Source organism: Bos mutus, chromosome 10 (genome assembly GCF_027580195.1).
Source record: "Bos mutus isolate GX-2022 chromosome 10, NWIPB_WYAK_1.1, whole genome shotgun sequence".
Taxonomy (NCBI): Eukaryota; Metazoa; Chordata; class Mammalia; order Artiodactyla; family Bovidae; genus Bos; species Bos mutus.
This window is the reverse complement of record NC_091626.1, coordinates 71,925,739-72,069,917: the sequence shown is the minus strand read 5'-3', so window position 1 is coordinate 72,069,917 and position 144,179 is coordinate 71,925,739. Positions and strand designations below refer to the sequence as shown.

Sequence of the window (144,179 nt, the reverse complement as noted above, 5' to 3'; positions counted from 1 at the left end):
CAGTGGAAGATGCCCTTGCTGTTCTTCCCTTTCCCACACCTACCACATTCTGTATCTGCTATTTCCTTATTGCTCCACCCACTTGTTGACAAAAGAGACCAGAGCCACCACCCTGCCCCTCATGACATTCAACTCTTGCTGCCATCAATGCAAGGGTGGGAAGATGGTTCCTCCACTGTTACCAGGTTCAGTTTTCTCAAGTCTGGACAAACCTGAAAGATCTGGCTTGTAAGCAGGACACCAGTCACTGCCCCCGGATGGTGCCCAAGTAGCCCAACCCTCTCCTACCTGCCCATCCAGCTTGCTTCTCTCAGAAGTTTGGGACAGCATTTTTCTCTTTCTTATTTAGGAGAGTTGATTTTTTTGTATTTTTTTTCCGTGGCCACGATAAACAGTTTGCAGGATCTTAGTTCCCTGACCAGGGATCGAATGGGATCCCCTACAGTGGAAGTGCTGAGTCCAGCCATTGAACTGCCAGGAATTCCCTTGGAGAGCTGATTTTGGAAACACCGTTTCTGTAGAACATACAGTGGACCTTTGTATAATAGAGAGTCTTGATATGCAGTCTATTATCCTAGACCTGAGATGACCCCAGCATAATCCTTGCTACACTTTCCCTTCTGCCAAGACACCTCTTCTATCCCTCCAGGCCCTCACTTACTCTAAGCCTCCTCAGCTCAGACCTTACTTTCTCAGGGCAACCTCCTCTGACCTGCACACCAGATCAGATCTCTCTGTGGTTTGCTCCCTCTCGTCTGTAGCTCTTACTACAGTTGGTAATTCTATATTTGATTTCTATCTACATCCCCCTCTAAAGATAAGGTCATTGAAGGCAGCAATTCTTTTCTGCCCTCCATAGCTTCCCCAGCACCCTGCACAACACCTGGTCCATGATAGGGGCTCAGTGAATATCTGTTGAATGGGTGAATGAACTATGATTCACTTCATTATGTGTCAATCTTTTGAGAGCCTGTGTTCAGTAAAGCCATTCCCTTTGATGACCAAGAAAACACTCTGTGGGGCAGCCATTAACCAGCATGCATTTCATGTGTGAGCACCACAATATTACTACTTGTGAGTTTAATACTCCAACTTCATATTTTATTAAAGTATTTCATTCAGGATGGTAAAAAAAAAAACACTGTTACTGGCTTGTGGGCAGTTAAACCTGGCTCTGGGGGAAGGGGTCATGTTACAACACTGCAGATAAGTGGGGATACCAGTGCCAGGCAGGGAGGAGACTATGTGAACACCCCAGCTTCTGCTTGGGGACATTCTACCTCCTGCCTTCAGCCCTGCAGATTGCAAAGGGCATGAAGAAGGGATTAGACAGTCCCTAACCAAGTGACAGGTACTCCTGCAATCCCTGCAGTCATGAGGGAGTTCTTCAAAATGGTCTCAGAATGAGACTGTGTGGCTGGCTTCCAACATTGCTGGGTTCATTAAGTCATCTCACCCTGTGCTATTGGAAGATGACAACAGCAAAAATGACAGCAAAGCAGCTGTAATGTATTGGGATGAGGCTGGTAGTAGAGTCAGAACCATCATCCAGTTCCTTGGTTCCTGGTGGAAGTCACACATTGAGAATGAACCCTTGGTGAATGGAAGGTGAGGCTCCGGGAAGCAGTGTGGGAAGGAGAGAGGAGCACTGGGCTTGTTGTCAAGGTGATAACCACGAGCTTCCATGGAGCCCTTGCCATGGTTGGGTGCTGCATTGAGCATTTTGCAGGCATCGTCTTATTTAATCCCACAATAGCCTATAAGTGTTCTTATTATCACCAGGTTTCAGCTAATGAAATAAAATGTCAGAGTGAAAAAAGCGTGCCTGAGGTAACACAGCTGAGCAAATGTCAGAGCCAGGATCTGAAGCCAGTTCTTTTGACTCCACGTCGGCCTACTTAACCCGAGATATGTTGCCCATCAGGAAGTGGGTTCCAGCCCTGACTCTTCCATTATGTCTGGATGTCTTGGAGTAATTACTTAGTTTCTGTGAAAGTTTTAAATCTGTAAAATGTGAATAATAATACCTTTGGCAGAAGGTTTCTATGAAGATTAAATGAGACAATGAACTCTTTAGAACTGTGCTCAGGCAGCAACCACTAGCCACGTGGGGCTACTAATACTTGGAACGTGTCTGGTGAACTGAGATGGGCTGCTAGTGTAACATATACACTCGCTTTTGAATATTTGGTATGAAAAAAGGATAAAATATCTCATTAATAATTTTGCATATGGAATATATGTTGAGATGACCAGTTAAATAATATCTGTTACTTTTCCTGTGGTCATGTATGGATGTGAGAGTTGGACTGTGAAGAAGGCTGAACGCCGAAGAATTGATGCTTTTGAACTGTGGTGTTGGAGAAGACTCTTGAGAGTCCCTTGGACTGCAAGGAGATCCAATCAGTCCATTCTGAAGGAGATCAGCCCTGGGATTTCTTTGGAAGGAATGATGCTTAAGCTGAAACTCCAGTACTTTGGCCACCTCATGTGAAGAGTTGACTCATTGGAAGAGACTCTGATGCTGGGAGCGATTGGGGGCAGGAGGAGAAGGGGACGACAGAGGATGAGATGGCTGGATGGCATCACTGACTCGATGGACGTGAGTCTCAGTAAACTCCGGGGGTTGGTGATGGACAGGAGGCCTGGCGTGCTGCGATTCATTGGGTCGCAAAGAGTCGGACACGACTGAGCGACTGATCTGATCTGATCTGATTACTGAAATTAATTTCACCTGTTTCTTTTTCCTTTTTGATGTGGCTGCTAAAAAATTAAAAGTACATATGTGACTCACATTACATTTCCAGTGGACAGAACTGCTCTAGAGCACTATAAAGATGAGTGATTATTGTTATGGTAATTTCATACAGAACTCTATTTCCCCGCTGAGGTCAGCACCTAGAAGAGTCTGACATAGAACGAGTTCCCCTTTTTTCTGTAAACATGAGTTCTAATGAATTTTGGGGCTTCCCTTGTGGCTCAGCTGGTAAAGAATCCATCTGCAATGCGGGAGACCTGGATTTGATCCCTGGGTTGGGAAGATGCCCTGGAGAAAGGAAAGGCTACCCACTCCAGTATTTTGGCCTGGGGAATTCCATGGACTGTTAGTTCAGTTGTTAAAGAATCTGCCTGCAATGCAGGAGACCTGGGTTCGATTCCTAGATCAGGAAGTTCCCCTGGAGAAGGAAATAGCAACTCACTCCAGTATTCTTGCCTGGAGAACCCCATAGACAGAGGAGCCTGACAGACACCTCTGTCAGAGTTGGACATGACTTAGAGACTGAACTACCACCACAGTGAATTTTTAAAACTGTGGGTTTTAATCTTTTAAATCCAGTCTTTCTGATGTGTGCTTTATTGTTGTTTTTCAAGTAAGGAAGGTTTTCCAAGTGAAGGGAACTCTCTATGTCTGAGCCATATACACTTAAAGTATATAGATGACAATCTAACACATTCTGCCTCAGATTTTTTATTCAGATAACTGGAGAGTAAACTGCATCACTCAGAGCATTAGAATCACTTTTTCCTTACACATCCCTTTTTTCTTCCATTACTAATCAAACATTGCCTATCCCAGTTCATAATAATGTCTGAATCATTACAATTGTTTCAAACCACATCTATGAAAGTGTATCATTTTAATGCATGCCTAAATTTCATCTTGTTCCTTTTGACCAATCTAGATAAATTTTGAATCTTGAGTCTCTCAAAGAACATCATGCTACCCCTTTCAGCTTTGTCTGCAAGTTTTTTTCTAGATGCTCTATTGTTCATTCAGGTCACTAAATGAGAACATGGCTAAAGACAGAACAGTTCACTAAATTATAACCTCCATAAGGACAGAGGGACCAAGCTTACACAGCTGAAACAGAGGAGTGAGCCACATTCCATCCTGGAATTATATTACAAAAAAATGAAATATAATGAAAGGTTTTTTTTTAAATTAGGGTAACACTACCTGCTATAACACATAAACCCCAACATCTCAGAGATTCTGAGACAACAGAAGTGTATTTCTTCCTCATATAACAGCCTGGTGTTACTGTTCCTGCTCAGTGGGTATCTGTTTTCCCTCTGGTGATTCAGATCCAGGGGGTTCCTCCCCTCCCATGGCTCTGCCATCTCCCAAGCAAAGAGAGAACTTGGAGATGGCACTCACATTTCTTAAACCTGACCTGAAAGTGGTATACAACAGCTTCTGTTCATATTCCACCAATGCAAATTTAGCATGTGGTCCTCCCATAAGGGGAGCTGGAAATACAGATCCAGGATGGGAAGGCCCTTTCTAGAAATATAGTACCCTATGAGAGAGGATCATGAAGTCAGGTCTACAGCTCCCTGTCTTTTTATTTATTTGGCTGTATCAGGTCATAGTTGTGGCACATGGGATATTTGTTGAATCATACAAGATCTTTCGTCATGGCTCACGGACTCTTTAGTTGCGGCATGTGGGCTTCAGAGTTGCTGTGCACGGGCTTAGTTTCTCCACAGCATGTGGGATCTTAGTTCCCCAACTGGGGATCCAAGCCTTGTCCCCTGCATTGCAAGGCTGACTCTTAACCACTGGACCACCAGGGAAGTACCCAATCTCTGCTATCTTCTAAATGGTACTTACTTCCATAAGGCTGCAAAAATGCATGCAAAATAATCTAGATGTATTTTCAGACTTCACAAACCTTTACATATTATCACTGTCCCCCAAACACATTAGACGTCACTTAAAATGCATGGCATAAAATAATAGAAATAACAAAAGACTGCAGAACCATTTACATTTTATAAGGATACTATTAATACACTAGTGCACCAAAGGCAATGATCATAAAACTGTATTCCTAAGATGGAAGGAGTTAGGCGTAGAGTGGCAAGATGACCAAACTTTACCTCTCTTCACCCTACTGTGGGAGCAGTTGCAGAGACAGCGCAAGATAAATCAATTTAAGGGAGGCTGCAGTTGGTCTCCTTCTTATGCCCTTCAAGTTTGTGAAGAAGTGAAATGTCAACTGTTTTCTTTCTTTAATTTTAGTAACAAAAATCTCATGGTTACTCATATTTGCTCTGTCTTGGCCAAACTTTCTAGATGACTTGCCAGCTAAATACCTTAGAAATATACCTTAATACCTAACTTATCACATAAATATGTGAAAAATAATATGAAATGTTGAAGAGTAAACATGAACAATGACCCCTCAATTTCTTTATATTCCCCATAGTGCCTAGCAGTGCCGTGCCACAGCAGGCACCTGCTAAATATGTATTGATTTTTGATGGATTAAGGTGGATCCAGAGTTTGTTATGACTGCCTTACCTGAATATTCAGTTCTGAAATATTTAATACTTATATATATATTATAGACATCAATCCCCTTCATGGAAATTCTTTCTTTGATGTGAAAATGTAACCCATTTAAATTTTTTTTAGTTTTTTTTTTTTTCCCCTTGCCACGCTGTGTGGCTTTTGGGATCTTAGTGCCCTGACCAGAGATTGAACTTGGGCCCTCAGCAATGAGAGTGCAGAGTCCTAACCACTGGACCACTAGGGAATTCCCTTGCTGCTGCTGCTATGTCACTTCAGTCGTGTGCGACCCTATAGACGGCAGCCTACCAGGCTCCTCCGTCCATGGGATTTTCCAGGCAAGAGTACTGGAGTGGGGTGCCATTGCCTTCTCCGAGGGAATTCCCTTATTTGTGCTTTAATTTAATTTTTTTGAGGACTATATTCTAAATTGAGATCTTTTCATGTCTTTGGGCTTCCCTGATAGCTAGTTGGTAAAGAATCCGCCTGGGTTTGACCCCTGGGTTGGGAAGATCCCTGGAGAAGGGAAAGGCTACCCACTCCAGTATTCTGGCCTGGAAAAATCCACAGACTGTATAGTCCATGGGGTCGCAAAGAGCTGGACACGACTGAGTGACTTTCACTTTCACTTTCATGTCTTCAGTTTTGAACCTGCTATCTAGCTTTGAATGTGACAGTTAAGGTTTTCTGTTCTATATGTGGCTAGAATATAATAAATTAAAATGTCTAAAAATATCTGAATATGGGCATTTTTTCTGTTTAAAAGAGTAGTCACAGGACTTCCCTGGTGGTCCAGTGGCTAGGGCTGCATGCTCCCAATGCAGGGTGCCTGGGGTTCAATCCCCAGTCAGAGAACTAGATCCCACAGGCTGCAACCAAGACTTGGCACAGTCAAATAAATAAATTAAGTAAGTAAATAAAAACAAATATTTTTTTAAAAAGAGTAGTCACTTTTGATCATACCATGCTTATCTAATGTACCGATGTGGGGCAAGGGAGGAGATCAATTTATGCAGTAAATGTCTTGTTGTAAATAATCATAAAAATATAATATGTTGAGCTGTTTTAATAAGCTCCTCTCTCAAAGTGGGAAAATATTTTTAACTATGAGTAAATTCCAACAGCCATACATACCAAAAAGACTGATATATTTAGCAACATTAAAAAGAAAATATTCCCACATGGCAAAAATACTATAAAGTCAAAAGACAATGTAAACTTTGAGGAAATATTTGTAACTTGTATAACTAGAAGCTAATTTTCCTATTATATAAAGAATCCATAAATAAAAACAAAAAGCAAAATCCACTAATAACCCAATGTAAAAATGAGCAAAGAAAAAAAACATAAAAATGAGCAAAGAATATAAAAGACCACACAGAGAAAGGGAACACATGGGCCTTAAATATATGAAAAGATGTTCAACCTCATTCATAAAATAAGTGTAAATTAAAACTACACTGAAAACATATTTCACTAAGACTTTTCAACTTACAATAACACACTCTGTAGGCAAGGGCCTGGGGAAAATTAGGAGGCTAATAGGGGACAACATCTGCAGAGAGCAGCTTGACAATATCTCTCAAAACTGAAGGTGCACTTACCTTCCCACCCAGCAATTCTACTTCTAGAAGTCTACCCGAAAGATTATCATTCATGCATATAGTCACTTGTATACTGTCACTATGCATTCATTCCATTATTAGTTATGATAGCAAAAGTGTTGGAAGCAACCTAAATGTTCATAGACAAGAAGACTGGATAATTAATTTATGGCTCATTCATACAGTGAAACACTATCATATTTTGGGGAAAATTTTTTAATGAGGAAGCTCTCTGTGAGCAGATACAGAAAGATCCTCAAGCTATATATTAAGAGGAAAAAGTCAGTGTAGACCAGCGTGAACAGTATGCTACACTGTGTAAAAGAAAGATTATTCCTGAATGCTTATTGGCACGTAAAGAAACTCAGACTAATAACAGTGGAGGAGAATCGATGGGAACCAAAGACTAAGAGAAGCCACAGAAGGGAGACTTTTGTGAAAACGCTTCAGATATCTTCTGATGTTTTAGCCTTGTTAATGTATTATCTATTCAAGAAGTTAAATTTTTAGAAGTAAAAGATCTCAGTGAACTTTTAATTCAGCTTTGGTGAGATGATGGTGGTCTAAGGAAAATGTGAATTTTCATGACTAGTGACATAACTGTATTATACAGATGGTCTTGTATGGCTCATTGACTTCTTCTGCCCAAGTCTCGTCTCCCCATTGAGATTGATGGCCCTCACCTCTTCTTGAGTGTCTACAGTATCTAACCTAGGTATCCCTTCAGGATCTGAGGAAACTTGCTGGTTGATTAGATCCCTGACTTTCATTTCTTTTCATCATGAGCATCTGTTGTGTGTCTCCATTTCTTCAAGTAAATCAAAATATTAGAGCAAAAGGACAAGTAGAGTAGAAAGTTGCCAGGTAAATTAGGCCTCCTGAGAGTACATCTTCAGGTTTAAAAAATGGCAGTCTCCATCTCACTGATGAAAATGTGTTTGCTTTCTATTCAGTCAATTACCTATTGTATGTTGGATGGTATTTTTCTGGTTCAAATGGCTGTCTGTATCAAATGCCAACATTTAAAAATCTTATTTCCTCACTATAATAAAAAGTCTATTTCCTCTGCTCCTGTTTCAATGTCGACAATTCTATTGTTAGAATCTGCAAGTTGGTGTCTTTCCAACCAGAAGATAATTCAGCTGAGATGTTTGATTGTTACAATATAAATGTGATCTCACTTCTCCATGTGAGCTGCTTCCTGAAAAATCACTTAGTGGAACAAAGAGAAAAAGACGTAAAGAGTCCAGAGCATGCTGTGCTGACTGCTAGGGTTGGCGGCAGCAGGAGCAAACCAAGTTTGAAAGACTCCCGCCACCGGCTGAGGGGCCTCCTGGGATCCAGGTCCCACCCACAGGATCCACAGAGAATCGTCCTGGGCAAAGCATTCCAGCCTCATGCTTCCAAAGAGCTGAGAGAGCCGGGTGTAAAGAGCAGTTTACTGCCCTGCCTGCCCGCTGCTTCCTGGTCAGGGAGTCTGGCCAAGCAGTGGCACGCCAGCGGGGCTGAGACGCGCAGTGAGGAAGGTGTCATCTGACACCCCCCAGACTGGACCCCCAAGGCCCAGCCTGGACAGCACTGCCCCTGTACACGGCCCCTCCACCAGGCAGAGAGACAGTGCTTTGGGCTGGATCCCCAGGGTTTAGCATCCTCTTTCCTCCCAGCATCAGCGTTCCCTTTCTTCAATTCATTCCCCATGGGAGAAACTCTAGAACACATATGTTTGGGCAAGCTATTTCAGGACAATTAATTAATCTGGCTGGGTCTCAGTTTCCTCTTTTTTATAGTAATATCAAACTTTACACCCTTTAGAAAGCTATTCGGTAGTTTCCTATAAAGTTAAATATACACTCTGTATTTGACTCCTAAGTATTTGCTCAAGAGAAACTAAAATCTGCTTTCACTGAAACGCTTGTCCACAAATATTCATAGCAGCTTAATTCACAATAGCCAAAGACTAGAAACAACTCGAATGTCCATGGACAAGTAAACTGAAAACACACTGTAATGTATTCATAAAACAGAATACCACTCAGCAATAAAAGGAACAACTCCTGACACATGCTTCAGCATGAGCGAATTTCAGAAGGGTTACACTAAATAAGCCAGACTATGATTTATAGGAATCATAGAATCATTTATAGGAAGTTTCTCGAAAAAACAAAGTGGATTTATGGTCTGAGAAATCAGAACAGTGTTTTCTTTGGATGGTAAAGACTGAGAAAGGCAGAAGGAAGTTTCTGGAGTGATGGAAATGTTCTGTGTTTTGATTAAGGTGAAGGTTACATGAGTATATATATTAATCAAAAATCATATAATTGTACTTTAAATTTTGTATGTTTTATTTTATGTAAACTAAACTTCAATTTTAATATCTTTGAACAAATAATAGGATATACCTTACAAGATTGTTTTAATTATTAAATGAGTACGTAAAGTGTTTAGAGTAATGCCTGGTATATAGATATTGCCATATGAGTATTTGTGTAGCATTTGTAGTAGTATATACACGTAGTATTTATATAACATTTACTTTGGCTGCCTGATGCAACGAGCTGACTCATTGGAAAAGACCCTGATGCTGGGAAAGATTGAGGGCAGGAGCAGAAGAGGGCGACAGAGGATGAGATGGTTAGATAGCATCATCAACTCAGTGAACATGAGTTTGAGCAAACTCCGGGAGATAGTGATGGACAGGGAAGCTTGGCGTGCTGCAGTCCATGGGGTCACAAAGAGTTGAGTGACTGAACAACAACAAATAGTATTTATAATTAACCTGATATCTGTGGCATTATGGGGAAGACATTTTAAAGTACTATATGTCATATATATACTACTGTGTGTAAATAGATACCTAGTGGAAAGCTGTTATATAACACAAGGAGCCTAGCCGGGCACTCTGAAATGACCTACAGATGTGGAATTGGGGGCTGAAGGTGGGAGGGAAGTTCAAGAGGGAGGGACATATATACAGTTTTGACTGATTCGCTTTGTTATAGGACAGAAATCAGCACAACATTGTAAAGCAATTATACTCCAATTTAAAAAAGTAAGGTACTATATGTCAGAATTTTCTTTTTTTCCTTTATTAATATATTTTATTTAACTCAACATATCCAAAACATCTTCATTTCAATATGTAATCAATATTAACTTATTAATGAGCTTTTTTTTTATTAATGAGCTTTTTATATTCTTTTTTTATGTCTTAAATTCTGTGTATATTTTGCCATTACATTATCTCAATTTGGATGATAAATTTTCATTACAAATATTTGATCTGTTTTTAGATTTTAAAAAACGTACAGCTGAAAAAGTAGATTCACATACCTAAATTTCTCCAAAGAAGCTTTAAAGTTTTCCAAGAGGGACTTCCAAGGTGGTAAAGTAGTTAAGAATCTGCCTGTTGGCATAGGGGACATCAGTTCAATCCCTGGTCTGGGAAGATCCCACATGTGACACAGCAAGTGTACCCATGCATCACAACTAACTGATCTGTTGCTCTAGAGCCTTCGAGCTGCAAGCAATGAAGCCTGAGTGCCTAAAGCCCGTTCTCTGCAAGCCACCGCAATGAAAAGCCCTTGCACTGGAATAAAGAGTAGCTCCTGCTCGCCGCAACCAGAGAAAGCCCAAGTGCAGCAAAGAAGACCCAGCACAGCAAAAATTTATAAATAAAACAAAACAAAAAAAAAACTCTTTGAAAAAAGTTTTCCAAGGAATGCATCCAAACTGCATTGCCTGTAAATTGAATAAGATAAAATGGAATTTAAAATGTGATTCTTCAGTCACACCAGCCATGTTACAAGGGCTGGACAGCCAAATGTAGGTAATGGCTACTGTATAGGACGTCTAGTTTGTTCAGGTATTCATCCTTAGCACCAGAAGAGACTGCTGCATTTGGAGGCAACAGAATTCGCTATAAAGGAATTCACACTGGAGGAGGTAGAATCACTTTACCACTGTCCCTACCTTGTAGGGAGTTGTGAGGATTAAATGGGCCATGTTGCCCAGCTACATTTGTATGTGATTCATAATAATATAAATGTGGATAGTTAAGTCATCCAATTGAACTTTCTGACATAATTTCTATATCTGAGAAACGTTGCTTCAAGTCCTCATATCAAAGAACCACAGAATGATGCAAGGGACACCACATATGCAACAGTTCCATAACAAATACTTATGTGTGTGCATGCTAAATCACTTCAGTCATATCTGACTCTTTGCAACCCTGTGGACCATAGTTTACCAGGCTCCTCTGTCCATGGGATTCGCCAGGCAAGAATACTGGAGTGGGTTGCTATGCCCTCCTCTGGGGAAATCTTCCTGACCCAGGGATCAAATCCCTATGTCTTATATCTCCTGCATTGGCAGGCAGGTTCTTTACCACTAGTGCCACCTGAGATAGATGCCCCAAAAGATGTCACATCAGCTGTGGCTATTTAAACTGCCCCTTTAAGAGGCTGCTTGTGGCAAGAGAAAAAGCTTGACTGCCTAGGTTTGAATACTGGCTCAGCTCCTATTACATGTGATACTGAGGAAGTTACTTAATCTTCCTAAGCCTCGGTTTCCTTATCTGTAAAATGGGAAAAATACCAACCCCATGTGGATTTTTGGATGAAGAAGCCGTATGTTTCAGAAATAAAAATTGTTGCTGATCTCTGCAGAGAATGAATGCTGGTGATGAGAGGGTCTTTGTTGAGCAGGCTGTCTGGTCTGGGTGAGAGCATATGTTCCCATGAGCAGTTTAGGGAAGGCATGACCCAGCTGTTCTCTGCCTGAGGAAGGAGAAAAGATGCAGAAGCCCAGAGGAAGACCCTGGAGGGAGTGCCTGGGGCTGGGCAAGATTAAGAGGCCTCTCAGAGAAAGAGTGGTTGAGGAACAGTCAAAAAGGCAAATAAGGGAAGAGATGTCTAACAATGAAACTCTGCACCTATGCTGTATGTGTAAAACCCCCTCTTTCCTTGGTCTGCCATATAAACCGGCAAACAACAGAAAAGCACTACAAGATTTACTAAAGGTCTTGTGTACGTGGATTTTTTTTTTTCTTTTTTGAGAGAACTGAGAGTAATTGCTAAGTCCTGCTTGAAGGGTGGCACAGGGAGGAAAGACAGTCTGCAAATACTCAAATCTGGGTTACCATGCGCTTTGCATAGTCCTGGGTTCAGGTTACCCGCTTAAAAAAAGACACATATTTTGTGCGAGTGTACTCATTTGGTGAAGAACGTGCCTGATTGAACGCGGTGAGCTCGCGTAACTGCTCCCGCCCAAATGTTTCCGTTAACAATAAAGGTGTCTTTGAGCCTTTGGGTGGGCGCGCGAATGTGGGGATGTGGCTACAGCGGGCACCTGTTTTGCTCGGCTAGTGGACAAGCAAAACCTCCCTCTTTGGGGTGCAAATTACTCTCTCCTGTTTAGCTTCAGGCTGGTGGGAGGCGCTAGGCAATGAGCCCCGAGCAGTCTCCCAGCTGTCGCGCCCCGCGGCGGCCTGGTGTGACTCGCGTGCGTTCTCCCCGGCCCCGCGCAGCTCCAGGTCCCGCTCTGGGATCTGGCGAGTGGCCCGGACCCTGGGCGCTCCGCGAGCTTTCCGCGCTTCGGCCTCTTGCTCGTGACTCTGGCCTCACGCCCGCCAGCCGCCCAGACTCCGCACCGGGCGAGGCCCAGAGTGCGCCCAGACACGTTCCTCGGCCCCGCGCGCTTCTCCTCCGGGGCCGAGCCAGGGTCAAGGTCTCGGCCCTGTCCGCTCGCAGCGCCGCCTTCTGGCGCTGAGCCGGCGGGAACTTGCTGGCAGCTCCAGCGCGGATCTCGCACTGCCGGTTCCATCGCCGACAACAGGGCGGAGACTGGGCGCCCCTTTGGACCCCGAGGCCGGGAGGGGAGGGGCCACCTGCTGGGTGGTCACCCGGGTCTACCTTTGGGGCCTGCGCTTTGCCAGGTTGGAACAGAGTGTTTTAGACCGGAGGTTTGAGACGACGCTCCGGCTGTTGCTTGGATTGGACAGGAGTGTGTAAAATAGGGTCAGCAGCCCTAGTGAGCTCACCTGGTGACGAGAGGCAAGCCTTTTTGAGGGATGGTCCCAGGAAAGCAGCTCCCCACCCACCGAGGAGGTCAGGCGTTCTTGACCTGTCCCCATGGTCGCACCCCACCCGCCTTTGGCCCCGCCCCTCTACTCCCCAGACCTCCCCAGAGGTCTCTACCTCCCCAGAGGTCCCAGACCTCTGTTTTGGGACTAAGTAAAGAACCTGCCTGCCGATGCAGGAGGCGTAAGAGACAAGGGTTCGATCCCTGGGAGGAGAAAATCCCCTGGAAGAGGGCATGGTAACCTACTCCAGTATTCTTGCCTGAAGAATCACATGGACAGAGGAGCCTGGCGGGTTACAGCCCATGGGGTCACAAAGAGTCGGACACGACTGAAACGGCTTAGCAATGCACAGCACGTGAACTCTCCTGGCTCTGACACCCTCTCCTGTGGAGTGTGCATCTGTAGGGACCTGGGTTGCCCTCTTTGTCCTCCAACCCTGTCCTGCCCAACCCCCCATCACCTTGTCTTCCCCAGTGACCCAGTCTCCCCAAGATCCTTCCTCAGCCCCACCCCTGACCCTTATCACAGCTCAAGCTCACTCACTCAGCAGCTTCAGCAATAACCCTAGTAGGTAGTCAACTCCCATCCCCATTCTCATCCCTGTTTCCCAGTTTTTACAACCCTGTAGCTATTTCTGGCTCCCTATTCCCCTACCTCACTAATCTCCATCTTTAACATGTGCCCCAAACTGTGCCCTCCCCCAGCTGTCATCATGGTCCCTGACTCAGGCCTCCACCACACCTCCCTTGAATCTGGAATCACTGTCCAAGTTCAGCACAGGAACTTATGACCCAGCTTGATGGACTGTATGTGACCCATTGGTGTCCCCACGGGAGACGTCAGCTCTTGTGCTGCCCTGGGTTCCACTCCCAGCTGTACCTTCACTTGTGCTCACAGAGCTATCAGTGGAGCCCAGAGGCCTGGCAGGATCCTCTCTTCTTGTCCAATAGGCCTACTACAGTCCACGGAGCACATTCAGGATCCTGCTTTTTCTATCCAAAAGTTTGAAACCCCATTTCTTTTCTTTCTTTCTTAATTTTATTTAAGTATAGTTAATTTACAATGTTGTGTTAATTTCTGCTGTACAACAAAGTGCCTCAGATATATATACATATATATACTTTTTTATATTCTTTTCCATTATTTATCACATATTGAATTTGATATTGAACATAGTCCCTGCTATACAGGAGGACCTTGTTTATCCTTCCTATATATACTAGTTTGCATCTGTTAATCCCCAATTCCCAATCCTTCCCTCCCCCCATCTGCCATCCGCCTCGGCAAGCACGAGTCTGTTCTCTATGTCTGTGAGTCTGTTTCTGCTTTGTAGAAGTGTTCATTTGTTTTGTATTTTAGTGGTGGTTTAGTCGCTAAGTCGTGTCCAACTCTTGTGACCCCATGGACTGTAGCCCATCAGGCTCCTCTGTCCATGGGATTTTCCATGCAAGAATACTGGAGTGGGTTGCCATTTCCTTCTCCAGGGATCTTCCCAATCCAGTAAAAACCTGGGTCTCCTGCATTGGCGGCTGAGTCTTTACCAATTGACCTATGAGGGAAGCCCTTGTTTTGTATTTTAGACTCCACATGTAAGTGATATCATATGGTATATGTCTTACTCTGTCTGAGTTATTTCACTTAGTATGATAATCTCTTGGTCATCTGTGTTCCTGCAAATCAAATGACATTATTTCATTCTTTTTTATGGCTGGATAATATCCCATTATATGTGTGTATATATATATATATATACATACATACATACATATATATCACATCTTTATTCAGTTATCTGTTGGACATTAAGGTTGCTTCCATGATTGTAAATAGTGCCATTTATATGAGCATAGGTATGTGTATTCTTTGAAATGCAAAAACTTATAATTTTGTTTGGTTGTGTGCTCAGGCGTAGGATTAGTGGATCATATGGCAACTCTATTTTTAGTTTTTTGAGGAACCTCCATACTGTTTTCCATAATGGCTGCACCAATTTACATTCCCACCAACAGTGTAAGAGGGTTCCTTTTTCTCCACACCCTCTCCAACATTTGTTATTTGTATACTTTCTAAAAATTTGTTTATTTATTTTATTGGCTGCACCATGTGGCATTTGGGATCTTAGTTCCTCTACCAGGGATTAAATCTGCACCCCCTGCATAAGAAGCAGAATATTAACCCCTGGGCTGCCAGGGAAAATCCATTTGTAGACTTTTTAATGATTACCATTCTGACTGGTGTGAGGTGGTACCTCATTGTAGTTTTGATTTGCATTTCTCTAATAATTAGCAATCCAGTGCTAAGTCACCTGAGTCATGACTCTTTGCGACCCCATGGACTACAGTTCGCCAAGCTCCTCTGTTCATAGATTCTCCAGGCAAGAACACTGGAGTGGGTTGCCATGCCCTCCTCCAGGGGATCTTCCCAACCCAGAATCAAACCCAGGTCTCTTATGTCTCCTGCATTGGCAGGTGGGTTCTTTACCTCTAGCGCCACCTGCTAAGCATAATTAGCAATAATGAGCAGCTTTTCATGTACTTATTGGCCATCTGTATGTCTTCTTTGGAGAAATGTCTATTTAGGTCTGCTGCCTATTTTTTGATTGGGTTGTTTGTTTTTTTGTAATTGAGTTGTGAGTAGTTTGTATATTTTGAAAGTTAGACCCTTATTGGTTGCATCATTTGCAAATATTTTCTCCCAGTCCATAAGTTGTCTTTTAATTCTGTTTATGGTTTCCCTAGCTGTACAGAAACCTGTACGTTTGATTATGTCCCATTTGTTTATTTTTGTTTTTATTTCTATTGCCTTAGGAACTGAGCTAAGAAAACATTAGTATGATTTAGATCAGAGAATGTTCTGCCCATGTTCTCGTCTAGCAGTTTTATAGTGTCATGTCTTATATTTGTCTTTAAACTATTTTGAGTTTATTTTTGTGTATGGTGTGATTGTGTGTTCTAACTTTATTGATTTACATGAGGCTGTCCAGCTTTCCCAACACCACTTGGTAAAGAGACTGTCTTTTCTCCATTGTATGTTCTTGCCTCCTTTCTTGGATATTCGTTGTATATAGGTGTGTGGGTTTATTTCTGGGCTCTCTACTCTATTCCATTGATTCATATGTCTGCTTTTGTGCCAACATCACACTGTTTTGATTACTGTAGTTTTGTAGTATTGTCTGAAATCTGGGAGGGTTATGCCTCCTGTTTTGTTCTATTTCCTAAAGATTGCTTTGGCAATTCTGGGTCTTTTATCAGATCAGTTCAGTCGATCAGTCATGTCCGACTCTTTGCGACCCCATGAATCCCAGCACGCCAGGCCTCCCTGTCCATCACCAACTCCCTGAGTTCACTCAGACTCACATCCATCGAGTCAGTGATGCCATCCAGCCATCTCATCCTCTGTTGTCCCCTTCTCCTCTTGCCCCCAATCCCTCCCAGCATCAGAGTCTTTTCCAGTGAGTCAACTCTTTGCATCAGGTGGCCAAAGTACTGGAGTTTCCGCTTTAGCATCATTCTTTCCAAAGAAATCCCAGGGCTGATCTCCTTCAGAATGGACTGGTTGGATCTCCTTGCAGTCCAAGGGACTCTCAAGAGTCTTCTCCAACACCACAGTTCAAAAGCATCAATTCTTCGGTGCTCAGCCTTCTTCACAGTCCAATTCTCACATCCATACATGACCACAGGAAAAACCATAGCCTTGACTAGATGGAACTTTGTTGGCAAAGTAATGTCTCTGCTTTTGAATATGCTATCTAGGTTGGTCATAACTTTCCTTCCAAGGAGTAAGTGTCTTTTAATTTCATGGCTGCAGTCACCATCTGCAGTGATTTTGGAGCCCAGAAAAATAAAGTCTGACAATGTTTCCACTGTTTCCCCAACTATTTCCCATGAAGTGATGGGACCAGATCCCATGATCTTTGTTTTCTGAATCTTGAGCTTTAAGCCAACTTTTTCACTCTCCACTTTCACTTTCATCAAGAGGCTTTTTAGTTCCTCTTCACTTTCTGCCATAAGGGTGGTGTCATCTGCATATCTGAGGTTATTGATATTTCTGCCGGCCATCTTGATTCCAGCTTGTGTTTCTTCCAGTCCAGCACTTCTCATGATGTACTCTGCATATAAGTTAAATAAACAGGGTGACAATATACAGCCTTGACAAACTCCTTTTCCTATTTGGAACCAGTCTGTTTTTCCATGTCCAGTTCTAACTGTTGCTTCCTGACCTGCATACAAATTTCTCAAGAGGCAGATCAGGTGGTCTGGTATTCCCATCTCTTAAAGAATTTTCCACAGTTTATTGTGATCCACACAGTCAAAGGCTTTGGCATAGTCAATAAAGCAGAAATAGCTGTTTTTCTGGAACTCTCTTGCTTTTTTCCATGATCCAGCGGATGTTGGCAATTTGATCTCTGGTTCCTCTGCCTTTTCTAAAACCAGCTTGAACATCAGGAAGTTCACGGTTCACATATTGCTGTAGCCTGGCTTGGAGAATTTTGAGCATTACTTTACTAGTGTGTGAGATGAGTGCAATTGTGCGGTAGTTTGAGCATTCTTTGGCATTGCCTTTCTTTGGGATTGGAATGAAAACTGACCTTTTCCAGTCCTGTGGCCACTGCTGAGTTTTCCAAATTTGCTGGCATATTGAGTGCAGCACTTTCACAGCATCATCTTTCAGGATTTGGAATAGCTCAATTGGAATTCCATCACCTCCACTAGCTTTGTTCGTAGTGATGCTTTCCAAGGCCCACTTGACTTCACATTCCAGGATGTCTGGCTCTGGGTCAGTGATCATACCATAGTGATTATCTGGGTCGTGAAGATCTTTTTTGTACAATTCTTCTGTGTATTCTTGCCATCTCTTCTTAATATCTTCTGCTTCTGTTAGGTCCATACCATTTCTGTCCTTTATCGAGCCCATCTTTGCATGAAATGTTCCTTTGGTATCTCTGATTTTCTTGGATCCATATAAATTTTAGAATTATTTCTTCTAATTCTGTGAAAAATGTCGTGAGTAATTTGATAGGGATTACATTAAATTGCTTTGAGTAATATGGCCATTTTAGCAATATTAATTCTTCCAATCTAAGAGCATGGAATATCTTTCCATTTCTTAGAGTCATCTTCAATTTCACTTATTATGTTTTGTAGTTTTGTTTTGTAGTTCTCGGTATATAAGTCCTTCACATCCTTGATGAGGTTTATTCCTAAGTATTTTAATTTTTTGCTGCAATTTTAAAAGGGATTGTTTGCATTCCTTTTCTGATACTTCATTGTTGGTGTAAAGAAATGCAACTGATTTCTGTATGTTAATCTTGTATCCTGCTACCTTACTGAATTTGTTTATCAGTTCTAGTAGTTTTTGTGTGGAGTCTTTAGGGTTTTCTATATACAGTATCATGTCATCTGCATATAGTGACAATTTGGAACGCTGTTTCTTAATCTCACCTGCCATTGAGGGTCCTGCATCCTTCAAGAATCTCCTGGGATGATGGAAGTGGAGGGGAGCTTGCTTACCATCCCAGCACATCCAGGGATCCTCTTTGGTCAGCTAAACATTTCCACTGAGAATTGGTAAAGGAAGCAAGTCTGGCTTGATCCGGAGTCTGAGCTGCCCCTGTTTCCTGAAGTTGATGATGGCAACAGCCACTTTCTGAGCACCTACGGAGCGTAGTAAGGGAAGATCATCACCCTCTCCCCCAGCTTAGCTAAATCCTACCTTTTCCATCAAGGTCCAAGCTCCATGCAGCTGAGGGCTTAATTAGGAGCCCTTATAACTTGCCATGTTTTTCTCGTTCTGTCTTTGCTATCTCCAGAAAGAGCCAGTAATGTTAACTCTGTCCCTTCGGTCAACTCTGGAGCACCCCATCACACCTTAGGCTGGACATCCAGGGACATGCCAAGAGGGGCAGGACTTCCATTTCCAAAGACACTCAGGAGGTGTGCTGTGGATGAGTGCTCAAGACGTATGTGTGCAGGTCTCTTACGCCCCACGTGGCCTCCACAGAGCTCTTCTTGGCTCATCCTGAAGACACAGGGCATCCTGCCCCTGGATGAAGGCAGGAGTCCGTTCTTTCAGGGATACACACTAAAATAGTGCTTCTCACATTTTACAACATTTTTTTTGTACCAGGAAAGACCCTGGAGAAGGGGCCAACAGGAAGTGGCTAACTTTTTAGTGTTCCAAGAAGTTCACTGATAATAATCACTATCATTTCATTCATAAACTTTTTTTAATTCTAAAAATATGGAAATGACATCATTGAAGGATTACTAATAGATTTTGCTTTTTTTTACTTTTTGTTTTGAAATTATTTCAAACTTACAAAAAGTTGCAAGAATAGCACAATGAGCTTTTCACTGAGATTTGCCAGTTACCAAATATTTCACCCTGTGGTTTGTCATTTTATACACACGCACACACAGACACAGAGAGAAAATAGTGTAGCTATTAATACATAAATTTCTTAACTGAACTGTTTGAGAATAAACTGTAGACACAGTATCTCTTAACCATGAAATACCACAATGCTCTTACCAAATCAGGAAGTCTGACATCTTTGGTGCAATGCTATTATCTAATCTGCATACCTTCTTCAGTTTTTGCCCGTTGTCCCAGTAATGTCTCCTCCCCTCCCTGCTACTGCTGCAGCTCCCCCTCCTCCTTCCTCTCCTCCTCCTCTCCCCTTCGTCTCATCCTTCCGTTCCTCCTCCTTCCAAGAGCTATTGTCTTTTCTGGTCTAGGGTCCAGCCCAGGATCACATGTTGCACTCAGTCGTCATGTCTGTTCAGTCCGCTACGGTCTGGAACAGCTCCTCAGCCTTTCTTTGTCTTTCATGACACTGATGGGGTTTTTTTTTTTAATATATGGGCCAGTCATTGTGTAGACTGTCCCTCAGTTGGAATTTGTCTGATGTTTCCTCATGATTATATTCAGGTAATGCATTTTTGCCAAAAATACCACAGAAATGATGTGTCCCTCCTCCGTATATCACAGCAGGAAGTATGTGACATTGGTTTGTCCTATTTTGAGACAAGTTAACTTTAATCACATGGTTAGAATGGTGGTGACTATGTTTCTCCACTGTTACATTACTTTTTTCTCCTTTGGAATTGTTAAGTAATTTGTAAGGTGAATTAACAAGTTTTTTTAGAGGAAATATAATTGTCTTTTTGGAAATCTCTCTCTAGAGTCCTTCGTTTCCTCATTTGCTCTTGTCTAGTGAAAATATCTTCAAGATCATCAGCGATCCATATACTGGCTCTTGAAAATCACTGCACAAGGATACAAGCAAATCATTCATTTATCAAACAAATACTTGAGTACTATATAGGCCCGGCACTTCAGAGGAAAGGATGGAATACAGTTGGAACCAATAAATAATATAATCAAGTATAGTCCACCTCTTTTGTAGAGGGGTCTGGAAAACACAGGGAGTAGAGGAACAAGTTGAACAACACCTAGAGGAAACAATCATTAAATTCAGCGAGTGGAACATTCTGTAAGAAAGCTGGCCTGCAGTCTTCAAAACAACAATGTCTTCAAAAAGAAAGGAGTAGCTAACCTAGATCAAATGATACAACAGTTCAGAAGCTTTGATTCAATCTGATTTTTTTCCCTAAAGCTATAACTGGGGACAATTGGGGAAACTTCCATGTAGCCTTGTATTAGCTATATCATGGAATTATTCTTAGTTTTCTTAGATGTGACGGTGGTTTGTAGTTATGAAAGGAAATGCCCTTATTTTAGGAGATGCATGCTAATGTATTTAGGAGTGAAGTGGTGTGATGTTTGCAATTTACTTTCAAAAAGTTCAGCAAAAAATGTGTTTATGTATCGTGAGAGAGAGAGCAAAATGATCAAATATTAACCTTTGTTAAAGCTTGGTAGAAAGTGTAAAAGGGTGCTCATAGTACTATCTTTTCAACTTTTCTGTGGTTTTGGATGTTTTAAAATAAAAAATTTGAAGGAAAACTCTGTGGGTGTGATTGTGATTAATACAAGTAAAACTCCCTTTTAAACACTGCTGAACTTATAGTAGATTTCTTTTATCATTGTAAATTTTCTCTACCAATTTCTCTTCACTATCATATGAGGGAAAATGTCCTCAATTTTTTTATCTTTAAAAAGGCTCCCAATTCAGCCTCTCTGGAAAGTATCTGGGTAATATAAGAAACATCTTAAAAACTTCATGTCATCTTTGACTTGGGACTTTAATCAAGAAAATAACCATGCATTTCTGTAAAGACTTAGCAATAAAGATGTTCATCCCAGTATAACAGTATGTCAGTGTAAAACTGGATATAATTTAAATGCTCACCAATAAAGAGTTGGTTAAATAAGTTATTATTTATTTAAACAGGGGCTTCCCTGGTGGCTCAGATGGTAAAGAATCTGCCACAATGTGGGAGACCCAGGTTCGATCTCCTGAAGAAAGGAATGGCTACCCACTCCAGTATTCTTGCCTGAAGAATTCCATGGACACAGGTAGGCTACATTCCATGGAATCAAAAAGAGTTGGACAAGACTGAGCAACTAACACTGTACTGTGCTGTGAATAAACTATGGCCCAGTCAGCCAAAGAAAGGAATATAATGCAGCCATCAAAAGTATTGTGGGGTCAGCTATGTGCAGATAGTAGTTGAAGCTGAGTAATTTGTATATAGAAGCCCATTATACTAGGCTCTCTGCTTTCCTACATTTTTGGAATTTTCCTTAATTGAAAAAAAAAAAAGTTCCAGAACAATGTTTAACAATGAGTGGAAAGATATTTGGACAATATATTTACTTCATGGAAAAAAAAAACCTGTATGTACTGTATAATGCCATTTTTGCTAAAAAAAAAAAAAAAAAAATTAGAAGAAAAATGAAAAACATTCACTCAAGTGGCCTTACTTTGCTTATCTCTGGGAGTTGGGCTTACAGATAATTTTTATTGTTTTCTTTAACTTTATTTCTACTTTCTAAAATTTATAAGGTGAACGTGAATTAACTTTATACTAAGAAAACAATAAAAATGAAATCTGAAGGAATGCTGCTGAGTTACTGAATGTGTTCCTTTGAGGAGTCTAAAGAAGCCGCACTGAGGGTCCCTGGGGCCGTATCCAGAAGTGGGACCATCCCCAGCCACGAGGTGGCAGTGCTGTTTGCTGAGGCCACCCTCCTTGCCTTGAGCACCCTGCCACACCCCTGAGCGAGCCTCCTAACCCTGAAAACCCAGGGACACGCCTGAAAGTAGAAAGACAAACTGGTGAGAACAGAGGTTCCTCCCCTCTCCGCACCTAGGTTAGGGATGCAAATGGTGTGAGCGAGTAGAGTAAATGTTCCTTTCCTTGGGGAAAATGGAAAGCCTTCGTCACTAGAGCTTGTCTAGTTATCTCTAGATGTGTCCGCAGCTGCCAGATTGAGTGTGTGTGTGTGTGTGTGTGTGTGTTTATGTTCTGCATGTTTTATTGATTGTGTCATTCTCCTTGTTTGTGTGTGTGTGTGTTTTAATGTTTAAGAACCTGTTCTTTATTTCAGAACAACATGGATAGAATGTTGACAAAAACACATTTACTTAGTACCCAATTCCATGTATATTTTCTTCTGTTTCAGTTCACATATTGTTCATCATAATGGAAATCTTTTTCTATACCTGCCTCTGAAGCAGGATCATTTTACTATACTAATATAATTTCAGCAAATAACTTGACAACCAATATGCAATGTATTGAGTAATGGTATCATTTTGCATTATGCTCTGTGAACTTGGTCCATTGGTAAAGAATCTGCCTGCCATGCAAGAGACCCAGGTTTGATCCCTGGGTTGGAAAGATGCTCTGGAGGAGAGAATGGCAACCCACTCTAATACTCTTGCCTGAAGAATCCCATGGACAGAGGAGCCTGGCAGGCTATAGTCCATATTGTCGCACAGAGTTGGGCATGACTGAAGTAATTAAGAAGCAGCAGCTGTGAACTTATCTTAAAAGTACTTTATCTACACAACAACAAGGTAAGTATATAAAATCATTTCCCAATTAATAATTTATAAAAGTTGACATTTGCACAATGTTTTTTAAATACAACTCACCTAATTGTTTAAAGTGTAAAGTGAGTGTGAATGAATGCTCATTCATTCAGTCATGTCTGTCTCTTTGTGACCCTATGGACTATAGCCTGCCAGGCTCCTCTGTCCATTGGATCATCCTGGCAGCAATACTGGAGTGGGTTGCCATTTCCTACTCCAGGGGACCTTCCTGACCTAGGAATCAAACCTGTGGCTCCTGCAGCTCCTGCAATAATATGGGGATCCTTTACCCCTGAGCCACCTGGGAAGCCTAAAGTGTAAAATTTAATGTTTTTTTAGTATATTCACAGAGTTCTTCACTCATCACTGCAATCAATTGTAGAATATTTTTGTCATCCCCAAAATAAATCTGTATCCATTCGTAGTCATTCCCCATTTCCCCCCAGTACCTTCCCTAAACAAGCACTAACCTGCTGTCTCTACATATTTGCCTGTTCTGAACATTTCATATAAATGGAATCATGCAATATATGGTCTTTTGTGACTGATTTGGCATGTTTTCAACATTCATGTATGTTGTCACATGTATCAGTAATTAAGTCCTTTTTGTATGGAATTTTACTTATCCATTCATCAGTTCATAGATATTTGAGTTGTTTCCACTTTTTGGTTATTATGAATAAAGCTGTATAAACATTCTATACATTTTTTGTATGGATATATGTTTTCATTTCTCCTGGGTACATACCTTGGTAACTCTGTGTTCATCTTTTGAGGAAATAGCAGGCTGTTTTCCAATAGCAATGTATGTGGGTTCCAATTTCTCCACATCCTAGACAATGATTTGGAGAAGGAAATGGCAACCCACTCCAGTGTTCTTGCCTGGAGAACCCCAGGGTTGGGTGGGCTGCTGTCTCTGGGGTCGCACAGAGTCGGACACGACTGAAGCGACTTAGCAGTAGCAGCAGTAGCAGACAATGATTGTTATCTGTCTTTTTGTCATAGGCAGCCTGGTAGATATGAAGTGGTATCTCATTGTGGTTTTGATTTGCATTTCCCTGTTGGCTAGTGGTCATTTGCCACTAGCCATATTCTTCTTTGTAGAAAAGTCTGTTTAGGTCCTTTGCTCATTTTTTAGTTGGATTATTTATCATTTTATTATTGTAAGAGTTCTTTGTATATACTAGATACAAGCACCTTATAAGACATCTAATTTGCAAATATTTTTGCAAATACTTTATCTGACTTGCCTTTTTACTTTCCTGATGGTGTTTATTCTCTGAAGCACAAAAGTTTTAAATTTTAATGAAGTTCAGTTGATTTGTTTTCTCTTCTGTCATTTGTGTTTTGCTCAGCCCAGGGTTACAAGGATGTATGCTTGCATTTTCTTCCTGTATTTCTTCCAAGAAATATATGGTGCTTATGGTCTCAGGTAGGAGGCCAACTTTGGATAGCCAGTTGTCCCAGCAGCCTTTGTTGAAAAGACTATTCTCTCCCCCTTCATTGAATTGTCTTGGCACTCTTATTGAAAATGAGTTGATCATAAGTTGAAGGATTATTTCTAGACTCCTAATTATATCCTATTGCTCTATACCTATCCTTACACCAGTATTACACTGTCTTGATTACTGTGAATTTGTATTAAGTTTTGAAACTGGGAACCATGAGTCTTTCAACTTTGTTCTTTTTCAAGAATGTTTTGGTAACTCTGGTTCCCTCTGATCTCCATATGAATCTTGAGTCAGCTTGTGAATTTCTACCAAAAAATCCAGTTAGGATTTTGTGGTGAATTATGTTGAATCTATAGATCAATTTTAGGATCATTGGCCTTAACCATATTAGGTCTTCTGATCCACAAATGTAGTATATCTGTTAATTAGGTGCACATATGACATTTTACTTTATTTTTACTAGGCAGGAAGCTAAACTATCAGATGGTCCTGGTTCACTCTCAAACATCTGGGTACCTTGAACAAAGTCTACTAAGCAGGTAGGTGTCGTTCACAACAGCTTGAGGTTAACAGCCCCTTCTTTGAAGACAGTTGCTCAGAATAATTTAGACATACTGCCACAAATAGCTGGTTTTGTACTATACGAAACTTTGGGTAAGTCTTATCTGGACTTACTTTCTTTGCCTGTAAAAAAAGCAAGGTAATCATGATTACCTCAATCACATCAGTAAAATTTTGCTAAATGAAAAAAATTTTTAACATATTTATTTATTTATTGTTGGCTGCCCTGGGTCTTCACTGCTGTGTTCAGGCTTTCTCTACTTGTGGTGAGTGGGGGCTCCCCGCTAGTTACGGTGCCCGGGCTTCTCACTGCAGTGGCTTCCCTTGTGAACCACAAGCTCTAGGGCACGTGGGCTTCAGTAGTTGCGGCACATGGGCTTAGCTGTCCTGGAGCACGTGGAATCTTTCTGGACCAGGGAGTGAACCCATGTCCCGTGCATCAACAGGCAGATTCTTAAGCACCGGATCACCAGGGAAGTATGAAACAAATTTTTTTAATTATTAAAATTCGGTGGACAAAAGTTTGAACAGACATTTCATTAAAGAAGATATGCAAATGACCAATAAATAAATGAAAATATGCTCAGTATCTTTAGTTAACATTTGAATAAAGGCTGTGTTGAGATACATACCCACCAGAATGACTAAAATTTAAAAGACCAATAAGGCCATTTATTGGTGAGAATATAGAACAACTGGGACTCTCATTCACTGTTGGTGGGAGTGTTAAATGGTACGACCACTTTGGAAAACAGATTGGCCATTTTCTGTAATGTTAATATATGTAACAATATGTGATATTTACCCAAGAGAAATGAAAATATACATCTATAGAAAGATTTGTATATGAATAGTCAGAGCAGTTTTATTCACAGTAACCAAAAATCAGAAACAATCTAATACCTATTGACAGCTGAATGGATAAATAAATCATGATATATTTAATATAATTAAAGATAAGTCAGGGACTTCCGTGGTGATCCAGTGGTTAAGAGTTTCTCTTCCAAAGCAGGGTTCAATCCCTGGTTGGGGAGCTAAGAACCTACATGCCTTGTGGTCAAAAAACCAAAACATAAAAACAACAGAAGCAATATTGTAGCAATACTATAATTATTGTAAAGACTTTAAAGATGGTCCATATTTAAAAAATCTTAAAAAAATAAAGACAAATCAGTAATTTAAAAGAACAAATTACAGATACACACACAGGCATGAATCTTAAAAATATGCTGAATGTGGAACCCAAACACAATGATTTTAGTTGTATGAAATTCTGGAGCAGACAAAACCAGGCTATAGTAACAGCAGGTCTGTGGTTTCCTGTGGACAATTTGGATGGGAGGAATGACTGCAGAGAAGTTTAAGGAAACTTTCTGAAGTGATGTAAGGGCTCTGTCTTCATTGGAGGGGTAGTTATATGAGCATATAGCCTTGGAAAAACTCATCAAGCTCCTTTTTGTGCACTTGATGTACGTTAAAATTAATATACCTAAAATGGATACATTCCTGATAAAATAAAATTAATATACTTAAAATGGAGTACATTTTATTGTATGTAAATTATACCTCAAAAAAGTTGATTTTAAAATGAGTCTATACTCCAGAATTAGCTATTACAAGTGCTCCAGCTATCCTTCTATCTTATCTGTATCAGGTGCTCACTAATTATCAGAATTAATGTTAGAAATGGGTTTTCCTTGGTGAAAATACTTAGTGATCTATAAATTAATAAATATCTCCCTCAGGAATTCCTTGGCAGTCCTGTGTTTAGAACTCTGAGCTTTCACTGCCAAGGGCCTGAGTTCAATCTCTGGTCAGAGAACTAAGATCCCACAAGCCATGCAGCGCAGCCAATAAGTAAATAAATAAATAGACGAATAAATAAATAAATGCCTCCCTCAGTATTACCGTGAGGATCAAATGTGATAACGTGCAAAAACATCTTTGATGGGCTTTACAAGCAAGTCTTGGCTTATAAATCAGAGATTCCCCCCAGAGTTTCAGCTTTTCCAGCCTCCCCACAGTCCTGACCTAAATGCTTGAGAGGTCCCCCTGGCGGTCCCCTGCCAGGGTCTGGGCTTGTTTACAGTCACCTCTAGGTCACACCCAGTACCCAGGCCCCTGGGGGTTCTCTTTCTGGTGTCTCTCCTTAGGTATAAATAAAACAATGTCCTGAATAATTGGCTTTTTTCTCCCTGACCCTGCCAGTTACCCTGAGTGGTTGGAAGTAGTTGGGCTTTACTGTTCTTTCCCACTAAGAAAGCAGGACTGAAGACGCCTCCAACAAAGACTCCTCTGATGCTGGTGTACGGGTGGGCTGCCCACTGCAGCCTCACCTACCATGATGTGGGCTCTGTAGATCAGAGCCAGGGAAAGTTAAAGTTGCTCATACCCCAGGGGTAAACATGGTTGACAGTGTTCACTGTCCTTCCAGAACTTTCTTTAGGCACATGAAGATATATGGGCTTGTTCATAAGTGTGTGTTGGGTAGTAATTTGAAGGAAAAAAAAAAAAAACAAACAGACTGGGATCATAGTCTTTCAATTCAACAAGTATTTTGCTAACTATATGCTATATGCTAGGCATTTCTGAATTACTGAAAATAATTCTGCATCTTGCAGATTTTGTTTAAAAGTATAAAAATCTTTTATGCCAATACATAATGATCTGTCATTATTTTTTCATTATTGTAAAACACTACACTTATCACTTCAATGTATTTCATGCTCTGATAAATATGAAATTGATAGAGGTGCCCATAGCTATTTCTATCACCAGCATTGGATGGGATGCAATGAGCAGATTTCCTAAGATTAAAGAATCAGGCGATAGCATGGATGAAATGATCACCACAGTAAGTTTAGGTAACATCCATTACCTCATATAGTTATAATTTTTTTCTTGTGATGAGAGTTATTAAGATCTACTCTCTAAGCAACTTTCAAATGTACAATTCAGTTCTATTAATATAGTTTCCATGCTGTGTATAACATCCCCAGAATTTATCTATCTTATAACTGGAAATTTGTACCTTTTGACAATCCTCACCCATTTCTCCCAATCCTACCCTCTATGCCCTGGCCCTGGCAACCAGCAGTCTGCTCTCTGTTTCTATGAATTGGGTTTTTGTTTGTTTTTATTTAGTTAGTTTTGGCTGCGCTGGGTCTTTGTTGCAGCGCACGGACTTCCTGTAGTTCTGGAAAGTGAGGGCTCCTCTCTAGTTGCAGTGTTCTGGCTTCTCATTGCGATGGCTTCTCTTATTGAAGAGCACAGGCTCTGGGGCACAAGGGCTTCAACAGTTGTGGCTCGCAGGCCCTAGAGGGCGGGCTCAGAAGTTACGGTGCACAGGCTTAGTTGCCCCGTGGCATGTGGGATCTTCCAGGACCAAGGATAGAACCCATGTCTGCTGCATTGGCAGACAGATTCTTAACCACTGGACTACCAGGGAAGTCCAAGCTGGGTTTTTTAAGTTCAACATGTAAGTGAAATGATACAGCATTTGTCTTTCTCTGACTTATTTTGCTTAGCATAATGCCCTCAAAGCCCACCCATGTTTTTGCAAATGGCAGGATTTTCTTCTTTTTTGTGGCTGATTAATATACCATCATATATATATACACACACACATGTATATATATATACACACACACCATATTTTCTTTATCTATACCATATTTTCTTTGTCCACTCATCCATCAGTGGACACTTAAGTTGTTTCCATGTCTTGAATATTGTAAATAATGCTGCAGTGAACATGGGCGTCTAGACATCTTTCTGAGATAGTGATTTCATTTCCTTTGGCTATGTATCCAGAAGTGGAATTGCTGGATCACATGGCAGTTCTATTTTTAATTTTTTGAGGAACTGTTTCCCACATGGCTACACCCATTTATATTCCCACCAACAGTTCACAGGGGTTCTATTCTCTCCACATCCTCTTCAACACTTATTTCTTGTCTTTTTAATAATACTCATTCTGACAGGTATGAGAAGATATCTTATTGTGGTTTTGATTTGCCTTTCCCTGATAATTAGTGATGTTGAGCATCTTTTCATGTGCTTATTGGCTCTCTGTATGTCTTCTATTCAGATCCTCTACCTATTTTTATTTTTTTTCCTCTACCTATTTTTAAAACCAGATTTTTTCTATTGAGTTGTATGAATTTTTATATATATTTTGGATATTAACCATTTATTAGACATATAATTTGCAAATATCTTCTCCCATTACATAAGTTGCTGTTTCATTTTGTGGATGGTTTTCTTTGCTGTGCAGAAGTTTTGGATGTAGTCCGGCTTGTTCTTTGCTTTTGTTCCTTTTGAAATCCCCACTTTTAATGCCAAGGAGCTTTTCTTCTATAAGTTTTATGGTTTCAGGTCTTATGTTCAAGTTTTAGTTCACTTTGAGTGGATTTTATGTATGGTATTAGTTAATGGCCCAGTTTCTTTTGCATGTGGCTCTCCAGTTTTCCCAACACTATTTTTTTTTAAGTTTTTAAATCAGAGGATAATTGCTTTACAATGTTATGTTGGTTTCTGCCATACAACAGTGAAAATCAGCCATAATCCCCTCTCTCATGAGCCTCCCTCCTGCCTCCCATTCCATCCCCAACATCATTTATTGAAGAGGCTATCTTTTCCCCATTTTATATTCTTGGCTCTTGTCATAAATCAGTTGACCATATTTGCATGGGTTTATCTCTGGGCTCTCTATTCTGTTCCACTGATCTATATGCATGTTTTTATGCCAATACCATACTGCTTTGATCACTATAGTTTTGTAATAAAGTGTGAAATCAAGTTTATGCCTCCAGCTATGCTCTTTCTCAAGATTGCTTTGGCTCTTTGGGGTCTTTTGTGGTTCCACCCAAATTTTAGAAGTATTTTTCATATTTCTGTGAAAAATGCCATTTGAATTTTGATAGGGAACACTAGGCTGCAGTCTATGGGGTCGTGAAGAGTCAGACACGACTGAGCGACTTCACTTTCACTTTTCACTTTCATGCATTGGAGAAGGAAATGGCAACCCACTCCAGTGTTCTTGCCTGGAGAATCCCAGGGACGGTGGAGCCTGGTGGGCTGCCGTCTATGGGGTCGCACAGAGTCGGACATGACTGAAGCGACTTAGCAGCAGCAGACATTCAGATTGTCTCCATATATTTTTCTATTACAAATAAGGCTTCAGTGAGTGCCTGCATCATATGATATTGTGCACATTTATGAATATTTCTGATACGTCTATGAGGTGAACTCATTATCTCATTTATAGATGAATAAACAAGTCCAGAGAGGTTGATGCCTCCAAATCACAAAGTTAACAAGTAACAGAGCCAGGGAGGAAGGAGCATCTGTGGGTGAAGGCAAGAGTAGCAAGGGCAAAGCCATTATTAACCCTGGGGCTTGCTGGGGACTAGGCTTGGGCCTCAAGGCCGGACCAGTGGGGTGAGGGCTGGAAATGAGACTAAATTCCTTCCCAGACTGCAGCTTGTGGGATCTGTTCTGCCTGGGTTTGTCCTGGTGGGGCAGGAGGCAGAGGCTGTGAATATGAAAAGACGGCCCTGGGTCTCCTAACTCAGAAGGACCAAGGGAGGAGTGGGGAGGACTGTTGCCCTGATCATGGTGGAGGTGTGTACAAGTTGATTACCTGTGTGCAGGCCTTGTCTAGATGCTAATGGGAGACCTCACCCCTCTGCCCAGCTGGCTGCTGCTAAGTCGCTGCCCAGAGCCCTCTGTAGAGACCTCTTTCCTCCAAATAAAAGCATCTCCTTAAACAATCCCTGCATGACTATGGCTGTAAGCCTCGGATCGCAAGGACAGACTCCTCTTTGACCATTTCTGATTCTAGCTCTTGTAGATTGGTCCCCAGAACTCAGTGCTCTGAAGAGACATTCTCAGAAGTTTCTGGCAGACAGCTGAGTGCCTTTCCCCTGAGAGTCCATTCATTCTCCAGGGAAGCTCAGCTCCAGTGGATAAGCTCACAGGATCACAGAAACTTCTATGGCTCTACACCTGCAGAGTTTCAGTATGAAAACAGGAGCCTCCCCAGAGGCAGTACCAAAACCTAGGGGAAGGCACAAGATACCTTCCCCTATGCCAGGTGTGTTAAGGCGGCCCTGCCCACTGGCAGCATGATTGACCTGGTAGTTTTCTGCTGTTTTCAGATCTGAGGGGCCAAGGGCTATAGAGAAGAGCCTTGTGTCCTAATGAGAATGCGGCCTAGGATCTCAGGAAGGTACAGTCGACTTTCTTATTTGTAAAATTAGTAGAAAGTTATCCATGGTGTGGTGATGCAAGGGAATGTCTTTATTCTTAGAAAATTCTATATTTATATAGGGAAGGTGGGAACGGAGAAAGGAAATACGCAAATAATTAGTGAATCTGAGTAAAAGGTATTTGGAAATCCCTTGTACTGTGCAACTTTTCTGTTAGTTTGAAATGGCATCAAAATTAAATGGTGACAGAGAAATACAATTACAAAAGTCAAAGGTGTATATTTAGGTATATACCTGACTAGCCCAGGAAAAGTCCTAATTTTGTGTAAATTTTGATTTATTTTTATCCAATTGTAATCATGAACAATTTTATAGTCTTTTGTGCATGTGTGAACATAGGTCATAAACTGTTTTACCTGCTGGTACACATTCCTGGCAACCGTCATTTTAATGACTTACAATGTTCCATTAGATGTCATAACTTCTGCTCTCTTGCTGAGGGACATGCAAGAGGAAGAAGCGGATTGATATCAGTTCACCATGACTTGGTACCAGGTGCTAGCCACCACAGGCTATGCATTATCTTTTTTAAAAAATGTTGTTGAAATCTAGTTGATTTACAATATTGTGCTAATTTCTGCTGTACAGCAAAGTGACTATGTGATACACACATATATATATACTCTCTTTCATATTCTTTTCCATTGTGACTTATCACAGGATGTTGAGTATCGTTCCCTGTGCTGTACAGTAGGACCTTGTTATTTATCTGTCCTATATATATGCATTATCTTATTTGACCCTCACAATCCTACTATGGTAAATATTTTTTACCCATAATGTGTGGATGAGGCGCTTATAACAAGCCAATCTTATTCCACTGGGGCAGATTCCGGATTCAGCCCCAGTCCTTCTGACCCTTCAGCCCATCCTCTGCCCCTGCTCATGCCATCACTCTGTTTTTTTCATGACCGAAAGCTTTCTTTTCTTCCTCCTCTAACTGCCCAGCTCTTTTTCTGTACTTCAGTTTATGTCTTGTATTGTGATTAGCTCAGCGTCTCAGCTCAAAGCTAGACTATGGGTTCTTTGAGTGTAGAGTCACAGCAGAGTCATCTCTGGAACAGACTCACCTCAACAGGCTTGGTCCAGCATCTTACACACAGCAGGAGTTCACATTGCTTATTCTCTCAGCAAATTCTGTCTTTATGGAAGGCCCACCATGCCCTGGATAGTGTTCCAGATTCTTGGGATGTATCAGCAATTCAGTACACAATGGAGCTTACATTCTAGGGGAAGCAGATGTACAATAAAGAATATATATGACAAACAAGAAAAGTAATGTAGAAGGTGCCAAGTAATGTGGAAAAATAGAACCGAGTAAAGGGAATAAGCTGGTAAATAATCCATTTGCAGTGCAGGAGACCTGGGTTTGATCCCTGGGTCGGGAAGATCCCCTAGAGAAGGAAACAGCAACCCACTCCAGTACTCTTGCCTGGAGAATTCCATGGACAGAGGAGCGAGACAGTCTTCAGTCCATGGAAATGCAAAGAGTCGGACACAACTCTGGGACTAACTTTAATTTTCACTTTTCAAGGGGAATAAAGGAGGAGGGGATGCTTCAATTTTAAATAGAATAATCAGGGTAGGCCACATTGAGAAGGTAACATTTGAGCAAAGACTTAGAGGAGATAAGAGTGACTCACGTATACCACGTGAATGAGCAAGTGAATGAATAAAATGACTCATGATACATTCTAACTATGCAATTAGAAAGCAGGCATTAGAAGCGCTAGGACTCTAAACTCGGAAAGATAAATTCCAAGGAGAGATAAGATCAAAGTTTAAAAGATCATACGAAGCACAGATGGGGTGGACAATGACTCACTCCCCAAATAAAGCACAAATTTGCTACTTCAAAATAATTTTGGAGCAAAGAAAATTGCTTTCCATAGCAGGGAATAAACACGTGAGACTCACTCCCTAAAGACGGTATAGGCTGAAAGCACAGGACAGTTTTCATTAAACCAATAGATGTGGGCCCTGAGGTCAGTGACTGAAAGAAGTTGGGGATATTTTCAGGGTATGGAAAACAATAGAATGGAAAGACTAGAGATCTCTTCAAGAAAATTAGAGATAACCAATGGAACACTGCATGCAAAGATGGGCTCAATAAAGGACAGAAATGGTATTGACCTAACAGAAGCAGAAGATATTAAGAAGAGGTGGCAAGAATACACAGAAGAACTGTACAAAAAAGAGCTTCACAACCCAGATAGTCAAGATGGTGTGATCACTCACACTCACCTAGAGCCAGACATCCTGGAATGTGAAGTCAAGTGAGCCTTAGGAAGCATCACTACAAACAAAGCTAGTGGAGGTGATGGAATTCCAGTTGAGCTATTTCAAATCCTGAAAGATGATACTGTGAAAGTGTTGCACTCAGTATGCCAGCAAATTTGGAAAACTCAGCAGTGGCCACAGGACTGGAAAAGGTCAGTTTTCATTCCAATCTCAAAGAAAGGCAATGCCAAAGAATACTCAAACTACTGTACAATTGCACTCATCTCACACACTAGTTAAGTAATGCTCAAAATTCTCCAAGCCAGGCTTCAGCAATACGTGAACCATGAACTTCCAGATGTTCAAGCTGGTTTTAGAAAAGGCAGAGGAACCAGAGATCAAATTGCCAACATCCACTGGAACATGGAAAAAGCAAGAGAGTTCCAGAAAAACATCAATTTCTGCTTTATTGACTATGCCAAAGCCTTTGACTGTGTGGATCACAATAAACTGTGGAAAATTCTGAAAGAGACGGGAATCCCACACCACCTAACCTGCCTCTTGAGAAACCTATATGCAGGTCAGGAAGCAACAGTTAGAACTGGACATGGAACAACAGACTGGTTCCAAATAGGAAAAGGAGTACGTCAAGGCTGTATATTGTCACCCTGCTTAATTAACTTATATGCAGAGTATATCATGAGAAACACTGGGCTGGATGAAGCACAAGCTGGAATCAAGATTGCCGGGAGAAATATCAATAACCTCAGATATGCAGATGACACCACCCTTATGGCAGAAAGTGAAGAGGAACTAAAAAGCCTCTTGTTGAAAGTGAAAGAGGAGAGTGAAAAAGTTGGCTTAAAGCTCAACATTCAGAACACTAAGATCATGGCATCTGGTCCCACCACTTCATGGCAAATAGATGGGGAAACAGTGGAAACAGTGGCTGACTTTATTTTTCTGGGCTCCAAAATCACCACAGATGGTGATTGCAGCCATGAAATTAAAAGATGCTTACTCCTTGGAAGGAGAGTTATGACCAACCTAGACAGCATATTAAAAAGCAGAGACATTACTTTGTCAACAAAGGTCCGTCTGGTCGAGGCTATGGTTTTTCCAGTGGTTATGTATCAATGTGAGAGTTGGACTATAAAGAAAGCTGAGCACTGAAGAATTGATGCTTTTGAACTGTGCTGTTGGAGAAGACTCTTGAGAGTCCCTTGGACTGCAAGGAGATCCAACCAGTCCATCATAAAGGAGATCAGTCCCGGGTATTCATTGGAAGGACTGATGTTGAAGCTGAAACTCCAATACTTTGGCCACCTGATGCGAAGAGCTGACTCATTTGAAAACACCCTGATGCTGGGAAAGATTGGGGGCAGGAGGAGAAGGGGACGACAGAGAGGATGAGATGGTTATATGGCATCACCAACTCAATGGACATGGGTTTGGGTGGACTCTGGGAGTTGGTGATGGACAGGGAGGCCTGGCCTGCTGCTGTTCACGGGGTTGCAAAGAGTCAGACATGATTGAGCAACTGAACTGAACTGAACTGAACTGAACTGATGCCCCAACTCTTTGTTGGGATCCTGGGTAAAAGTCTAGCCTCGTGCCATGTTAGAACGTAGAATCTTGGTAGATGGAGCCCTGGACTGTGTATCCTACATCAACCAACATTGAAAGTCCTTTCTTTTACACTTCACGGCTTTGATGTTTGTTAAATTACAAATTGGACAGGCAGAACGATTACATTTGTGGCTTTTTTTAAAGTACAGGAATTACATAGCATCAATTTTTTCAAACATATGATCACACTTTCTGACCAGGTCAGGATATGTCACCTTGTATAATCCTTAACAATTGATTTGCTTAATTATTTCAAAATTAAATGGCTTTTGTTCTTTACAGAACAAATTTCTATTAGAAATTGTTGTAATTGTTTAGTCACTAAGTCATGTCTGACTCTTGTGCAACCCCATGGACTATAGCCCGCCGGACTCCTCTGTCTATGGGATTTCCCAGGCAAGTATCCTGGAGTAGTTAGCCATTTCCTTCTAGAGGGGATCTTCTTGACCCAGGGATTGAATTCACGTCTCCTGCTTGGCAGGTGGATTCATTATCAGTGAGCCACCAGAGAAGACCTTTTATAGAATTATATAAACTTAATTTTGATGAAATGAATCATAGCTGTAATGTATGAAGTTGGCTTAATAGATAATTTCTTTACAACAGAGGCTCACTTGTGAGGCAAGTACCTCCTGAAAATTTTCTCTGTGTATATACATTTTTGTTTATAGAGAACACCCATTTGACATTACAGTTTTTTAAAAAGACTTAAACTTTTTACATACTGATATGGAATGTTCTCAAAAGACTGGCATGTATTTGATGCTGTTATTTCTATTAAAAATATACACATACAGCCTCATATATGTATAGAATATCCTTGGAAAGATGCACCAGGAATTGGGGATAGCATCTGTCTCCAGGGTAAGGAACAAGGTGATTAGAAAACAGAGGAAAGTGGCAGAGGTGATTTTTAACTCTATATCCTTTTATATCTTTGACCTTAGTACCATGTGTATATATTATTTAGTAAAAAACTAAAATAGTTTTAAACACAACATAAAAATAAATCATTTCTGTTCTAGGGTAATTATATAGTCACCAAAATGACTCAGAAATTAAATAATGAATGTTAGTGTTATGACACATTGACAAGGTCAGGGAAAGTATTGTCTGAGTCCAGGAAATGCCTTTTCCTAATTCTCCCTTTAAATGTAGACTAGTATTTCAAGCTAGTTGATCTCAATTTTGATTTAACAATTTACTCAAAATACAACTTATTTCCATGCCTTTATCAGATAAGGACCTCTGCTCTGATTTCACAGCATCCACCATATCTGCTCTTCCAGACTGCCTTTTCTTTTTAAATTGCAGCTTCTGAAACATGAAGGCTTTAATAATTATATGAACAATAGATATAAACACACAACTTGCACAAGATAAAATACAAGTAGTAAACCTAAGCATGGAAAATAGTCCATCTCAAGGATCAAAGAAATTCAAACTAAAAAAAAGAAATCCTGTATTCAATAAGCAATTTATTCAAAGGTTTACCCCAGTGGAAAGAAGGGTCTGGTAGAATCTGTATATATTGATATCACTGGCTAAAATATAAATCAGCTCAACCCTTTTACAAAGTGTACGTCAATTCATGCAGCCATAAAAATATTAATGTTTTTTGACCTGGTAATCCCACTCCTGGGAATTTGTCCTGAGAAAATTTTTCAAAAGAAGAGAAAAAGCTCAGCGTAGAAAGCTCGTCATTGCAGTTCTATTCATCAAAGTGAAGAAGTTACGGGCTAAGAAAGAGCATTGGTTTGGGAGTCAGGTGTCTGGTGTTAGAGGTCTTGTGTAGTCTTGGGTAAATGACCTGAGCCTGCATCTGCCAGGCTGGAAGGAGGGAAATCAGGCTGGAAAAGTTGGGTAGAACCAGATTATGGAGGATCCTGGCTGCTAAGCCAAAGTCTCCAGGCCCTATACTGTCAGCCAGAGGAAGCATAGCAAATGCTGGATTAGAGCTCTGCATCAGGAAAATTAACCCAGCAGTGAGTTATAAGATGAACAGAACAAGCAAGAAGGTGGAGTGGGAAGCCACTTAGAAGGCTTCTGCAGTAGTCTCTGAGAGGCAACGACTAATTAAATGAAACAGCCTAAGATGTGTGAGTACCTTGTGGGTGATGAGCCATTATCATAAATCTCCAGCCTCCCCAAGCATCTGGTTTACAGTCTGCCTGAGCAGAAATATTTCATAATAACACCTTATACTTCTATAGCCCTTTAAAGTTTTATTTTTTTTAAAGTGCTTTCATGTGTATTATCTCATTTGATTTTCTAGGGTGTTTAAAAGTTAATATTTGTAAAGTTTTCCCATGTAACAGACCTAGGTCTATGGGTTTATAATTTCCAGGGTCCACCCAACCTCTCCTCCTTCCTTCAAGCTTCCCTTTTTTGTTCAGTGTTCAGGCGCTCCATAGTTCTTTATTCCATTTCACTGCAAAAAAAAAAAAAAAAGTGACTGAACAATGCATAGGCTCCTGGCTTAAGTCCCCCGCCGCCCCACACACACCACCCCAACAAGGCAGGTAAGTCATCAGTGTGCTGGATTTGAGCGCATTTGGTTTATTTAATCATTTGTCCATCGTTCTTGAATTGCAGTGGCATTTCACATGTTCCACCGTATGTTGTCCCCCGATGCTCTGCATACACGAGTGAGCCCACAAGGGGACCTAGCCTTCACTCACCTCCCTCCAGCTCCAACCCTTCTCCCATCCCAGGGAGGAACATCTCCCACAGGAGGCCCTCAAAGGGAGCCCAAGTCAGACAGACCCAATCCACAAGAAGTGGGTCTAGCGATCACCCAGGAAACCTGGGGCCTGGGCCTGCACTGTGCTGGGGACTTCATAACTCGGGGCTTCTCTGGCTTTCAGAGGCACTAATGAGCAGGGCTGAGCAGTAATTAAGTCTGTGCTCAGCTCCACATCAGGCAACACAGCTGCAGCCAGCCAGGAGGCGGGAGAGGGAGGAAGACAGGAAGGAGGCCCCAGCCCTCTCTTCCCACTCCAGGCCCGCTCTCGGGGGCTCTTTCAAGAGGAGGCCGTAAAGCCATAGGTTGAGGGAACAGCTATAGGAAACAGCTGCTCAGGGCTAGAGGGAAGGCACCCGGATGCCAACCAGGTGTTGCTCTCCAGCCCATGGGCTGCCAGTAGGCCAAGCTGCAGGTGTGTCAGAGGTGACGTTTACTCTGTCTTGCAACCAGCTTGGCACTACAGGGCCTGCAGCAGGGTGGGGCTGAGGTCTGGCAGGAAAGAAGGATGACACATACCACCCAGTACTCATTGCCATGCAGGTACACCATTGTCTCTGGGGAGCCTGGGACCTTCTCCAGCCCACACCCCAGACCAAGCAGCTCTGGATGAAAACCAACATCAATGTCCATTACTCAGGGAGTGATCCTCTGAAAGTCCCCGGGTCGATCGGACCCCCTCCACACCCTCCAGTGGGAAGGCTGATGTGAAAACAGAGACATGCCTTTATTTGGGTGTCTTTCTTTGGACGTTTGCATTTTTTATTTTCTATTTCTATTTTTGAAAGAATCATTTGGCGTTTCTTTATGTTTCAGCATATGTGTCTTGGAGCAATAAAGGCATTTGCAGTGTGGAAAAAGTGACATTTGATCTGAAGGAGTCTGGAGGGGATCTCTGAGTGTAGGGAGCTGACCTTTTGTAACCACCCACCCAGAGCATGGGCTGCGAAGTGTGAGCTGAGCCTCCAGGAAGGTTGTCTGGTGCCCTCCACAGGTCAAGTCACCATGGGAGCCTTGGTGACACCGCAAGAGCGTGTGCGTGCTGTACTCCGGTGCCTCTCTCCCGTGGTTTCTCTAGATGGCTGTGGCTAACCTTTTGTCCCTCTCTCACTGTGTCACCAGCTGTCCCGGTTCTCCGTCTCTCCCTCTCTCCTTTCCGCCCAGCCCGGATGCCTGAGGGCTGGGCCGAAGGGAAGCAGTTGTTGCTGTTTTTCCCCAGCTCCCGCTCAAACCCGACACCCACAGAAAGGTCAAGCCCACGTGGTTCAGCACATCCCTGCCTGGCCCGCCCCAGCTGTTGCCATGACGACTGCTGGGCTGGAAATGTCCTTAGCCACCTCTACTCAGCACATTGGGTGGCTGTCCCAGGCTCCGTTTTCAGAAAAGCCATTCCTGCCAGGCATTCCGGAGTTACAGGGCTTCCAGGAATACGGACAGACAGAAAAACAGACCAAGATAGAGGCACACACTCTGACCTAGACAAAGAGAAGCAAACAGACTTAGGGACCCAGAGACTATGAAGATGCAAGAGAAGATGGTGACAGAACCTTGGCAGCGCAGGACAGCGGGGAAAATAAAGTGAAACAGAGTCGGAGATGGAAATAAGAAAAAGAAAGAAAGAGAGGCACAGGGACCCCTGATGACATAAGCAGAGAGAACCCCAGGCTAAAAGGACAAAGGAGAGGCTCTGAGGGAGGGAGGGGAGAGGAAGAGGGCAGAGGTGTGAGAGAAGTCAGTTTTCACACCCTTTTGCTCCCATCCCAGTCAATTACCTTGTTATATGCGGGGCTCGGATCCAATATTTCTCTTTGTCTCATCCTCTCCAAGGGCTCAGGTGGAGTCTGAAAGGATTTGCTGGCCAGGCTCTTCCTCTGGCTGGATAATATTTGCCACCTTAGGGGAGCGATCTTGTCCTAAGCTAATAATGGTAAACTTGAACCTCATTCTACACCAGCACATAAACACACACGCACACACACCCCTCTTCCTGCCCTAGGGAGGTCCTTGGTTCCATCTCACCCCTAACTCATCATAAATACTCACTCTCAGCCTCACCTCTCCAAGGTGGTAAAATGGACATCAGAACACTGAGCAGGGATGAAAAGAAAAGAGCGAAAATTAAAGACTTGTGGATGTGAACATCAGAGATGATGAAGCAGCCCTGGAAGGTAATTAACATGGAAGAGGAGAGAAGAGCTGAGTACCAGACAGGAGTGTGGGAGTAAGAAGATAAGAGGAACCAAGGGAGGAAGAGAGAGATGTGTTCAAGCTCTGACCAAAGCAGGCCAGAGAAGTTAGAGGAGTGGTGAGCCAACTTGGATTGGTCCTCTGGGTCTGGCCAGGAACCCTGCCTCCAATGTTAGTGCTCTGATTTCCCATCTTTGAAGTGTCTCTATGGCCTTGAGTGAGGTTTCTTGGGGCCTTTGAGTTCTTGGTTGTGCTTAGCCTTTTCTTTTTAAGATATAGTGAGAGGAAACTCAGAGCCCATCCAGCCTTCAGCCTTCCCTGGCCTTGAACACAGTGTAGGACGATGGAGCCAATGTCCCTGATGTCACTGTTTCCAGCTCACATGTGGATGGAGAAGAGAGCAGGTGCCAGCTTAGAGGGCCCAGCCCGGTGCCCCCAGCCCAGAGAGCCCAGAGAGGGAGTCAGGCCCAGAAGGGAGACTGGAGCCCAGTAGAGCTGTGGGTGGACACTCAGACAGGGCTGTGCTGAACTAGCCACCCGGCAATGTGCCGTCAAAGGTTCTACACTGGAATGTGCACCACGGAGGCTGGAATGTGCAAATCAAAGGTCCCACGCTGCCCTGGAAAATAGGTCTGGGCCTGGGTGGGAAAGGGGCTGTAGCAGATGTTGTTGTTAGTGCCCATGTCCTTCCAGCCCACTTTTGTGTCCAGCTGCAGCTGCAGTGGATGGTTCTGACACAGCCTCTCTTCTGTCAGAGGCTCTCCTCAGCCCCTGCCAGGCAGCCTGGGAGTCTCAGGAGCTTAACTCTCCCAAGGGCAAACCTCAATCAACAAGGGAAGGCACTGGTGGAATTACTTTATCACTCGGGAGGAATTCTGATCAGTGATCTGTATGGTTCCTCAGAGTGGTCCCAGGTGGACTGAGCTGTAAGTACCCAGAGTGGTCCCCTCAATTCAATTTCCCCATCTCATTGCTCCCTCACTCCTACTCAGCCCCTAAAATAATGCCTACATCCAAGTCCTTGTCTCATGATATGTATTCAGAGAGCATAAATAGCATGAGTGCTGTCTTTCTGTGACCTTCAGAGCCAGAGTCAAAGTCAGTTCCCTTAGGGCTGAGCTAAGATAAGAAGTGTTGGAAAGGGACTTCCCTGGTGGCCCAGTGGCTAAGACTCCCAATGCTGGGGGACCTGGGTTTGATCCCTGGTCAGGGATCCTCGCATGCTGCAACTGAGAATTTGCATATTGCAACTTCAAAAATCCAGAGTGCCACAACTAAGACCCTGTGCAGCCAAATAAATAAATATTAATTTTTTTTTTAAAGTGTTGGAAGGCTCTGTTCCTGACTGCTGGTTGGTAGGTGATCAGGTATTTGTTGGAAGGGGTCATTATCATCTAGGGAAGGAAAAGCACTCACCAGCTCTACCTCCCAGATGTTGGGAAGGCCAGGGCAGACTTGTTAGCAGCAAGCTTACATAGATCTCCAACAGACAGCCATGAACTGTTGTAACTGGGAAGGAACCTCAGGGGGGTTACCTGATCCAATTTTCCAGCAATTTGGGAATTCCCTTTACAACCTCTCTGACACTTGCTTAAACACCTCTAGTGACAGGGAACTCACTACCTTCATAAGTAAGCATTGTCCATTCTTGGATAGCTGTTAGAAAGTTTTTATGTTAAATGGTCATTGGCCTCCTTGAGACTTCTCCACACTGGACCTAGTTGTCCTTTATACTTCGATGTCTCATCTTTCTATCCAAGGCTGCTCTGGATATTCTAAGGCCAACCATGGCTACTACATCTTCTCTTCTCTAGGCCAAAAACTCTTATTGCCCTGGTTCTTCAAATGACTCAATCTTCTGAGCCTCCTCATCCTGGACCCCTCCTCCAGGGAGCACTGTGATTTGCTAACATTCCTCTTTCAGTGTGGTGCCCCAATGATGCTTTGGAGCAGTACGACCAGTACAGAATGTACTTTTCACTACTATGGCCCTAAGTACATTTCCACTATTGATTTCTAGAATTGTAATTTTTTGGCAGGTACACAAGTGGGCTTCCCTCATAGCTCAGTTGGTAAAGAATCTTCCTGCAGTGCTGAAGACCTGAGTTCAATTCCTGGCTTGGGAAGATCCCCTGGAGAAGGAAGCGGCAATCCACTCCAGTATTCTTGCCTGGAAAATCTCATGGACAGAGGAGCCTGGTGGGCTACAGTCCATGGGGTTGCAAGAGTCAGACATGACTTAGCGACTAAACCACCACCAACACTGTTGACTCAACTGAACCGAAGGCACAGAATGTCTGTGCTTTTGGCTTCTCTGCATCCCTTTTGCTTTTTTTTTTTAAGATTTATGTGTTTATTTTTGGCTGTGCTGGGTCTTTGTTGATGTGTGGGGGCCTTCTCTAGTTGCAGGAGCAGGGGCTACTGTTCATTGCTGTGAGTGGCCTTCTCATTGTGGTGGCTTCTCTTGTTGCAGAGAACAGGCTCTAGGCATGCACGCTTCAGAAGTTGTGGCTCTAGAGCACTGGCTTGTTAACTGTGGCGCATAAGCTTAGTTGCTCTGCAGCATGTGGGATCTCCCCGGACCAAGACCGGATCTTCCTGGATTGCACTCATGTGCCCTGCATTGGTAGGCAGATTTTTTAACCCCTGGATCACCAGAGAAGCCCCTCTTGCTCTTTTTTTCAGGTAACAGCAACTCTTCCCCCACTTGCCATTCTCAAATGGGTCTGGTCTAATTGCCAACCCCCAAACTCTGTACCTATTACCCTGGGGTTGGACCTAGGCTCAGACAAGAAATGAGTATCCTTTCCCTGGTCACAGTAATTGTTTCAATAAGCATGTGACCCAAGCCAGGCCAATCAGATTCCTTCCCTGAGATTTATTATATAGAGCTAGAAGGGAGAGCTCTACCTTTGGATTTGCTAAACTGGGATGATGTGCAGAACTCTCTGTGCCACACCAACACACACATCAAAGTTTATAGTGAAAAAAAGACTGAAGATACTGTTTGAGTCCTTAGATCTAGCTGGCCTTGAGGCCAGCTCCACTTCTGTTTTTCCCCGTCAGTGTCCCTTTATAGCTTAATCTAGTTTGAGTCTAGCTTCTGTTAGTTCCTTTCTCAAATTCATGGATTCTTTCCTCAGCTGTGCTACCTATTGACAAGCCCATTGAAGGAATTTATCTTTGATATCACATGTGTTTTATTTCTAGCCTTTCCTTTCCGCTTTCTTTTTATTTCTTTGGCTGTGCCGGGTCTTAGTTGCAGCACACAGAATCTTCGATCTTCACTGTGGCAGCAGAATCTTCAGTTGCAGCATGTGGGATCTAGTTCCCTGACCAGAAATTGAACCCGGGCCCCCTGCATTGGGAGCATGGAGTCAGCCAGGGAAATCCCTCCACTTGGCTTTCTTACAGTTTCTGTGTTTGTGCCAAAATTACCCCTTTGTTCATGTAAGCTGCCAACTTTTTTTTCCAACAGGCTGTTTAACATACTAAGTTGTTTCTATTTTTAAAGTTCCTGTCTGATGGTTTCAGTATCTGTGTCATTTGCCAGTCTAGCTCTGTTGATGTATCTTTTGACAATGGATTGGATTTTTTTCTTTGTTGACTTTTTGTATGTTTTGTAAATTCTTATTGAGTGCCTATCCTTTGTAGAACAGCAGAGACTGAGGTAAACGGTATTTCTGCCCGGAAATGGTCACGCCTCTTCTGTCCGCAAGTTGGTCTGAGGGGTGGGCGCAAGATGGAATTAATCCAGTTAGGAGTCAGGCAGGGTTTGGATTTTGTTGCTGCTGTCATTATCTCAGTGTGTCACAGACACATCCTTCTAGTGATGCTGCTTAGAGTGGAGACCACGTGTCAGAGGGTTTTTCTGTATTCCTGTATTTTTCTGTATTCCTGCTCCACTCTCACCTTTTCAGCCATCCCAGCATGCCAGCCCCTCGACCCAGAGGATACTCCCATAGCTTGCTCTTTGGTGCTAGGCTCACGGGGGTTAGAGCAGGGTCTCTGACATCCTGCTTCTGCTTCAGTCTTGGGCAGGTCCTATGTGAGTTTCAGAAGTGGATCTTTCTCAGTATTTCTGCTCCTGCTCCCAAACTCCACCTCCTACCTGTGGTTGGTTTTGGGTCAATCTTTCTTCCCTTTCCCCTAACAGAACAGACCTTGGCTTGAATTTTCAGCCTGAGATAGTTCCCTGCTTCTCCCCTTGGAGTAGAGGTCTTTTGCTTCTGTTTTCCCCCAAAAATCAATGGGTTTTCAAGTGTCGAAGAAGGACAAGAAGGTTTTTTTACCCTTCACCTAGAAGTAGATGAGGGCTTCCCTGGTGGCTCAGTGGTAAAGAATCCACCTGCCAATGCAGGAGACACGAGTTCGATCCCTGGGTCAGGAAGATCCCCTGGAGGAGGAAATGGCAACCCACTCCAGTATTCTTGCTTGGGAAATCTCATGGACAGAGCAGCTTGGTGGGCTACAGTCCACGGTTGCAAAGAGTTGGACATGACTTAGCAACTAAATGAAAACAATAACAACTTAAGCAAAACTCTGTTGCCCCTCCCTAACTTAAGGCTGTTGCTTATTGGAGAAAAGGATTGTGGGAGCAGCTGAGGCCTTTTGCCTTCCCCCAGCAGCTGCCTTAATCAATATATGCTTGCACCACCAAAGAGGAAAGCTCTCTCATTTCCTGCCCTGCTCTCACTTTTTCTCAGGAACCTCAGGGGGAGTCAGTAGAATAAAGCGTGCCTATGAGTATATAACACCCGCCGTGTCTGGAATGGTCTCCAGCTACCCTAAACTGACATGCTAGCCCATGACACCCTAGCTTTTAAACATTTGTTAAAATTTTTGTTGATTTCATCTTGCCCGCTTGTATGACAGCCACCCGTTTCCTGTGCTCTGCTAAAGTTGAAACAGTTCCTGTGTGTGTGTCTCTCTCTCTTGAAGGGGCTTTACTTAGTTGCCTGGTGACCTCAGCTTTCTGAGGACTCAAGAAAAGCTGTAATTTTGTCGATTATCTGGCTATTCCTCATTGTTAAGGTGGCAGTGATGTTTTCTTGCAGCATTGTTCACCCTCGGTAGAAATACAAGTCCTCAAGTCACAGTCAAGAACTGTTGCAGTTCCCTACAACCACCTCACAGCTGGTGCCTGCACCCAATTTTGTTCCCCTCCATGCTACATCCAGCATAACTATTAAAATTTTGTAACCATCGGAAACTAAAAGGGGCTGCAAATTAGCTATAAAATCTGAAACCTAGGTTATGGGGTACACACACACTCAGTCGCGTCCAACTCTTTGTGACCCTTCATGCTGTGCCCGCCAGGCTCCTCTGCCCTTCAGATTTTTCAGGAAAGAATACTGGAGTGGGTGCCATTTCCTTCTCCAGGGGATTTTCCCAAGCCAGGGATCAAACCCGCATCTCCTGTGTCTCCTGCATGGGCAGGCGGATTCTTTACCACTGAACCACCAGAGAAGCCCAGGTTATGGTGTACCAGTTATCTATTGCTGAGTAACAATCCAACCCAAACCTTAGTGGCTTAAACCATGACATTTACTCTGTTCATGAATTTATAGGATTCACAGGGACAGCTTGTCTCTGTTCCACTTGGAGTCAGCTGGGGTAGTTTGAAGGCTGAGCCTGAACTTATTTGAATCACTGGGATGGGAAGACTCAAACAACTGGGGGCTAACCTGTGGGAGCCCCTCTGGCTCTCTGCCGGGCCTCTCTTATATGGAGGCTTCGAGGTTGCCAGACTTCTCACATGCTGGCTCAGAACTACCAAGGAACATTTTGAGAGAGAAAGAGAGAGGTCCCAGGTGGAATGCTTTTATGACCTCGCCTCAGAAGTCACATTATTTGTGCTGTGCTCTATTAGCGGGGCAGTTACATAGGTCTAACCGGGCTCCAGGGGAGGGAATATTGACCTCACATCTCAGCGGAAGAGTGTCCACACCACACTGTAAGATGAACGTGTGGGATGTGATATATTGATAATGGCCATCTTTGGAAAATACAAGCTGCAATACATGATTCTATTTGTTCTATAGTAGTGAAAAAAATAACTTAAAAGAAATCAAGCTAGAAAATAAAAACACAGAAAAACCACAGAGCCATCTGATTGCATTATTTCGTGTCGACACATCATTTCCAAGTGTGAATTTGTGTTCCCCTCATCAATTTAAACACGTCAAACCCATGGCAGCTATAACCATCTTTCTAGATGCAATCCTGATCCTGTCACTGATCCTCTTAAAATGACCCTTTAGCTCCCTGTTGTTCCCCAAATAAATTCCAAACTTCCGAACGTGGCTTATAAGCCCTTCACACCTGGCCTTGCTTATTAATTTCCAACCTCACCTTTGATGCTGCCTCCCTTGTCCTTTATGCTCCAGCTACCCTGAACCTCTTGCCAGTATCCAAACTTTGTTTGGCCTTTTGTACTTGCTGTTTTCCTCTTCTGGGACTTTTCTCTGCCACCGGGCTCTTACACCTCTCGTCTCTCCAGCTGCTATTCTTTTTTCTGGACTTAGCTTCCCTAACTCGAGCTTCCTCCTCCCTCCCACCTAACTGGCCTAGGGCTCTCATCTCTCCTTCCCATATGCTCTCAAAGCACTCTGTGCCTCTGCTGAGGCCCTCCAGCACCAGTTAACCAGGCTGCATCACCCCCTCCATCAACCCACGTGGGAAGATAGTTTTATTTTATTCCCCACTGTGCGCAGTGCTTGAAGCATGGCAGGGGCTCAACAAATATTGGTTACAGAAATGAATCTGTGCCTTAAATAGCCCACTAGGTTCAAGTAAACATCCCTCCCACAAGCCTGAGATAGTTTCGGCAGGGTCCCGTCTTGAATGTTATAACTGAGGTAAGACCAAAGCTGGTTGGGGGAGTTTGGAATTTTCAGGAAAATATCAGCTGCTTTATGTGGCTGGAGCTGTTCCTAGCTTTGGAGGACTCATTCCAAGGCAAGGCCAGGGAGTAGCTCCAGGACATTTTTCCTCTTCCCACAACAGTCCTGGTGGGCAGGCCTGCCTGACAGGGACACACCTCAGCAACAGCTGGTAGGATGTTTGTTTACTTGCTGTGCTCCATTCAGAGCCTATTTCTGGAGCAGGTACTGGACGCAAGCCTGTGCCGTTCCAGCACTGATCTTGCCAAGCCCTGAGCCAGGAGAGACAGTGGCAGTCACTTACCTTATCTCCCTGGCTCCAACCCAACCTTCTCTGGATATACCCAGTCATGACCTTTTTGCCCTGCTGGGAATTGCCCTTCTCTGCCGCTAAGGTTTAGCAGTAAATATTGCTCCATGTGCTCTTTCTGTTTCATTAAGGACAAGAGGAAGGAAGAAAGTTAAGGGTGATAAGAAAGGCTCTCTCAACTCATAAATTTTACTGATTTGAGGAAGTCTTAACTGGAGTTCCTTGGGAGTTCCCAGGGTCAAAGGAAACAGATCAGCATTTTTGACCAATAGAATTTTTCCTATGGTTAGTCTCATTTCTGAAACGGGACTAGAATACTAAGAGGTCATTTGACTAACTTAACGATCCCACAGTAAGCCACAGCATGGATAAAGATAGCACCCCAGACTCTTGGTTTCAAATTTAGGACTGATACATCCATTGCCTAAGTTAAATTTATATTAAAAAGCTAGCTTTGGAAACTAATACCAAATTTTTTTGGGGGGGGTAAATAGTTTCACCTTGTTTTTAGACAAATCACTTAAGTTGTCAGCTCTAAACCAATTAAGAAACCACTGGACTCCAGTGGTTACAAACCACTGGACTCCCTTCTGTGGAAGCCTGTCTCTGCTAAGAGTGAAGTGAAAGAGCAGCCAGAGATCCAGGCCTTCCCCTCACCCCAGCCCCCAGTTTCCACCCTGGGCTAACCACCTTTCAGCCCTCCAGTTCCTTCTCAGCTCCTCTAAATCAACTCCACCTTTATTCACACTAAGATTCCTGTTACTTAGGTCGAAAATAGGAGAAAGGGAAAAGGCAAAGTTGGAATCCTGCCTGAATGAGAGTAACGCTGTTTTCTGGTTCAGAAGCATTCTCTAACCGTCGATGAGCAGCTGCTCTTTGGGAGAATATTTCAGACCTCACTGCTTTTCTTCTTAAATTGTTGTTACTGAGGAAAAATAATTTTGTTTATCATGCAAGGAGAAGGAAATCTTTTTTTTTTCCTTTCCTTTTTAAACATATCCATTCATCTGAAAGCCATCAGATGGCTCTTTAGGAAGAGTGAGGGCTGGCACCTGAACCAGGCAGAATCCTTTGCAATTTTAGTCCAGGACCAGATGATTGTCAGTGTCTGGCTTCCTCCAAGTGTTTGGGAAACAGAGGGTCACTCACTTTATTAAAGACATCCTACTAATAAAAGGCAGTAGGAATAAAGTTAACACCAGTAGTCAATGGCAAAAAAAAAAAAAAAAGGGAAAATAAATCAGGAAATTATGACAAAAATATTCATATAACCTGATTGGTTCCCATCCTTTTGGACAAGGCAAAATTTCTGCTGCTGCTGCTGCTAAGTCGCTTCAGTCGTGTCTGACTCTTAGCGACCCCATGGACTGGAGCCTACCAGGCTCCTCCGTCCGTGGGATTTTCCAGGCAAGAGTACTGGAGTGGGGTGCCATCGCAAAATTTCTAAATCTACTTGAATTAGAAATGAGCAAATGTTCACTGGAGATTTTTATGGCTACCTGTTTATCATTAGGGATTTGGAACCTACTACCCAAAAAGAAGCTCCATTGGAGCCATAACCCCAGAGCTCCTACCCTCATAGCACTGAAGTTTGGCTTGTCAGAGGGCACGTGTTAAAAAAGGAATCTTCCTGGTGGTCCAGTGGTTGAGAATCTGCCTGCCAATACAGGGGACCCCAGTTCGATCCCCACTGTGGGAAGATCCTACATGCCCAGGGGCAACTAAGCCCATGTGCCACAACTACTGAAGCCCATGTGACCTAGAGCCTGTGTTCCACAAGAGAAGCCACCGCAAAGAGAAGCCCACGCACTGAAACTAGAGAGTCAACCTCTTCTCTGCAACCAGAGAAAGCCTGCTCACAGCAACGAAGACCCAGCACAGCCATAAATAAATAAATAAACAAATATATATATATATTTTAAAAAACAGTAATCTGGCAGAGGTTATCAGCTCTCCTGCATTGACATGTGTTTGTCTTTAACTCCTCACTGCCTGGAAGCACCTCCCTCGGAGGAATCGGGTTAATAACACCACACACACGGCTAGTTTGAGGAGAAGAGTTTTATGTGGGCGATACAAACTGAACAAGAACACCATAAACAAGTAAGGAAGCACAGGCTCAGCCAGGAAAGCAGCCACAAGGAGCAGGCGTGGAATTATCCAGGAGCGGTTTCAAATACCAACACCATATTTACATGTCTAATTTGGAACCTGGCTCTTTTTAAGCATCAGAGGAAGTTAGGGGAGAAACCATGCATGAGATTAAAAATATATATACATGTATACACAGAGACACCAACATTTTCACACTTCTTTCGTTCATTTTCCCCACAAGAAACAAATCAGACGGAGGAAAAGCCCAGCCTCTTTTCCCTAAAGTCCCTATATTTATTATGGAGTTGGCAGAAGCCCCAGCTGGGGCTTGGATTCAAGGAGGCAGACTTCACTCTCTTTCACTCTACACACCCCTGACAGTTTACCAATGGAACACTTGGAACATGGGCGGGAACGTTCAGAAGAGGCAAGAAAAAGTACAGCTCATTTAACTTATGCATTATATACAAGGGCATCAGTTTTTCCCAATACCTTCACACTTCGTCCTTTACTAGGTTCTTAGCAGACTTCTGACCTGCAGCAACAGAGCTCAGACAAGCTGTGAGACATAGAGTAAGGTGGTACTTTGATCCAGTGCACACTGGGTCAGTCACTTTACTCAAGACAGTCACACATGCCAGGCCCTGGCAAATCCTCAGGGGGCTGTGGCTTCGTGCTTGGTGGAGTAGAAGGCTGGGCTTTTTCCCTCCCTAGATACCTCCTTGCTGCCGCCGTCACCACCAACGAGTGCTCCGCTTTTCCCTCCGGACCCAAGACAGCTGCTGGGCGTGTATGTGTGTAATTTATTGTTCTGCTGCTGTTGGCTCGTCCCCGGGCGATGGCTTCTCAACCTGTGACTCTGGAGGAATCAGATACTGGACCTCCTCTGTACTGATGGCTACCTTATCTGGCTGGAGCCACCTCTTGAAATGTTCCAAGGTGCTAGGAAAGAAGAGGAGGACAGTGTGACTGCATCAGACTTCACTGACTAATTACTTAATGATTATCTCAGATACTCCAAGACTGCCTTCCCACCCACCACCGATTCCTTCCTACAGTGGTTTTTCACTGCTAACACAGGGTGCGGGGCACAACAGCTCCTCTGACAGCTGTGCATCCTAGCAGCTCCATGGTATAATTTACCCGCTAGGGGGCACTTGGGCAATAAGCAGCACTAGCCCCCCTTCAAAGGCAGTTTCTGAAGACTTAATGAGAACAGCTGAAGAGCCTATGCCTGTCTGGGCTTTTTTCCTCCAAACTGGAGAGAAGAGAAATTTTCAAGGGGCAGGAAACATTTCAAATAAATACCAAATTATTGCATGTTAAGTTGCTTCAGTTGTGTCCGACTCTTTGTGACCCCATGGACTGTAGCCCACCAGGCTCCTCTGTCCAATGGGGATTTTCCAGGCAAGACTACTAGAGTGGGTTGCCACGCCCTTCTCCAGGGCATCTTCCCAACCCAGGGATTGAGCCCACGTCTCTTATGTCTTCTGTATTAGTAAGGCAGAAACCTGAGCATCTTGGTATCTCTGATACCTGAAGTAGTCTGAGGCTCAATTATACTTACAGCACTTAGTTGTACTAAGTGTGGTTTGTTTGGGTGTTTTTGTTTATTTAGTTCATTCTATAGCAAGATGCCAAGCTGGAAACATCTGAGTAGCAATGTCCCCCACAAAGGAATGGCCACTATACCAGGGGGCTTTTTTTCATTTGGATCTGGGGGAAGGAGGAGGGCTTCCCTGGTAGCTCAGCTGGTAAAGAATCCACCTGCAATGTGGGAGACCCTGGTTCGACTCCTGGGTTGGGAAGATCCCCTGGAGAAGGGGTAGGCTATCCACTCCAGTATTCTTGGGCTTCTCTGGTGGCTCAGATGGTAAAAAATCCATGTGCAATGCAGGAGACGTGGGTTTGATCCCTGGGTTGCGAAGATGCCCTAGAGGAGGGGATGGCAACCCATTCCAGTATTCTTGCCTGGAGAATCAATCCCATGGACAGAGGAGCCTACCAGACTACAGTTCATGGGGTTGCAAAGAGTTGGCCATGATTGAGCGACCAAGCACAGCACAGTGGCGAGGGGGAAGTATCCCCGCCTACCCTCCTTGAGCATCCAGGATCCTCCTCTAAAGGTATTAGACATTCACAGTAAACTACAAATGACCAGAAATAGTGGAAAGCTCATTCTATGCTCTTTAACAGCAAAAAGTCATAAGCCAAGAAATAAAGCCGTAACCAGCAGATTTCAGATACCTACCATGGGGGAGTCATGTGGACAGTAAGATTTCCCAGCCCACTGCTCCCTTGCCAAGAGCATTCGATGAGGAGGGGTCACCTATCTGGTCTTCACATACGTGAAGAAACACACAACTCCACTACAAAATGGCCTGTGCTTAAAACATACACTTTTAGGTTTAAAACCAAATGCATATCTGTTTCCTGTGCTTGTTCTGAACAGAAAGAAGCATTCCCACAGATGTAGGCTTAAGGCAACGCAATGTGGGTATTTAATCTTCATCTACCACACATTTCATAAAAGGGTTCCAGTTATTACTACAAGGAAGGGAAAACCACATTATTTTAGGTATTAATAAATACACAGAAACATGAACTTGAGTCTTGGTGCTGATCGTATTTCAGAGCAAAAGAATTCCTATTTAAGAATTATGCAAAAGAAAGTTGTCTTTGTTACTCAGAACTGGAAAGGAAGGAAATATTAATATTAGAGGGGAGAGAATATAATACCAAATTATTAGTGGCTCAGGAATCGGTGCGTCTTCAGCTTTTGTGTTTGGGTCAGTTTACTGGGAAAAAAAAAAGAGTAAATTTTATATTATTTTCTGAACCCTTGGAGGGTAGCTGGCCTGACCTTAGATGCCATCCTGATTTCTGAAGGATCTGGGGCCACCTTGAGTATTTGAGATAATGTAAGTGAAAATACTTCGCAAGTTAAAAAATAAAATGTAACTATGAAGTTCTATTTACATACTGTCCATGATTTCAGCAGCAGTATTCATCTGATACCATGGGACTCTGAAAATCAATGTTAATGATAGGTTGTGAAAGTGAAGTCACTCAGTCGTGTCCGGCTCTTTGCGACCCCATGGACTGTAGCCCACCAGGTTCCTCCGTCCATGGGAGTCTCCAGGCAAGAATACTGGAGTGGGTTGCCATTTCCTTCTCCAGGGGATCTTCCCGACCCAGGGATCGAACCCAGGTCTCCTGCATTGCAGGCAGACACTTTAACCTCTGAGCCACCAGGGAAAGTTAAATCATAGTCCCTAAAACCATATGTTAAAATTCAGGTTTTTATTTCCCTCATTGATTTTCATTTTGAATAATTTCTTAGTGAATTTTAAAATTCTGTTAGGAAGAATAATATTAGGAATAGCTAACACTTTGTACTGACCCTGTGCCAGGCACAAGTTCTAAGTGCTTTATACACAGTAACTCATTTAAGGCTCATAATAACCTTATGTGGTAAGAGCTACTACTCCTGCTTCACAGAGCAGGAAGCTGAGGCACACATGGGTTACTCAGCCAGTAAGTGGCAGAGCTCCTGTGCCCAGTGTCAAGCATCATCCTGCTCTTTGTGACAGAATGCTCTCTCCTCCTTTCTGCATCTGGCGCACCTGCAGATACTGTTTCCCTTTGGTACAAAACTAGAGCCCAGAGGGAGCTCAACTGTCTTTCAACTCTTAAAGCACATTGTCACTTCTGCTCATCTGGCTCTTATGTGCCTCGTTTTGTTAGCTATGTCTTCATATATATTCTTCTCTCCCCAAACTAGTTCTGATGACCAAAAGAAGGGTCTAGAATGTTGTTGCATCTCCCCCTTCATGCCCATGACATCAAGCGCAGTCCCTTCACACCAGAGATGCTTAAGAAATTCATTCATTTGTGCTACACAAATTTGAGTGTCTACAATATGACAGAAACTCTGTAAGGCAGTGGAGATTCATAGGTAAGAAGACGGTTCCAGTTGTTGATTGATGACTAGCTTCTCAAGTGCAGTGTGTACTTAAAAATGAAGACGGTGGTTTATTCTCAACTCTGTTCAACCTGTGATCAAGATGTAGATGGGGTATTTGCTTTTTGGAAAAAATATCCTTTCGCAAAAATCTGCCACTGGACTAAGAGCAAATAAAACCACCTTAAAAAGAATGATATTTAGCTCAGAAAAGCTGCTGTTGATATCAACTTATATCTGGACTCAGATGTCACTCTCCCTGACTTCTTTAGAGGAAGAGAAATGCTTTTGGTGAAACATACTATCACCTGGAGCATGTCTAGGAATCAATTACCTCTCATCAGAATCAAGTCCATCCACAAAGAACTCAGATGCTAACTTCTCCTGGAGGAACCGGTCCCAGCATTCCTTCTTTGCTTGGGCCAGGGTTCGAAGCATGTCCTTCGAAGTCACTTCCTGATTTAAACCTTTGATTCTTCTCAGTTTCTTCTCTAAAGAGAGAGGAAGTTGAGCTTAACAAGGAAACTGAATATGAAACAAAAGTAATCTAAAATGCAAAATGCCAACTGAAAAATTCTTATTGATGAGTATAAGCACATTGCTCTCATTTTTTTAAGGACAAATGTACATTTTTCTTTTTCCTTCACAACATCTTCACTCTACATTGTATCAAACAAATGTTTAACTCCAGAAAAGGGAAAACTATAGATTCTCATAAATAAACTGATGGCATGTTTTCTTTGAAATCATAGAAGCCCAGCAGGTATCTCTCTAAAGAAAGCCTGTTTTCCCTGGCGTGTGATGTGTATACTGTCGTCTTTTTTCAACTCCTGAAAATAGTTTTTCTGAGGAGTAAATGGTTGCTGTGTTTTTTTTTTTTTTTTAATAACAGTGTCATAAAGTGGTTTTCAAACCTCATGAGAAAGAATCAGAGAAAATGGAGAGAGATTCATTCAGTGGTTCATTAGACACTAAAATTAACTTGATGAGAACACAATAATAAGAGACCTTTAAGATCATGATGTGTGATTAAAGTCTTGATTAAAGAAAAGGAATCTCCTAACAGTTTTTTCTAAAAGTTGTTCTACTTGTGTCCTGAATGTTGGAGTCTTAATAAAAGCAAACATCCTATACTCCCTGTGAGAGCAGTCCATGTGGCTTCCTGACGATGCATGTTTACTCTTTGCAGTTTAAGTAAGAACACAAGAAAGAGGGACTTCTCTGGTGGTCCAGTGGCTAAGGATCCAAGCTCCCAGTGTAGGTGGCTCAGGCCAAATCTTTAGTCAGAGAACTAGATCCTACATGGTGCAACTAAGATCAAAGATCCTGGGTGCCTCACTTAGACCTGGTGCAGTCAAATAAATAACGATTTAAGAATAAAGAATCCAAGAAAGGGTATCACCATTTGTCTTCTGCCTTAATTTAGTCTTGCCTCCAACTATAATAAATGGGTAAATGATGCCATTTTGGAGGGGATAAGTGGACATCAAGCCCAGGACCAACAGAAGCTTTATGATTCGCAATCTGGTTTTCATTTCTAAGCAAGCCACATCAACTTGAACCCACTTATCAAAACAAACACCTTTATTGCTACAAGTTACCACCAAAAGCTCACCATGTAAAAAAAAAAAAGAACAAATCTACAGTTGATAAATGTTAAATATTTGAGGAGTTTTTTCTCTCCAGGAGGATGTGAAAAGGATTATGTACATCTCACGTTGAATTGGTTAAAAGTTTTTAATTGTTGCTCTTAGTGGATTCTCTGACATAAGTTTATTTGGCAATAAAAACAATCTTTATATTGTTAGACCTTGTCAAGGTGGAAGTAGTCTTTGGGGCTGGAAGAAGTCTTCCCCTCTCTGTGTGCTGAGTCCCTAGTTAGGTGTGATCAGGCAGAAACAGGCACCCTTGCATCCTCCAAACCTGCCTGCCATTGTCACCCAGACTCTGCCATAGGCAACAGAAATGCCTCTTGCTTTCTTCAGGGAAGGACATTTTAATCATCATGTTAACTGATTTTAGAAAAGATGAGTGGAAATTTTAACTTCCTGAACCAGTCTTCACCAATCAAAGACATGACTGATTCCATGAAAGATTCTTCTTTTCCCAGGACACAGAGCACCAACAAGCCAGAGGATCTGGTTCTCCAGCTTCCTCAGACTGTTGCTTCTTCTCCTTACCATCACTGAAGACAGATTCTGACTGCCACAACAGAACTGTTAACCTCCTTGGCCATTACTGCATGGATGACTATCCTATTTCTGATGGCTTCCCAGCAAATTTCACATTACACCCTCATCTTTTTCATTAGCCATCATTCCACATGTGTTTTTCTCATATTTTTTCTTGCACATCATTAACCAAATGCTTTTGTTTTTCCAAGACATTTCTTAGCAATATGTAAACCCTATTCTGACTCTTCTTTCTGTCCTTCCTCAAAAGCTTCTTCCAGAATTGTCTTTCCTTTTTCAAATAATTATTCCCAGGTTTGGCTTTGTGACATGTTGATGGGTCTCATGGATGTTTAATAAAACAGGATAACACAATTTTAAAGTTTGGCAATCCTGTCCAAGACTGATATTTGTCTTTCCCCTATCAAGGGACGATCTGCGTCTCTTTCCTGAGTTAGGAGTCTCTCTAAATACTTAAGGCCATAAAGATAAGTGAAGATGCGTCCAGGAAATATTTTAAAAGTGAAATGGCTAACAAGAGGAAGAATGAACTGTATGTCAATATGTTGTTGTTTAGTTGGGAAGTTGTATCCAACTCTTGCAACCCCATGGACTGTATCCCACCAGGCTCCTCTGTCCATGGGATTTCCCAGGCCAGAATACTAGAGTGCTGTCATTTCCTTCTCCAGGGTATGTTCCCAATCCAGGGATCAAACCCAAGTCTCCTGCATTGGTAGGTGGATTCTTTACCACTGAGCCACCAGGGAAGCCCATTATGTCAATATACTCCCATCCCAACAATTATTCTATTAAATATAACAGTTTCTCAAACTGTAGCATCAGAAATCCAAATGGAGCTCTGGGGTCATGACCTTTTTCTTTCAGGAAGGTATAGGTTTGACACTTTTGGGTAACCTGAATACATGAGCCACTAAGAGTAGGTAAGAGTGTTCTGTAGAATGCCAACAAATAAAGCAAAATTTAGATGAAACAGAGGCCAGAGATGACAAAGATTGTTTTAAGGGATATACTGGGAAAAGGGGGCTCCTTCCCAACAACCAACCTGAAACCCCCTGTAGAATTACATCGGACAGATACATGTGGTGAGGACAAAAAGAAAAATTAAGAATAGAAAACCAGATTTGATGTAACAGAACTTCAACATGCTTCCTTAAAACCTCCAGCTTCAGATTTAAACAAACAAACAAAAAAGCCATCTAACTTACCTAAAGATGCTAAATACACTTCTGAATCCTGCAAGGGAGCCCAAGGTTTTACAGCTGGCTGTGCAGCAAAGTGTGGGGCCTCCCTCTGGCCTGTGCCTGCAGGGTAAGAATCCATAAAGGAGTCTGAGAAGGCATTGCTGGCACTGTCCTCTTGGTCAGGATGTGGCAGGCAGGAACAGATTTCAGCCCAAAGATCTGGGCCAGATCTTGTGGTTGTAGAGTCAATGCTTTCAAACATTTTCATTTGGAATCTGAGCTGAAAAACAAAATCTCAAGTGAATAAGAACTGACTTGGGAAGGAAAGTTACAGCCTTTTAATTAGTTTTTCCTAACAAAATTTAAAATGTCTTCTATTACATTCTTATGTTATAGATAAAAAGATGACAAAAGGGTAATTGGGTTTCTCTTCTGGCTTTGCACTTGGGTTGTTTTCATAATGAAGTCTGTCTTTTAAAATAGAATTTCTATAAGCCAGACACAAAAGACTGAATGATTGAATGATTCCATTTTCATGAGGTCTCTGCAGTCAAACTCACAGAGACAGAAAATAAAATTGTGGTTGGGATGGGGATGGGGTGGTTGGAATGGGAGTTATTGTTTAATGGATACAGAGTTTTAGTTTGGGAAGTTCTAGAAATGGATGGTGGTAATGGTTGTTTGATAATGTTAATACCATCGAACATTACATCTGCTGCTGCTGCTACTGCTGCTAAGTCGCTTCAGTCATGTCCGACTCTGTGCGACCCCGTAGACGGCAGCCCACCAGGCTCTCCCGTCCCTGGGATTCTCCAGGCAAAAACACTGGAGTGGGTTGCCATTTCCTTCTCCAATGTATGAAAGTGAAAGATGAAAGTGAAGTCGCTTAGTCATATCCAACTCTTAGCGACCCCATGGACTGCAGCCTACCAGGCTCCTCCGTCCATGGGATTCTCCAGGCAAGAGTACTGGAGTGGGGTGCCATTGCCTTCTCCGAACATTACATCTAAAGATGGTTAAAATGGTAAATATACGTTATGGATGTTTTACACATATGCAAGCACACACATAGAGGTATTTCTAGGACATTTCCAGTGAGGACAACCGTCCTGCACTTTCCTCCAAAGATCTCCTAGATGTGACCACTCTGTCCTCAACCAATTAAATTCTGTTTTCAATAGGACACAGACTAAAAGTCCTGCACAGTTCCATATACAGTACACCAGGATAATAAAACTGCTGCTTGGTGAAACCTGTCTGTCAGAGTACTGGCTCATTGGCTCCTTACATGGAGAAGCTGAGCTTATGCCTCCTGTTCTTATTTAAAAACAAAACAAAACAGAAAGATAGACATTTTCATCATTTTACAGATGAAAAAACTGAGGATCAGAAGCATAACTTGCCAAAGACACATTATTGGTATAGAGTGAATCCTTGATTGGAAACCAGACCCCCGCCGCTCCAAAAGCCATGTTTTTACCCAATAAAACTCAGCCTGTTTGTGACTATACTGAAAATAGCACGAGCAGAGCTAAGAGGGAATAGCTACCCACAAAGCCCTGGGGGCTTTCATAACTATCTAGTCTAGTAGGATGAACTGACACCTCCTTTCAGGAGGGACCTTTGAGATTAGGAAGGCTGCTGAGGAAAAGATCTGAGTAATTTCAGGAGCGAGAGCCCAGGAAGCGCAGGGCCCGGAAGTAAAAGGCCAGATGTGACGGAGGCCCAGTATGAACTGATGCCAAGGGTCACAATGAGGCTCCACTCCCATCCCGAAGTCGTTTGAACCCACCCACACCAAAACTTTGCTAGCATCAGAGCCCTGGTCCCCCGGTCCCCACTAGGAAGTACCGTCCAGAGCGGAGAAAGAACCCTCGTGTCCAGATCCAGGGCCTCAATCACTCCAGCCTCAAGGACTGGCTAGGCGGGACGACTCAGGCCCCCAGGCACCTCTATGGTATCTCGGAATGCGACCGGAGCCAAGGATAGAAAACGCTGCGCAACCCTGCGCCTCTTCGCCTTACCACAACCGCCTGCCAGCAGCCCGCAAACGCTCGGCTCAGTTTCTTTGCAGGCAGCAGGGAAGAAATAAGGAGGCGGAGTCTCCAGGTGACGGATCCCGGGAGTCCTCCAACCACCGCCCAACTTGGCGATGTTCTGTGCTTCGATTGGTCGAGAGGAGTTCGGCGGGGTAAGGAAGTGAGCTGCATAGCGCTTCGGAAACGACGGGCGGGACTGTTGTTGCCTGGATACGGTAGAGCACACACCCTCCGTCCCTGTTTTCCAAGGGACCAGGTTGATTCCACCTACATCAGTGCGTTCCAGCCGCGCGTACACCGCTTTCCACATGATTCCTGCTCGGTTAGGGAAGCCCAGTTTCCAAGGCCTTGACTTTTCTTGGTTCCCTAAGCAAGTTAGTCTCCTCAGCAGTTCTCTGGACTGGTGTTGGTCCCCGAAAATTTCAGACCTTAGACACGCAAATTAGAGAATTTAATGCACTTTGAATGGGGGACGCAGGCGATTACTTTCCTTACTCCCACAGGAGATCCCTGTCCTTTTCACCAGTTATGACGCTTTCCCACATTAATTTAGTCAATAGGCATCAAGATCCTGCTGTGTTCCAGGCATTGTGTTAAGCGGGAATTCAAGACAGGTAAGACTTCGTATGGCTCCCAGCTTTATGGCTTAGGAGGAAGCTCCGTGGAGACAGACACGTTTACAAATCACAGCAAAGAGTTATAGAGATATGACGGAAATGTGGCCAGAGTACATAAAGGAGCCAGTGGTCATGGGAGGTGTGTGTCAGAAAGGCTTTGTGTGTCAGAAGATGACCTTTGATATCCTTCAGGGGTTCGCTGAGACATAACCCTCCCAACCTGATCTCCAATTTCCAGGGCCGATTACTCTCTCACAAAGCTATATGTGAGAAAAGACAGTAGCCACCCATCTGTAGAAGTAGATTGGCTGAGGGTATAGTCTCTAGATGTGTCTGAAGCTTCTCAGTGTGGCTATGGTGGTGATAACTACCACCATGTGAAAGGCAACTACAAGGCACTCTTTTACTTACATTTATGACCATTCTTAGAAAATGCACACAGAAGGAAGTGGAAAGCAAGAAAGTTAGAAAACAAAGGAGCAAATAATAGGCAAGATTTTTGCCAGTGCTTATTCATAGAGAATTTATGAGGATGGGTGGTTTCCCAGAGTCCTCCAACTGCTGCCTGACCTGGTGACATGAACCTTGTAGCATCTGATTCATAGAAAGGATGACTATCATAGATTTATGGGTGCTTCATTGAACTGCTCCATAGCCTTTCAAGTCACTTACGAAGTTTTCTCTAATTTCCCGCTCACCAAAAAAATACCCTCTTGATTTCAAATTTGGCCACCCATATCTTACATATCTTACATATCTTGATACCAGAATGAGGGTTCCTTTAATAGTAGGCACAAATAGTGGCTAATGTAAAATTGAATACACCTTTCAACTTAAAGTGACAGTTGTAAATTAACAAATGGTCCCCTTTTCTGATAGGGCTGCTCAGGTGGTGCAGTGGTAAACAGTCTACCTGCCAATGCAGGAGATGCAGTTTCCTGGCTTGGGAAGATCCCCTGGAGAAGGAAATAGTAACCTACTCCAGTATTCTTGCCTGGAAAATTCCATTGACAGAGGAACCTGGCAGTGTACAGTCCATGGGGTTGCAAAGAGTTGGACACCACTGAGCACAGCACACCCTTACTAATTCATCCATGTCATTTGAGTTTAATTAGTGTGTGTGCTGAATAAATCCAAACCAGATCCTGGACTTGCAAAAGTGAAACCATAAGCCCTGATGATCTCCGTCTTCCCAAGGACTGCTCACACTTGGAAGCCACATGACAGCAGTCAACATCCTTCTGTCTTAGACTCTGCTTTCCCACAGTGTGATTAGTACAAATACGTTTTTTATTTGTATTCTCAAGCAGCCTAGTCCTTCACTGAGGTCAGAAACCATGTCTTTCTTACCTTTGTATCTCTGAAGCCAAGTGATGCTTGGCAAATGTTCAAAATTTGTTTGGTGTCTGAATGTTTAAATTAGAAACCTTTTGGTCAAAGACTACACTGAACTGGAGCTAGAGCTTGTGATTCACTCTTCAGTCTCTTCTCCAAGTGGCAACCAGTTAATCTTTTTGGAATGAAAATTGGATCATCACACACACACACAAATTGGATCATCACACACACAAACACACACACACACACACACACCCCAGAAACTCTTTGATAATTTCCCATTGCTCTTAAAGGCTTAAATTCTTATCAGAGTAAGTTAGGTAGAGTTCTTAGTTCAAATAATAGAGCTCATTCTAGCCAGTTTAAGCGGTAAAAGGGATTAATTAAATCTGCTCTGTACAATAAAATTTCTGTAATGATAGAAGTGTTCTGTATCTAAGTTGTCCAATAAGGTATCCACTAGTTTTATGTGATTCTTGAGCACATGAGATGCAGCTTCTGTAACTGAATAGCTGAATTTTAAATTTTCTTTCATTGTAAATAAATAGCCACATATGGCTAATGACTATTCTGTTGACCACAGGATTAAAATATATTAAACAGTTCACAGAACCTCAAGATGGGCCAGAGTCAGACTTGGGGTCTATATAGCCAGGAGTTTCTAAAACTCAGTGAAGGACTTCTCAGGGAGCACCCCAGTGCCACTCAATGTAGATACTGCAGCTGGGCACTGCTCACAGGAACTTCCCCCAGGTTAGTCCCCAATATAACTCCATATATAAATATATAAATCCCTCCAATGCTATCTTGTCAGACATGAATTCCACACTGCCTGCTTCCTCTGCTATTATGCCTCTTGAACCAAAGGCTCTGCCTGATCAAAGGAGCCCAGGTGATGGATGCCCAAGTTGCTAGGGAGTCTGAGAAGCCAGTTTCTAGATCCTACCTCTTGGAAACAGTACTTAATGTGGGAAATTCCCCCACACAAAGAAGAGTGTTGAGAAGATGCTGGATGTCCAAAGGTATGAGAACAGTCTACTTTGCATGGTTTATGTCAGTGCTTTCCAAACTTAAATATGTGGTCAGATCATCTGAGGATCTTGTTAAAACAGAGATTCTCACTCAGGGGGTCTGAAGGGAAGAGGGAAAAGATTCTGCAGTTCCAACAAGTTGCTAGATGTTTCCCACGTTGCTAATTCACAGACCACATTTTGAGCAGCAAGGCTTTATACAATTCCACAAGGACTCCCTCTCTAGACCTCTCTTATAGCTTTCTCCTTGTCTGTATTTCAGACACATTCTGAAACAAACAAACAAAAAAACACAAAAAACTTTATTGAAATACAATTCACACTCCATAAAATTCACCCTTTTGTCATGTGGTGGGTTCTCAGAAGTCTTGGCTTATCTTGATTTGGCTGTTTCTGAGCCTGTTCTCCAGCTCTCTTATGAATCCTATGAGGCACTAATATCCTTTCAATAATTCTGTCTCTTATGAAGTTAACTGGAGTTGGTTTCAGTATTTTGCATTTAAGAATTTTGACAAATACATCTTCTGATCCACTTGGAGTTTTAATCTCAGGACAGGAGCATATGGAAGGCAAGTGGGAGATCTCTAGTCCTCATGCTGTTAAGGAGAAGGACAAATGTAAAAATATTTTTCCTCGGGTGTGTGTGCTTAATTACATATATGACAGCTTTATTGAGTTACAAGAAGTGAAATTTAGTTGCTCATTAGTGTCTGACTCTTTGTGATCCCATGAACTGTAGCCTGCCAGGCTTCTCTGTCCATGGAATTCTCCAGGTAAGAGTACTGGAATGAGTTGCCAATTCCTTCTCCAAGGGATCTTCCCAACCCAGGGATCAAACCGCAGGCCAGGTCTCCCTGTCCATCGCCAACTCCCAGAGTTTACTCAAACTCACATCCATCGAGTCGGTGATGCCATCCAGCCATCTCATCCTCTGTCGTCCCCTTCTCCTCCTGCCCCCAATCCCTCCCAGCATCAGGGTCTTTTCCAATGAGTCAACTCTTCGCATGAGGTGGCCAAAGTACTGGAGTTTCAGCTTTAGCATCAGTCCTTCCAATGAACACCCAGGACTGATTTCCTTTAGAATGGACTGGTTGGATCTCCTTGCAGTCTAAGGGACTCTCAAGAGTCTTCTCCAACACCACAGTTCAAAAGCATCAATGTCTCTGCTTTTTAATATGCCATCTAGGTTGGTCATCTCTTCACGCAGCCTCTGCTTCTTACCTTGGAGGAGGGGTATATCCTCACTGCCGCCCCTCCTGACCTTGAACGTTTAATGGGGAAACAGTGGAAACAGTGTCAGACTTTATTTTGGGGGGCTCCAAAATCACTGCAGATGGTGATTGCAGCCATGAAATTAAAAGACGCTTACTCCCTGGAAGGAAAGTTATGACCAACCTAGATGCATATTAAAAAGCAGAGTCATTACTTTGCCAACAAAGGTGCGTCTAGTCAAGGCTATGGTTTTTCCAGTAGTCATGTATGGATGTGAGAGTTGGACCGTGAAGAAAGCTGATCGCCGAAAAATTGATGCTTTTGAACCGTGGTGTTGGAGAAGACTCTTGAGAGTCCCTTAGACTGCAAGGAGATCCAACCAGTCCATTCTAAAGATCAGTCCTGGGTGTTCTTTGGAAGGAATGATGCTAAAGCTGAAACTCCAGTACTTTGGCCACCTCATGTGAAGAGTTGACTCATTGGAAAAGACTCTGATGCTGGGAGGGATTGGGGGCAGGAGGAGAAGGGGACGACAGAGGATGAGATGGCTGGATGGCATCACTGACTCGATGGACATGAGTTTGAGTGAACTCTGGGAGTTGGTGATGGACAGGGAGGCCTGGCATACAGCGATTCATGGAGTAGCAAAGAGTTGGACACGACTGAGCGACTGAACTGAACTGAACTGAGGTTGATCATAACTTTCCTTCCAAGGAGTAAGTGTCTTTTAATTTTATGGCTGCAATCACCATCTGCAGTGATTTTGGAGCCCCCCAAAATAAAGTCTGACACTGTTTCCACTGTTTCCCCAACTATTTCCCATGAAGTGATGGGACCAGATCCCATGATTTTCGTTTTATGAATGTTGAGCTTTAAGCCAACTTTTTCAGTCTCCTCTTTCACTTTCATCAAGAGGCTTTTTAGTTCCTCTTCACTTTCTGCCATGGAGTGGTATCATCTGCATATCTGAGGTTATTGCTATTTTCCCCAGTAATCTTGATTCCAGCTTGTGCTTCTTCCAGCCCACCATTTCTCATGATGTACTCTGCATATAAGTTAAATAAGCAGGGTGACAATATAGAGCCTTGATGTACTCCTTTTCCTATTTGGAACCAGTCTGTTGTTCCATATCCAGTTCTAACTGTTGCTTCCTGACCTGCATATAGGTTTCTCAAGAGGCAGGTCAGGTGGTCTGGGATTCCCATCTCTTGAAGAATTTTCCACAGTTTATTTTGATCCACACAATCAAAGGCTTTGGCATAGTCAATAAAGCAGAAATAGATGTTTTTCTGGAACTCTCTTGCTTTTTCCATGTTCCAGTGAATGTTGGCAATTTGATCTCTGGTTCCTCTGCCTTTTCTAAAACCAGCTTGAACACCTGGAAGTTCGCGGTTCACGTATTGGTGAAGCCTGTCTTGGAGAATTTTGAGCATTACTTTACTAGCGTGTGAGATGAGTGCAATTGTGCGGTAGTTTGAGCATTCTTTGGCATTGCCTTTCTTTGGGATTGGAATGAAAACTGACCTTTACCAGTCCTGTGGCCACTGCTGGGTTTTCCAAATTTGCTGGCATATTGAGTGCAGCACTTTCACAGCATCATCTTTTAGGATTTGAAATAGCTCAACTGGGATTCCATCACCTCCACTAGGTTTGTTCGTAATGATGCTTTCTAAGGCCCACTTGACTTCACATTCCAGGACGTCTGGCTCTAGGTGAGTGATCACACCATTGTGATTATCTGGGTCATGAAGATCTTTTTTGTACAGTTCTTCTGTGTATTCTTGCCACCTCTTCTTAAGATCTTCTGCTCTGTTAGGTCCATACCATTTCTGTCCTTTATCAAGCCCATCTTTGCATGAAATGTTCCCTTGGTATCTCTAATTTTCTTGAAGAGATCTCTAGTCTTTCCCATTCTGTTGTTTTCCTCTTATTTCTTTGCATTGATCGTTAATGAAGGCTTTCTTATCTCTCCTTGCTTATTCTTTGGAACTCTGCATTCAGATGGGAATATCTTTCCTTTTCTCCTTTGCTTTTCGCTTCTCTTCTTTTCACAGCTATTTGTAAGGCCTCCTCAGACAGCCATTTTGCTTTTGTGCATTTCTTTTTCTTGGGGATGGTCTTGATCCCTGTCTCCTGTACAATGTCATGAACCTCCGTCCATAGTTCATCAGGCACTCTATCAGATCTAGTCCCTTAAATCTATTTCTCACTTCCATTGTATAATCATAAGGGATTTGATTTAGAGTTATAAATCACAAAATATCCTCACCCTTTAAAGTATACAACGCAGTGTTTCTTAGTACATTGAGTTTAGCAATCTTCATTTTGTTTTGTTTTGAAATATTAATAACTCTTTCAAGAGTTTTTCCAGAGTAAAGGAACTTCGAGCATATCTACATGGAATCTACACTTTTAATGAGTCATTCTTACAGCTTTCAACTCATTCAGCTACCTCCTTCACGCCTGTTCTCAACGCGGTCCCGCCTCGGCACTAGGTCTCACTGATTGGTTGGTGCCGAGTGACGCCCTCAGATCGCGACCCAGAGGCAGCGGCCGCTGGGTCATGTGGCTGGGAGGCCGGTTGTGGCTCCCGGTTCTTGGGCAAGTGTGCTCCAATCTCCGGTTCCTCGCAATTGCCAGGACTTGGAGTGCCTGTAGGGGACCCATGGCGGAAAGACTCTCGACCGGGGCTGAGGCAGCGAGCGGGCTGGGGGCTCCAGCTCAGCAAAACGGAGATGCGGGCGGCGCCGCGAGGGGTGAGCAGCCCCCTGGGCACCCGGAACCGGGGGGTCCAGGAGAGGAGCCGGTCTCGGGGGACGCGAAGCAGCCCTCAGGAAACGGGGAGCGGGCCCCGGCTGCAGCCCTGGGCCCTGGCAAGCGGAAGAAGCGGCGGGGCGCGGTTGGAGAGCGCGTTGTGCCGCCCCCGAAGAAGCGGCGGGCAGGGGTTAGCTTCGGCGATGAGCACTTTGCTGAGACCAGCTACTACTTTGAAGGCGGCTTGCGCAAAGTGCGGCCCTATTACTTTGACTTCCGAACTTATTGCAAAGGCCGCTGGGTGGGCCACAGCTTGCTGCACGTCTTCGGCACGGAGTTCAGAGCCCAGCCCCTGGCCTACTACGAGGCCGCTGTCCGGGCGGGACGCCTGCACCTCAACGAGGAGCCGGTACAGGACCTCAGCATTGTGCTCAAGGTGGAGTCCTGATGGGGCCTGCCCGAAAGGGGGCATGGTGTTTTCGGTTACTAGGGCATAGGTACCGGAGTAAATTCGGGGTCATTCTGAAGCGTTCTCGTTTTAACTTGTAACACTCTTTTACCGCTCCATTTCCGCAAGTAGACTGCCTGTATGTTTCAGACCTCAGCCGCCTTATCCCCTCCATCAAAGCGACTTTGGTGTTTCCAAGGCACAGAAGTTGGAATTCTTGTGAAAGTGAGAGTTAGTCGCTCAGTCGTGTCTAACCTTTTGCGATCCCATGAACTGCCAGGCCTCTCTGTCCATGGAATTCTCCAGGCAAGAGTACTGGTGTGGGTTGCCAATTCCTTTTCCAGGGGATCTTCCCAACTCCGGGATTGAACCCTGGTCTCCTGCATTGCAGGCAGATTCTTTACCGTTTGAGCCACCAGGGAAGCACCAGGGAATTCTTAACAGCTCCTTTTATGTAGTCTTCTGGCAGTGGCACTGATGATTTTCTGCCTTGCATTGTAGATCTCTGTACAAACGGTAATAATCGAGACTATCGTTTGTATCTCCTGTGTGCTGGGCACAGCGTTAAGCATTTTATGTACTTTAACATTTAATTATAGTGACAACCCTGTGGAGTAGATACTGTCACTTCATTTTGCCTGTGAGGAAGTTGAGGAAACCAAGATCAACCTCACAGAAGTAAGGCACAGTGCCACTTCCAACACCTGTGTTCTTATAAGTGAAGTGAAAGTCAGTCAGTCATGTCCAATTCTTTGCAACCCCATGTACTATACAATCCATGGAATTCTCCAGGCCATAATACTGGAGTGGATAGCCTTTCCCTTCTCCAGGGGATCTTCCCAACCCAGGGATTGAACCCAGGTCTCCCACATTGCAGGGGGATTCTTTACCAGCTGAGCCACAAGGGAAGCCCGTGTTCTTATAACTTCCACTTGAATTATTTATCCTAGAGCCTGATAGGATAGAACTGTGAAATGACAGAGATTGAGACCAGAATTGTGTAGCCCAGTGCTTTGACCCTTCTTTAAATTTCCATCACAGCTAAGAGGTACCAGACATTGTCATTAACAGTGTCTCACCATATTTGTGAGGGGATGGTAAGGCATTTGGAAAATGAGTGGTTTGAATCAGTCACAGTTTTGAAGCACAGATCTGGACTGACGCTCACATTTTACAGATAAGGGAACTGAGGCCTAGAGAAGTTAAGTGACTTCCCTAAGAGCATGCAGTAAGCCTGTAGCAAATCCAGGTCTAGAGCCCACATCTCTGGACTTACAGCTTGGTATTTGTTCAAGGTCACAATAAGTGATGGTTTATGGAGGATTTTCCCCTTCATTTTAGAAAAATATATTGTTAAATATAACTTTATTGTAGAGAAAATACAAATAATCAGAACAGCAAAAACCATAATCACACCATCCAGAGATAGATAACATTTTGGGTATATCCTTCTAGCTCTTTTTCAATTCCTGCTTCTACCTGTGTGTCTGTGTGTTTACAAAATAAGAATACATGGTGTATACTGCTTTTTCTGCTTAAGGATGTACTATGCCCATTCTTTCATCCAGTAAGGAAGATGGGGGGAAGTTGTGTGTGAAGTTGACTGATCATAGGTGGCTGGACCCTGGGCTGACCAGTTGCCTGTGTCATTGGCAGGACAATGACTTCTTACGGAACACAGTGCACAGGCATGAGCCACCAGTTACCGCAGAGCCCATCCGCCTGCTAGCAGAGAACGAAGATGTGGTGGTTGTAGACAAGCCTTCTTCCATTCCTGTCCACCCCTGTGGCCGATTCCGACACAACACGGTCATCTTCATCCTGGGCAAGGAGCACCAACTAAAGGAGCTACACCCATTGCATCGGCTTGATCGCCTTACCTCTGGGGTCCTCATGTTTGCCAAGACAGCAGCCGTCTCAGAGAGAATTCATGAACAGGTTCGGGACCGGCAGGTGAGCCAAACTGAGTTTGCTTCTTGCAGGCCACTTCTGGACTCACAAATGCTCTGCATCGAAAGGGTGTCACTGAGTTCTAGATCTGAAATGAGCCTTTGTGTTTATCTGCTCAAGCTTCCCATCTTTAGGAAGGTCAGCACCTAAGGAGCCAGAGACAAGTTCTTATCTCTTAAGTTTCAAAAGATCTTTAGAGATAACATATACTGCCTCTCTTGGTAATTTGCTGTTTTGAAAATTTTAAATGCTGACAGGCTGAGCAAGGTTTTTAAGACTGTGGAGAGAGTCTACTTGGTGGAAAGATTCTGGATAGAGTTGGAAGAGGTTTGGGTAGAAGAGTTAAATAGTGGTGATTGTGGTCTTGAGACTTGTAATTCTGGATCTGATTATAATGTATTTATTGTTTACTGTTTACCAGGCTCAATACCAAGTATGTTAGAGCCCAGCTAACTAAATCCTCGGAATAGCCCTGTTGCGATAAATGCTTTTCTAAGCAAACATTTTATAGACAAGTTAATGGGTTTTAAAGAAGCTGAGTACTGTAATGTGCCTAGGATTGTGCAACTGGTAAATGGTGGAGCTGGGGTTTGAACCCTCTTCTGTCTGATACGGATGCATTTGTCATCACCGAAAAGGGTTTGGGCTTCATGCACTGACTTTCTCCCTCTTCCCTCCTGTGTAGCTGGAGAAGGAGTACGTGTGCCGGGTGGTGGGGGAGTTCCCTACCGAGGAAGTAACCTGCAAGGAACCCATCTTGGTGGTATCTTACAAGGTAGGGGTGTGCCGTGTGGATCCTCAGGGCAAGCCCTGTGAGTCAGTGTTCCAGAGACTGAGCTACAATGGCCACTCCAGTGTGGTACGGTGCCGGCCACTTACAGGCCGCACCCACCAGATCCGAGTCCACCTCCAGTTCCTGGGCCACCCCATCCTCAATGACCCCATCTACAACTCAGCCGCCTGGGGTCCCTCACGAGGCCGAGGCGGCCACATTCCAAAGACAGATGAGGAACTCCTGCGGGACCTTGTGGCAGAGCACCAGGCCAAACAGAGTCTGGATGTGCTAGATCTCTGTGAGGGTGACCTGTGCCCAGGAGCCCCAGACTCTACAGCACCTTCCTCAGAGCTCAGCAAGGACTGCCTAGAAGAGATGGCTGCATCTTCCCAGAAGATAGATGGAGCAGTTGAGGCAGCCCCTCGGGATCTGGATGGAGTGCCTGTGACATCAGAGAAGGCAACCAAAATGGATGTTGTGAATCAAGAGACAGACCCACTCTGTTCAGAGTGCCGGAGAGTGCCACAGGATCCCTCGCCCCAGGATCTTGTGATGTTTCTGCATGCCCTGCGCTATAAAGGGCCAGACTTTGAGTACTGTTCACCAATGCCTGCCTGGGCACGAGATGACTGGCAAGAACACTGAGGACTATGGCCAACGGAGGGATTATTTATTGGATTGGAACAGGAATGGGCCATGAAGTAGGAGCTAACCACATGGGCTGGTACAGAGTTTCTTGGGGGTGAAGTTGGGCTCTTAAAGGATCTGCTCATACTTGCTAGACCTTCCTCTCCTTCCAGCTAGAGTTTGGGAACTTTCTGGTTTGTAAATAGAGCTCTTTTTCTAATACCTTGTATGTCTAATGTTTTCACTAGTTGTTTCTTTTTTCCTTTTTTTAAGTGAAGTAAAATTGACAACACAATTGCCATTCTAAAACATAGAATTTAGTGGCCTTTCTTACGTTCACAATGATGTGCAACCCTCACCTCTTAATTAGTTCCAAAACATTTCATCACTCAAAAGGAAACCCATATTCATTAAACAGGCAATCCCCATTTCCTCTTCCACCTAGCTCCTGATTCGATTAGCCAATCTTCTGTCTTTATGGTTTTTCCTATTCTGGACATTTCATACAAACGGAATCATACAACATGTGACCTTTTGTGTCTGTCGTCTTTTGTTTAGCATGATGTTTTCAGGCTTCATCCAATTCATAGCATGCATCAGTACTTCATTCCTGTTTATGGCTGAATAATATTTCATTGCATGGATATACCACATTTTGTTATACCCATTCATTGGGTGTTTGGGTTGTTCCCACTTTTTGGCTATTGTGAATAGTGCTGCTGTGCACATTTGTGTACAGATTTTTGTTTGAATACATGTTTTCTGTTCTTTCAAGTATATACCCAGGAGTGGGATTGCCAGCTCATATGGTAACTCTTTGTTTAATTTTTAGGGGAATCACCAAACTTTTCCACAGTAGCTGAACCATTTTACATTCCCATAGGAAATGCACAAGTGTTCCAATTTCTCTCCATCCTCACCAACACTTGTTATTTCCCATTGTTTTGATTATAGTCATCTTAGTGAGATTGAAGTAGTATTGTGGTTTTGATTTGCATTTCCCTTGGGACTAATAATGTTAAACATCTTTTCATATGCTTGTTGGATATTTGTGTACCTTGTTTGGAAAAATGTCTATTCAAATTTATTGCCCTTTTAAATTTGGATTGGCTTGTTGTTGAATTATAAGACTATATATTCTGGGTATAAGACCCTTAAGAGATATATAATTTGCAAATATTTTCTCCCATTCTGTAGGTTGTCTTTTCACTTTATTGGCAGTGTCCTGTGACTCACAAAAGTTTTATTTTTTTATTATGGTGAAAACACTTAATGTGAGATCAGCCCCTTAGCAAATCCGTGTGTACAATATGATACTGTTAACTATAGGCACAGTACAGCATCTCTGGAACTTAAAATCATCATGCATAACTGAAACCTTATACTTGCTGAATAGCAGTTCCTTATTTCCCCCTGCCCCCAACCCCTGACATCACCATTCTACTCTCTGCTTCTGTGTTTATTTTAAATCCCAGAAAAGAAAAACTCACTTTTCTTTATTCACAGAATACTCTGTACTTTTAAAATATGTGGTGGTTTCCCCACATCAAGCAATTCTCTGACACAGGCTGGGTATCCTACAATCTGACTCACCTCTGACACCATCTACCCAGAGATAGGGTCAGATCCCACAAATTAAGGACTCAGTCCCACAAAACTTGTCCCCACTTCAAATGACAATGGCAGGTCTAGATTGTTACCTGTGAATCAAAATTTCCCACAACTCCCTCCTCGGGTTCAACCATTTATTAGAATAACTCACAGAATTCAGGAAAACAGTTTCCTTTCTTGATTTATGGTTTATTACAAATGATATTAAAGGCTAGAAAAGACCAGCAAGATGAAGAGATACATAGGGCAAGGTCTGGAAGGGTCTGAGCACAGGCGCTTCTGACTCCATAGAGTGCAGGTGGGTCACTCTCTATATGTGGATGCCTTCTTGTTCCCTGACTCAGAAGCTTTCTGAACCTAGTCATTAGGGGTTTTCAGGGCCAATGGCCTTTTATTTAGCCCAAAGAGAAATATGAAAAACTTTCTACTCCACAGTACCACAATCAGAAAAGGAATTACTGCTTCTGTTTCTAACTCCATGGATCACCAGTCATGTCCTCAGGTCTTGCCATCATCTGTTAATTTCACCCTATTGAAGTTGAGTTTGACCCAGTTTTACTTCATTCTGAAGATCTCAAAAGAAAATTTTGAAATTTGAAATCTCGGGCATTGCTCATTCTCACTATGATCAGGAAAAGTGTACTGTTGCTTGCTATCTATTCATAGCTATCTTTGCAGAAGTTACAAAGCATGGGCTATAGCAAGTGTTATTCCCCATTTCCCCAATTCTATTGGCATTTATTCATTTTGTCTTCCCCAAGCAAGTTTACTATAAGCTAGATTTCAATTTTTGTTCTAATTGATCTTCAATATGACATATTATTTAGTTTTCAGCTTACTAGGCATTCCCAGAAGTTATTTTGGCAAAGTAGAGGTTTTCATATGATAGCATGAAGCTAAGGGAATGATTTGAGAAAAAAGTTTTGAGTTGGTGTTGCACCAACTCAACAGAGAATTCTTGCATTAATTCTTGAACCTCTTCAGGCCTTGGAGCTTCCCTCATAGCTCAGTCAGTAAAGAATTTGCCTGCAGTGCAGGAGACCCAGGTTCGATCCCTGGATCGGGAAGTATTCCTCTAGAGAAGGAAATGACAACCCCCTCAAGTATCCTTGCCAGAAAATCCCATGGACAGAGGAGCCTGGTGGTCTATAGCCCATGGGGTTGCGAAGAGTCCGGCCTGACTGAGTGACTAATGCATCACATCACAGACCTTGTCATGACTGTTTTCCCAGAGATGTTTCCCAGTGGGACTACACTTCCTAATGGTAAGGAATAGAAGGATTTAACTTATATCATTGCCTACCTCTCAAAACCAACCTTTGCAAGTCTTACAGCCCTGGGTCTGGGTTTTTCTTATAAGAGTTTAAGAAACAACGGGAGGCCGCACACGCACACACACACACATTTCACTTCTTCCTTTAGAACTTTGTGAGGGCTCACACACACACACACATTTCACTTCTTCAGAGCTTTGTCTGTGAGGGAGGCTGACACATAAGGGCCTGCCCAGGCAGCAGACCATCACCAACTATACACTGGACAATTTTTTCCAGAGCACCTCATTTTCCATTGAGAATTGGTCTTCTTGAAGTTGGACTCAGAATGGAGATTCATTCCCTGGCACTGAAATAATAAAGAGATCTGGAATATCTTGGTAATGCAATTTGGCTGTACAGTAGTTCTTTATTTCTGGTCTTCCAGAGGTTGAGGGGTCCTGCAACAGTTCAGGATAGGACTTATGAAGAACTGGTGTTGATGGAGAATGATTTCCTTGATCTGTGGCTTGTGACAAATTGGGGGTGGGGGTCAGTAATGGGAATCTTGCAAAATGTATTAGCAGATCAGGCAGAACTGTCTTGTCCAAATCTTCAGTTGTAGCTCCTCCAGTAGATGGCGCCTCTAACTCTTACTGCCTTCATTTATTATAAATTTCTTTTTCCATTACTAATCCAAGTCCCCACACCACCACCCCTAGGCTTTTAAATAATCTGGCATGTTGTTAATCCTTTTTTTTTTTTTTCCAGCTGTGACTCCAGACAGAATCCAAGACGAGATTTACAATCTTTTCTCTGGATTTGAGATTTACTCTACCTTACTGTGTTAGCCTTAATCCTTTTGAGTCTCGTAGAAAGAGGTAAAATAAGCACAACTCTTATACATCAATAGATCACAGAAATGCAAAAAAACTGGGACCATCACAGCAAGACTTACTGCAATTTCATATGAAAGAAACCACAAATGAACTAAGCATGAAAACAGGTAAAGAAATGAGGAATAGAAAAGTGAGTTTCCACTCATGATTTCTTCTTTTTAACCTCAAGACACTTCCAGTGCTTTATAGTTTCAGAATTTTTACAACTGAAGATCTTCCTTTGAGAAAACAACCCACTCACTTTTTATTTATAGAGACTAGACACATTGATAGACCTTATCAATTTTCCATAGGAAGTCATCACTGTGAGAAGCAGGCAAAACTCAGAAAAATGATGTAGACTTGCCACTCTTTGGAGAGGTCAAAGCACCAATGGACAATTTAAATACCATCTGGCAAATGCTGAGGAAGACACACAGAGCTACAGGAACATCTAGGAGGGGTACAAAGACCCAGAAGCAGAAGGGCATGGGACCAGGCGAGAGAAATCTAAGAAGGAGCTGCAGGTTGCAGGGCTAGGAAAGTCTTCATGATAGCGATGACATCAAAGCTGAGATCTGAAGGAGGAGCAGGAGCCAGCCAGGAAGGGGTTGATGGGAAGGAGGTGTTGGGCAGCAGGAGCATGATCCAGGGAGAGGAGTAAGTAAAGCATCTGCAAAGGTTTTGGGGAGACAGAAAAAGGCCTAATTCAGGGGAGGGGTTTTAAGACTAATGTGTTGAGGACACTTCAGAAAATCCCTCAGGAGCTCTTAACCTTTTCTTGTGACACAGATCTTGGGCAGTCTGGTGAAGCCTATGGGTCCCTTCTCAGAATATTGGTTTTAAATGCATAAAATTAAGTTTGTTGTAATATAAAGTCAACCAATTATGTTGGAATACAGTTATCAAAATAGAACAGATAAGAACAGAAGAGAGTTTATTTGAGCCAAACTAAGAAGTTTCAATAGTATGTGAACCGAGAACTAGGTTTCAACAGTACATGAACATCTTGAACTTCCAGATGTTCAAGCTGGATTAGAGAAGGCAAAGCAACCAGAAATCAAATTACAAACATCCACTGTATCAGAGAAAAAGCTAGAGAATTCCAGAAAAACATCTACTTCTGCTTCATTGACTATGTTAAAGCCTTTGTGTTCAGTTCAGTGCAGTCGCTCAGTTGTGTCCGACTCTTTGCAATCCCATAATTGCATCACACCAGGCCTCCCTGTCCATCATCAACTCCCTGAGTTCACTCAAACTCACGTCCATCGAGTCGGTGATGCCATCCAGCCATCTCATCCTCTGTCGTCCCCTTCTCCTCCTGCCCCCAATCCCTCCCAGCATCAGGGTCTTTTCCCATGAGTCAACCTTCGCATGAGGTGGCCAAAGTATTGGAGTTTCAGCTTCAGCATCAGTCCTTCCAGTGAACACCCAGGACTGATCTCCTTTAGGATGGACTGGTTGGATCTCCTTGCAGTCCAAGGGACTCTCAAGAGTCTTCTCCAACACCACAGTTCAAAAGCATCAATTTTTTGGCACTCAGCTTTCTTCACAGTCCAACTCTCACATCCATACATGACCACTGGAAAAACCATAGCCTTGACTAGATGGAGCTTTGTTGGCAAAGTAATATCTCTGCTTTTCAATATACTATCTAGGCTGGGATTAGCAAATGCAAACTATTACATATAGAATGGATAAACAAGGTCCTACTGTATAGCACAGGGAACTACATCAATATCCTGTAATAAACCATAATAGAAAAGAATATGAAAATGTATGTGTATATATATATATATATGAATTATTTTGCTGTACAGCAGAAATTAATAAATTATAAATCAACTATAATAAAATTAAAAATAAATTGGTGAACCAACAATACAATGCATATACTTCCTTATGAATGCTTAAGTTTACAAGATCTAATGATAGGTCCAATAACTACCAGTATATTGAAGTACTATAGCAGTAATGAGCATAAAACAATAGCAGTATTGCATATTGCTAATATGATACAATATCTGTTATTTCAGTTGGTGACAAAAATCACAGGTAAGGTTAATAGTACTGTATTTTGTTGCTTACCTTTATTAATAGAAGGAAGTGTTTTCAATTAGAGATTAATGAAGATAAAGCTGCAATTTTTTTCTCCCAACCAAATAACCAATTCAGGTCTATCCATGGACCCCTTGGGAGTGTGTGGAACCCAGGTTGAAATCCTTTCAAGCAACAGGGTGGTGAATGGATTAGAAAGCAAAGTGCTCGGGTGACCCTCAGCCCTCAGCTGTGGGAGGTATCTACATTCCTAAGGGGTTTGGATTGGTGTGGGAGGAGTCACTGGAGCCTGATTTCCACTCTCAGGGCTGAAGGTATCTGCCGAGTGTCAGGTTCTGGGGTACCATTCAGTGCGGAGAGAATGTGTAAACCATGACCGCAAAGGATTGAAGAGCGCTTTTTACTAATTTCCAGGAGAAGGCAATGGCACCCCACTCCAGTACTCTTGCCTGGAAAATCCCATGGACGGAGGAGCCTGGTAGGCTGCAGTCCATGGGGTTGCTTAGAGTCAGGCACGACTGAGCGACTTGGCAACCCATTCCAGTATTCTTGCCTGGAGAATCGCAGGGACAGAGGAGCCTAGTGGGCTGCCGTCTATGGGGTCGCACAGAGTCGGACACGACTGAATCGACTTAGCAGCAGCAGCAGCAGCACCATATAGGGTGGCAGATAAGGGCCACCAGAGTTTGATAGACTTAAATAAATGCCTTTTCTGGAATTACAAAAGCTGTATAACCTTGGACAAGTTTATCTTTTAGTGTCCTCATCTGTAAAATGGAATAATAAACATGTCTGTCGTGATCACAGGGTTATTGTGAATTAAAGTGCTGTAATTCATTGTGGTGCCTGTAGATAAATACTGGATAAATGACGGTGGTTAAATGTAGTTGAAAGACTGCCTGATGACCCTTCAGGAGGAGAATCTCTATTCTTTTTCTACTCCCTCTCTGCTTAAATCCAAGAGAAGAATTAAAACTTTCTCCTCTGGGAAGGCAGCTATGTCTTCACCTCTCTGACTTATAGATAACTACCAAGTTTCCAAGTGCTGTCAACATCTTTTTTTAACGTTGAGTACTTTTCTTGAAGCACCTGCAGCCTTCTGGGGACTGAAAGAGAACCCTGAACACTGAGTCTCACGGTAGCTTTTGAAGTAAAATCTGCTTTTTCATAGTAACGACAGGTATGAAAAACGCTGGGGTTAGAGTCCACAATAACCGAAGTTCCTCAATCAGGAGCTCGGTTAATTACTACTGAGCAGACCACCACTAGAACATATGTAAATAGCGATAATCGTGGGATTCTATGCACTGTTTTTTGCTACATTAGAAATACACTAAACGCATTATTTAACTCTGATTCCCAGAAAATGTCTCTTTCCCTTTTTCTTTATACGTGAGATCAGAATGCTCCAAAAGCTGTCTTTCGAGTCAAACCGGAGGTTTCAAAGTCGACTAGTGAATCATACTTGCAATGAATAAGCAACTCTTTGCATTCCGCAAGGAAATTTACCGTCATCGGTTCAAATCAGTGGCGAAAAAACAAAACCTACATCCGACGAGGATGGGATTCGAACCCACGCGTGCAGAGCACAATGGATTAGCAGTCCATCGCCTTAACCACTCGGCCACCTCGTCCCAGAAGCCTACTCCTTCCTGGTAGCTATAGGGAGTAAAACTAGGGGGATGTGACGCAATGGACTGGGAGCCGCCATTTTGTACGGAAGCAAAGCTCCGATCTTTTTACAGCAAGAAATAAAAAGAAGATGGCCGCTCCCATGCAGTGAGGAATCTGCAGTGGGGAGGAATAAAGGAAAATTCCGTAGAAAATGAGATAACCTTGAAAGAAATAAAATTGGCATACAAACTGGGAAAAAATTTTGATTGAAGTAATCTTAGGGAGGGTCTGCCGCCTAAGGGGCGGGGCCGACGCGTTGAGCGGCTTTGCGCCTGCGCTTCCGCTAGGCGGTTAGATTTGAATGCTTTACAGAGGTCCTCTGGGCGTTGTGAGGAGACTTGTGAAGGGGTGGGGGTGAGCTATGTGAGGAGCGTGCGGACCACAAACAAGTCTGAGGAGAATTTGTGAAGCCGTTGGGTCGCGGCGAGTAACTTTCGTCCTGGTCTTCGCCCGCGGGATTTAGTTTTTGTTAGAGCGGACTCAAGGCCCCACGCTGGGAGGAGAGGGACGCGCCTACAGCCAGGCTGCCTCAGCACTCGCTGGGCTCAGGTACGGACGCCCTCCCCCGGTGCAGGACTCGCTCTTCTCTCACCTCGGCCTGCACTTGGGCCGCCTCTCGCCCCGCTAGCAGTCTCCATCCACACCTGGGCCCCACGAGCGGCCCTGGGTCGCTGGCCCGCGGCTCTCCCAGCGTCCCGCCCCGCCATCTTCTGTCAGGGCTCCAGGACTCCCTAGCACCTACCTCCTTTTCCCTTCTTTGGGGAACTCACGGGTGTTTGCATTTCTTACTCAGTCTTTTCTTAGCTATAAATGAAGTGACAGAAATGTGATTTTAAACTCTCGGTTTATGGTTTATTTACAGTGTCTGATCTGAGTGCTAGCGGCACTGAGCAGATTTTGAGTCTTCTGCGGATGTAATAACATAAATAAAGCCAGTATTAGTACGCCACAAATAAGTTTTTTAAAAATCCTCGGTGCATTATTAAGCCAGAGTTAAGGAGTCTTTTCTTGCTGTTTGTCTCAATAGTAGAGTTTCAGAAAAAAGTTCTAAAAATATATGTTTTGTCGATTGGAATTTTAAAGATAGGTTTATAGAGGTATGACAGAGAAGACCAAAGCAGAGCTTACTTTAGGTATGAAGATTGAAGTTTTCAGTTGAATTGGATCAGTCTAATTCCTCAGATCTGTATTGGATTCCTTGTCTTGTGCTCGGGCAGGGAGCAGATGATTCAGTCCCTCATCTAGAATTTACAGTCCAGAACGGGAAGGAATTGATATACACAGATAACTATAAAGCAAGACTGTAAAGGATTACAGGACATTCTAAAGGAATGTGGGAACACAGACCAGCTTATTTAATGCTTTTTGGCAATGGAGACTAGAGGAGGCTTCTTGGAGAAAGTGGTATTTAAGGTGGAACTTGAAGGAAAGAATGATTTGAAATGTGAATTTAACGTACTGTAAAGGTTGCGTTCCAAGTGATATGATTTTTCTTGACAACGTGAAATGGCTGGAAATTTTTACAAGGTGACAAGTAGATGTAAACTGAATGAAAAATACTTGGAGTGGTAATATTAATGATGTGTTTGATGCTAAGTAAGAGACAGTAAAAGATACCCTAGATATTGGTAGTAGGACAGTGCTGACCAATAAAACTTCCAGTGTTAATGGTAATGTTTAATTTCTGCATTGCTCAGCACGGTACTCATTAATCTCATATGACTGTTGAGCACCTACAGTGTGGCTAATTGTGACAAGAATGGTGTTTTAAATTTTATTGCATTTTAATTAAATTTAAATTATCTGATATAGCACAGGTCTAGAGTCTATATCACTGGACACTATGAAATATATTAACTGTTGTTCAGTGGCTCAGTCGTGTCTGACTGAGAGCGCATGGACTGCAGCAAGCCAGCCTTCCCTGTCTTTCACCATTTCCCAGAGCTTGCTCAAAGTCATGTCCATTGAATCGGTGATGCCATCCAATCATCTTTCTCAGCGTCAGGGTCTTTTCCAATGAGTGGGCTCTTTGCATCAGGTGGCCAAAGTATTGGAACTTCAGCCTCAGCACCAATCCTTCCAATGAATATTCAAGGTTGATTTCCTTTAGGATGGACTGGTTTGATCTCCTTGCTTTCCAAAGGACTCTCAAGAGTCTTCTCCAACACCACAGTTCAGAAGCATCAATTCTTTGGCGCTCAGCTTTCTTTATAGTCCAACTCTCACATCCATACATGACTACTGGAAAAACCATAGCTTTGACTATGTGGACCTTTGTCGGCAAAGTAATGTCTCTGCTTTTTATTACACTGTCTAGGTTTGTCATAGCTTTTCTTGCAAAGAGCAAGCGTCTTAATTTCATGGCTGCAGTCACTGTCCGCAGTGATTTTGGAGCCCAAGGAAATAAAATCTGTCACTATTTCCATTGTTTCCCCATCTATTTGCCATGAAGTGATGGGATCGGGTGCCATAATCTTAGTTTTTTGTATGTTGAGTTTTAAGCCAGCTTTTTCACTCTCCTCTTTCACTTTCATCCAGAGGCTCTTTAGCTCCTCTTCACTTTCTGCCATAAGGGTGGTGTCATCTGAATATCTGAGATTATCGATATATACATAAACTGAATGAAAAGATATTTTATTTTGTTCTTAAATAATCGCAATTATTTGATTGGATATGTGCACCTGTTGTAGCTGAAAATGGGGTCCAACTGCTTACCGCTCAAAAGTCAATAAAGAGGCAAGGTTGGTGGAAAGCAAAGTTTGCTTCTTTTTGGATGCTGGCAACAGGCTAGGAGGGCAGACTTCTGTTCAAAGCCCAACTCTCCCCCACTGATGATCAGTGGGCAACAGATTTTAAAGGGAGAGGCTACATGCAGAAACAGCACAGTCAGCTCTGACAGTCATCTTGAAATTGATCATGTGGTGGTCTGACCAACATCATCTTGATTGTTTTAAATACAGTTGATCTTCAGTTCTAGGATGGGCTTGTTCCCGTTTCTTTGAGACTAATTCTCTGAACAGTGGCAGCTTATGTCATGGCTACAGTCTAGTCATCGTGTAGTTCACTTCTTCCACCTGGTGGGGGTTTCAGTATCTTTAAGAGCTCACAGGATATGGCCCAGAATAATATCTATAGCCCTTGAGAAGGAACTAAAGGTCCTTTACTATGCTTGATGACTAAACTATTATTATGTGGTCTCTTTGGCTGTTTTCCTTTGTATCTGCATTTTCTCACTTCTCTGATTATGCTTATTCTTTGGGTAAAGTTTTTCCATAGACAAAAGGCAGGTGGAGAACATGAGGAACAAGGTTCATAGTGTCCTTCTCCATTTCATGTTGAACACTATGCAACTTTCAGATCTTGGAATCGGATACTGCCATGCTCATTTCTGGGGCCACATTGATCAAAAGTACTTGCTTTATATCACAGCAACTGCCAAAAATCCAGCTTTGCAATAATATGTAAACAAAACTAGTGTAAGGTCAATGGGTACTCTTTTGAACTAGCAGTAGATAGATGTTGAGAATTGTTTCTCTCAGAAATTTAAAATATTCCAGAACCCCTTTGTGAGTATGCTGTAGCACCCCTCCTTACGTGCCTGGTGCACAGTTTTGGAACCAATTAATAATCAATGAATGTGATGATGATCAAAAGTTCAACCATAACAGCATTTTACACATGAGGCTTAATGTGAGAGTCTGCAGTCTATTTCTGTTGGAAGTGGAACTTACAGATATGTAATAAATAGAGTATTTTTAAAAGAGGACATCAGTAAGCTTCAACTCTTTATCACTTAAGTGCTAACTAAGTCTGGCAGAGAGACAGGGCTTATGCACAATGACTGTTTCAAACAATGAATATGTTTAGATGACTCAAGGCTATGGTTTTTCCAGTAGTCATGTACAGATGTAGAAAGTGAAAGTGAAGTCACTCAGTTGTGTCTGACTCTTTGTGACCCCATAGACTGTAGCCTACCAGGCTCCTCTGTCCATGGGATTTTCCAGGCAATAGTACTTGAATGGATTGCCATTTCCTTCTCCAGGGGATCTTCCTAACCCAGGGCTCGAACCCAGGTCTCCCACATTATAGACAAACGCTTTACTGTCTGAGCCACCAGGGAAGTCCAGATGTAGAACTGCACAATAAAGAAGGCAGAGTGCCATACAATTGATGATTTTGAACCGTGGCACTCTTGACAGTCCTTTGGAAAGCAAAGAGATCAAACCAGTCGATTTTTAAGGAAATCAACCCTGAATACTCTTCGGAAGGACTGATGCTGAAGCTCTGATACTTTGACTACCTGATGCGAAGAGGTGATTCATTGGAAAAGACCCTGATGCTGGGAAAGACTGAAGGCAGAAGGGGAAGAGGCTGACAAAGGATGAGATGGTTGAATGACATCACTGATTCACTGGACATGAACTTGGGCAAACTCTGGGAGGTGGTGAGGGACAGGGAAGCCTTGTGTGCTGCAGTCCATGGTGTTGTGAAGAGTTGGACACAACTTGGTGACTGAGCAACAAGTTTGATAGTACTTTAAGTTTTATCTGTGAATTTTGAATATGGACTTGAAAATATTTCTAAAAGGAGAAAAAAATATGGAAGGCATTGAGTTTATTGAGCTCATATTATTTACTAAGCACTGTGCCAAATTCTTAAAATGTGACAGTAAACGTAAGAGACACCAGCCCTATTCTCATGGAGTTTACTGTTTAGGCAAGGATATGTTGATGCAAATACTAGTCAATCTATAAATAAGAACAGAAGAGAGTTTATTTGAGCCAAACTAAGAAGTATAGCCTGGGAGACAGCCTTTCAGTTCTGAAGAACTATTCCGGAGAAGCATGATTTTCAGTGCAGCTTTATATCTTGTCAGAACAAAGAACATCAAATATAACAAGGGTACCTTCCTTCAGTGTTTCTTAAAGAAAGATTAACACATACACAGCCGGTCATTATGTTTTTGGAGCTTGGGAATGGAGCCTTATCATCAAAGGAGTACTAGCACTGACATCCCAGAAAGGGAGGCTTTTATGTCTATCTTCAAAACAGACATTCTTTACTTCTGGACAGTGTACCCTCTTCTTTAATGGCTAAAGCACATGTATAGTGTATTTTAGATAAGCTTTAATACTGGCTGTTCTAATTAGAATAAAGTTCAAGCCAAATCATGTGTAATCTGGCTTGATGACAATGGCTTCACCATACTTCAATATGTCAAAATTTCTTCCATCAGTTAGTTTGGGAAGATAGAAGGGATAATTAATTTACATAACAGACTTAAATTACAGTTGTGGTAATGCTACAAAGGAGACATACACAGTGATACAAATTGTACTTTTCTTGACTTTCTTGCCAAGAAATAATAGCAAATAAAAATTTGAAGACTTGGGAAGAGCTTTGTTTGTGCAGGAATAGAAATGCCAGTGTGTCTAGCACAGAGAGAGAAACAGTGGTATGAGATTTAAGTATGAAGTCTGAGAGGCAAGCAGGATCCAGATCTTGTAAAGCTTTGTAGGTCCTGGTAAAGAGTTTATTTTCAGTACAATGGTAAGCTTTTAAGGGGTTTTACATAGGGAATGTCTTAAAGATGATTTATGTTTAAGAACATAACTGCCTACTATGTGGAGAAAGGACTTCAGGGGGATAAGAGTGGAAGTAGGGAGACCAATGAGATGGAAATTGTAATATTCTACTTGAGAGATGAGGGCAGCTTGAATTATGGTGGTGAAGATAGAAGGGAATGAATTTGGGATATATATTGGATATAGAATCACTAAGACTTAGTGCTAGATTGAATAGAAGTGCAAACAGCTATCATACTTGGTTGATCTTGAAAAGTTTTCAGTTTTGCTGTTAAGTTGATGTTTGCTGCTTTTAAAATAGATACTGTTTGTTAGATTAAGGAATTTACTTTCTATTCCTAGTTTGCTAATTTTTTTTAATTTGAAAGGATGTTAAAAATCATCAAACTTTTTTTAATCTGTTGAGATAATTTATGATTTTTCCCTTTTAATCTGTTAGGATAGTAAATTGTAAAAATGATTTTCTAATGTTGAACCAATTTTGCATTTCTGGAATATAAGCAATGTGACCATAACACATTCTTCTTTTCACAAATTGCTCCTTTTTGCTATTTTTTTTTTTAGGATCTTATATTTTTTGTAGTAAAATTAGCATGTAATATTTACTTTGTTGTACTGTATATATATGGATATAGAGTGTCTGTGTATGAGATGGAGATGATTGCAGTTAAGAGAGTTTTCTTTAAAACAAAATAATTAAAGTAGTGGAGGTAGTTGCTTTTGGGAAAGAGGATAGTATGTACTATCTTAAAACTTTAAATTAAAAATATTATTTTAAGTAGATATGGCTATAATCTGTGAACAAGAGATAAGTAAAACCAGAAAAATGGATAAACAGGCTGAGAAAGTGATGGAGGACAAAAGGAGAGTCAGAGATCAAATTCTAGGTGATTCCCATTGCCTTATATATCTATGCTGCTGCTGCTTCTGCTAAGTCGCTTCAGTCGTGTCTGACTCTGTGTGACCCAATGGACAGCAGCCCACCAGGCTCCCCTGTCCCTGGGATTCTCCAGGCAAAAACACTGGAGTGGGTTGCCATTTCCTTCTCCAATGCATGAAAGTGAAAAGTGAAAGTGAAGTCGCTCAGTCGTGTCCGACTTTGTGTGACCGCATGGACTGCAGCCCACCAGGCTCCTCCGTCCATGGGATTTTCCAGGCAAGAGTACTGGAGTGGGTTGCCATTGCCTTCTCCGAGGTAGGAGCTAAGACCAACTAAAGAAACTTCAGGTTATGCTTCTTTTGCACACTCTTTCCAAGACAGATAGATACTCACTGAGTGGGATTGTAAGCATAATCAAATACTTTTTTTTTTTTTATATAATTTTTCGATTGATTTTTTGGCTGCACTGGTCTTAGTTGCTTTGCGAGGTGAATGGGAGCTTTTCTTCATTATGATGCATGGGCTTCCCATTGCGATGGCTTCTCTTGTTGCAGAGCACAGGCTCTAAGCTCACGGGCTTTAGTAGTTGCAGCTTGCAGGCCCTAGAGTGCCTGGGCTTCAGTGGTTGTGGCGCATGGGCTTAGTTGCTCAGTGGCATGTGCAGTTTTCCTGGACCAGAGATTAAACCCGTGACCCTTGCATTGGCAGACAGATCTTATTCACCCACCACCAGGGTAGTCCCAATTACAGTGTTTACAGGGTTATTTTTATGTCTTAATTTTTTTTTTTCTGAGTAAAGTTAAATTTTCATGAGATAAATATTCATTTTGTGCAGATTTTATTAAGCTGTATTTTGATGGCTGATTGACTACATTTTGAGATTGAATTATTATGTAATCCATAAACTTCTATAAACTAGGACAGTTTTTTATTTGAAGCAATAAAGTCCATATCATCCCAATCAGTATTGGTCACTGATTTCATCTTGAATATGAGAATTTTCCAAGAGTGGTAATTAGAGCGGTGTAAAGTCCTCAAAATTTTTCATATTTCATATTCCTGTAATGAAAATTTTTCCTTCTTTCCTCCCTTTTTTGGCCCTCTCACAGAAAGTAATCCTAAAATCACAATTCTGTTCTTAATCTCTTCATTCATTACAGTTTCTCCTCCTTTTTTCTCACCTTTTCTCTTATTGTATATTTGTTACAGAAAAGTTTTTCTTCAAAAATGGATGGGATATCTTCAGAGGCTAATGACGAAAAGTAAGTTCTTGAAATGCAGCTAAAAACATTAACTCCTTATCAGAGAAAGATATTTTTCTAATCAGTAAGACATATGGATAACTTCTGAAATGTTTTCCCAATCTGTTCCAGGGAAAAGAAGTAAATGTTACAGAATCACGGCACTTCTTGTCATATCTTTGTATAAACTCATCTAGAATCAAAATTGAGACGGATTTAGAGACTGCCTCCCATCTCTTCAATTTAAGGATGAGAAAATTGAGGCCCAAGGAAATGATTTGTCTAAAGTTGGCATCACAAACTAGCAACTGTTTACAGCCTATAGGCATATGTATATATGACAAAGAAAAATATTGTTTAAACGTTGTTTTTTAATTTTTGAACTAGTTGCCAAAGTTTCATACAACAGTTAGATTTTCAGTTTTTTCTGAAAAATCGAGTGTTACGACACTGGGCTCATATTCTTGCTTGGCAACAACTAGCCTAGTGAAGTACATAGTAGCTGTAATGATCAAACCAGGCAGGAAGGAATTCTCTGTAGTCTCAACACCACCTATTTTTCTTAACATCTGCTAAATTATCTGTTTGGCTTTTTCAGTATTCAAAGCCTGGTCTAAAAAATCACACAGTAGTAAAACCAGAGCTAGAGGCTTTTGATTTATGATCCATTTATCTTTTGGGTTTTTTTTAGCCCATACTGCTGCTTATAGAATCTTAGTTCCCTGACCAGGGATTGAACCCATGCCCCCTACCCTGGAAGCTCAGAGCCCTGACCACTGGACCACCAGGGAATTACCTTTCTTATTGGTTTTTTTTTTTTTAGTCCATTTATCTTATAATCGTACTTATATCAATATGGTAAACTATGTTGTACTGATTGTTTTTCAGGAAATAGTTGTATGATATACCGTATGTATTTTAAAATGCTGACTTCCTAAATACTGAATTTAAGTCTTGTACTATAAAGTTTATTAAGTGAAAATGATGACTGATTTATAAGCATGGAAGAGATATTATAATGATGGGTTTTAGAATTCAGTCTTTTACCACTGTGTATGTAAAATTTTTTCCCTTTTTCAGTGGCAATGTGGAGAGACCTGTTGGAAGACGACATTCTTCAGTAAGAAACACTTATTTGAGCTATTGTTACCTTTTATTGATTGATGACTATATACCACAGTAATTTTGAATAGCATCATCATCCCAACCCTGCTGGCTTCTATTACTCTCTGGATAAAGACTCAAGTATTTAACCTGATTACACAATTCTGTAGATATACTAAAATTCCTATTTTATGGATTTCACGGTAATTTAATTCGTTGTGTTCTGTGTAAATTATTCTTTAATAAATCTGTTTAAAAATATATAAAAACTATTGTACAGAGCTGCAGCAAAACACAAAATAATCCAGCTAAAATCTATTTAAGCACAAAACTTTTTGAGTTATGAAATTGAAAAAAATCCAAAGATAGGGATGATATTAGGCACAAGTTAACTGACAAGGGGTTCCAGCAATAGCACCAGTGGTTCTGTGATGCTTTCGCCGTAAGAATCTTTGCCGCAAGCACTTTTGCCCCATTACTAATTGGCAGCAGTATTATCATTGTGGAAGGGTTTTATAACGCAATACAAAACTCAATTACAAATATGTATCCTAGTGTTTGAAAACTGATAACCTATCTTAGTAGAAGAAATTTTAGTGAAAAACTACGATGCCAAATGAAAAGTATGAATCAATAAATTTTTTTTAATGTATTAAATGTACTATGAGCGAAAGATAAAAGGCAAGTGCTTAGGTACAACCCGCAAAATAAAATCAGTTATTTATGCAGTATTGCCATGAATTTACACACATTTTAAATGTATTCAAGTATTCTGTATTTTGCAATAAAGTCTTTAACTTTGTTATTCATTTTTCATGTTTCATTATGTCCTTTTTAATGTCCCTCTTTTATCTTTTATAGCAAAATTGCCTTCTGGTCAATTAGTTATGCAGCAGAAGTGTTTGTAGGACAGATGTCTGTGCAAGGACACTTATGGTGAAAGTACTGGACCCAATTAGTACTTGATTTCCTTTCATTTTTATACTCTAATCTCTTCCTCTGGGTAGTGAACAGCTCTCTGTCTCTATTATTGTTATTACTACTGTACAGCTAGCTCACCCAACTTCCAGGTTCCAGTTCTACATAAAAAATAGTGTCTGTTTCCCCAGGATTAAAAAATAAATAAATAAACCCAGAATACTCAGGGTTGAATCATGTTGGCTCTGTTATTTTGATATGGGTCAAGTCCTCATTCCCAAACCAGTCACTATTGATGAAAGAATGTTTGTGCAGATTGATCTTGGCCCCAGGTTACCTGTTGAACCCTAGAGCTGAAGCAGAGTTTTACCCAGACCACATGGGATGAGAGTAAGCAAATAACTGGAAAATGGAGGCAAGGAGAAGGGAATGGAGCCAAATATTTAAAACCGCCACAGAGTACAAAGCAGTATGAATTTGTGGTGTTTTAGAGGTTTCTACAGGAATTTTAGCATCTCTACCTTTCTGATCATGATATAACTTGAAGTGATTTCAAGTTATATCATGAAATAATAATAGATAATAGCAGACTTTCTTGAATATTTCTCTTCTAGATATTGAAACCCCCAAGGAGTCCTCTTCAGGACCTCAGAGGTGGAAATGGGAATGAAACTATTCAGGTAAGTCTCTGGTACAAATGCATCATAGATGACTATTTTCAGTGATACTTTCAATAAGTAGAAAATTTGCTAGCTATTGAAGGGAGAGCACCATAAATGATTCTCAGTTGAATATGTATAAGTAAGCATTCCATGGCCCTCAGGTTATAATCCAAACATTTGAGCAAGCTGGCACTCTTGATTTTTAACCCCTATTTACTTTTCCAGACTTCTTGCCACTCTCATACATGTATCTCACCATTTAGAATTGCTTACCATTCCCCAAACAGACATGAACTGTCAAGGCTGCGGGTATTTATATGTGATATTACCTCTGTTAAGATGGCTTGTCCCTCATCCTTCATTTACCTGCCAGTATTTTATTAAAAATTTTTTGAAACACACTGAAAAGTAGAAAGAATTTTGTAGTGAATGTTCATATAGTCATTACCTAGATTCTACAGTTAATATTTTATCATACTTGGTTTATCACATATTTGTAGTCCTCTTTACCGCATAATTCCCGTTTGATCTCTAAGACTCAGCTTTGGTGTCACTTCTCTGAGAAAATCATCCCTTAACATATTCTGTTGTAGTTGTTTACTAATGTCCATTATAAATTAAGAACTCTCTTGAGATTAACTTTGTTGTGTGTGTTTTTAGTGTATTATACGTGGTATATAATTCACTTTCAGTACATTTTGTTGAATGATGAAATGTGTATAGCTTTGGAGACCATTTAATTCTGAGTGCTTACCCTACTTTAGCCTCTATAAATAAATTTTTCTATTTCTCAAATACATCAAGCCTTTGCACATGATCTGAATCAAATGCTTTCCTTCTGTTCAACTCTTCATCTGACTACTAATTAATCCTTCAGATCTCAAATGTACTTCTTCACAGAAATCTTCCATAATTCTCAGGCCAAATTATTATTTTTTAATGTAGTTTTTATTCCTATCACTACATTTTGAATTTTATATTTGTGTAGATTTTTGTTTTAATGTCTGTGTTACCATTAATCCCCAGTAGAGTAGGGACTGTACTGTTTGCTTTACCATTCTTCTGTTGTCACTCAGCGTGAGATTTAGTATGTGTGGTTTTTTTTTTAGTTTAATGAATGTTTGAATGAGTAAATAATGTATTCAAAGATTCATAGAGCTTTAAAACTAACAGGACCTCAATAGTAATCTTGAATCTTATTCCTTAATTTTATAAATAAGAAATAGGAGGTCCAGAGAGGTTAAATGTTTGTCTAACCCCACACAATTAGTGGCAGACTTCAGATTGGAGCTGTAATCTCCTTAGTGCTCTTTCTAATATACCACGCAAATTTCAGGGTTTTTTAAAAGGTAAGAAGTATAGTAGTATTTATTATGTCCATATTATTGTCATTATTAAGCTCAAGGCCACCTGTAGTGTCTGCCAGGATCTTAACAGAGAGGATGAACATTCTTGATTCTTTGTAACAAAATTTATGCTCAGGTATCCAGAATTAGGAAAGCAAAATTCTCTATGGATTTCATTTGGTTTTGTGTTTGGTATCGATATGAGTAAAAATGTTCGTCCTTGTTAAGGAAGATGAAGGAAAATAAAAATAGTATAATGAAAATATGTTCAGCATCACTAATCATTAGGGAAATGCAAGTCAAAACCACAGTAAGATATGAATTCACATCTGTTAGGATGGCTACTGTTAAAAAAAAAACAAAAAATAGCAACAGTTGGCTAGGATGTAGAGTAATTGGAACCACCTGACTCTTGAGAAACCTATATGCAGGTCAGGAAGCAACAGTTAGAACTGGACATGGAACAACAGACTGGTTCCAAATAGGAAAAGGAAGTATGTCAAGGCTGTATATTGTCACCCTGCTTATTTAACTTATATGCAGAGTACATCATGAGAAACGTTGGGCTGGAAGAAGCACAAGCTGGAATCAAGATTGCCGGGAGAAATATCAATAACCTCAGATATGCAGATGACACCACCCTTATGGCAGAAAGTGAAGAGGAACTCAAAAGCCTCTTGATGAAGGTGAAAGAGGAGAGTGAAAAAGTTGGCTTAAAGCTCAACATTCAGAAAACTGAGATCATGGCATCTGGTCCCATCACTTCATGGGAAATAGATGGGGAAAGAGTGGAAACAATGTCAGACTTTATTTTTCTGGGCTCCAAAATCACTACAGATGGTGATTGCAGCCATGAAATTTAAAGACGCTTACTCCTTGGAACGAAAGTTATGACCAACCTGGATAGCATATTGAAAGGCAGAGACATTACTTTGCTAACAAAGGTCTGTCTAGTCAAGGCTATGGTTTTTCCAGTAGTTATGTATGGATGTGAGAATTGGACTGTGAAGAAAGCTGAGCGCTGAAGAATTGATGCTTTTGAAATGTGGTGTTGGAGAAGACTCTTGAGTCCCATGGACTGCAAGGAGATCCAACCAGTTCATTGTAAAGGAGATCAGTCCTGGGTGTTCTTTGGAAGGAATGATGCTAAAGCTGAAACTCCAGTACTTTGGCCACCTCATGCGAAGAGTTGACTCATTGGAAAAGACTCTGATGCTCTGAGGGATTGGGGGCAGGAGGAGAAGGGGACGACAGAGGATGAAATGGCTGGATGGCATCACTGACTCGATGGACGTGAGTTTGAGTGAACTCCGAGAGTTGATGATGGACAAGGAGGCCTGGTGTGCTGTGATTCACGGGGTCGCAAAGAGTCGGACATGACTGAGCGACTGAACTGAACTGACTGTGTACTATTGGTGGGAATGTAAAATGCGTACAGCTGCTATAGAAAATAATGATTCCTCCAGAAACTAAAATAGATTTACCATATGATTCAGCAATTCCACTTCTGGGTATATACCCCAAAGAATTAAAAGCAGAGTCTTGAAGAGATGTACACCACTGTTCATAGCAGGGTTATTCACAGTAGCCAAAAGGTGGCAGCAACCCAGAATCCATTGACAGATGAATGGATAAACAAAAGGTGGTATTAATGGAATATTATTCAGCCTTAAGAAGGTAATTCTGATACATACTACAATGTGAATGAACCTTGAGAACATGATGTTAAAAGAAAGAAAAAAGCCACAAAAGACAAATACTTTTATGAATTACCTGGACTAGTCAGATTCATAGAAACAGAAAGTAAAATTGTGGTTGTGGGGAAGTTGAGGCATATGAGGGAGTTGTTTGTTGAGTATAGTTTCAGTTTTGAAAGATGAAAAGATTTCTGGGGATTGGTTACACAACCATATAGATGTATGTAACAGTACTGAAGCGTACACTTAAAAACAGTTAAAAGAGGCTTGAGTATGTTAAGTAAAATAGTCACAGAAGAACAAAAACTCCATGATTCCACTTATGTGCAATGTCCAAAAGAGCCAAATTCATAGAATCAGAAAGCGGGGGAGTGGTTATCAGAGACTGAAAGGAGAGGGAAATGGAGAGTTGCCAATCAATGGGTATAAAGTTTCGGTTATACATGGTGAATGAATTCTAGAGATTCACTGTATAACACTATGTCTATAGTTAACAACATTGTATTGTACACTTAAAAATCTGTTAAGAGAGTAGATCGCATCAAGTTCTTACCATAATAAAATTAGAAAAATTGTAAGTGATTTTATGTTAATTGTATTTTACCACAATTTAAAAAATTCTTTTAATCTTAAAAATAGCATAGTAAGGTTACCATGATAGGTAATATATCACTTGTTTTGTTTCCAGTCTTTCTTCTACTGGATAGCAAAATTACCATTTATTTAAAGGAGAGAGAAAAGGTTAAGGACAATAATCACCTTCCTTAAATATATGTTGTTTGTGTCAGTGAGCTTATCATCATTCACATTGAAAATCATATTCATGTTAAGTGCTTCTGTATTGGAATTTTTTGAAGGATCAAATTATCAAAATTAATAATATCACATTAATTTAAAATAAGACCTGGTGTCTGTCATATCATACTCTTGGAAACATACTTCTTAGTGGTTTCATTAAGAATCTTACCATATATTCTCTACCCTTAGGAACCCAATGCTTTGAGAAATAAGAAAAACTCTCGTCGAGTGAGCTTTGCAGATACTATAAAGTAAGTTGAAAAAAATAATTTAAATGTTACTGGTAATACTTTTTTGTGTGTTACACCAAATATGTTGGTACTAACTGATTTGGATAATTGGTGTGTCAATTAGATAAACGTTAGAAAATTGTTATTTAAAAGTCTGTTATGCTTAAAAGACGGAGAAGGCAATGGCACCCCACTCCAGTATTCTTGCCTGGAAAATCCCATAGACGGAGGAGCCTGGAAGGCTCCAGTCCATGGGCTCACAAAGAGTCCGACACGACTGAGGGACTTCACTTTCACTTTTCACTTTCATGCATTGGAGAAGGAAATGGCAACCCACTCCAGTGTTCTTGCCTGGAGAATCCCAGGGATGGGGGAGCCTGGTGGGCTGCCATCTATGGGGTTGCACAGAGTCGGACACGACTGAAGCGACTTAGCGGCAAGCAGGAGCAGCATGCTTAAAAGAAACACTGAAAGCATCCCCTCTAAAGTCCAGAAGAAAAACAACTATGTTTTACTGCTGTTATTTAACATTTTTTTGAGGTGCTAAACAACAAAAATAGAGAAAAAAATCGGAGTTATAAAAATTTGAATATATTTCCTACATAATAATAATCAGAAGATAAATGTCTTTTTTTCTTTATATTTTGTTGCTATAAATTTAATAATAATAGCATATGAAGAATAAAACATTACTGAAGGATACTAAGTTAAGAATTGTACAGGGAATTCCCTGGTGTGGCCAAAAAAAAAAAAAAAAGAATTGTACAAGTGAAGACAAGTACCTAAATAAAAAGATTTAATATCATAAAGACGTCACTTCTCCCTGTTATTAATTTAATGTAATTCTTATATGTAGTATTTTTATGATTATTTTCTTGATGCTCATCAATATATTTGTATTTCCTCACTGAAGAGTTATTTGAGAATTTTAAAATTCATATCTAGTAAAGGCATTTTGTGGTCATTTTCAGTTATATTGTAGTGAGAAAATGCTAATCTGTATTATTTTGATTTTTATTGACATTTTCTGTGTGATCTTATGTATGATCAATTATTGTGAATTATCCATAAGTACTTGGAAAAGAAGATAATATTTTGACTATTGGAGTGTAGAATTTGGCATATCAATTCTATCCATTTTCTACCTTTTATTATTTGGGTCTTCTGTAATCTTATATAGTTTCAGTCACTCTAATTTCCATGAATTATGAGAGGTAAATTAGTCTCTAATTGATACTGCATCCCACTCTAACTCTTTATCCAATAGTTTTTCTCTGTGAATGTTTATTCTATGTTCATTGGTGCATATTATCATTGTTGATCTTTATTCAAGATTGTACTTTCTGGCATTACAAACTAATCATCTTTGCTTTGTTTATTGCTTTTTGATTCAGATTCTACCTAGACTGCTGTTAAGGTTTCTGTCTCTGCTAGATTTTTGCTTTCATATTTGTGGTACACCTTTTTGTATTGTTTGACCATGTATGAACAATTGTAAAGTTAGTCTGTTCCCTCCCTTCCTTGTACTATTTAATATGCTTAAACTTCAGTTAAAACTTCATTGTTTTATATGATATCCTTTGGTATTTATAAAGGATGAGGTAGTTAGCCTACTTCTTCCTTTTATTTTTCCCCCATCCTCATTCCTTTCTTAATTTTTTTTTTTTGAAATGTTTATCATGTCTCTTTTTCCCTCTCTCTTTCTCTCTCGTATCTCTCTCTCTCTCTCTGGGAATTTGACGTTAGGGAATCTGTCACATTTGTGTATCAGTTCTATTATATATATTTAATTGTTCATATCAGTTCTGTCACAATAGTTGCCCTAATTATCTCTTGGTTGGTTGAAGCTTTTTCCCTTATATTTGAGGGCTCATTTGAACAATACTCTCTGAGTTCTTGGGTACTCAAACTGTTAGTTACAGGCTTTATACTTGACGATTTAGCTGAATATAAAATCTTCAGTTCACTTTCTCTTTAAAGAACTTGTTAATGTGGTTCTGTTCTTTTAGCATTGAATGCTTCCATGAACAAGTCAGAGGAGAGTCTTTTCATTTCCTATCTTTGAAGTTTATTGACTTTACTAGAATGCATCTTCATTTTGACTGCTTTGGGTCTTGAATCTTGAATCAACCTTTTAATATTTTTTCTATTCCATTATGTAAATTTCATTCAGTTCACTTCAGTCGCTCAGTCGTGTACGATCTTTTGTGACGCCATGGATTGCAGCACGCCATGCTTCCCTGTCCATCACCAACTCCTGGAGCTTGCTCAAACTCATGTCCATCCAGTTGGTGATGCCATCCAACCATCTCATCCTCTGTTGTCCCCTTCTCCTTTTGCCTTCAATCTTTCCCAGCATCAGGGTCTTTTCAAATGAGTCAGTTCTTCGAATCAGGTGGCCAAAGTGTCGGAGGTTCAGTTTCAGCATCAGTCATTTCAATGAATATTCAGGACTGATTTCCTTTAGGATGGACTGGTTGGATCTCCTTGCAGTCCAAAGGGCTCTCAAGAGTCCTCTCCAACACCACAGTTCAAAAGCATCAATTCTTCAGCATTCAGCTTTCTCTATAGTCTAACTCTCACATCCATATATGACTACTGGAAAAACCACAGCTTTGACTAGACAGACCTTTGTTGGCAATGTAATGTCTCTGCTTTTTAATATACTGTCTAGCTTGGTCATAGCTTTTCTTTCAAGGAGCAAGTGTCTTTTAATTTCACGGCTGCAATCACCATCTGCAGTGATTTTGGAGCCCCCCAACATAAAGTCTGTCACTGTTTCCAGTGTTTCCCTATCTATTTGCCATGAAGTGATGGGACCAGATGCCATGATGTTCTTTTTCTGAATGTTGAGTTTTCAGCCAACTTTTTCCCTCTCCTGTTTCACTTTCATCAAGAGGCTCTTTATCTTCTTTACATTCTGCCACAAGGGTGGTGTCATCTGTATATCTGAGGTTATTGATGTTTCTCCCTGCAATTTTGATTCCAGCTTGTACTTCATCCAGCCTGGCATTTCTCATGATGTACTCTACATATAAGTTAAATAAGTAGGGTAACAATATACAGCCTTGACGTACTTCCTTTTCCTATTTGGAACCAGTCTATTGTTCCATGTCCAGTTCTAACTGTTGCTTCCTGACCTGCATACAGATTGCTCAAGAGGCAGGTAAGGTGGTCTGGTGTTTCCATCTCTTTAAGAATTTTACAGTTTGTTTTGGTCCACACAGTCAAAGGCTTTGGTGTAGTCAATAAAGCAGAAGTAGATGTTTTCCTGGAACTCTCTTGCTTTTTTTATGATTCAACAGATGTTGACAATTTGATCTCTGGTTTCTCTGCCTTTTTCAAATATAGCTTGAACATATGGAAGTTCTCGTTCATGTACTGTTGAAGCCTCTCTTGGAGAATTTTGAGCTAGCATGTGAGATGAGTGCAGTTGTGTAGTAGTTTGAACATTCTTTGGCATTGCCTTTCTTTGGGATTGGAATGAAAACTGATCTTTTCCAGTCCTGTGGCCACTGCTGAGTTTTCCAAATTTGCTGGCACATTGAATGCAGCACTTTCACAGCATCATCTTTTAGGACTTGAAATAGCTCACCTGGAATTCCATCACCTCCACTAGCCTTGTTCATAGTGATGCTCCTAAGGCCCACTTGACTTCGCATTTCAGGATGTCTGGCTCTAGGTGAGTGATCACACCATCGTGGTTATCTGGGTCATGAAGATCTTTTTTGCATAGTTCTTCTGTGTATTCTTGCCACCTCTTCTTAAGATCTTCTGCTTCTGTTAGGTCCATACCATTTCTGTCCTTTATTGAGCCCATCTTTGCATGAAATGTTCCCTTGGTATCTCTAATTTTCTTGAAGAGATCTTTACGATCACTGAGGAATGCTTTCTTATCTCTCTTTGCTATTCTTTGAAACTCTGCATTCAGATGGATATATCTTTCCTTTTCTCTTTTGCCGTTTGCTTCTCTTCTTTTCTCAGCTATTTGTAAGGCCTCCTCGGTCAAACATTTTGCCTTTTTGCATTTCTTTTTCTTGGGGATGGTCTTGATCACCGCCTCCTATACAATGTCACGAACTTCCTTCCATAGTTCTTCAGGTGCTCTATCAAATCTAATTCCTTGAATCTGTTTGTCACTTCCACTGTATAATCATAAAGGATTTGATTTAGGTCATACCTGAATAGCCTAGTGGTTTTCCCTACTTTCTTCAGTTTAAGTCTGAATTTTGCAAGGAGTTCATGATCTGAGCCACAGTCAGCTCCCGGTCTTATTTTTTTGACTCTATGGAGCTTCTCCATTTTCTGCCACAAAGAATGTAATCGATCTGATTTTGGTATTGACCATCTGGTGATGTCCATGTGTAGAGTCTTTTCTTGTGTTGTTGGAAGAGGGTGTTTGCTATGACCAGTGCATTCTCTTGGCAAAACTCTGTTAGCCTTTGCCCTGATTCATTTTGTATTCCAAGCCCAAACTTTCTTATTACTCCAAGTATCTCTTGACTTCCTACTTTTGCATTCCAGTCCCCTATGATGAAAAGGACATCTTTTTTAGGTGTTAGTTCTAGAAGGTCTTGTAGGTCATCGTAGAACTGTTCAAATTCAGCTTCTTCAGCATTAGTGGTTAGGGCATAGACGTGGATTACTGTGATATTGAATGGTTTGCCTTCAAACAGAGATGACTCTATCATTTTTGAGATTGCACCCAAGTACCACATTTTGGACTCTTGTTAACTATGATGGCTACTCCATTTCTTCTAAGGGATTCTTGCCCACAGTAGTAGATATAATGGTCATCTGAATTAAACTCACCCCTTCCAGTGAATTTTAGTTCACTGATTACTAAAACGTCGAGGTTCACACTTGCCATCTCCTGTTTGACCACTTCCAATTTACCTTGATTCATGGACCTAACGTTCCAGGTTCCTATGCAATATTGTTCTTTATAGCATCAGACTTTACGTCCATCACCAGTCATATCCACAACTGGGCATTGTTTTCGCTTTGGCTCCATGTCTTCTTTCTTTCTGGAGTGATTTCTCCATTCTTCTCCAGTAGCATATTGGGCACCTGTCAACCTGGGGAGTTCATCTTTCAGTGTCATATCTTTTTGCCTTTTCACTAGGGACTCAATACTTTATAAATACAATGTTTATAATCTTTGCTTTTCTGTGTTATAGTCTCTCTTAATTCCTTTTATTTTCTTTTACTTTGTTTAGTTAAATTTTTCTGTTCTTTATCATATTTTCCAAAGTACTTACTCACTCTGACTCTTCCAGTTTCACCTTCTTTCTGTTGATGATTATATTTTTTCTTCTGCTTCTTTCATTAATTTCATCTATTTGTGTGTCATTTTCTGTCTTCTTATCTTTTCCTTGAGTTCTTGCATTTCTGCCTTTCAGAGAGATGATTGCTTTGTTATGCTTTTTAAATCCATAGCAAACTGTGCATATAGTTTTCATCATCTTTGGGACATTTTTCTCAGTATTTTTTTTATGTTAATAAAGTATATTATGCTTTGCTTTCTTTTAATCTTTGGTGTCTTTCTGGATTGTATGCTTTTTCCTCATCATTGAATATGTTGGGTGTTCCTGAACCAGTTATTTTCAAGACATTTCTGTGGAGGAGGAGGGGATGTGGTGGTATTCCAGGGTAGCTGTTTTTCTATAAATAGGCTTTCTTTTTAGCTATTGTAAAGACAGACTGTCTATTTAATATCACCACCTTCAAATTTTATTTTCTGTATAATTTAGACTGCTTTGACTTGGCCTATAGTGAGATGAGTTCCTAGATCAATTTAACCTTGGATTTGAACAGTTTTGGATGAGACTTGATTGTTTTCATGTCCAGAAATCTTCTAGGCAAGTCCTGGGCTTTAATCTCCATTATTTCCCATTCCTCATTTGTTCCTCTGTCTCCTCCAAATTCTTTACCTTAATAAACCTTTAGGATCAGACAGATGAAAGAAATTCAGTTCTGCAGTTGCCACATAAAACATGATTTTGCACTAGGATGCCCAGGATTTCAGTTGTAGGGCTGCTGGGAAAATGTTTTCTTCTTTTCCTTAGAGGAAGAGTAAGTAGATGTTGGTAAGGGGTGAAGTAGGGAGTTCCCTCTTAGCAGACACTGTGTGACATCTTTCTGTTAACTGAGTAGTTCCAAACAGTAGGTGTCTTCTGAAATATAAATTTGTTGTTGTTGACTCATAGTAATTGTAATTGTTTTATTGCTGTTTTCTGTTTATCTTTTATCTGTAAGTCAATTAATGCCTTTATGGATAAACATGAGTTGTCAATGTTTTATATGTATTGAATTCCAAGGGTGGGGGGTGGGAGAGACATAAGATTTGGTATTACCGGGGAAGGCTAGCTATTGCCTGCCAGTAGGCTTCCCTTGGTGGTATATTCCTTGGTGAAGTTGCCACTATCTTCCTAAATCCTGAACTTGGTTTTGCAGACTACTATTTTTTTTTCCCTGTACCAAACTGGGTGGATCTTTTAGAAATGGGCTTGTATTAAAGAGATTCACTAGAGATTTGTTTGTAAATAAGAATGCTACTACTAAATATGGGCTTCCTTGGTGGCTCAGATGGTAAAGAATCTGCCTGCATTACAGGAGACCTGGGTTCAATCCCTGGGTCAGGAATATCCCCTGGAGAAGGGAATGGCTACCCACTCCAGTATTCTTGCCTAGAGAATTCTGTGAATAGAGAAGCCTGGCAGGCTACAGTCCATGGGATTGCAAAGAGTCGGACACGAGTGAGTGACTAACCATTTCTTCACTTCACTACTAAATATATCATGAGAAACAAATGAATCAGAACCCTTATATGAGTACATCAATACATTCCTCAAAGGCATTCTACCTAAGAAAATAAATTATACTGTAAATATGGCTTGCTGATCATGGAATCTGAACTATTAGTTATGAATCTGAACTATTAGTTATAATTCAGAATGTTTAAAGGCACCAGGCTATGAAACCTAATGAATCTACCTCCACAGTAAATATATACACACCTATTATTGAATGTCTTAAAAGATTCTATTTGTACTCTCTGTATACTCCCTGAATAACTGTGGCCTGCTACTGCTGCTGCTGCTAAGTCGCTTCAGTCTTGTCCGACTGTGCGACCCCATAGACAGCAGCCCACCAGGCTCCCCTGTCCCTGGGATTCTCCAGGCAAGAACACTGGAGTGGGTTGCCATTTCCTTCTCCAATGCATGAAAATGAAAAGTCAAAGTGAAGTCGCTCAGTCATGTCCGACTCTTAGCGACCCCATGGACTGCAGCCCACCAGGCTCCTCCATCCATGGGATTTTCCAGGCAAGAGTACTGGAGTAGGGTGCCATTGCCTTCTCCGAACTGTGGCCTAGGTTTGATTTAATAACTCACTTTCTCCACTTTGTTTCAGACTGACTTTTCCTTCACATGTTGTTGCTGCTGCTGTTGTTATTGTTTTGTTGGCTTGCAAAATCTTAGTTCTCTGAGGAGAGATCGGACATGGATAATTTTACTTAATTGCGTGCTAAGTCACTTCAGTTGTGTCCAGCTTTTTGCAACCCTATGGACTATAGCTCACCAGGCTCCCCTGTCCATAGGATTCTTCAGTCAAGAATACTGGAGTGGGTTGCTATGCCCTTCTCCAGGGTATCTTCCTGACTCAGAGATCGAACCCTCATCTTTTAACATCTCCTGAATTGGCAGGGGGGTTCTTTACCACTAGCGCTGAATATTAATGTACAAATTACTATTTCAAGTTTTCTGTTAAGCATTTGTACTGTGTTAGATATTTTTATGTAAATTAACCTTTTTTCTTTTGAGTTACTTCGTTGGGATTATATTCCTCAAAGTAGAATTCCCAGGTTTAAAAGAAGCAGCAGTTACATAGTCATTACATTTTTGTTACTGGTTTTAGTAACTTTAGTAATGTACCTGTTTTTCCTCAGGGTATATTTTAACACTTAATTTTAGCTGATTTGATTGATTTTATTATCTTAGTTATTTTAATTTGGATTTTATTTGTCATTACTATTTTTTCTATATTTTGCTCATTTGTGCTTTTTTTCGTCTCATTTTGAAATGTTTTATTTTTCATTTCCTCATCTACCTAGACAATATTAAAGAAAATATTTTAAAGTTTTTGTGTGATTGAACTCTTTGTTATTAAAGCATGTGTCTTTCTTGGTTCATAAATAATTTTTGCAACAGATTGTACCTTTGAAAGCTTTCCCTATATCATAGATACTGTATAGGTTGAAAAAAAATGAGAGAGCAAGGGATAACATAATTAAGATAAATTTACAGGAAAATGGAGGAAAGAACTATTTTGCCATTTCAGTTAAGTATCTCCATATGTTTGCTAAATATGCTTTAGTAAATATGTTTTATACATTTACAACTTACTATTTGCCTACTTAATGTGTGGTGTTCCAAAATTTGGATCTTATATATAAAATAGATAACTAATAATAACATGCTATATAGCACAAGGAACTCTACTCAGTAATCTATAATGGCCTATATGGGAAAAGAATCTTAAAAAAAGAAGAAGATATATATATACATTATATTAAAAAAAAGTAGAGAGATATATATATACATACACATATATATATATATATATGATCCACTTTGCTGTGCACCTGAAACTAACACAGCGTTATAAATCAACTATACTTCAGTAAAAATAAAAATTTGGATCTTGAGGCATCTAAATATATTTCGGCATTTTCTTGTTTGTATTTCTTTCATTTTTTTTTTCTCTGACTTTTTACATGTAAATTGGGTTATTCATTGTTAGTTTTCATTGATAACTTTCCTCTTAGTGTATAATAGCAACCTTGTTTAGTTCTAATTCTTTTTTGCTATGAAACATAATGTGTTTAATTACTTCATAGTTATCTTCACTTTTCTGTTGTTTGTCCATAGATAATTTTTTTAAATATTTTTAATTTGTAACTTGCAGGTTGTAGATTGAGTTTAAAATTTTTAAAAATTTAGTCAATAGCCATTTTTAATAGGGTACTTCAACCTGTTTACATTTGTTAAAATCAGTACGCCTATTCTCTCTGTATTATTGGGTAAATTTAACTTTATTGTTGCAGATTTTTAGTTTTATTTTTAAATTTTTATTGGAATATAGTTGATTCACAATGTTGAGGGTTTTGTTTTGTTTTTAAACAAGAATGGGTTTTGTAAATGCTTTTAGAGCAATTATTAAAATAACTGAGTTTTTAGTAGTTTAATCTTTAATATGATAAAATAAATTTTTGGATGTTGTGTTATCTCTGCATTCCTGGGATAAATCCAATTTAATCATAAAATAACTTTGCTAGCGTTAGTTTCGGAGAAGGCAGTGGCACCCCACTCCAGTACTCTTGCCTGGAAAATCCCATGGACGGAGGAGCCTGGTGGGCTGCAGTCCATGGGGTCTCGAAGAGTCAGAAACGACTGAGCGACTTCACTTTCACTTTTTACTTTCATGCATTGGAGAAGAAAATGGCAACCCACTCCAGTGTTCTTGCCTGGAGAATCCCAGGGACAGGGCACCCTGGTGGGCTGCCGTCTATGGGGTCGCACAGAGTCAGACACGACTGAAGCGACTTAGCAGCAGCAGCATTAGTTTGCTAATATTTTGGGTTTTCTGCACTAATATTCATATATGAGATTGGCCTATAGATTTTGTTATGTGGTATTCTTACTTGGTTTTACTACTGAGGTTCTATGAAGTTTTATAAATCAATCAGAAAGCTTTATCTTACTTATCTCAAAACATCATAGTGTTCTAATTAAAACTTGAAGATTTGGGGAAGTTCCCTGGTTGCCTAGGGATTAGGATTCCAGGCTGTCACTTCTGTGGCCTGACTTCAACCCCTGGTGGGCGAACTGAGATCCCACAAGCCATGCAGTTCAGTCAAAAAAAAAAAAAAAAAGCTTGCAGATTTTCAGTAATCTTTATTTTCTTTTCTAGAGTATTCCAGACAGAGTCTCATATGAAAATAGTGAAAAAGTCAGAAATTTCAGGTAAATTTGTTCTGTAACCCCTACTAAATCTGTTTTCTATATGATTATGCTGTGGTTATCTAACCAGATAACTGGTATAACTTAATATCTATCTTATTGCTTAAAGAGTGTAACTTGAGCTGTGAGGGGCAGAAGGTAATGTGCGGCATTAGTATTTTTTTATTGTTGTTAACATCCTTATGTAATTTTTCTAATACTTTATTACTGTATTTTTGAAAAACTTTAATAACCCTTTCTCTATTTATAGAAACAGAAGCAGGAGAAAATGTCCTGTTTATACAGTAAGTAAGAAAAGTGTGATGCAAATTATACTTTAAATGTTGTTTATTCCTATTATTTAAGTGTTTTTAAAGTTAATATTCTTTTTGTTTTTTATTTTAATTCCCTTTTGTGTAATACTTAGGATTAATTCTTAAAACACATTATTTGCATAATAATATGCTGCTATGGCTGTTAAGTATAGCTTATCCTCTTAAGAGGGATGAAACATTCTACTTTCATATGTAAATCTTTAAAATACATTCGCTAGTGGAAAACAATAAATACCAGGTCTTCAGATTTTTTTCACTAAATGTTTTTATTATAATATTAATTCAAAAATTAAATAATCATAGAGCTTGAACAGATGGAAAGATGCTTATCTTCCTCATAAAAGAAATATAACTTAGGCTATATTGAGATATAATGTTTATCTAATCAATTAAGAATCTAGATAAAAAGTCACTCATTGGTAGTAGGTAAATATTATAGAGGGCTTCCCAGGTGGCACTACTGGTAAAGAATCTGCTTGCCAGTGCAGGAGACACAAGAGACTTGAGTTTGATCCCTGGGTTGGGAAGATCCTCTGGAGGATGAAGTGGTACCCCACTTCAGTATTCTTGCCTGTAGAATCCCTGTTGGGCTACAGTCCGTGGAGTCACAAAGAGTCAGACATGACTGAGCATCTGAGCATATACTGTAGAAGACAATTGCCAATGTCATTTCAGATTTTAACTTCACTTGCTCTTTGGCACAGAGATTTCATGTAAGATGCAAAAGATTCTAAAGGTCTATCACTAAGAGGTTGGTTAAATAAATATCAGTTTTTCCATGTAATTGACTAGAGTTGAGCTGGAAGGAAAAGATTCTCTGTATATACTTATACAGAAAAATCTCTAGGTCATATTACTCAGGCTTCTCACAGATAAACACTATTGATAATTTTGGATGTCCTTGGAGAAATTTTATATATATATATATATATATATATATATATATATATGTATGTATATGTATATATATATATATATGGAAAGGCAATGGCAACCCACTCCAGTACTCTTGCCTGGAAAATCCCATGGACGGAGGGGCCTGGTGGGCTGCAGTCCATGGGGTCTCTAGGAGTCGGACACGACTGAGTGACTTCACTTTATTTTTTCACTTTCATGCATTGGAGAAGGCAATGGCAACCCACTCCAGTGTTCTTGCCTGAAGAATCCCAGGGACGGGGGAGCCTGGTGGGCTGCCGTCTATTGGGTCGCACAGAGTTGGACACGACTGAATCGACTTAGCAGCAGCGTATATGTGTGTGTGTATATATATATATATGTATATATATCTAACTACATGTTAATCTTTAGCTTTAAAAAAAAGACAAAAATGGGATCACTTAATGTCTTGTAGCACTTCCCATGTTGTTACATATAGATCTACCTCAGTCTATTATAATATGCTGTATGTTAGCACCAATGTTTAGTCAGCTCCCCATTGATGGACCTTTGGGTTGTTTCATTTTACTTACCTTTTTTTCCTAGAAAATGAGCTGCTTTAAAGATCATTCTTTTCTCAAAAATTAGGGAATTCCCTGATGTTCAATGGTTAGGACTCTGTGCTTCCTAACCACTGCAGGGGGCATGAGTTCAATCCTTTGTTGAGGAGCTAAGATCCTGCAAGCCACAAGGCACAGCCAAAAAAATTTAAGAAAAAAAAAGAAAAGAAAAAGCAAGCAGCATATGTTAAGCATATTTTTATAGTGTTCTTGATATTTAAATTTCTGAAAAAATTTAATGGTAAGTTCCTTTAATTGCCTTGTAATTTTTTCTTCCAGATTAGATGTGGTCAGTTGCTAAGTCATGTCCAATTCTTTGCGTCCCTGTGGACTGTAGCCTGCCAGGCTTCTCTGTCCATAGGCGTTTTCAGGCAAGAATACTGAAGTGGGTTGCAATTTCCTTCTTCAGGGGATCTTCCTGACCCAGGGATCAAACCCACTTCTCCAGGGGTGTCTCCTGCATTGGCAGGCATATTCTTTACCACTGATCTATGTGGCAAGCCCACTTATTAGATGCTGCTGCTAAGTCACTTCAGTCATGTCTGACTCTGTGCGACCCCATAGACGGCAGCCCACCAGGTTCCCCTGTCCCTGGGATTCTTACTAGATGAGTCTTTTTTAAAAGATATCTTTGGGTCGTCCCAGTGCACTAGCCCAGAGGGATGGTATGGGGAGGGAGGAGGGAGGAGGGTTCAGGATGGGGAACACATGTATACCTGTGGCGGATTCATTTTGATATTTGGCAAAACTAATACAATTATGTAAAGTTTAAAAATAAAATAAAATTAGAAAAAAAAAAAAAGAGTTGAAATAAAAAATAAATAAATAAATAAAAGATATCTTTGGAGTTTTCTGCCAGTTATCCTGTGAAAACATTTCACCTTCCCTCCTCTTTCAACTGTTGGAATTCTTGGTAATTGTCTGGAGTATAGATTTTTTAATTACTTATTAATTTTTAGGAATAAGAATCCAGAAGATAATTACTGTGAGATAACTGGTGAGTATGATCAGAATACTTTTCTTATTATCATGTGTTTTTCTCTTCATCTAGATTCCTTAAAAAGTAATATTTAAGAGTACCGTGAACAAAAAATATAGAGAAAGTATTGATCTTTACACAAGCTCTTTAAAATTTAACAAACTTACTAATATTTCTCTCAAACCTGCTATTCCTCATTTCTATGTTGAACTCCCATTCACAGTCACTCACTCAAGTCAGGAATTGAGTCGTTTTTAAACTTTTCCTTCTTTCCATATATTCTTTTGGCCCTATTCTCTTTCAGTTCTGTCTTTGAAATATCTTGCCTATCTGTTACTTATTCTCTGTACCTTCTGCCAGTATTTGAATTCAAATCCTCACTTGAATTCTTTTTTGGACTATTGTATTTAGGTTCTTATCCTTCTAATTCATTCTATGTATTTTGAAATCTTATTGTATTACCCTCCATCCTAAAATTGTTCAAAAGACACTATTTTGCTTACAGGATAAAACCCATACTCCTTAGCATAAACTTAGAAAGCCTTTTATAATTTTACTTGTCTTTTTCTCCAACTTTATCTCAGGCCCTTTACAGGCATATTTTGCTCTGGCCCATGAATAACTACTTGCATTTTCCCATATGGTCTTTTTTCTGACTGTGTCCATTTGTAAATGCTGTTTCCTTTACCTAAAGAGATCTTCCTAATCCAATTTGTCTAACAGTCTTCTCATCTTTCACTTAACTTAGGTTTTCCCTTAGCTTAACTTAAGTGCCATTCAAAGTAGCCAGTCCACAACTGTTATAGTCCATAATAAGAAAGGAACTTGCACTATGGTAGTAAGCTACTGTTTAGTTAGTGACTTTTTTTTTCTTAGTAAAGCTTTACTAACGAATTTTACAGTGGCTGCAAGCTCCTTATATTAAATTAATTGATATTAAGCAGTTCACAGACTGACACCATACATTAAGTGGTCCTGGCTTAAATTGAGCCTTCTCTATCAAAACCAAGCAGTTAGTTACTCTGATGTGTGCTCTCAATATACCCTTTTTATTTTTCAGTCTATTGTAGAATTTATCATATTGTATTTTAGGTATTTATTTTTGGCTCTTTTATTAATCTAGAAATTCTTTGAGTCCAGAAACTTTGTCTTGTTTTTTTGTGCTTTGGCATATAGTTGAGTTTTGGGGCATATATATGTTCTGAATCAATATTTGTTAAATAAATGACAAGAATGCAAGCTTGATATGTAAATAAGGCTTTAATAAAAAGCCCATCATCACTTCATTATATTCAGTCAGGGTTGCCATAACTATTGAAAATATTCTAAAGATTTGTCTTAAACCTAAGTATTTTTAGATACATTTCTTGTTTTATTATAGCATCTTCAGTCACTTCCTTGTTTCCAAAGTCCAGTTTGTCCCCAAAACTTTATATTTCAGTTCTAAAGTGTCTTGAATCTAATCTCTTATTTCTGTTCTTACTGTCTGTTGCCCTAACACAAGTTCAACTCTCTACAGTGCTACATCTGAACTATTAGAGTAGCTTCCTCATTGGTTCATCTTCTCTTGAATCTATTTTCTTCTCTTGAATTATTTTTATAAAGTGCACATCTCATCTGGGAACATCTAGATTCCTTAGCATAGAATAAAAGATGCTCAAAATCTTACCCTAACAGGGACTTCCTTGGTGCTCCAGGGGCTAAGACTCCATGTTTGCAATGCAGGAGGCCTATGTTTCATCTCTAGTCAGGAAATCAGGTCCCACATGCTGCAATGAAGATCATGTGTGCCATAACTAAGACCCAGTGTAGCCAAATAAATACATTTTTTTGAATAAAAATGTTACCCTAACATTTCAGTCTTAGCAGTTGGTACTCTTTAGTGTGTAACTTCTACTATCCAGAAAATAAAAATGGAGACTTGAAGGAGGAAAAAAATTAATCCATACTTTCCATCTTTAGAATCCAACCTTTAAAAATTTCTACCACATTCTAAAATTTCAGTATGCAGAGAATACAGTAATCACTGATCTGTCTGTTTCTAAAGTGGGACAATTTGAAAGTCTCAGTAAAATTTAATACCTAAGTCTTTACAAAAGACTTAGTAACCGAAAAAACTTAGTAAATACTTGTAACTAATGAAACTCCTATGAATAGAAAAATCAGGCTCTTTGTGATATATACATTTGTCATGACTATAGTTTTTCTTTTTACTCAATAGGAATGAACACATTGCTTTGTGCTCCCATTCAGACCCAGATGCCCCAGAGAGAGGTATGAGTTCATTCAAATGCCTTCATATTTTAATTTTGCTTGATAGTTTAAAACACAAAAAATTTAGTGTTAATGACATGATTTAGAAATTACTTACCAGAATGAACCAACATAGACTGGAAAAGCTACCTACCTTTCCAGTTAACTTGTTGTTCAGTCGCTACATCGTGTCCAACACTTTGCGACCCCATGAACTGCAGCACACCAGGCTTCCCTGTCCTTCACTATCTCCCAATTAACTAAGTATAGTTAAATCACTTCCAGTTTAAATAATACAGAAATATGTTAATTATATCAGAAATTCTCAAACTTTATGAGGCATATGAATAATCTAAGAATTTGGTTAAAATATAGATTCTTATCCCCTAGATCTGGGATAGGTCCTGAACTTCTATACATCTCTCCCAGGTGACAGTAATGCACTGGTCCACAGACCATACTTTGAGTAGCAGTGTTAGACCATGTCTTTACAAGTAAAACCACTGCATTCAAAGAAAACTCAACCCCCAAGAACTTAGAGTGTACTATAATTTAGCCATCATGAGCTTATTCCTTCTAATTTTTTTTTTTACTTAGAATGAGAATGACCTATCTAATATAATTTTCATTTCAGTTACATTTGGTATTGTCAGTCTTTTCATTTTTTAGTTAATGGTTAATTATAATTAACCTTCAAAAACTGCAAGTATTCATAGACTTTAGAAAAACATTTTAATAATAAATTACATGCTACTCACCACACCATTGATTCACACAAACCAATGTATCATGAAACCATCATTTAGGATTGCCTATATAATCTTTCTATATAGCACATGTTATAAAATACCCTTTTAAAAGTTTGCACTTTATTTGATCCCTTACATTTTGCTTTTGCTGTAGATTTCAATGACAGAATACAGCCATGAAAGGAAACATGCAAATGACCAAACAGTCATCTTTTCAGATGAAAACCAGATGGACCTGACAGCAAGTCACACTGTGATGATCACCAAAGGCCTTTTAGATTGTACCAAAAGTGAAAAGTCCACCAAGATAGATACTACATCGTTTCTGGCTAACTTAAAACTCCACACTGAAGATTCAAGAATGAAGAAAGAATTAAATTTTTCCGTAGATCAAAACACTTCTTCAGAAAAGAAGATAAATTTTAATGACTTCATAAAAAGATTGAAAATAGGAAAATCAAATGCTTTTCCTTTTACAGGACCTGATAAAGAAAATTCTGAGATGCCTATTCATTCCAAAGAAGCAAATAAGACCACTTCTGTACATCAAATGCATGTATCTCTTGGTGTAGATGAAAATACCAGGAGTATGACTAGACTCTTTAGAGAACAAGATGATGGAATGAATTTTACCCAGTGTCATACAACCAATATTCAGACTTTTGTTCCCACATCCAGTGAGGCCACCTTAAGGGAATTTAAAGGTGATGATATTACAGTTTATGGCAATGACTTCATGGACTTGACAATTAGCCACACTGTACAGAAGTTACCTTCAGCAGATAATCTGCCTGAAATAGAAAATCAAACTCAGGATGTCATGATGGATGTTTCAACCTGTTATGAAACTAAAGCACTAGAACAGAAGACAGTCTTTAAGGATAAACCGAATGATGCTTTTCAAGACCTTTCCTTAAACCCTGAAGGTAACATACATATGATCAGAAGTCATATTACAGGGACAGAAATTCAAACAGGCACACAGGCTACCAACCAGAATATCAGACCATTGGCCACGATCCCAGAATCTAAATATTCTGGTCCAGTTATGCAAGATGATAAGACATTTTTCTATTCTAGTTGTAATGATGTCATGGAACTGACCAAGTGTCACTCAAGTATGAGAGAGGAGAAAAATTTGGTAAAGCATGACAATAATTATTCTAAAATGTATCCCAATCCAGATGGCAGCTCTCTTCTCGGAGAGAAAACTGTTTATTCAGGAGAAGATAGCATGGACATTACCAAGAGTCACACAGTTAAAATCGATAATCAAATTTTTAAACAAGTTCAGACAAATGTACAGAAAGCAACTGCACCAGTATCTGAAAAAGAAATGATGATCCAAAATCACATAATTGTGTCAGAGAATTGGGACATAAATGTAAATTGTCACTCTGTTCCTCTTGTATCTAAGGAAAGATTACAGCAGAGCCCGGAAAATCCTTTATTTGTTTCATTGACTGACAAAAGGACTGAAATCTTCATGGATGAAGATATGGATTTGACTAAAAGTCACACAGTTAATTTAGGAAGTCAGTTTCCTCTTCCATCTTATGATCTGACATCTGAAAATACCAGTAAATCTCACTCTCACAGCAAAAGCCTTTCAGATGAATGGGAAAAAATGACGAAAGATCATATTGACCTATCCCAACAACAAAACATAATATCTAAGAACATCCCGGCTAATACCTGGGACAAAGAAAAAAGTCAAGTTTTGAAGATTTCACCCTTTCTTGATAAAGATTCTCCTCAGTCACCTGATACTAACCAGGACGTAGCAACAAAACATAATATAGTATACTCTCGTGAAGATCTTGACAAACAGGTACCACTGGGAAATAACAGAAATACAATTTCATGTGAGCAAGCTTTGTTTCCTACTTCAAAGCCATTATTTTCATCAAGAGGATGGCCTGCCATGAGAAATCATAATGTTGTTAACAGTCAAACAGTAAAATCTGTACTAGGCCAGAATTCTAAACTGCCTGAGCCACTAAGGAAATGTTTAGGTAATCCCATTCCTGACTGTTCTGACAAGAAAGTTATTTGTTCAGAGAAGGAAGAAGATATGGATCTAACCAACAGTCACACTGTCATTACTGGATTTGGTCCTTCTGAAGTACTAGAACTAAGTAAGACTAATTTAGAAAACACTAATAGCCAGTTATCAACAGTAAACAGACAGAAAGCTGTAAAAGTTAAAAAATGTAATGAAAGTCCTATAGAAAAAATGGGAGTGTTTATTTCTAATGGTATCATGGATGTGTTGGAAGACAAAAATGTACAGAAATCCGGAATTCTGAATGAAAAACAAGACGTCAAAATTTGTGGAAGAAAAAGTCTTGGCAGGCTAAAAGTTGATAAGACTGTTGTATTTTCAGAGGGAAATGAGAATGATATGGATATCACCAAGAGTTGTACAGTGGAAATAAATCATAGACCTTTACTAGATGAACATGATTCCCATTTGGTGCCTTTGGCAGGAAATTCTAACACTGTTTTGTATGCATGTGGGCAAGATGACATGGAGGTCACCAGAAGTCACACAACTGCAATAGAATGTAAAACTGTCTCACCAGATAAAACAACTACTAGGCCTGTGGACAAAACTGTAGTGTTTGTAGATAATCATGATGAACTAGAAATGACAAAGTCCCATACTGTTTTCATTGACTGCCAAACAAAGGAGAGAACTGTGCTTCCAGATAGACCTGACTTTGAACTATCCAAAAGAAAAAGCCTAGAAAAATCAAAAGTTTCCCCTACTTCTACTGAAGAGAGTGTTTTTTTCCAGCAAAATGTCAAAAGGGATCATTCAGTCGCAAAAGTCAGCCAGCTGACACTACCAGGGAAATGGTCTAATCATGGTCCTTTAGAGAAAGCTGAAGCATTTATAGCTGATAACACGGAAGTGTCTAAATCAACCATTTGGAAAAATGACAGAAATGTACAAAAGCCTATATTGCTGAATGAACCTCTATCAGGCAAAAATCAGAGAAGGAAAAGCCTTAGACTCAAAAATGACACGACCATTGCATTTTCAAAGAATGATAAAAATGATATGGATGTCCTCCAGTGTTGTACAGTGGAAATAAATAACAAAAGTGTCCTGGAAGATAGAGAGGACTCCCATTTGGTGCCTTTGGAAGGAACTTCTAATACTGTTTTGTATACCTGTGGACAGGATGACATGGAGATCACCAGAAGTCACACGACTGCCTTAGAATATAAACCTCTCTCACCAGATAAAATAACCACTAGGACTACAGACAAAACTGTTATGTTTGTAGATAATCACAGTGATCTGGAAGTTACTAAGTCACACACTGTTCTCATTGATTGTCAAGCCACAGAGAAAATACTTCAAGAGTGCCCTGCATTTGGAATAGCAAAAAGAAAAACCTTGGGTGTTTCTTTTCCACAAGATGGTAATTCTATTCAAGAAGTCACTAAAAAACAAGCACTGGCTGTAGAAAACAAAATCGTTCTTCACAGTGAGCAAAAGCATAATGTGATACCCTTTGTTCCTACTAATACATTGTCTGGGGGTCAAGGTGAGACAGATGTCAAATTCCATAGCACTTCTGTGGATGAAGAAGTCATGAAAGTTGTAGGCCAGGCCTATACATTGGAAAAAGCCAAAATTGAAAGCTGTCAGTTAAATAGTACAGATAGAAGAAATGTGGATTTTACAGGTAGTCCTGCAACTGCTATTTGTGGATCTGGTGATAATTATTCCTGTTTACCTAATGTTACTTCCTTTATTGGTAATTTGGAAAAGAATGTCTTGTCCTTACATGATAAAGATGAAGATTTAAAAGCCAGTCATTGCCCAGTGCAAAATGATCTTCCTTATGCAAACAATTCAGCCAGTGATGATGATTTGAAATCTGAGGGACTGTCTCATTCTGTTCCTTGCTTGTTAGAGAAGGAAAAAGTCGTTCAAACCAATACCCAAGGACAGTTACATTGTGCCCCAAAAGTGCTAAAAGATCAAGATCTGATTAAGGAGCCCCCAAGTCTAATATCAAATGAAACTTTAGTATATGGTGAAGATTCAGGGAAGATGGCTAAACTTAACTCAAAGCCAGTGTCTTTTAAGCTTCCAAGGGATCAAGTGGAGCCCTCTGTTGATAAGGCAGAACACAGTTTAAAGACCACCTTTGTTGATGATGTTTCTCAGCATCATCTGTTAACCCAACTACCTCCATTACCTCAACAAGGACAGAATAGTGTCAATAAAGATGAAGCAATATTGTCTAAAGCTGGAAATAATTTAAATATTGTTGGAGGAAATTCCTCTGAACCCACATGTGAAAACAATTCCACAATGCTCTATAATGGGAAACAGTTTACTATGGCCTATAAAAAAGAACCAAAGAAAAATATTCAAACAGCTAAATGTAATACAGCTATAGATTTCCACAATAACTCAGCCTTGACTAAGCAAGTTATTCAAACTCTTATCAATCCTCGAGAAGCGTCAGATCCTGTGATTGCATCCAGTGTTGCAACTTGTAGTAGTGTCAAATCAAATCTGAATAACTTAAATGGAAAAACTGAAGAATTTTTAGATTTCCAACCAGTTCATTTACCACCTTCTCCAGAACAGTTGCTTGAATTAGTAAATAAGGCACACCGTGATATGAGTATAGTGCAAGCTACAGAAGCACATAATGTTAACACAGTGTCTAGCAGTGCTAAAGATGATAAAGATGAAGAAAATAACATTCCACATAATGGAGCTGAAGCCACCTCTGTACCATTAATGACAACTGTAAAAGATAAAATGAGGAGATGTTCTTTGGGAATATTTTTGCCCAGATTGCCAAACAAAAGAAATTGTAGTGTCACTGGTATTGATGATCTGAAGCAGGTTCCAGCAGACACAACTGATTTAAATCACTTAGAAACTCAGCCGGTTTCCAATAAGGATTCAGGCATTGGAATTGTTAGAGCTAAACTGAACTTAAGTCCATCTCAATATATAAATGAGGAAAATCTCCCTATATATCCTGGTGAGATTAATTCCTCAGACTCTATCAGCATAGATACTGAGGAAAAGGCTTTGACTGAGACATACCAAAAAGAGACTTCACCCTCTGAAAATAAAATGGAAGAAACCTGCAATAGCCAAAAAAGAACCTGGGTACAAGATGATGATGATATTCAGAATGAGAAAAAAATCAGAAAAAATGAAATTGTGTTTAGTGATACTGCACAAGATCAGGAGGTAAGCCCTGTCTTGAACTAAGAAATGTTCTTGATTGTCTTCTTTTAAATTATGAGTATTCTTGAATTTTAATTTTAGTGTTAGGTAAGCAGGAATTATTTCCAGTTATAGACCTGGAGAAATATTCCTGTATAAAATCTTAAAGAAATTAATTGACTAGCAGGTAGACTTAAACACAGTTTGAAGTGACAAATGGTCACAAAAAATGAAATGGGAAGTAGAAAAAATTAATATTGATTGTGTAATTCTAAATATTCTGTCACTTCTAGTGATTTGTCATTGTGACTTTGCATATAAAAATCTCTAGGCAGGGTACATGGAGTTTGATAAGTCATCTTCAGTGTTAAAATGTTTGGATAAAAAGATTTATTATGCAGACTGCATAAAGAAAAGATGGACTGAATTTTCTTGACTAATGAAAATATGTAGAAGCTGAGAGTCCATTTCTTTTGAGGATGGGAGAATGCCTAGATCAAACCCAGTACCTCAAAGTGAAGTAAGATTTTATGTTTATTTAAAAACACTGATTTGGATAACTTGGGGAGAATACAGGCTTCCCTGGTGGCTCAGCTGGTAAAGAATCCTCCTGCAATGCAGGAGACTCCACTTCGATTCCTGAGTCAGGAATATTCCCTGGAGGAGGGATAGGCTACCCACTCTAGTATTCATGGGCTTGTCATGTAGACTGAGTTTTGTAAGTGGAGAAATAAAGATTAGAAAGTATAGGTTCATAGAAACAAAGTTTAAATTCTGTTCAGAAGTTTGTAGGTAAGCTTAGAAGATGATTTCAGTTAGATGAAAATGGCAGATAGAAAATGGTTTCAGATAGATGAAAATGACACTTAAGTCTGTAAAGTAAAATAGTTAAAATGGTAAAACCAGGACCATGTGACTTATTTGACTTCAACCAAAGGAGTCTTGGTCATCTGGGGAAGGAAATACTAAAGCCTAGAAATAAATTTTTTCTCTGTACTCCAGACAGGGCTATTTTGTATAGTCAGTATTCTCTTCTGTTTTCTACAGTGTAGTAGCCCTGACCCTGGTGTCTAGTAGATGAATAACTGGATAGGTCAACATTTGGTATCTCATAGGATCTGGTTATAACCTGGATACTGCTGAGAAACAATTTTCTCATATAGTATAATACATAATGTTATCTCATTATATTTTTAAATAAAATTACTTTGAACTTCTAAAAGCCTACTAAGCTGCTTGTTACTTATTCTAATTCTTTACTAAAGTATTTTATATAATTACAGATACGTTTTATGTTAGAAGTATTTCTCCTGGCATTCAGCATTTAGTCATTATAATTAATAGTGTAATAACTTTACTCTTATGATGTTCCTTTATTGATGATTTCAGATTTCTGATCTCCGTGCTGAAGGAGAGATGGATAAAAATGCTAACAGTGTATTGATAAAAAGCCTGAGCAGAACTCCGTCTAGTTGTAGCAGTTCTCTGGATTCAGTCAAGGTTGATGGGACCTCTCTGGACTTAAGCAGTAAGATTTTAATGAAGGCTAAATAAGAGAAATCATCTGTTACTTGACTAATAATACATGTATTTCAGTTTAGGAGATATTTGAAATTTGTATAAGATTTTTGGGAGTTATAAATAGTTGATAAGTAAAATAATATTTAGTTTATTTTTAATTCTTAGTTTTAACAAATTGAGAAGTGTTATATTACAAGAGTGATTTTCTTAAGAAGCTTAAAATTAGTAGAAAAATAATATGGAGCCCTTAAAACTAATATACTTTACCCTACAAATGACTGTCTTCCCAGAAGGATCCTAGCAGATAGCTTCAAGAGCATGAACCACACATAAACCTGAACAATAATTAAAACTAAGTTTATAGTTTAATTTAACTTGTTCATCACTTGAATTTGCTTTACTTTTAGCACACCTTGGTAGTCAAATAGAATCACAGTTTCTCAGAGATACCGTTTGTGAAGAGAGCTTAAAGGAGGTATGAAAGTATTTCTCATTTTTTAAAATAATTTTATTTATATATTTTTTTGGCTGTGCTGGGTCATCTTTGCTTTGTGCAGGCTTTTTTCTAGTTGTAGCAAGCAGGGGCTACTCTCTGGTTGTGGTGCACGGGCTTCTCACTGTGGCTGTCTCTTGTTGAGGAGCACAAGCTCTAGGATGTGCAGGCTTCCGTAGTTGTGGCACGTGGACTCAGTAGTTGCGGTTTGTGGGCTGTGGAGCACAGGCTCATTAGTTGTGGAACATGGGCTTAGTTGCTTTGCAGCATGTGGGATAGTCTCGGATTGGGGATCGAACCTGTATCTCCTGCATTAGTAGGATTCTTTACCACTGAGCCACAAGGGAAGCCACTATTTCTCAAATGCACCTGATTTCCTCATTTTGTTTTCTCTTGTTTAATTTTTTTGAATTATGAAATATTTCAAATATACAGAAGGCTAGTTCTCTTTTTTTTTTGTTAAGGACAGGACATGTCAATTATGTGGAGTAGAATCACAATTGGAAGGCCTACGTTTTGTTGTTTTTTCCCCCCAATTTTACTATTACTGAATAAACTTAAGAAATAATATTAGATGAAATCTACTTGTGTATAGCCTACATCAGAATAATATTTACACATATGCAAAGTACTTTAAGCAATATAGAAACAAAAGAGGTGGTTCTAGTCAAAATTGCTCATAAAAACAAACTTTGAGCAATGGTCAAAGTTTGAGCAATGGTCAAGTTTTACCTTGAATGGTCATGCAAACTTTTTTTCTTCCTCAGAAACTCAAAGATGGAAGAATAACAATAAAGGAGTTCTTTATACTTCTTCAGGTACACATTCTGATACAGAAACCCAGACAGAGCAATCTTCCAGCCAAAGTAAGTACAATTTCTTGGCAAAATAGTCATCTCAGTTAAAATATATGTTTACTAAACTGTATCGAAGCAAGTGTTTATTAGAAAAACAAAAAAAAGAATCTAAGGAAGCAAATTTTCCTACAGAAAATTTTGCTATAGAAAGTACATTTGGGGTTAGCTTAAAAATTTATTTTTAAAAAATATGACTTTTGAAAAGGTGGAGTTTTTTTTTCATTTCTTGCCATCTGTTTTGTTTTTTATACTTTTTCCTGAACATATGCTTTCCCCTATTATTATAAAAAGCCAAGTATAGCAGAGGTTTTAATAAACATTTTTCAATATAAAAATATTTAAAATCATAGAATATTTAAATAATGCAACCAAGAAGCTTAGTTTAAAAGATTAATAGAAAACTCATATCATTTACATATAAAATTACATAGTATTTTTTTAACTTAAGTCTGTTGAACATTTACAAAAATTAGGTATACCCTTGATCACAAAGAAAAACATGAGAAATTGAAAAACGGAGACTTCATAGATATCTGATCTTAATCCAATAAAATTAGAACTATTAAAAACACAAACATCTTGGAAATTAAGAAACATGTTTCTAGATAATTCACATCAAAGAGGAAAGCAAAACTGTTTAGAAAGTAAAGGAGAACAGTCTATGGGATATACAACAGAACATACACTTAGCAGGAAATTAAAAGCCTCAGATCACTGTTATAGAAGAGAATCTAAAACTAAAGGACTTTTTAATACTTTAAGAAATTGGAAAATGAACAATAAAATGACATCTGTAAAAAAGGTAGGAAGACAGAATTCAGGTAAATAGAAAATTAATAAAATAGAAAACAAAAACTAGTAGAAAAGATAACAGATCTAAAAATTGGTACTTTGGGGGAATTCCCTGATAGTCCAGTGGTTAGGATTCTGTGTGCTCTCTGCCAAGGGTTTGGGTTCCACCTCTTGTCAGAGAGCTAAAATGAAGCATTTAGTGCTTCATTTATTAGTGCAATGCAGCTAATAAAATAAAAACTGGTACTTTGAAAACACAATTAAAAAAACTCTTAAAGAGCTTAATTAAGTCAAAGGAAGGCTTCTCCCTGTGATCCAGTATATAAGAATCCCCCTTGCAATGCAATGGACACCGGTTCAATCCCTGGTCTGGGAAGATCCCATGTGCCTCAGGACAACGGAGCCCCTGCGATGCAACTACTCTGCCATGCACTACTCTAGCCAGTACTCTAGAGCCCATGAACCATAACTGCTGAGCCCATGTACTACAGCTACTGAAGCCCATTAACCTTGAGCCTGTGCTTCCCAACAAGAGAAGGAAGCCAGTGCAATGAGAAGCCCATACTCAACATCTAGAGAAAGCCTGTGTGCAGCAGCAAAAACACAACACAGCCAAAAATAAATCTTAAAAAAAAGGGGGGAGAGAGAAAGCTAAAATACATATAATTGAGAAAGACACATCCACAGATTAAAAGAAAGATAAAAAGAATTTTTTTTAATCCTTCAACTGTGATGACAACTTTTAAGACCTAGATGATTTTTTAGAAAAATACCAAATTTACAAAAATACCAAATACAAATTTTGTCATAATACAAAAATTACCAAAATTAACCCAAGAACTGGATAACTCTGATTAACTACCATTGACTATTTGTTTTGGCTACACCACCTGACTTGCAGGATCTTAGTTCCCTGACCAGGGATTGAACTCACACCCTTTGCCATGAAAGTGAGGAGTCCTAACCACTGGACAACCAGGAAATTCCCACCATTGAAATTTTTAGTTTGCAATTTACCATTAAAATTGTCACTAGGACCAGATGACTTCTAACTTTCAAAGAAGAGACCCACACATTTATGACTATTTGGTTTATGACAAAGATGCCCCTGTAGAATAGTGGCCTTTCCTATAAATGGTGTTGAATCAGTTGGCTATCTACAGGAAAAAAAATGAACCTTGATCCATACTTCACATTGTACATTAAAAAAATCAATCCTATACAACACCAAGGCACAAGTGCCAAAATTAAAAATTGGACTTCATCAAAATTTAAAACTTGTGTGCTGCAAATGATACCATCAAGAAAGGGCAAACACAACCCAGAGAACAGGAGAAAACATTTGAAAATCATACAACTTAGCCTTGTATCCAGAATATTTAAAGCACTCTTACAACTCAAAAAAATAACCCAATTGGGGACTTCCCTGGTGGTCCAGTGGCTACAGCTCAGCGCTCCCAACTCAGGGGGCCTGGGTTAAATCCCTGGTCAGGGAACTGAAACCCATGTGCTGCAACTAAGACCCAGTGCAGCCAAATAAATAAAAAGAATTAAAAAAAAAAAAAGATAACCCAATTAAAAATATCAAAGGATCAAAATAGACGTTTCTCCAAAGAAGATATATGAATGGCCAATTAGCAAAATAGTGATAAAGGAAGTACAAATTAAAATAAGTTACCACTTCACACCCACTAGGATGCCCGTAGCCAAAATGACAAAATAACAACTGCTGGCAAGGATGTGAAGAGGCTGGAATTTTCATACATTGCTGGTAGACTTGTAAAATGGTGTAGCCTATTTCCTCAAAAAGTTAAACAGAACTATTATATGATCCACCAATTCCAATTCTAGGTATTTACCTAAGAGAATTGAATATGTACCTCTACACAAAAACTGGTACATGAACATTATTCATAATAGCCAAAAAGTGAACTGATTAGTGGTTACCTGAGGCTAAGGTAGGGGTGGAGGAGGAAGGAATGACAGCTAATGGGTACAAGGTTTCTTTTAGAGGAAAGTGCTCTAAAATTAGCTGGTGATGATGTTGCACAACCTTGTGAATATATTTTATAAATCATTTAATTGCATACTTAGTGAACTATATGGTGTGTAAATTAAATCTCAATAAAGCTGTTTAGAAAGAAATCAATTACAGGAGCATTGATATCTAAAGGTGAAAAGTAAATCAAAGATAGAAAGGAGAAAGATACTCATGCATCTTTTGGGTCCCCAACCTCATTATTCTCATCACCATAGTAGTGTCCCTTCCCTGTAGAATCCCCTTGCCTCAGCTGCAGATGGGAGATAGAAAAGTGTCTAGGTATGTTATGTAGAGTCTTGGGAAATGCAGAAACAGTGCCAGGGGCCAGAGAAAGCAAAGGGGAAGCGTAGGAACAGAAAGGTTGCTGGCAGGGTAGAACAGTGGAGGATATCTGGGAAGCTAATCTTTGAGGGATGAATCAAGGGAATATTAGTATGAATTAGTATGACTCTTGCCCTTTGGTCTTAGGCTTTGTAGAGGTCAGGAAAGGCAGTGTTAGGGAAATGTATCTGGGAAAGAACCATCAAGAGGGTAAGACAAATCAACTATACTTCAGTTAAAAAAAAAAAAAAAAAAGATGGTAAGAAGAGTTCATGCTATCGCGGGAAAGAAATTTAAAAATCCCAAAGTAGGGACTTCCCTGGCAGTCCAGTATTTAAGACTCCATGCTTCCAGTGCAGGAGGCACAAGTTCCATGTCTGGTTGGGGAACTAAGATCACACATGCTATGTGGTGCAGCCAAAAAAAGTATTTAAAAAAAAAAATCCCAAAGTAGAGAAGGGCCAAAGAAATGGGTAATGTATGGGCTGTGGAAAAGGAGGTTCACAACTATGGGCATCTGTTACAGGATTTAGATGACCATGAGTCTCCTCTAGGGTGGAACTGGGGAGGCATTCTTGAGGCAGACAGGGAGATGTATGTTTGGCACCCATGTGTGTGTGCAATTGTAGGAGTTCAGCTGGTAGGACCAGCTAAAGATACTATGTACAGATGCCATATTGCTATATTGTGTAAGAAGAACTAATAACATAGTATTGTAGGTCAGTTATATTTCAAAAACAAACAAACTCATAAAAAATGAGATCAGATTTGTGGTTTACCAATGGGATGAGGAGAGGGGGAATTGGATCAAGGCAGTCAAAAGGTACAAACTTCCAATTATAAGATAAATAAGCACTAGGGATGTAAAGTACAACATGATAAATACAATTAATACAGTAGTATGTTTTATATGAAAGTTGTTAAGAGAGTAAATACTAAGAGTTCTCATCACAAGGAAAATTTTTTTCTATTTCTTCAATTTTGTATCTGTATGAGGTGATCATTTAGTCAGTTCAGTCACTCAGTCATGTCCGACTCTTTGCAACCCAGGGACTGCAGCACACCAGACTTCCCTGTCCATCACCAACTCCTGGAGCTTACTCAAACTCATGTCCATCCAGTTGGTGATGCCATTCAACTATCTCATCCTCTGTCATCCCCTTCTCCTCCTGCCTTCAGTCTTTCACAGCATCAGGGTCTTTTCCAATGAGTCAGTTCTTTGCCTCAGGTGGCCAAAGTATTGGAGTTTCAGCTTCAGCATCAGTCCTTCCAATTAATATTCAGGACTGATTTCCTTTAGGATGGACTGGTTGGATCTGGTTACAGTCCAAGTGATTCTCAAGAGTATTCTCCAACACCATAGTTCAAAAGCATCAATTCTTCTGGTTGCAGCTTTCTTTATAGTCCAACTCTTATATCCATACATGACTACTGGAAAAGCCATAGCTTTGACTAGACAGACTTTATTGGCAAGGTAATGTCTTTGCTTTTTAATATGCTGTCTGGGTTGGTCATAGCTTTTCTTCCAAGAAACAAGCATCTTTTAATTTCATGGCTGTAGTCACTATCTACGGTGATTTTGGAGCCCACCCCCCAAAAAAAATCTCTCACTGTTTCCATTATTTCCCCAACTATTTGCCATGAAGTGATGGGCCCAGATGCCGTGATCTTAGTTTTCTGAATGTTGAGTTTTCAGCTAACTTTTTCACTCTCCTCTTTCACCTTCATCAAGAGTCTCTTTAGTTCTTCTTCACTTTCTGCCATAAGGGTGGTCATCTGCATAAATGAGGTTATTGATATTTCTCCCTGCAATCTTAATTCCAGCTTGTGCTTCATCCAGCCCGGCATTTCACATGATGTACTCTGCATATATGTTAAATAAGCCGGGCAACAGTATACAGCCTTGATGTACTGGTTCCCGATTTGGATGGTTCCATGTCTGTTGTTCCATGTGATAGATATTCATTAAACTTGTGATAATCATTTCATGATGTATGTAAGTCAAATCATTATGCTGTAAAGCTTAAACTGATACAGTGCTGTATGTCAATTATATCTCAATAAAACTGAGAGGGGAAAAAAAGGTTCTATGTTAGTGCCCCATGACCTCCTGCATGCCCAAGGAGTGTTTCATACCAAAATACTCCCTTTCAGTGCAGTTGTGGAACTATTGTAGGTACCCTTAGTTCAGTTCAGTTGCTCAGTCATGTCTGACTCTTTGAGACCCCATGAATCGCAGCACACCAGGCCTCCCTGTCTATCACCAACTCCTGGAGTTCACCCAGACTCACGTCCTTCGAGTCGGTGATGCCATCCAGCCATCTCATCCTCTGTCATCCCCTTCTCCTCCTGCCCCAATCCCTCCCAGCATCAGAGTCTTTTCCAGTGAGTCAACTCTTCGCATGAGATGGCCAAAGTACTGGAGTTTCAGCTTTAGCATCATTCCTTCCAAAGAACACCCACGGCTGATCTCCTTCAGAATGGACTGGTTGGATCTCCTTGCAGTCCATGGGACTCTCAAGAGTCTTCTCCAACACCACATTTCAAAAGCATCAATTCTTCGGCGCTCAGCTTTCTTCACAGTCCAACTCTCACATACATACATGACCACTGGAAAAACCATAGCCTTGATTAGACCTTTGTTGGCGAAGTAATGTCTCTGCTTTTCAATATGCTATCTAGGTTGGTCATAACTTTTCTTCTAAGGGGTAAGTGTCTTTTAATTTCATGGCTGCAGTCACCATCTGCAGTGATTTTGGAGCCCCCAAAAATAAAGTCTGACACTGTTTCCACTGTTTCCCCATCTATTTCCCATGAAGTGCTGGGACCAGATCCCATGATCTTCGTTTTCTGAATGTTGAGCTTTAAGCCAACGATTTCACTCTCCTCTTTCACTTTCATCAAGAGGCTTTGTAGTTCCTCTTCACTTTCTGCCATAAGGGTAGTGTCATCTGCATATCTGAGGTTATTGATATTTCTCCCGGCAATCGTGATTCCAGCTTGTGCTTCTTCCAGCCCACCGTTTCTCATGATGTACTCTGCATTTAAGTTACCCTTACCAGGCCTGAAATATCTAAGAGCTGATAGTGCATAAATTGGACACTTAATCAAAATAGATAAAGCAAGGGAAGGGAGTGACTTGTGCATGTAGTCCTGGAATCAAGGAGCAGCAGTTTAACCCATGTATTGCATTACAGCATAGGCAATTGCATTCAGTTGTATGCACAGTGCATAAGCCTGATATCCTTTGCAGTTGGCATTCCTGGTGAATCTCTGGGAACTTAGTCCTGTGTTTCACTTTGTGGTTATGAAGGTTCAAGAGAAACCTTACTCTTTAAAGAAAGAAAACTTAGATGTTATAGGAATTTTCAAACATATACAAAAGTAAATAATAGTTTAATGAACTTCTCATGTATCTATCACCAAACTTCAAAAATTATCAACTTCTGGGACTTCCCTGGTAGTCCAGTGGTTAAGACTTCGCCTTCCAATGCGGGGAGTACAAGTTTGTTCCCTCGTTGGGGAGCTAAGATCCCACGTGCCTCAGGGCCAAAAAACAAAAACATAGAACAGAAGCAATGTTATAACAAATTCAATAAAGACTTGAAGAAAAATTATCAATCCTTGTTTCCCTACCTATATTTTCCCAATCCTATATTTCCCTACCTCCCCATCCTGTTATTTTGAAGGAAATCCCAGGTATCATCAATTTATCTGTATTTCAGTATGTATCCCTGAAAAGATGAGGACTCTTTAAACTATGTCCAAATATGATAATCTTATCTTTAAGTGATTAATTATTCAGTCAGTATTATATTTCCCTGATTGTCTGCATTATTTTCCAGTTTGTTAAATTGCAACCCAAATGAGATTGATAGCTCTTTCTTAATTATATTTTAAAGTATAAGGTCCCCTTCAATAACCCTCTGTCCCCCGATCTCCCTTCTCTCTCCCTCTTTTTTTTTTGGAGGAAACCAGGTTTTTCCATACTCTGCTAAGTATGTGTTTTGCCCATTTTTCATACCCTAACTTTAGTTTTAACGTGTCCTCCTGTCCTTTGTATTTTCTGTAAATCAGCAGAGGCTTTATCAGATGACATGTTTTTGTTTTGCAAGTTTACTTTATACTTGTCCTTCCATCAGGAGTTAATGTCTGGTGATGATCACCATTAAGTTATCATTATCTAGATCTAGCAATTTATTAAGAGTTGTAAAGTAGTGATATCATGATTTTCTTCATTTTTTCATATTATGTCCAAATACTTATGTAAAAAAAATATCTTTTATTAAGTATTTGGCTCCTATATGAAAGACAGTCAGCCATGTTCCCAAGGAGGCCTCATTTCTTTGAGAAGTATAGAGCTTTGATTTTTCTTTATAAATTTAGCCTTAAAACTACTTTTTAAGAAAGAGAGTCATCATCAGTAATCATTGCCTTTAGCACCTTTTTGCACTTTAACAACATGTTAGAAAACTAGTTACAGATGGAGAAATGAAATTAAAACCTCATTTGTATTTCCTTTTAATTTATCAACTGAAAGGAGAGAATGAGAGGAAACTAAAGTTTGTTAGATTATTTAGCAGGCCCTGAGCTTTGGTACCTTTTTTAAAAACTTTTACTTTGATCTTAAGAGGTTGGTCAATATTGTGCCCATTTTATAGATGAGGCCAAAACCTAGAATGCTAAAATGACTTATTCTGTGCCACACGGCCTATGAATAATGGACATTTGTAGTGTTTTCTTTGGATTTTATATGTAATAGGCTAACTTGGTTTTTCCAACACTGCATTAGGGACATCAGAAAGTCATTGGGTTAGAGCTATAAGACGTTTTTTAAAATGTCCAAAAGACATTATAAGACATTTAAAAAAATAACCAGATTTTTACTGCTTCATTTTATGTATGCCAGAAAAGTCTGAGTTCAACCTGGGATAGAAGTAAGGATCAGGGCTAGTGAATGAGAATAGAAAAGAATAATCTTAGAAACTGGCATCTTTTTTTTTTTCTTTCAATAAAGAGGTTTTTTATAAGTTTTAATTTTCAGATATTGATAGTTTTAAAACAATGTGTAAAATTCAAACAGGGTCTCTGTATCAATCTAGAGGGGTGGGATAGGGCGGGAGATGAAAGAGAGGTTCAAAAGGGAGGGATATATGTATACCCATGGCTGATTCATGTTGAGGTTTGACAAAAAACAACAAAATTCTGCAAAGCAGTTATCCTTCAAACACAATGTATAACCATTTCTCTCTCCCACCCAAGTTTATTGAGGTGTTTGTGCAAATAATGCATAAACATTTTCAAATCATTTTTAAGCCTATGTGTGGAACTTCCACAGTTCCTCTAAACATCAGTGGGAAATGGACTTTGATGTCAGAGACTTTATTTCAAATTCCAACTGTAGCTTACTAGGTATATGAATTTAAAGTTTTCCATTTTTCCTTTGTAGAACTTGTAAAAGTAAGCACTCACGTCTCAAGCACTGTTTTGAGACTCTTAACAGTCCTTGCACGTGGTTTGGTCCTCAAAATACCAGTTTTAAGGGATTTTTTTTTTTCCAGTTTGCTGTAAACACATCACCTACTCTGGAAGACCTGATGTTAAGTCAATATGTTTACCGACCCAAGATACAGATTTATAAAGAAGATTGTGAAGTTCTTTGCCGGAAGATTGAAGAGTATGAAAGTTTCCATTTTTTGTGTGTTTTGTTGGATGGGTGAATAATCTGTGTGACAAGATTTTGATTAGAATAACACTGGCATAAGAAAAGCTGACCGCATTAATTGGCAGTATATATAGTATATGGGAAAGAATTTCAGGTTTGTAGTCAGATGGAAGTTCAACTCTTGGCTACTTATGTAAGTTATTTAACCTTCATTTCCACATTCATCAATTGAGGTTAATAATACCTACTTAGTAGTGTAGAAGTAGTGTATATAATGAGCAGTAGAAGTAGTATATATAAGTTTGCATGCCATTCTTAGCAAAGAGTATGTCCTTAATAGGGATTCCCAGGTGGCTCAGTTGTAAAGAATCCACCTACCAAGCAGGAGATTCAGGTTTAATCCCTGGGTGGGGAAGATCCCCTGGAGAAGGAAATAGCAACCTGCTCCAGTATTCTTTCCTGGAAAATTCCATGGACAAAGGAACCTGGCAGGCTATAGCCTTGGGGTCACAAAAGAGTTGAACATGACTTGGTGATTAAACAACAACAACAGAGGTCCTTATAAGCAATAATTATTAGATTATGATATCATAAATTCCAAAAGAACATGTTTAAAAGAAGATAGTACCCTTTAGAGATTTATATAGTGCCTAAAAGTAAGATTGCCTTTGGGTTTATAGTTTTATCACACTTGCTCTTAGTTTGCTTTATAAAAGAACATGGTTTTAATCAAGACTGTAGCTCAGTGGTTTGGTGTAAGTAGATGCAGCAGACTAATTTACAAATTAGGTATATCTAGATTTTCACAGGTAAACCAAAACTTACAACTCAAGGCAGTGTTTATATCATACTTATCTAGAACTGTCAAACTGAATTTGAACCAGTCTAACAAACAGAAAAGAAATGAAGTAATCTTTTAAGCATCATGTAGTTTTAAAACTTTTGGTGGTAAACACACTGTAGTGTACATAGATGTCAAAAGATAATGTACACATGAAACATATAACCAGTGTTTTAAACCAGGGTCTTAAACCAGTGTTACCTCAGTAAATAAAAATAAATTAAAGGGAATTATAGTTTTAAAGGGCTTCCCTTGTGGCTCAGCTGGTAAAGAACTACAACTTTCCAACAATTATGCATTCACAAGCCCTTAAAGGATTCTTTATAAGCAACATATTGAGTTGACCAAAAAGTTTGTTTGGTTTTAAGTAAAAATAAAAGACATATTTTTCATTTCACCAAGAACTTTATTGAACAGTGTATTCATTAACCGAATAAGCTTCTTGACCAAAACAGTATTTTCATTTTGAAACAAGTTGATGCCTTGAGATGAGAATTCTATTTGGGAGGGAAATCTTTTTGAATCATAACATTCTTGAACTGTTCTACAAGTGTTGAAATAGTCAGACTGGCCACTATTCCTGAGTGAATTCCCCTCTTTATGTAGAAAAGACCTAGGAAAAATTAAGTATGCCTGTAGATCTAAATTGAATCATTCGGGTTGACTTCTGAACTCTGTGCTAATTAACTTTTCTCTATTTAGATTAAAGCTTTCTGCACTAAACCAAGATAAACTGTTGACTGATATAAATAGGAACCTGTGGGAAAAAATGAAACACTGCTCTGATGAGGAGGTACTTTTGTCTTATTTTCTGAATGGGAATCACTATAGACATTACAGTGTTTATTGTGAAATTAGTACCTGTTACTTGATAATTGGACTTCACTGGTAGCTCAGCTGGTAAAGAATCTATCTGCCATGCAGGAGACCTCGCTTCAGTTCCTGGGTCGGGAAGATCCCCTGGAGGAGGGCATGGCAACCCATTCTTGTATTCTTGTCTGGAGAATCTCCATGGGCAGTAGAGCCTGGAGGGCTACAGTCCATGGGGTCACAAAGAGTAGGACACAACTGAGCGACTAAGCACTCACACACAAATACATACACATACTCACACTTGATAATTAGTGGTGAGTTCTTTAGTTTACTTCTCAGATATAATATGTCAGTAGGATTTTATTATACATGAATGATTGTTAGTATAGAATCTTACATTTCTTACATGATCAATTTAATATATGAAATACGTTTGAAATTTAGAGTTCCCTTCTTGTTTGCTTTTCACTTAGATTTAGATAGGGAAGAGATAGACTTTAATTGATTAAATAAGCAACTCATTTTATATTTGCCCTGATTGAAGTTTTATTAACTAAGAACCTGTCATTTTCTAATTTGTAATATAAATTAATTTTGTACTGGAATTATTCAACTGGAATCAAAGTTGAAATCTTTGGTTCTGGACTTAAGCTATTAAGAGAAATTAAATTTGCAAATAAGAAGCCTTAGGAATCATAGTCTAGGATGGGCAAATCTTAGCACATAGCAGCTGAACCAGCCTTCCCAGACCTTTTGCCTTTTCTAACTCGTTTGTTTTAATGCAGTGTAATCTTTGACTTTACAGCTGAAGGCCTTTGGAATTTACTTGAACAAAATAAAATCACGTTTTACCAAGATGACTAAAGTCTTCACTCACCAAGGAAAAGTGGCTTTATACAGCAAGCTGGTGCAGTCAGCTCAGGTAATTTGAGACTGTTAAGAGCTTAGAAAGATCTATTAAAATTACTTTATAGTGATTGTAGAATATGAAGAATGTTCCTTAGGAGACATGTGAATGAGAGTTGGGCAAAAACTTAAAATTGCTCATAAGAAGTGAGGTTCAGTTTAACAAAAGTAGTAAATCCTGGCATATGTCTCGTCTCAAATTATATATATTGAAATAAAACAATATAGAATTATGATCTTCCTTTGCTAAGGAAGATCTGTGCTCTGGTATTATCTTCCTCATAGTCCATACTCAGCTATGCATGTGTATGCGTGTATTTTAAAAAAATAGATTTTCCGAAATTATCATCCTTGAAGAAAGGTCCTACATAAAAAAATTTTCATTGGCAAATAAGTCTGAAAAGTGTTACATACAGTGTCCCCCTTTTGGAGAAATATAATAGCTAACATATTAAAGTCTAAGGTCAGAATTTTTTTTTTTTTTTTGGTCTAAAAGAAAAAAAATGCTATAATTCTATTTGAACAGTGTTTCCCAAATTTATTTGACCATAGATCATTTTTATAAACTCTAAGTTATATATATTAATAGAAATCTAAAATAAAGTATAAAATATGAATTAATATTAATCTGTTATGTATGCTTAAAAAACTTTTTTTAAGACAAGACTAGAAGTTTTGATCTTTTAGATTTGCCTGTTCATGGGACTTCCCTGGTGATCCAGTGGTTAAGACTCTGCACTTCCACTGCACGGGGCCAAAACAAAAATAACAACAAGCAAACAAAAAGATTTGCTTGATCATAAATTAGATGTAGCAGTTATGTTAGCAGTTTGAACTGTTTATAATGTTATAATGTTTTGTTTTGAGGTTTAACTTGACAGTCTATGATATTGTGTGTTTAGAGTGAGAGAGAGAAACTTCATAAAAGGATAAATGAGATGGACAACACACTTAAGAAGATTGATAACTATCTTACCGAGGTGGAAATAGGTAAAATATCTTGAATACTTTTCCAAAAGATAATTTAATTATATCTAAATCCTTCCCTACTTTGCTAGTAGCACTATGCTGAAGCCTGGTTAGCAGCTTGAGACATTAAATTGGAGCAACTCCTTTACTGTGGTCATTCATAACATAATCAAGAAATACCCAAAATAATAAGTCTCTTTGGAAAACTCTTCATAACCTAGACCGTAATCTTGTGTTTTTTTTTTTTTAATAAATGAACTTATTTATCCTTTCAGTTTGGTCTCTCAGTATCCCAACTTGTTAGTTTTGTCTTGAAACTGCTTTTTCAAAGATCGCAAAATTTCACATAATCATCAAATTTGGTCGCTCTCAGTCCTTAGCCATCTAGACCTCTTTCAGTATTTGACACTGCTGATTATTCTTTTCTTCCTGTAACGTTCTTCTCCCTGAACTCTATGATATTGCTCTATCTTGATACTGTTCTTTTCTCCTGACTCTTCCTTTTAGCTCCTCTCTTGTCCCTTTTCTAACTAACCCCTTGTGTAGCATTCATCTATTCATTTCTATATTTTCTCCCCTAATACTTTCATCTGCCTTAACAATTATGTTTATATGAATGATTCCCAAATTCAGTTAAATTCATCCAGCATTTGTTCAGCACCTACTACCTGCCAGATACTGCACTTAGTGTCAGAAAAAATATATACACAGATTTTTGCCCATTTTTAAATGTTTATTTATTTAGGCTGCTGTGGGTCTTCACTGTGGTGTGCAGGCTTCTCTAGTTGTGGCATGTGGGCTTAGGTACAGTAGGTGGCATCTTGGTTCCCCAACCAGGGATGGAACCTGAACCCCATGCATTGGAAGCTTGGAGTCTTATCCACTGGACCACCCGGGATGTCCCAGATTTTTGCCTTCAAGTGACTTGTAATCATTTTGCATGAGGGCATCTTTCTCTTCTCTTGAGTTCCAGACTTAACATTTCCAGCTTCTTGCTGAACCTTTCAACAAAAGTGTCCTTTAAGCACCTTAAACATTATGTGAAAAAATGAAAGTTATTGTCTTCCATTTTCAAAATAATATCTGAAAATTTGTTGTCTATGATGCTTCTCATTTGTATTAAGTGTCACCATTCTTATAAATTGTAAAAGGCTCATAACTTTTATTGTCTTTGAGTTTTATTGTCTTTTATCAAATCCTGTTATATCCGCTTCAGTATCTTCTGTATTCTTCCCCATTCCCATTAACACTATCATTAATTCTGACATGTGCCATTTCAGATCTTCTAACTAATCTTTCTACACTCTTAATTTCATTCTCTCTCTTTCCAGTCCAACCTGTACATTGCTGCAGGATTAATAATTATAAAGGACAGTATTCATTATGTTCAGTTCAGTTCAGTCACTGTCGTGTCCGACTCTTTGCAACCCAGGGACTGCAGCACACCAGGCTTCCCTGTCCATCCCCAGCTCCTGGAGCCTGCTCAAATTCATGTCCATTGAGTTGGTGATGCCATCTAAACATCTCCTCTGTCGTCCCCTTCTCCTCCTGCCTTCCGTCTTTCCCAGCATCAGGGTCTTTTCCAATGTGTCAGTTCTAATCAGGTATCCAAAGTATTGGAGCTTCAGCATCAGTCCTTCCAATGAATATTCAGGGTTGATTTCCTTTAGGATTGACTGGTTGGATCTCCTTGCAATCCAAGGGACTCTCAAGAGTCTTCTCCAACACCACAGTTCAGAAGCATCAATTCTTTGGTGCTCAGTTTTCTTTATGGTCCAGCTCTCCCATCCACACATGACTACTGGAAAAACCATAGCTTTGACTAGATGGATCTTTGTTGGCAAAGTAATGTCTCTGATTTTTAATATGCTGTCTAGGTCAGTTGTAGCTTTTCTTCCAAGGAACAAGCATATTTTAATTTCATGCCTGCAGTCATCATCTGCAGTGATTTTGGAGCCCTCAAAATAAAGTCTGTCACTGTTTCCATTGTTTCCCCATCTATTTGCCATGAGGTGATGGGACTGGAGGGGACCCATGATAGGACTGGATGCCATGATCTTCATTTTCTGACTATTGAGTTCTAAGCCAGCTTTTTCACTCTTCTCTTTCACTTTCATCAAGAGGCTCCTCAGTTCCTCTTCAATTTCTGCCATAAGGATGGTATCATATGCATATCTGAGGTTATTGATATTTTTCCTGGCAATCTTGATTCCAGCTTGTGCTTCATCTAGCCCGGCATTTCGCATAATGTACTCTGCATATAAGTTAAATAAGTAGGGTGACAATATACAGCCTTGACGTACTCCTTTCTCAATTTGGAGCCAGTCTGTTGTTCCATGTCCAGTTCTAACTGTTGCTTCTTGACCTGCCTACAGATTTCTCAGGAGGCAGGTCAAGTGGTCTGGTATTTCCATCTCTTTAAGGATTTTCCACAGTGTGTTGTGATCCACACAGTCAAAGGCTTTGGTGTAGTCAATAAAGCAGAGTTCCTGGAACTCTCTTTTTCTACGATCCAGCAGATGTTGGCAATTTGATCTCTGGTTCCTCTGCCTTTTCTAAATCCAGCTTGAACTTCTGGAAGTTCTCGTTCACATACTGTTGAAGCCTCACTTGGAGAATTTTGAGCATTACTTTGCTAGTGTGTGAGATGAGTGCAGTTGTGCCGTAGTTTAAACATTCTGTGACATTGCCTTTCTTTGGGATTGGAATGAAAACTGACCTTTTCCAGTCCTGTGGCCACTGCTGAATTTTCCAAATTTGCTGGCGTATTGAGTGCAGCACTTTAACAATATCATCTTCTAGGACTTGAAATAGCTCACCTGGAATTCTACCACCTCCACTAGCTTTGTTCGTAGTGATGCTTCCTTAGGCCCACTTGACTTCAGACTCGGGGTGTCTGGCTCTAGGTGAGTGATCACACCATTGTGGTTGTCTGGATCATGAAGATCTGTTCTGTATAGTTCTTCCATGAATTCTTGCCACCTTTTTTGTGTTCCTACCCTGAGAAACTTCTGGCTTTCCATGTATTACAAAATAAAGTCCAAACTCCTGAGTTTGACATTTAGCGTTCTCAACCATCGTTTTCAGATATTCCCTTCTTACATGATTTTTACTATTACTCCCTTACACATTCTAAATTCCAACCAAATCTTGTCATTTCTATGCAGTTCTGCCACTTTGTGTTTGCCTAATACATTCTCCTTTTATTTTTTACCAAGGGATAGTGTTCTCTCTCTTGAGCTGCTATGGCTATTTTATTGTACCTATCATATCTAATTGTAATTATAGTTACTTCTTTATAGTTTACTTTCCTATCTAATTTGTAAGCTCCATTGAGGACAAAGATCAGCTTTTATTTTTCTTCATATCCTTCAAAATTCTTAGCACTATGCTTTACACAGAAAAAGTGCCTGGTGCATATTTTCTGCATTGAACTGGTAATAAATATATGAAGTCCATAATCTTAGACTGTCACACCCCTTTGTTCATTACCTTGCTTTTTCACTTCATGAAAAAAAATAGAAGCCAGAATTTCTAAACTTCCTGCTACAAAACAAACCAAACTTTTATATATCTGTATCCATTCTTTCATCCTTCCTTTCTTTTCCCTAAGATCAATCTCTCCACCTAAACTTTGAATTGCAGCCTCTCTTGTCTTCTCAGGAATCTTATCACACTGACTTTCCCTTATCTCTTGTATTTACAACCTCTCTGCCTCCTCCACTGAATATATTCACTTCTTACCTTTAAAAGTACCAACAATCACACTCTTTCTCTAGTTGCCACTGAATGGCTCTCTATTTCTGTCTTCTTTCTTCATTATTCCTTGAGCAAATTACGAAGTACCTGTCATGTGCTTTGTATAGTGCTTGGTGCTAAGACTACTGTAGTGATTAAAAACAAAACTTTATGCCCTTGTGGAGTATTTTTTTTTTTTGTCAATTCTCCCATTACTATCTTTTAATTCAAACATTCATATATTAAGAAAGGCTTCCATACTTTAAGTTTTTACATTACTATACAGAGCTCCAATGCTATTTTAGTTTCATATTACAGGAGATCACATTCAAATATGTTTGGATTTGACAATTTGCTTTTACAATATTGAGGAAAGATTATAAGCATTAAATAGTGGAAGAGTGGTTCCAGGGTGCCGTAAGTTCCTGAAGTAGAAATCTGTCAGGTCAGGAGAGGCTTCCCTTTGAGGAAGTGGCATTTAAGCCAAGGTCTGAAGAATAAGTTGGGGCTAAAGTGAGAAGGGAGGGAAAAGCAGACTGCTCAATATGAATAACACAGGCAGAAGCCTTTCTATGGAAAAGAATATACCAAGTAAAAGGATCTGAAATAAGGCAAATGTGGCTAGAATAGAGAGAACAAAAGGGAACATAGTCTGAGATAAAGCTGGAGATGCCAGCTTTAGGGACCAGGTCAAGGAGGGCCTCTTAAGGAATTTTGACTTTTTCTGAGAACAGTGAATAGCCATTTGAAGGGTGTTAAGCATTGGCTGTAAATTAAGAAGTTAAGCAGTTATTGGATGGTATGGTTAATAAAGGACAATAGTTTATATAAAGGGAACTTAGTAGTGGTGAAGGAAAAAAGTAGATTCACAAAATATTTCTGAGGTAAAAGTCTAAAGTTGATTTGGATGTGGGGAGAGAGAAGGCTTTTAGGGATGATTCCAAAGTATCAGAAATAAATTTAAATATGTGTGTGTGCATTTATATATGTGTATGTGTTCCTGCTTAGTCCATGGGGTTGCCTAACAATAATTTTGATGTATGCAAATTATATATGAACAATTTCCATCTGCCACTAGAAGCAAGTCTTACGAAATTATTATTTTATCTCAATGCTTTTTTGTCAAGGAAAAGGTGGGTTAGCATAAATGCTTGTGAAATATTCTTAACACGACATTTTGGGACCATCTCTTCTTTTCATCTCTGGTTGTTTAGTTATTTTTGACTGAGTTATTTTAATCCATGGTCTACTTTAGAAACTAAGAGTTTGGAGGATGAACAGAAAGACAGTCCTGTGGAAGAACTGAATTCTGAAGTGAGAGCTGCAGAGAAAGGTAACTGATTTAATTAGGGAGGTAAATGGGGAAAAAAATCCTCTGTTCTGAGTTTTTTATTTAAATGAGATTAATGAGATAGACTTTTCAATAAAACAGATGATTTGTATACCAGTATTTTAATGTGTACATTCTGATAGATTTGTTTTTGTTTTTCTTTTCAAAGAACTGGAACAGCTGAAAACTGAGGAAGAAAAGCTTCAAAGGTTAGCCTTCAGTTTGAGTGTTAGAAAATATGCTAACCTCTACATGGTTAAGTGATTTCCTACCTCCAGAAACTGACAAGATTGAGAACATGAATATTGACTAAGGTTGAGCCAGGGCTTCTACTCCACTTTGAACTTGACCTTGGAGGCCATCTTAGCAGTATTCTCTAAGCATTTATTGCTTACAAAGCATTAATCCAAGGCAGTAGTTCTCAAGCTTGTGTAATATCAGGATCCTGTTAAAGAAAATCTAGCATTAAACTACTTTTGTATGACACTTAACTGTAAATAAATATAAAATGAGGTGTGTTTCTTATACTCTGGATCTTAATTTAACTGTAAGACTCAAAGAAATCAAATACAAATAATGACAAAACCAGTAAAATTCCAACTGGAAACATTAACTTGATAGGTGATAATAATTTAGCTAAAATTAAATTGATGCTAGCAAAATGACTAACAAAATATAAATTCTGTTTAGCTCTAATAAGCTAAACAAAACCAAATGCATGCACCAAAATTATGGCATGTTTAATTTTTAAGGTGGGCATTCTTATCGTCTATATTATGCTTATATTTTTAACATCAAAATGAAAATTAAATTTTTTTGAGGTTAGTTTTTGTTAATTTATTTTTAATTGGAGGATAATTGCTTTACAATATCGTGTTAGCTTCTGCCATACAACAATGTGAATCAGCCATAAGGATACATATTCTAGTGTGGTGGATGAACCTAGAGCTTGTTAGAAAGAGTGAATTAAGTCAGAAAGAGAAAAACAAATACCATATATTAATGCATGTATATGGGACCTAGAAAAATGGTACTGACGAACCTATTTGTAGTGCGGGAATAGAGACATAGACATAGAGAACGGACTTTAGACATAGCAGAAAGAGAGGATAGGATGAATTGTGAGACTAGCATTGAAACGTATGTATTACCACATGTAAAATAGATCAGTAATGGGAAGTGTTGTATAACACAGGGAGCTCGGTGTTTTTTAGCAACCTAGGAGGGTGGGATGGGGTGGAGGGGGGAATGTAAATTTTAATAATAATAGACCCAAACTTCTAGTTTAATGTTTATTTTAAAAAAACCTAAAAATGCAAAAATATACGTCTTTCACCTCACTGGGGGAGCCATTTAGCACATGGCTTTTAGTCATAAACTTTTATTTTAATGATGTCTGAATTCTCTAGCAGTGACCTTATCTTTCTGTGAATACCTTGTTTGATTTGCAGAAATTTCTTAGAGCTGGAGATACAGAAAGAGCAGATCCTTGCTCAATTAGACTTTGTGCAAAAACAAACAAAGAGAACTGAAGAGCTACTGGATGAGTTGAGGTAAGGGAAAACAGGTAGCATTAATTTGTGTTTTATCCTGTACCTTTGTGGTTGTCTCAGTCCACTAGTGCAGTTGACATGTGTTTGTAATGTGTATCAATGTTTTTAAGCTATAATGCAATGTATTCTCAAAAAGAATAATTTTTGAAGCTGAAAGTATACAAGGTGGGAGAGCTATGAAATTTGTAATGTTAAAATATTTAATATTTTATATTGCCTAGACTTGGCTTTTCTCTGACATATAACTCAAAATTGAGTCAGTTCTTATTTCTTTCAAAAGCATAAGTTTGTACATTCACAGTCTTGGAATTAAAATAATGACTGTCTCCCAAGCCAGTAGAAAATTCCAGTAGCTGCTGATGGTACTATTCAGGTGGTAGAAGAAGTTAACTCTCTTCTTTTATCTTAAAAATGTTTTTTTGTCTTTTCTCTTTCTTCAGCTTGTCTGAATGGGATGTCATTGAGTGGAGTGATGATCAAGCTGTATTCACCTTTCTTTATGACACAATAGAACTCATCATTACCTTTGGAGAGCCAGTAGGTAAGTAGCAATAATAAGATAATTCCTCTGCAGATAAATGTATGCTTAAACTTACTAAAGATTCATATCTTTGTTTTAATGTAATATTAACATGTATTGACATGATGAAAGTACTGCTGAAAATCTTAAAAGAGGCAATCACTTTAATTAGTGATAATAGAATTTTATTTTATTAAATAAAAAGTAAAAACCTTCAGCTGGTGAAAAGTTGCCCTTTGTTGAATTACATTAGATAATAGAATTTTTGCCTATCCAGAAAAATGGATCAACATGCTCTTCACATCTATTTAGTCTGATTTCTTTTTTTTCATCAGTCTGTCTGTTGTGATAGAGTATTTGCTCTAATACTGATGATTCTTGACTGGGTTTTTGATGTACATAAGTTAACCCAAAAAGCTAATTGGAAATTCTCTGTATATTGATTGGTAGGTTTATCAAAATAGGTAAACATCACTAGGTGGTAAGTTGATAGAGTCCTAGCTATTTTGTTATAATCTCCTGTCAGTATCTTTAGGTCTCTTCTCTTGAAACAACTTCAGCATGGCCAGCCCTGGGTGAACATGGCCAAACTGAAACTTTGAATCTTTATAATTTCTCAGCCTTGTCCAAGCCCAATTCTCCTTAACAGTTCCTGGGAACTCCTTGTCTGTTCAGTGATTAGGACTTGCGCTTTTACTACCATGGCCCCAGGTTCAGTCTCTGGTTGAGAAACTAAAATCCTGTAAATCGTGTGGAACAACCCCCCCACCACCACCGCCACCATAAAAAAGTTCCTTTTCTAAATGAATAGCATCAACTTCTGTTCAGGTCCGAAATTAAAAGTTAGGAATCACTCTGTACCGCTTTCTTCTTTACCTGGCATATCTAAATTATGACTTACTGATTCATATTTAACATTCTTCTACTTTTTTGTGTCTCTTCTGCCAAGAGACACCTTCAGTCTGTACAATAACATATAGATAGTCTTTCTGGAACTTTTTCTTTTCCCCTCTATTTCTTTCTCCTTCCTGTAGCTGTAGTAATTGTTGAAAATTTTATCATGTACCTCCTACTCTTAAACTGATGATCAAAATGCTTATAACCTGTAAAGCCTTGAATGAATTGAATTTTTCCTCCTTTTCCTGCCTCATCTGACACTGTTCTCTGCACATCGGCCACAGTGAATTTCTTTCATTTCTTTAAAAGATCATGGTCATTCATGCTCAGTCATATTCCATCCTACCTCAGGACATTCATCCTGATGTTTCTTATGCCTGGAAACTTTTGCCCTATCTTAGTCCTTCTGGGTTGCCATTTTAAAAATACCATAAACTGGGACTTCCCTGGTGGTCCAGTGGTATAGAATCCGCCTTCCAGTGCAAGGGACATGGGTTCAATCCCTGGATGGGGAACTAAGATCCCACACGTCTTGGGACAGCTAAGTCCATGCACTGAAACTATGGAGCCACCGGCACGTTCTAGAACCCATGTTCCACAACAAGAGAGGCCTGCATGCTGCAACTAGAGAAAATTTAAAAATATAAAATTTTACATACCATACACCAAGTAGCTTATAAACAACAGAAATTTATTTCTCACAGTTCTGGAGGCTGGAAGCTCAAGATATGGATGCCAGTATGGTCAGGCAAGGGCCCTCTTCCAGGCTGCAGACTCCATTGTATCCTCACATAACTAGCTAGCTCTTCAAGGTCTCTGTTTTAAGAGCACTAATCCCATTCATAAGGGCTCCATCCTTATGATCTAAGCACCTCCCAAAGGTCCCACCTCCTACAACTATCACAGGGGGCATTAGGTTTTCAGCCTATGAATTTTCAGACCATAGCACCTCCTCTTCACCAAGTAAATGTCTACTAATAGTCCTTAAGAGCTCAACTAAATTATCACTTTCTCAGGAAAGTTTTCCTTGACTCTTCTTTTACTCACTCCCTCTGCTATTTGCCCTCCTGGTATATGTTCTAATTGCTTCATGCAGTTTTCTTAATTGTGTTTATTACAGTTTGTAGTTCTTGGTGTGTTTATTAGTGCAATTATCTGTGTGTCCCCCTGAGCTGTAATTCTTTAGAGCATAGGTTGATCATGTTTGTTTGTCTCACTAGCATATCCTCAGTGCCTAACACGTAGAAAATATTCAATAGAGTGAAAAGAATCAGAATCTTAGAGACAAGAGATAACTCTGGTGTATGGAAGAACAATCAGCTCTCCTAGCTACCTAAAATTCATTGCTGTTATTTAGTCACTAAGTCACATCCAACTCTTATGTGACCCTATTCACTATAGCCCGCCAGACTCCTCTGTCTATGGGATTTCCCAGGCAAGAATACTGGAGTGGCTAAAATTACTGTGATGCTAAAAGCATAAATTGTTTTCACTGTATTTGTACAAAGATAATAGGTGTGGGGAGGTTGTAGTCATCTTTATATGATTCCTAAAAAGAATATTTTTTTTTCACAGACGTTAGTGTTGAAAGGAGGAGGCCCTGATAAATTTACAAAAATGTTGCACACCTTAAATTTCCTTAAAGGCCTGCCAGTTAATATAGTTCAGTGTTCTCAGGGGAAACTTTACATACACAGAGAATAGTATGATTCAGGGATAAAGCTTCAACTGTCTATGAAAAAACCCTGCTACCCAGAAAGAATAGGATTCTAAAGTACTGAGTTGTATGTGGCTTTAAATCAGATGATAAAAAGAAATACTGTTTTTGTGCTGGTTTTTCCCTAGTTGGTCTCCCTTTCCTGGGCAAGGCTTATAGGAAGATTGTTGATCTGAATTTTCAGTCTCTGTTAGATGGTAAGTTCAGAACATTTAATCCAACAAAACTTTGTTGGAAATTTATTTAATATTGATTAAATTATTTAATAAGTGTATATTGCTCCTTGAGAACTCTTTTATATACTAAATTAAATATAAACAACAATAGTAATTAGAAATGTGTATTAGACCAAAAACTGCTTGAGAATTGTTCTAAATATTGTGTGGGCTTTAAAAGAAATTTTAAAAAATTATTACTAAATCTTGAGTAATAGCTATTTCCATAATTTAAAAATTACCATTATGGGTACTTACTCTGTATCAGACATGTGTATTACTCACATCAACACTATTCTCCATTTTGTGATTAGAGAACTATAGCTCAAAAGCAATTTTGTGCTTAGGATCACTCAGGTAGTAAGGAAAGCCAGAATTTAAACTCAGGGTTATGTTACATTTAAACCTACACATTTATCTCAGTTTTATTCTGTATGTGATAAAGGCTTGAGTTTATATCACAGTGACTTATGTTCACTATATATGATGATTTATGTGTTTGAAAATAAAATGGAGATGATAGTTAGATACCTAGTTGTTTGAAGGTATTTCTAGTTAATATTTCTAGTGTGTATATGTGTGTGTGTGTGTGTGTGTGTGTGTGTGTGTGTGTGTATATATAATACATGAATGATAAGTAATAGCCTGCTTTTGATTTCTTTTTTTTTTTTTTGCTTCCTCAGAGGATAAAGCTCCTCCTTCCTCCCTTTTAGTTCATAACCTTATTTTCCAGTACATTGAGCAACAGGAATCCTGGAAGAAGACATGTACAACACAACATCAGGTACCCAAGGTAAATTCCCACTGAAATATTTAAAGGAAATCATGTCAACTGTCCCAAAAAGCAGAACTGAAATTTTATATATGTAATAGTGAATCCTGAAATGATAAATATACTAAAGATATACTAAACTGTTTAACTTCGGGCCATTCTTTATAAAAGAGTCACTAAACCCTGAAATGTTTTTATACTTCCATCTTTTCTTTTTCTATTTTTCCCAGATGCTTCAAGAAATCTCACTGGTAGTGAGCCATTGCAAACTCCTTGGAGAGGAGATTGAGTTTTTAAAGCGATGGGGACCAAATTATAACCTAATAAGCATAGATGTGAATAATACTGAGTAAGTGTATTAGTTTCTGTAGAGCTGCCATGACAGAGTACTACAGACTGGGTGGCTTACACAATGGAAATTCATAGTCTCACAGTTCTGGAGGCTGGAAGTCTGAGGTCAGAGTGTCAGCAGGATCAGTTCCTTCTGATGGCTATGAAAGAGAATCTATTCCATGCCTCTCTCCTAATTTCTGGTGATTTGCTGGCAGTCTTTTGGCATTCCTTGTTTGTAAATATGTAATCCCGGTAGCTTCTTTTATCTTCACATGACATTCTTGCTGTGTGTATGTCTGTGTCCAAATGTTCCCTCTTTGTTAGGACACCAGTTATTTTGGATTAGGGGCCTACCCTACTCTGAAATGATCTCATCTTAACTAATTAATTCTTCAATGATCCTCTTTACAAATTAGGTCACATTCTGTTGTACTAGGGGTTAGGGCTTTAATACATGAATTTTAGGGGACACAACCCATGACAGTAAGTAGTTAGTCGAAAACTTATTAAAATAATTAATAGTTTGATGACTAATGATGAAAATACAACCATAAGCATGCTTTGTTCCAGATGTTTTACCCTCTGTTCTTTTGGTAAGCAATGATGTATACCATAGTTTCAGTATAAAAAGAAAATGTATTTGTGTTTCATTCTATTTTTGTTTTGTATTTTTAATTGAGGACCTTGTCTTTTACAGACTGAAGCTTTTATTCTCCAGCTCAGCAGCATTTGCAAAGTTTGAGATAACTTTGTCTCTCTCAGCCCACTACCCATCAGTCCCATTACCTTTCTCTATTCAAAATCACCTTGGAAACATTGGGTGAGTAAAAAGCAAGCAAGAAAGGGCTCCCAACTACTTTTTTACCTTTGTTCTTTCCTTTGAAAGATTTCTCAAAGTGGTCAGAAAATGGATAGACCATAGTGAAAGCCAGAAGTCACCTCTCTCTCTGATTTCATTTTGAAGAATTTGTTCTTTTAAAGTCAGTGACCTTCATTGCTATCTCCAGTGAATACTGGAGACCATTGGTCTATTTTTTTATATTTGCTCCATTTTATGGTCACTCCTTCGTAAAACAGGAATCAAAAAGAAAAAAATCCTGCTTAAGTTTAGCCCAGATCACATCTGAACAACTTTTATGGCCTTAAAAACAGAGTAATCACTTTAAGAACTGTGTAGTCATAGTGCTTTTCTCAGTTTGTGGAACAGACTTAAAAGTACTTCATTTCTACTGTATGTTTTGTGACTTTTTGTATACACTGCTGACGGATTGCAAGGTGATAGAGTGTAGAATATGCCCACCCCAAATCCATCAGCAAACACCAATAGTTTAGATTTTTATTGCGAGAGAAAGCAGCTAAGTCACAGTACCTCACAATTACATACATAATTGGTTCTTAGACCTTATTTTTAGAATCTCAGTTCAGATTGGACAGTCTAATTATTTCCAGACATGCCTGTTTGTGCTTCCTAGTAGATAGAGAAACCCTACTCAAAAATATGAATTTCATTGAAATGAAGACAAGTTTCCAGAAAAATTAATTAGCCTTTTGTTCTTTCCAGCCAAGATGAAGTCACTGCCATTCTATCTAAAGTGCCACTGGAAGACAACTACCTAAAGAATGTAGTCAAACAAATTTACCGAGATCTGCTTCAGGACTGACTGCCATTTCTACCACTAGAATCATGGATTGCAGTTATAAAAATCAAACACAGTACACTTAATAATAATACTTCCAGCGTTTCAATTACTGTTTAATATTCATCTTTAGGTCATAGAAGCCTAGTAAAGTTTCTTCTGATGGAAATTTCTCCCACTAAAGTTATGCTCTCTGCTTTAGTACAAACCCTTTAAGAATTAACTTTTAAGTATAAGAGGAGGGGTCACCACAGACAAAAATATTAGCCATTTTCCCATATCTAGGGCTGTGATTTTTAGGTTTCTGCCTTCTGCCTACCAAATATTTCCAGGGTAGTCAGGTCTATCTACAAACCATTCATCCTCCTTTTTTCTCCATTCCAGAGATGTTATTAAGAGAAAGCAGTAGCACTCAGCTATTGGAGTGGTTGCCATCTTCTCTTAAACACCTTGTGTTCTTTTATATAGTGTCTACTAGTATTTTCCTAATAAATGTAATTTTGTAGGGAAAAATTAATTTTTGGTCTGATACATATATGTAAATATATTAATACTGTTTTTGTGTTTGTGATATAGTAAAGAGATGTATATAGAAATACATAGAGATAAAACATCTTTCTGAAGGATGCTTTACAACAAGATTCTCAGTCTCTTTCATTTAATAATAGCTTCAAACAATATCACACCCAAAACAGATTTGTCAAGTTTTGGTAATGGTAATGAACTTTTAAGTATTGTTTTCTGAAGCCAAATACTTTCTTATACACAAAAATAGGCATGTCCATTGATAACTGCATAATCATAATCAGTATTATCTGTAAGATAGACAAATGTGAAAAAACTTCATCTACTCTTTAGTCAAATCCTAATCATGATAATTTTTGTTTCCCTTATATATTTCTCAAATATATTTACATTTTTAAACTAATTTGTCTTAATATTTTGCTTTATATTTTGGGATCAGGTTAAAGTTCTATGGGTCCCATGAATGTTATCTGCCCTCTTGATTGGCTTTTACTCCTGAACTACTAGTCAAAATAGTAAATGGTCTTTTAAGCTTCAAAAGTCAACATAAAACTCATTTGCCATAAAAATCAATATTTAAATGCTCCCTGTTTCTGTAAACTCCTTGAAAAAATTTTAAGGTCATCAATATGATGTGTTTCCCTGAAACTGCCCATGAAATTTGTTTTCTTACTGGAGTTTTCTTTCTTTCTGTAAACCTAAAAAAGTAGAAGTTTTGTTTTATGCATTTTGGCAACCTGGAATGACCAGTTCCAAGGATGATTTGGCTTGTAATGATAATCTCTGCTTTCTTGGGTTTGGAGAACATAATTGTATTATTTATCTAGTTATTTGCTTTTCTAGTTGTTCAAAGTATTGGCTATTTTTATAAAATTCTTTAGAAGTTTCTTCAGTAGTGATTGGAAATAGATTTTTTTGCACTATTAAAGTACGTTTATTATGTAAAATATGTTTAAAGTGGTATCTCTTTATGAAGTTTTTTTTTTTTTTTTACCCTGTATCCAGTATATCCTTGAAGATATGCCTAAGCAAGCTCACTTTAGGAATAATCACCTGTTTGAAAACTCAGATAAAATTAAAGTATGTCAGGACCTTAATAAAAGAACCAGGTACAAACCGTAGTTATTCCTTTGTCTCTAAGGCACAGTAAAAGAAAACTATTTTGAAGTCCCTTAGGAAACTATCATTTCTTAAGAATTAATGTAGTGGTTCTTAAAGTATAGTCCCTAGACCAGTGGTCCCCAACCTTTTTGGCACCAGGGACCAGTTTCATGGAAGAAAATTTTTCGACAGATTGGGGGCCAGGGGAGGGGTATGGTTCAGGCAGTAATGTGAGCTATGGGGAGCAGCAGATGAAGCTTGCCCACCACTCACCTCCTGCTGTGCAACCTAGTTCCTAACATGTTGCAGACTGATACCAGTCTGTGGCCTGGGGGTTGGTGACCCCTGTTCCAGACAATCTTCCTTAGCTCTTCAAAAGTATCCATGTTGTTGACCTAAAGTCTAGACTGCCAGATATTTCTCCAACAAAAATGGATTTGGGATCAGAAGAAAACTGCAATTCACGGTCTGCAACCATGGTGGGCCACATGTAATTTCCCTCTCTACAAGGAAAGGGAAACACTTTATACAGAGGAAAGGAAAGCTAGGAGGCTACAGTAAACAAAGGCTTTTCATTGGCTCAACGCTTCCCAGAAAAGGAATCTTTCTTCTTTTTGTTGGACTCTGCCAACAATGCAAGCCATGAGAATTCCCCTTTCTGCTCTTCTTCTACTTAATTGAGGTTTTTGATTATTAATTTTTTAAAATGTCATGAAATCAAAACAGAAAGGCAGGGGAATGCTCCTAGATTACAGGAGACTAAAGAACTTTTGAAAGGCATTGCTTGATCCTTGATTGAAACAGTATTAAAAAAATTCATAAAGGATATTTTGGGGAGGTGGAAATTTGAATATTAAACTATATATTAGATAATAGTTTTGTATCAGTGTTAAATTTCTTGTGTGATAATGGTATTATGTAGGAGAATGCTCTTATTAGGAAACACATGTCTGCACTTTACTTTCAAATGATTTTTTGATCAGATCAGATCAGATCAGTCGCTCAGTCGTGTCCGACTCTTTGCGACCCCATGAATCGCAGCACGCCAGGCTTCCCTGTCCATCACCAACTCCCGGAGTTCACTGAGACTCACATCTATCGAGTCAGTGATGCCATCCAGCCATCTCATCCTCCATTGTCCCCTTCTCTTCTTGCCCCCAATCCCTCCCCGCATCAGAGTCTTTTCCAATGAGTCAGCTCTTCACATGAGGTGGCCAAAGTACTGGAGTTTCAGCTTTAGCATCATTCCTTCCAAAGAACACCCAGGACTGATCTTCTTCAGAACGGACTGGTTGGATCTCCTTGCAGTCCAAGGGACTCTCAAGAGTCTTCTCCAACACCACAGTTCAAAAGCATCAATTCTTCGGCGCTCAGCCTTCTTCACAGTCCAACTCTCACATCCATACATGACCACTGGAAAAACCATAGCCTTGACTAGACAGACCTTTGTTGGCAAAGTAATGTCTCTGCTTTTGAATATGCTATCTAGGTTGGTCATAACTTTCCTTCCAAGGAGTAAGCGTCTTTTAATTTCATGGCTGCGGTCACCATCTGTAGTGATTTTGGAGCCCAGAAAAATAAAGTCTGACACTGTTTCCACTGTTTCCCCATCTATTTCCCATGAAGTGATGGGACCGGATGCCATGATCTTAGTTTTCTGAATGTTGAGCTTTAAGCTAACTTTTTCACTCTCCACTTTTACTTTCATCAAGAGGCCTTTTAAGTTCCTCTTCACTTTCTGCCATTAGGGTGGTGTCATCTGCATATCTGAGGTTATTGATATTTCTCCCGGCAATCTTGATTCCAGCTTGTGCTTCTTCCAGCCCAGCGTTTCTCATGATGTACTCTGCATATAAGTTAAATAAGCAGGGTGACAATATACAGCCTTGACATACTCCTTTTCCTGTTTGGAACCAGTCTGTTGTTCCATGTCCAGTTCTAACTGTTGCTTCCTGACCTGCATACAGATTTCTCAAGAGGCAGGTCAGGTGGTCTGGGATTCCCATCTCTTTCAGAATTTTCCACAGTTTATTGTGATCCACACCGTCAAAGGCTTTGGCATAGTCAATAAAGCAGAAATAGATGTTTTTCTGGAACTCTCTTGCTTTTTCCATGATCCAGCGGATGTTGGCAATTTGATCTCTGGTTCCTCTGCCTTTTCTAAAACCAGCTTGAACATCAGGAAGTTCACGGTT

General features: G+C 39.9%; 3 protein-coding genes and 2 non-coding genes across 7 annotated transcripts; 2 read left to right on the top strand and 3 right to left on the bottom strand.

Moving 5' to 3' along the window:
- Positions 1–49,288: 49,288 nt before the first annotated feature.
- On the bottom strand, positions 49,289–58,793 carry CCDC32 (coiled-coil domain containing 32). 3 transcript variants are annotated; one of them, XM_014483006.2, is made up of 4 exons: positions 58,698–58,793; positions 56,698–56,953; positions 53,635–53,791; positions 49,289–50,278 (listed from the first exon to the last, which is right to left on the bottom strand). In XM_014483006.2, exons 2-4 carry the CDS (start codon positions 56,939–56,941, stop codon positions 50,140–50,142), a joined length of 540 nt encoding a protein of 179 aa, XP_014338492.1. In that variant the 5' UTR covers positions 56,942–56,953; positions 58,698–58,793; the 3' UTR covers positions 49,289–50,139. The 3 variants fall into 3 exon arrangements, with proteins under 3 accessions (XP_014338492.1, XP_005889007.1, XP_070234328.1); XM_005888945.3 differs by having other exon boundaries at positions 58,525–58,757; XM_070378227.1 differs by having other exon boundaries at positions 56,698–56,948; positions 58,525–58,757.
- A 626-nt stretch (positions 58,794–59,419) lies between these two features.
- Positions 59,420–72,700, top strand: RPUSD2 (RNA pseudouridine synthase domain containing 2). The gene is made up of 4 exons (XM_005888952.3): positions 59,420–59,468; positions 65,343–66,100; positions 67,769–68,065; positions 68,748–72,700. The coding sequence occupies exons 1-4, from the start codon at positions 59,420–59,422 to the stop codon at positions 69,480–69,482; spliced, it is 1,839 nt and encodes a 612-aa protein (XP_005889014.2). The 3' UTR covers positions 69,483–72,700.
- A 397-nt stretch (positions 72,701–73,097) lies between these two features.
- On the bottom strand, positions 73,098–73,213 carry LOC138989628 (small nucleolar RNA SNORA26). Its single transcript, XR_011465885.1, has one exon. It is a non-coding gene; the product is annotated as a small nucleolar RNA SNORA26 (small nucleolar RNA).
- Positions 73,214–76,816: 3,603 nt separating this feature from the next.
- On the bottom strand, positions 76,817–76,898 carry TRNAS-GCU (transfer RNA serine (anticodon GCU)). Its single transcript has one exon. It is a non-coding gene; the product is annotated as a tRNA-Ser (tRNA).
- A 468-nt stretch (positions 76,899–77,366) lies between these two features.
- Positions 77,367–141,838, top strand: KNL1 (kinetochore scaffold 1). The gene is given in 27 exon segments (XM_070378226.1): positions 77,367–77,487; positions 84,613–84,665; positions 85,725–85,764; positions 87,281–87,346; positions 91,359–91,420; positions 101,372–101,424; positions 101,672–101,705; positions 104,191–104,228; positions 106,432–106,484; positions 107,367–112,451; positions 113,817–113,955; positions 114,356–114,423; positions 115,209–115,307; positions 124,014–124,129; positions 125,661–125,751; positions 126,577–126,693; positions 127,580–127,667; positions 132,640–132,717; positions 132,884–132,923; positions 134,166–134,267; positions 134,708–134,808; positions 137,530–137,598; positions 138,300–138,409; positions 138,619–138,737; positions 139,419–139,541; positions 140,283–140,379; positions 140,381–141,838. Coding segments are annotated over 26 exon segments (7,044 nt in total). The 5' UTR covers positions 77,367–77,487; positions 84,613–84,630; the 3' UTR covers positions 140,402–141,838.
- Positions 141,839–144,179: the final 2,341 nt, after the last annotated feature.

Bases quoted from the DNA above. Each gene is read 5' to 3' on its own strand.
- CCDC32 (XM_014483006.2), bottom strand. From the start codon at position 56,941: ATGAAAATGTTTGAAAGCATTGACTCTACAACCACAAGATCTGGCCCA. The intron at 53,792-56,697 runs GTAAGTTAGATG...CTCTCTCTTTAG, and splicing joins AGTGTATTTAGCATCTTTAG to AGAAGAAACTGAGAAGAATC. The intron at 50,279-53,634 runs GTAATTGATTCC...CTTCTTTCCTAG, and splicing joins GGACTTGATTCTGATGAGAG to CACCTTGGAACATTTCAAGA.
- RPUSD2 (XM_005888952.3), top strand. From the start codon at position 59,420: ATGACGGAAATGTGGCCAGAGTACATAAAGGAGCCAGTGGTCATGGGA. The intron at 59,469-65,342 runs GTGTGTGTCAGA...TCATTCTTACAG, and splicing joins GGAGCCAGTGGTCATGGGAG to CTTTCAACTCATTCAGCTAC. The intron at 66,101-67,768 runs GTGGAGTCCTGA...TGTCATTGGCAG, and splicing joins ACCTCAGCATTGTGCTCAAG to GACAATGACTTCTTACGGAA.